At 42.1% G+C, this 144,179-nt stretch overlaps 6 protein-coding genes and 1 pseudogene across 10 annotated transcripts; 4 read left to right on the forward strand and 3 right to left on the reverse strand.

The window, feature by feature from the left end:
• Positions 1–9,754: 9,754 nt before the first annotated feature.
• Positions 9,755–21,982, forward strand: LOC106603048 (matrin-3). 3 transcript variants are annotated; one of them, XM_014196181.2, is made up of 21 exons: positions 9,755–9,902; positions 10,857–11,426; positions 11,548–11,609; positions 11,734–11,772; positions 11,877–11,977; positions 12,087–12,130; positions 12,253–12,369; positions 12,845–12,970; positions 13,054–13,218; positions 13,430–13,548; positions 13,660–14,176; positions 17,743–17,836; positions 17,967–17,986; positions 18,065–18,193; positions 18,435–18,557; positions 20,092–20,220; positions 20,322–20,449; positions 20,709–20,823; positions 21,084–21,222; positions 21,349–21,470; positions 21,724–21,982. In XM_014196181.2, exons 2-21 carry the CDS (start codon positions 11,136–11,138, stop codon positions 21,754–21,756), a joined length of 2,613 nt encoding a protein of 870 aa, XP_014051656.2. In that variant the 5' UTR covers positions 9,755–9,902; positions 10,857–11,135; the 3' UTR covers positions 21,757–21,982. The 3 variants fall into 3 exon arrangements, with proteins under 3 accessions (XP_014051656.2, XP_014051658.2, XP_014051659.2); XM_014196183.2 differs by lacking the exon at positions 9,755–9,902 and adding an exon at positions 9,926–10,054; XM_014196184.2 differs by lacking the exon at positions 9,755–9,902 and adding an exon at positions 10,031–10,101.
• Positions 21,983–35,373: 13,391 nt separating this feature from the next.
• LOC106603023 (matrin-3) lies at positions 35,374–43,378 on the forward strand. Of its 3 annotated transcripts, XM_045716910.1 has the most exons (14): positions 36,543–36,930; positions 37,695–38,239; positions 38,538–38,599; positions 38,719–38,754; positions 38,859–38,959; positions 39,069–39,112; positions 39,340–39,456; positions 39,926–40,051; positions 40,160–40,324; positions 40,552–40,670; positions 40,781–41,299; positions 42,883–42,976; positions 43,120–43,139; positions 43,254–43,378. In XM_045716910.1, the coding sequence occupies exons 2-11, from the start codon at positions 37,727–37,729 to the stop codon at positions 41,235–41,237; spliced, it is 1,740 nt and encodes a 579-aa protein (XP_045572866.1). In that variant the 5' UTR covers positions 36,543–36,930; positions 37,695–37,726; the 3' UTR covers positions 41,238–41,299; positions 42,883–42,976; positions 43,120–43,139; positions 43,254–43,378. The 3 variants fall into 3 exon arrangements, with proteins under 3 accessions (XP_045572867.1, XP_045572868.1, XP_045572866.1); XM_045716911.1 differs by lacking the exons at positions 36,543–36,930; positions 43,254–43,378 and adding an exon at positions 35,374–35,624 and having other exon boundaries at positions 43,120–43,155; XM_045716912.1 differs by lacking the exons at positions 36,543–36,930; positions 43,254–43,378 and adding an exon at positions 35,429–35,447 and having other exon boundaries at positions 43,120–43,155.
• Positions 43,379–50,061: 6,683 nt separating this feature from the next.
• On the reverse strand, positions 50,062–54,749 carry LOC106603050 (transgelin-3). Its single transcript, XM_014196186.2, has 5 exons — positions 54,497–54,749; positions 53,554–53,767; positions 53,122–53,296; positions 51,114–51,216; positions 50,062–50,852 (listed from the first exon to the last, which is right to left on the reverse strand). The coding sequence occupies exons 2-5, from the start codon at positions 53,731–53,733 to the stop codon at positions 50,711–50,713; spliced, it is 600 nt and encodes a 199-aa protein (XP_014051661.1). The 5' UTR covers positions 53,734–53,767; positions 54,497–54,749; the 3' UTR covers positions 50,062–50,710.
• Positions 54,750–67,669: 12,920 nt separating this feature from the next.
• On the reverse strand, positions 67,670–79,452 carry LOC106603051 (palmitoyl-protein thioesterase ABHD10, mitochondrial). Its single transcript, XM_014196187.2, has 5 exons — positions 79,180–79,452; positions 70,343–70,529; positions 70,031–70,142; positions 69,562–69,699; positions 67,670–69,250 (listed from the first exon to the last, which is right to left on the reverse strand). Exons 1-5 carry the CDS (start codon positions 79,259–79,261, stop codon positions 68,909–68,911), a joined length of 861 nt encoding a protein of 286 aa, XP_014051662.1. The 5' UTR covers positions 79,262–79,452; the 3' UTR covers positions 67,670–68,908.
• Positions 79,453–94,927: 15,475 nt separating this feature from the next.
• On the reverse strand, positions 94,928–96,421 carry LOC106603173 (GS homeobox 1). The gene is made up of 2 exons (XM_014196492.2): positions 95,933–96,421; positions 94,928–95,821 (listed from the first exon to the last, which is right to left on the reverse strand). The coding sequence occupies exons 1-2, from the start codon at positions 96,306–96,308 to the stop codon at positions 95,469–95,471; spliced, it is 729 nt and encodes a 242-aa protein (XP_014051967.2). The 5' UTR covers positions 96,309–96,421; the 3' UTR covers positions 94,928–95,468.
• Positions 96,422–113,065: 16,644 nt separating this feature from the next.
• mtif3 (mitochondrial translational initiation factor 3) lies at positions 113,066–120,721 on the forward strand. Its single transcript, XM_014196493.2, is given in 5 exon segments — positions 113,066–113,247; positions 113,499–113,856; positions 113,858–113,960; positions 114,118–114,269; positions 120,237–120,721. Coding segments are annotated over 4 exon segments (846 nt in total). The 5' UTR covers positions 113,066–113,247; position 113,499; the 3' UTR covers positions 120,471–120,721.
• Positions 120,722–122,154: 1,433 nt separating this feature from the next.
• LOC106603175 (general transcription factor II-I repeat domain-containing protein 2-like) lies at positions 122,155–124,414 on the forward strand (annotated as a pseudogene).
• Positions 124,415–144,179: the final 19,765 nt, after the last annotated feature.

A 144,179-nucleotide genomic window follows, 5' to 3' on the forward strand; every position in this document is an offset into this window, starting at 1 on the left:
TAAGTGTATGATACGAAATCAAGTGTTTCTTGGTTCTCACAGATCCTATCACGTTTTAATTTATTTCAAGTTTGGTTGAGATGTATTCCTAGATGATTATATGGACTAGTGGCTTATACACTGAGTATGCAAAACATTTAGGACACCTTCTTAATATTGAGTTGCAACCCCCCTTTTCTCCTCAGAACAGCTTCAATTCTTCCGGGCATGGACTCTACAAGGTGTTGAAAGCGTTCCACAGGGATGCTGGCCCATGTTGTCTCCAATGCTTCCCACGGTTGTGTCAAGTTGACTGGATGTCCTTTGGGTGGTGGACCATTCTTGATACACATGGGAAACTGTTGAGAGTGAAAAACCCAGCACATTGCAGTTCTTGACACAAACTGGTGCTCCTGGCACCTACTACCATACCCCGTTCAAATGCACTTAGTTTTGCCCCTTCACGCTTTAAATGGCACACATACACAATCCATATCTCAATTGTCTCAAGGCTTAAAATCCATTTTTTAACCTCCCCCTCCCCTTTATCTCCAGTAATTGCAGTGGATTTAACAAGTGACATCAATAAGGGATTGTAGCTTTCACCTGGTCAGTCTATGTCATGGAAAGAGCAAGTGTTCCTAATGTTTTGAACAATCAGTGTATACCTTGTCCTAGTAGCACCCTAGTGGCTCAAAGCCTCACGTGTCTTGTTCTAGTTCTGTGAAACCATAATGCTATGTGCTGTGCCCAGCAGTTGTCTTACTATCATTCAGTGGTGGAAAAATTACCAAATTGTCATACTTCAGTAAAAGTAAAGATACCTTAATAAAAAATGACTAAAGTAAAAGTGAAAGTATGAATAATTTCAAATTCCTTATATTAAGCGAACCAGACGGCACTATTTGTTTTTTTATTTATTTACGGATTGCCAGGGGCACACTCCAACACTCAGACATGATTTACAAATGAAGCATTTGTGTTTAGTGAGTCAGAGGCAATAGTGATGATCAGGGATGTTCTCTTGATAAGTGCCTTAATTTGACCATTTTCTTGTCCTGCTAGCCATTCAAAATGTAACAAGTACTTTTGGGTGTCAGGGAAAATGTATGGAGTAAAAAGTACATTATTTTGTTTAGGAATGTAGTGAAGTTAAAGTAAAAGTTGTCAAAAAATATAAATAGTAAAGTACAGATACCCCAAAAAACTACTTAACCTCTTACATCTAGACGTTCCGCTAGCGGAACACCTGCTCCAATATCCAATGATGGGCGTGGCGCGAAATACAAATTCCTCTAAAATCCAAACCTTCAATTTTTCAAACATATGACTATTTCACAGCATTTTAAAGACAAGACTCTCGTTAATCTAACCACACTGTCCGATTTCAAAAAGGCTTTACAGCGAAAGCAAAACATTAGATTATGTCAGCAGAGTACCCAGCCAGAAATAATCAGACACCCATTTTTCAAGCTAGCATATAATGTCACAAAAACCCAGAAGACAGCTAAATGCAGCACTAACCTTTGATGATCTTCATCAGATGACACACCTAGGACATTATGTTATACAATACATGCATGTTTTGTTCAATCAAGTATCAAAAAACAGCTTTTTACATTAGCATGTGACGTTCAGAACTAACATACCCCCCGCAAACTTCCGGGGAATTTACTAACAATTTACTAAATTACTCACGATAAACGTTCACAAAAAGCATAACAATTATTTTAAGAATTATAGATACAGAACTCCTCTATGCACTCGATATGTCCGATTTTAAAATAGCTTTTCGGTGAAAGCACATTTTGCAATATTCTAAGTACATAGCCCAGCCATCACGGGCTAGCTATTTAGACACCCGGCAAGTTTAGCCTTCACCAAAATCAGATTTACTATTACAAAAGTTTGATTACCTTTTGTTGTCTTCGTCAGAATGCACTCCCAGGACTGCTACTTCAATAACAAATGTTGGTTTGGTCCAAAATAATCCATCGTTATATCCGAATAGCGGCGTTTTGTTCGTGCGTTCCAGAAACTATCCGAAATGGTAAATCAGGGTCGTGCGCATGGGCGCATTTCGTGACCAAAAAATTCTAAATATTCCATTACCGTACTTCGAAGCATGTCAACCGCTGTTTAAAATCAATTTTTATGCAATTTATCTCGTAAAAAAGCGATAATATTCCGACCGGGAATCTCCTTTTCGGCAAACAGAGGAAAAAACACAAAGACGGGGGCGGCCAGTGCACGCGCCTAAGCCCACAGTCCCTTGATCGGCCACTTGAGAAAGGCGATAATGTGTTTCAGCCTGGGGCTGGAATGACGACATTCAGGTTTTCCCGGGCTCTGAGAGCCTATGGAAGACGTAGGAAGTGTCACGTTAGAGCAGAGATCCTTTGTAATGGATAGAGATGGCAAAGAAGTTCAAGAAATGGTCAGACAGGGTACTTCCTGTACAGAATCTTCTCACGTTTTGGCCTGCCAAATGAGTTTTGTTATACTCACAGACACCATTCAAACAGTTTTAGAAACTTTGGAGTGTTTTCGATCCAAAGCTAATAATTATATGCATATTCTAGTTTCTGGGCAGGACTAATAATCAGATTAAATCGGGTACGTTTTTTATCCAGCCGTGAAAACACTGCCCCCTAGCCATAACAGGTTAAGTAGTACTTTCAAGTATTTTTACATAAGTACTTTACACAACTACTATTTTTTGCTAATAAATGATCATTATTTGGGAAAGGGAAAAGGGGATACCTAGTCAGTTGTACAACTGAATGCCTTCAACTGAAATGTGTCTTCCACATTTAACCCAACCCCTCTGAATCAGAGCGGTGTGGGGGGCTGCCTTAATCGACATCCAAGTCTTCAGCGCCCGGGGAACAGTGTGTTAACTGCCTTGCTCAGGGGCAGAACGACAGATTTTTACCTTGTTAGCTCAGGGATTTTGATCCAGCAAGATCATTCAGAGTTTGTGACTATTTACCCACGCAACAGGGGTACAACATAGCAATTGCCAATGTAATTCACTGTATATGGAATAAATATTGAACTGTCAAGGAACATTTCTAGGCTATTACCTAGGGTGTCTACTAACCAAATATGTTTAGTTTTGGAGGGGGACTGTGTTGTACGGATTGTCGCTGGCTTTTTACTCCTCCCCTTCCACAGCCCCAAACGCAATACACTCTATTGGACTGTCTGCTACCTGTCCCAGCTAAAGTGCGGTGGAAAAGCCAAGTTATAGGAAGTGATACTAATTGAGTGTATGTAAACTTCTGACCCACTGGGAATGTGATGAAAGAAATAAAAACTGAAATAAATCCTTCTCTCTACTATTATTCTGACATTTCACATTCTTAAAATAAAGTCTTGATCCTAACTGACCTAAAACAGGGAATTTTTACTCTGATTAAATGTCAGGAATTGTTTAAATGTATTTGGCTGTTTTTGTATGTAAACTTCCGACTACAACTGTATGTACAGTTTACACGGAGAGTGCATAGAACTAGGAAGCATCATTCGACATGTTCCTGCACGGTGTCTTTGAAGAGGTTAAGGACAAGCTTGCTGCTCGGAAGTTACCCACGGATCTTGACTCCCTCATCTCTTGACCATCTGCATCGTTGGCCGATTGCGGAAACGACGGATGGAGAGGAAATTCCATTTCGCTCACACGTCCAGGGATTCAACCTCGCCTCCGAGTCATCCCGGAGGTCCCCGACGTTCCCGTTGCCGAGAGCACCCAACGTTTCCCGACCTTCCTCGAGAGTCACCAAAGACAGCCAAGGCACTGTTTCCCGAGCCTATGCAACTAGGCAGAGCTAGGCTGTCGCCAGCAGAATGGCAACACAGGATCAAGACAAGGAGCTGTCTGTATTGCAGGACTTTTGGTTATTTTGTGTCCTCTTGCCCTGTAAAAGACCAGGCCCACCGGTAGGAGCGAGTACTCTGGTGGGCCATATGGAGAACTTTTCTGCTTCCCTTACTTGCACCCCTTTTCATGTCATTCAGCTGTGGGGAAACCAGTCCAAATGTCTCCGGGTCCTCATTGACTCTGGGTCCTATGAGTGCTTTTTGGACGCCACACTGGCTTCCGAGCTGAACATCCCCACTCAGCCCCTCTCCATTCCCATAGATGTTAGAGCGCTGGACGGGTGCTCCATAGGTCGGGTCACCCACAACACCACTTCCATCAACCTACGTGTGTCAGGGAATCACAGCTAGACCATTCAATACCTGCTCATCAAGTCCCCCCAGATTCCCATGGTTTTGGGATTCTCCTGGCTCCAGCGAAACAGTCCCCTCATCAACTGGTCTGCGGGTGCTATCATGGGCTGGAGTCCATTTTGCCACGGCCATTGTCTGAAGTCGGTGCAACCTGCCCCGGGATATCTTCCTGGGGGCTCGGAAGTTGCTCCGGACCTCTCCGCCATTCCCGCGGAGTACCAGGACCCTCTAGGAGGTGTTCAGCAAGTCCCTGGCCACTTACCTTCCACCGCACCGCCCCTATGACTGCGGGATTGACCTTTTCCCTAGCACCACGCCACCCCGGGGACGTCTGTACTCTCTGTCGGAACCAGAGACCAAGGCTATGGAGACCTACATTGGGGACTCCCTAGCTACAGGATTTATCTTTCTTTCTTCCTCTCCCGCTGGCGCAGCTTTCTTCCTTGTGGAGAAAAAGGACAAGACCCTGCGCCTGTGCATTGACTACCGGGGACTCAATGACATTACTGTGAAGAACCGTTATCCGCTACCAGTCATTTCCTCGGCCTTCGAGCTGCTCCAGGGGGCCACTGTTTTCTCCAAGCTGGATCTACGAAACGCCTACCACCTGGTGCGGATACGAGAGGGAGACGAGTGGAAGACCGCTTTCAACACGGCCAGTGGCCACTACGAATATCTGGTCATGCCCTTTGGCCTAACCAACGCCCCTGCCATGTTCCAGGCTCTGGTGAATGATGCTCTCCACGTGATGCTTAACCGGTTTGTCTTCGTCTACGTTGATGACATCATCGTCTTCTTCCACTCCTCCCAAGAACACGTGCTCCATGTCCGACAGGTTCTCCAGCGCCTTCTGGAGAACCAGTTGTTTGTTAAAACGGAAAAGTGTGACTTCCATCGTTCCACCATTCCCTTTCTTGGCTACACCATCTCTGCTGGGAGTTTCCAGTTGGATCCCGAGAAGGTGAGAGCGGTGGAGGATTGGCCCTCAGCCCACGTCCAGGGTGCAGCTGCAACGCTTCCTGGGGTTCGCCAACTTTTATTGCTGCATTATCCGGGGTTACAGCAACCTGACCTCCCCCCTGTCTGCACTCACTTCTACCAAGGTTCCGTTCACGTGGTCCTCTGCTGTTGACCGGGCGTTCCGGGACCTTAAACACCACTTCACCACTGCTCCAATCCTGGTTCACCCTGACCCTTCCCGTCAGTTCATGGTGGAGGCCGATGCTTCGGATGTCGGAATGGGGGCTGTTCTGTCCCAACGTTCTGCCCTGGACCTTAAGCTACATCCCTGCGCCTTCCCACCGCCTCAACGCCACAGAGAGGAACTACGATGTGTGGAATCGGGAGCTTCTCGCGGTGAAGGAATGGAGGTGTTGGAGGAATGGATGCACTGGCTAGAAGGGGCGGAACATCCATTCATTGTGTTCATTCATTCACTGGGGTATAGGGAAGGCGCAGCGGTCCCAGCCAAGCTCTGGGGGGGCAGATAACCGGATGTTTGTGCCTGACGCTGTCCGCTCTGCGTTCCTGGAGTGGGCCCATTCCTCTAGGCTTGCCTGTCACCCAGGCTCTCGTCACACCCTGGCCTTAGTGCGACAATTCTTTTGGTGGCCGACAATGGTTCCGGATGTTGCCGCGTTTGTCACTGCCTGCACGGTCTGCGCACAGAACAAGACTCCTCGACAAGCTCCGGCTGGTCTTCTCCAACCACTGCCTGTCCCTCACCGTCCCTGGTCCCATACCTCCCTGGATTTCGTCACAGGTCTCCCCCCGTCTGAGGGCAACAATGCCATGCTGACTGTGGTCGACCAGTTTTCCAAAGCCGCCCATTTAATTCCTCTCCCCAAACTATCCTCGGCCAAGGAGACAGCCCAGCTTATGGTGCAGATCTTCTGGATCCACGGACTCCCGGTGGACATGGTCTCCGACCGGGATCCGCAGTTCTCGTCCCGGTTCTGGAAGGCATTCTGCACACTCATTGGGTCGTCGGCCACCCTGTCTAGATTCCACCCCCAGTCCAACGGCCAGTCGGAGCGAGCCAACCAGGACTTAGAGACGACTCTTCGCTGTCTAGTCTCCGCCAACCCTACCACCTGGAGTCAGCAACTGGTATGGGTTGAGTACGCTCGCAAAATACCTTCCTTGCTCTGCTACGGGTTTCTCTCCCTTCGAGTGTTCCTTGGGAAATCAGCCTCCGCTCTTCCCCGAGCAAGAGGAGGAAGTCAGCAATCCCTCTGCCCAGATGTTCATCCGCCTCTGTTGCCGTACCTGGAAGAGAGCTCGGGTCGCTCTGTTGAAGACCACTTCCAGGCATAGGCGACAAGCGGATTGCCACCGGACCCCTGCTCCATGCTATCGGCTCGGGCAGAGGGTATGGCTCATCACCCGGGACCTGCCACTCCGGGTGGAGTCCCGTAAACTTTCCCCCCGTTTTTTCGGCCCATTCCCCATCTCTAGAGTCCTTAGCCCCACAGCTGTTCATCTTTTGTTACCCCATAACCTCCGTGTTCACCCTACTTTCCATGTGTCTAGGATTAAGACCGTGTCTCACAGCCCTTTGTCTTCTGTTTCCAGGCCCACCCCTCCTCCCTGTGTCATAGATGGCCATCCGGCATACACGGTGAGACGCCTCCTGAGTGTTCGACCACGGGGCAGGGGTTTCCAGTACCTGGCTGACTGGAAGGGTTATGACCCGGAGGAGAGGTGCTGGGTCCCCGCTAGAGACATCCTAGACTCAGCCCTCATCGCCGACTTCCACTGGCACCCCGGTTAACTAGGTACGCGCTCAGGTAGGACGCCAGGTGGTGACCCTAGAGGGGGAGATACTCTCACACCCTGATCTGTTTCACCTGTTTTTGTGATTGTCTCCACTCCCCTCCAGGTGTTGCCTATCTTCCCCATTATCCCCTGTGTATTTATACCTGTGTTCTCTGTTTGTCTGTTGCCAGTTCGTCTTGTTTGTCAAGTCAACCAGCGTTTTTGTTTCTCAGGTCCTGCTTTTCCCAGGCTCTCTTTTTCTCGCCTCCTGGTTTTGACCCTTGCCTGTCCTGACTCTGAGCCCGTCTGCCTGACCACTCTGACTGCCCTGACCCTGTGACCCTGACCCTGCCTGCCGACCTGTACCTTTGCCCCACCTCTGGATTATGGACCTCTGCCTACCCTGAGCCTGCCTGCCGTCCGGTATGTTTGCCCCACCTCTGGTTTACTGAACCCTGCCTGCCTTGACCTGTCTATTGCCTGCCCCTGTTGGATTATTGAACCATTGTTAATTCGACATTGTCTGCATCTGGGTCTTACCTTCAAACCTGATAGTATGTGTGTGTACATGTATGCGTGTGTGTGCAGGACTGTCAGTGTAGGTGTATGTGAGTGTCTGTCTAGAGACCTGTGAGTGGCATTTAGTCAGTGCAGATAATCAGTGCAGATACACTGTGGGTGAGGGTGGCCAGCCATCACCTAGCTGTTGAAATGTCTCAGTGCTTGGGCAAAGAAGCTGTTTAGAAGCCTGTTGGTCCGAGACTCAATGCTCCGGTACTGCCTGCCGGACGGTAGGGGAGAGAACAGTCGGGGACGACGCAACGTGGAGTGCCTGGATACAGCCCTTAGCCGTGGTATATTGGGCATATGCCACAAACCCCCGAGGTGCCTTATTGCTATTATAAACTGGTTACCAAGGTAATTAGACCAGTAAATAGTATTTTTTTTCACACCCATGGTATACGGTCTGATATGCCACAGTTTTAAGCCAATCAGCCTTCATGGCTCAAACTACCCGGTTTATAATGAACCAATAAGGCCCGAGCGGGTGTGGTATTGTGGTGGCTAATTTCTGCATTACCAAATGAGGAGAGTTACAAATTTCACACACAAGTCAGTTATACTTAAAACGACATCTTTAATAATTAAGATGCTTTTGCAAAAGCACTTGACCTTCAATGAACCATTGAAAAGTGATTACACAAAATTACAAAGATCTTTTATACCCAAGACTCACCCCTCTCAACATACATGACGAACAACAGATCTTAGGAACAGTTCACAAAGGTTAAGTTCTGTTTGAAAGATATCTATAAAACATAGCAGACAGCAACTGCTGTATCAACAGTGTTCATTGTATAGACCAGTATCTGGTCCTCCTACCCCAAACTGGAACCGTTTCTCCCTGGTACGGTATAGAACAGAACCATTAGCTCATCCAATGGCATAAATCAATTGACAACTCTAGATACTCCCATCTCAAGTAAACCCCCTCTTGACTCCACTCCTGGACAAGCTCACTGAGGGGAGTGACTTGCGCACAGACATTGTGGAGACAAATAATTGGTTCCCCATTTATCACGCCATCTCTTCACATGGTTTAAGAATAGGTAAAGACACATTCACATATGAATACTCTGTTCCATTTTGACTTCTCCCCTCTCTGGGCCCCAAGTGACTAAGCCCTAGCTAAGGGAAAACTGTCAACACCAGAGTCCAAAGGGCACACCATCCTAATGACAAGTATCTCACATAAGCATATTATGCTAATAAAACATCTTAATTATCTATGTTCCCCAACTAATTCTGATTCATCCGCCACAGTATATGGCCAGTATACCGTGGCTAAAGGCTGTTCTTATGCACGACGCAACACGGAGTGCCTGGGTACAGCCCTTATCTGTGGTATATAGGCAATATACCACAAACCACCGAGGTGCCTTATTGCTATTATAAACTGGTTACCAAAGTAATTACAGCAGTAAAAATTCATGTTATGCCATTTATTTTGACTGCTTTTAGCCAATCAGCATTCAGGGCTCAAACCACCCAGTTTAGAATACCAGGTATGGCATGTGTTGAATAGTTGTTTCTGTTTGGCTTGAAGGGCATTCTACACCGCACGGTATATCAGCATGGTAGAATTCAATGGCTATAGTTCATTCTTACATGTTCTGTTTGAGCCGATTTTGAAGGCAAAGGTCAATTGAAAACATTATTGGCATTGTTCAATTTGATTTTCATAATAGCAAGCCAGGACTGACAGTTTGCTAAACTAAGAAGTCTGTTTGATTAAAAAAAAACAAAAAAACATTTTAGTAATTTAGCAGACACTCTTATCCAGAGCGATTTACAGGAGGAATTAGGTTTAAGTCCCTTGCTTTTACTTCACAAATGTTTCTCTATAAGCCAATATGTAATTTATAGGCCTACAGTTTATTGCATTCAGGGCTATGGAGTAGAGTGGAGTAGAGTGTTGCTGTGTATTTAGACGAGTCCTCCATGAAATAACACCATATGTAGATTCTACTGAAAAGTATTCCCAACCCCACTTTTACATTGACACATAATATACTTTTTTTTCTCTATAAACCAATAGGTATTTCATATACAGTGTATTGCATGGGGGCATTTATTTAACTTTGAAAATTAAAAAGAAGAAAACAATACATTTAATGCAAATTTCACTTAAATATGAATCATAGTTCAAGTTTAGACAATTATTTTTCAAATATCATGAATAAATACATTAATGTAATTACGTGGGGACTTTTATTATGAACATTTTCTAAATTCCGAAACAGGGAAGTATTTTGTTTAATGTCGCTGACAAGACGCTGGTAGATGGAATAGTTACACATATCTTTGTTGAGACTGTAACGTTAGCCACCTAAGTTTACGAAAATACCTGAAAGGGGACTTCTTAAAAGGTATGTTTTGCAGCATTCGCCATTTGTATTTCATGTGGTAGTTGAACTGGATGTATAAACTTTCACCCCGAAACTATCTTGCTAGAAAGCTATGGTTAGCTTCTTGCTAGCTAGTTTCCAGGCTGTGGTCAGCAAGGCAGCGTTCTTCAGCGGTGCGTGCAGCTAGCTAACAATAATGCACTAACTTTATAGCTACATGGTACATACTTGATAGCTAATCTTTATTCATCAGGGGTGAGAAGATATTGGGGTTTCGTTTTTCAGAGTTAAAGATGCATAGTTAGCTAGTTAATAGTAACTGGCTGTTATTGTGCCGAGGCCTTCGGCGAAGGCCCATTCGCTGTAACTAGCTACTTTAGCTAACGTTAGCTTGCATCTACGTTGTTCTGGGCTGGGAAACGTATTATTATTTCGTATTGTTATTTAATACCACCGTGAAATGCTTACTTACAAGCCCTTAACAACAATGCCGTTCAGGAGATAGTTAAGAAAATATTTATGAAATAAACTAAAGTAAAAAATGTATAACACAATACAATTACATAACAATAACGAGGCTATATACAGGGGCTACCGGTACCGAGTCAATTTGCGGGGTTACAGGTTGGCCGAGGTCGTTTTTACATGTAGGTTGGAGTAAAGTGACTATGCATAGATAATAAACTACGAGTAGCAGCAGTGTAAATAGTCCGGGTGGCCATTTTATTAATTGTTCAGCAGTCGTATTGCTTCGGGGTAGAAGCTGATGAGGAGCCTTTTGGACATAGACTTGACGCTTCGGTATCTTCTTGCCGTGCGGTAGCATAGAGAACAGTCTATGACTTGGGTGACAGGAGTCTTTGACCATTTTTTGGGACTTCCTCTGACAACGCCTAGTGTATAGGTTGCCGTAGACATGTTCATAGGTTACATCTTCAGTTGAAATGACTGAACACCATTTTCCCCCAATTTCAGAATAAACTTCTCTGTGCCCTGACGGTTTGAGGATGGAGGACAGTGAGGGTCACAGCTCTGCACACCAAGGATCTGGTGATGGAGCGATGAGCACCATGAACTTATATGCCACTCTGGGGCTCTCTCCAGAAGACGTGGATGCTCTGGCCCAGATTCCAGAGAATGAGATCAGTGTGGAGACGTTACCCTATCTGATAATGAAACTGAAGGCCAAACGAGCCAAGCAAGAGGAGCAGGGACAGGCCTCCCCAAAAGGAGACAGCTGTCAGGAGGATACAGATGATGGAGACCTTAGCAAACGAGACAGTCCCCCTGCAGTCCCTCGTCGGTCAAACAGCCATTGTGACACTGATTATAGGAGAGTGGAGATTCACAGTCGACCGGGGCGGCGACCACAGCGGACTGAAGCAAGGAGAGGTTCCCGTCACACTAGGCCCCCAATTGAAAAACCATCCGACAGCCAGCAAAAGATTCCTTTCTCCCTATCAAGTGGATGATTTTCATGGAGTTGTGCCCAAGATTTACCCACACACATGCTCTCTATGCTTATGCATGTTGAATTCTAATAAGGTAAGCTTTGTTATATTTCAAAACTCTTGCTGTTGGACTGTTTCTATATCATTTTAATCAGAACACTCAACCTTCCATGAGGGCATTAATTTAGCCTAATATGGGTTCGTTTTTTTCACAGACATGGAAGGAACATCTCAATGGATTACGACATGCGGATGGCTGTCTAGAACTCTCGCGTCTGTAAGTGTTTTCATGCAAAGTAAAACATTTAGAAACTGGACTGATACAGTTCACAAAATCAATTGGGATATTTTCTATAACAAGGTTTTATTCCATTTCGTTTTTTCTTTTCTGTTTTCTACAGATATCCAGATTGGAAAACACATGATACCCGGAAGGAAATGTGAGGGGAATGAAATTCAGCTTCATGTTGAAAACAGGCATGTTATGATGTAAAACCATTAGCTGTTCCTCTTCTTACTTAGCACTGTTTACGTTATCTTCCAGGTCCGACCCCATCCCAAGTAGAGATGCTATTTCACCGCCCAGGAGAACGCCACGTCCTGCTATGCCTTACAAGAGACAACATAGCTCAGACCGCGTAGGAGGTGATAACCCCAGTCCCGTTCCAAAGTCAAGTTTGATCCAGACCAAATAAGGTCCAATTGCAAACCACTTGAAAATAGATAATATCTCCTTTCATGTTTTCATCTTTAGGTGAAGTCTGGTCTGCACCAGAAAGACACCATTTGAAGCCCAAGGTAATGATGCCGCTTTTGTGGCATTGTTTTCTTATAAATGGAGCATTTTAATTCACTTCTTATGATGTTGTTTATTTGCTTAAAGCTACATGCTTGAATGTGTGATTTATATTTTGCTTCAGGCTGGCACAAAGGTGGTGGTCACAAAATTTCCCCTTGGCTCTGTTGGTGTAGAAGACTTGATGGCTTTGGCTAAGCCATTCGGCACAGTTGTAAAACATCTGGTGTTCCCCTGCAAGGTAAGTTCACAAATTGATAAGAAAAACGGAGTAATAAACACTCTAAACTCTTAAACATGCACTATGCAGAAATCGCTCTGCCATTTCCTGGTTGCTAAAATTGTAATAGTTCACCTAATTTCAGTGTATGTGACAAAACAAGTAAGTATAGTGTAGAGAATCATTGTGCCATCTAAACCTCTGTGAAACATATATTTTCAATAACCAAAAATACTATTTTTAGTTGTTTGAAGCTGGAGTACAAAAGTAAAAGACGGGAAGTGGGGAAGCATAGAAATAGCACACACAGAACAGATCTATCGATTCTTAGACTTGCTTTCAATGAGAATGACAGAGCTATATCTAATTTCTATGTGAATTTGGTTGGGTCGCCCAAAAACTTACATGTTGCAGCTTTAACATTCTCTCTCTTAAAAAAAGTTACATCTGTAGTTGAATGTCTATTGGATGATTCGGTATTGTATTTTTGTTACAGGGCTTCCTGGAGTTTGATTCTCACAAAGAGGCTGTCAATATGGTGAATCACTTCAGTGAAAACCAAGCTTTCGTGAAGGAAATTAAGTTGAATCTGTACCTGTCACCTATGGTGTGCAGTATTCATGTAAGTGCATCTGCCTCTTAAAAATGTGAGATTCTGTGTTCTTAATCACAGAGATCCCAGTATGAGCTTGTTTTTTCCTTTAGCCGCCAAGGTTGGATGAACCACCAGAAAAACGGCAGACCAAACAAGTTACCAATACAGTGGTTTGTTTTTCCCACCTACCTCCTGGGAAGGAAAGAGAATCAGAGATTCTTGATCTCGCCAAGATGTTTGGGGATGTGCGGCATTCAACATTTTCAAGTGACCAGGTAAGGTTCGAGCAATATGGAATTGAAGTGTGATCAATCAAATTCTGCAAATCTCTGGTGATTTCAAATAGACAACAATTATTAAAACAATTTAACAATGCAGCATGTATTTTTTTTTGTTGGTATGGCTAGGTATATTCATCACCGAAACCTCCATTATGCAGCACCTTCTCTAGCTTTGTCTAATGAATCCTCCCTTATTCATCTGCAGGCCCTGATTGAGATGGTAGATTGGAAGGATGCTGACATTATGGTGAAGTACTACCACTCCAACCCCCTCAAGATCAATGGAAAGAGTGTCAAAGTATACTTGTCACTGAAACGCCTGAGGTAAGTAAGAGTCCTTCAACTGGGGCAATGGTGGCCAGACCCAATTTTCCTGTTGGACTCATCAGGACGCTTGTGTCAGGGAAGTTTACCTCAATGGTTTTTGCCTTGTAGAGAAAGTCCTGACTCCACCACATCCAGAAGAGCAGATTCCAGTAAAGGCCGCAGCAGCCGACACAGAGAGGAGACTAGCAAGACCTCAAACTCCACAAACAAAGAGAAACCCAGTACAGACAAACAACCTGCTGAGAAAGTGACAGAACAAGGAGAAGGTCAACAAAGCACCTCAGAAGAGGTCAAGGAAGTGGTCAAGCAGGACATCAAGGAGGGGGAGATTGAGGGGTTGGTCAAAGAAGAGGACATTGATTTGGAAAACAAAGATCTGGACGAAGAGATTATCCAGGTGGAAGCTAAACAAAGCTTGTTAGATGACGACGTTGGAGCTGGTGTTGATACTAAAGACCCTGCTCCTTCCAAAAGTGCCTCTCTGGTGGCTGATTCTAAAGATGAGGGGGAAACCGAAATCTCAGAACTGTTGGCAGACGATACCTTGGAGGATTCTGACGTAAAGGCTGCCTCTGACGATGTCTCAATGGAGAACATGATGGATCAGGAGAGCTTTCATGAAGATGTAAGAAATGATTGTCATTTATATCTGTGACTGGAACCAACAAAGAAAGGCTTCTTGTTAGGGATGCACCGATATGACATTTTTGGCCGATACCAATGTCGGATATTTTCCTTGCCCCCAAAAAACTAGACCGATATAAAAAAATAGCTGCCTTTTAAGCATTCTAGTACAATTAAATAGTTTAAACACACACAGACACTGACCAAAAGGTTTTGTTGGCATTTACGTATGTCCCCATTACCAGTAAAACCTATTTCTTTCACTTGCTGTGCTGTTTCGTTGTTCATTTGTTCAGTCTCAACCAGGATTTCATCATACATGTCAAGCAGTGAAGTTTCAGCTCTGTCTGTCCGTGGCCTCTCTTCCTCGATGCGCACTGTCACTGTCTGTTTCCATCTTGTCCAGCTGTGTATGTAACATTTCACGTAAACCCTGTTTCTTGTCTGCATCGAAGTAACGGTCCTTGTACCTAGCTCGAGCATGGTGGCGACACAGTAGAGGCTCAGAGAGAATGCCACCGAATCGCTTGTTCACAGCCTCTAGTAGAGTACTTTTCCAAGTTAAGCCCACAGTCTGTGTTGGCATTTTTGTTAAGCAGGTTTTTCAATGCCTTGACAGGGTTTCACGTCTGCTGTAGATGCAGTTGAGCTTATTTCTCCAGTCAGTTGTTCGAATGGAGCTAGGAGTGTTCATGTTTCAAACATGTTCTCAAATGTCATTGAAATGGCAGCAGTGGTATGAGAACCAGCACATTCTTGAGCATGCAATACGGCTTTCCTCAGTAGGAAATCCTCATTGACCCACTGTGCTGTCAGACTCCTAATGCTAATGGGGCTGACATCGCTGGTCCAAATGTCAGTCGTGAAGCTAATAGCAGTGACGCCCATAGCAAGTAGCTCATGACTGAGTTTCGAGAATACCATGTAACTCCGGTAGGGCAACATCTGAAAAATAGCAACTACTTGGTAGTGCGTACTGGTGCTCGACCAGTCGGCGAAAGCCAACATCATCCACGACAGCGAACAGTTGATTGTAAAGGGCAATGAATTCCATTATCTTGGTATTAATAGATTTCGCCTTTGAGTTGTCTCGCTGAAATGTTCTTACTCTTTCAAATGACTGCTCGACTTGTTGACTGCTCGATCCACACAGCATACATTGTGGACTAGGTTAGGAATGCTGTGTTGCACGTGTAGCGCTATATTTTTTGTGGCGTCATTACCTCATCTACCTATGTTATATAGGTATGCACGTCAGCTTTGACATCGGTTTTGCACATCGGCGTTTAACTAGACATTGGGCCGACATTTGTTTTTTGCTAATATCGGCCGATTCCGATATGCTTACCGATATATCGTGCATCCCTAATTATTGTGCCCAGAATTGAAAATAAATTCATGTTAAATAACCAAGATGTGGGTTCCTAGCAATTGGTTCTTACAGCATGTGTGCTTCAACTCTTCAATTTGGTTGAAGTTCTGAGAGCATTCCTGAGAATGTAGTTTGGTTGAGTCATGGATTGTTGCAATATTGAGTTTGCTTTGTACCATAGCACGCTATGTACAGGGCCTTCTGAAAATATTCACACCCCTTGACTTATTCCACATTTTGTTGTTAGAGCCTGAATTAAAAATGAATTACGTTGATTTCCTCACCCATCTACACACAGTATGCATTATGACAAAGTGAAAACATGTTTTTAGAAATGTTTGCAAATGTATTGAAAAATGTAATACAGACATCTAATTTACGTAAGTATTCACACCCCTGAGGTCCATACATGTTAGAATCACATTTGGCAGTGATTACAGCAGTGAGTCTTTCTGGGTAGGTCTAAGAGATTTTCACATCTGGATTGTACAGTATTTGCAAACAATTCTTTAAACTCTGTCAAGTCGGTTGTTGATCATTGCAAGACAGACATTTTCAAGACTTGCCATAGATTTTCAAGCAGATTTAAGTCAACTGTAACTAGGCCACTCGGGAACATTCAATGTCGTCTTGGTAAGCAACTCCAGTGTAGATTTGGCCTTGTGTTTTAGGTTATTGGCCTGCTGAAAGGTGAATTTCTCCTAGTGTCTTGTAAAGCAGGATTTTTCCTCTAGGATTTTGCCTGTGCTTAGCTCTAATCAGTCTCTCTTCATCCTTAAACTCCCTAGAACTTACCGATGACAAGCATACCCATAACATGAAGCATCCAGCACCTTGCTTGAAAATGGGAAGTGGGGCTCAGTGATGTGTTGTTGACCCAAACATGTCGCTTTGTATTCAGGATATAAAGTTAATTTCTTTGCCTTATTGCAAACAGGATGCATGTTTTGGAATATTTTTACTCTGTACTGGCTTCCTCCTTTTCACTCATCGTTTAGGTTAGTATTGTGAAGTAACTACAATGTTGATCCATCCTCAGGTTTCTCCTATCACAGCCATTAAACTCGAACTGTTTTAGTCACCATTGGCTTCATGGTGAAATCCCTGAGCGATTTCTTCCCTCTCTGAGTTAGGAAGGACGGCAGTATATTTGTAGTGACTAGGTGTATTGATACGGCATCCAAAGTGTAATTAATAACTTCACAATGCTCAAAGGGATATTCAATGTGTTATTTTTATATTTTTTCTACCAATTGGGGCCCTTATTTGCGAGGCATTGGAAAACCTCCCTGGTCTTTGTTTGAAATTCACTGCTCGACTGAGGACCTTACAGATAATTGTATGTTCAGCACTATTATTGCACCGAGTAAGTCCATGCAACTTATGTGACTTGTTAAGCACATTGTTACTCCTGAACATATTTAGGCTTGCCAAAACAAAAAGGTTGAATACATATTGGACACGACATTTCTGTTTTTAATTAGTAAAATAAATTCTAAAACCATAAGTTCACTTTGACGTGGGGTATTCTGTGCAGGACAGTGACACACAATCTAAATGTAATCCATTTTAAATTCAGGCTTACACAACAATGTGGAAAAAGTTTAGGGGTAGAGTACTTTCTGAAGGCACTGTATGTAGGCTATATGATTTGCTCAGGGGCTATTCATTCCATCAGTTTTATGAGTGCCCTACAAATCAGATGGAGATCAGCTTTGAAGGATCTCCTTACGTTCCATGGTTTAATATCAAAGGTTATAGAGCCATCTCTGTACAAGCTCCAATTGTTTCCAGAAAACCTAGACTGACAGTAGTAATCCAGAACAGGTGCTTAAGCCAAACATTGTGGATGGATGTATCAGTTGATATGCTTATCTGTTCAGCCCTAACATGTTTTAAACCTGGACAGACCAAGAGGTTTGAATAATTTTGGATATTTAAGCTGTCAATGTAATTTGTAATACTGCAGCCACAGTTCACTTCCTAGCTTTGTGACATGGATCTTTATCACACTTCAGTGCTATTGAATACAGTTTTGCATACTTTTATGTTCAGTGTTTGAGCATCTTTTGACAGTTTCCCATTGCAACTTCACAAGTATTTGTCATAAGATACGATATGGTTCTGGTGCAGCACTGTGGAACTTGAAACTCAAATTCTTTAACTTATTGATGTTGTGGATTTATTTCCAACAGGACAATATGGATGACATGGATTTCCCTGAGAATATGGATGATTTTGTTACATTGGATGAACTCGACGACAGTACTGGAGGGGACACGTCACTGGGTAAGCAATGAATGATGAAAAACATTCTTACTTGGCAGCAATGGACAAACACATTTATTACAGTTGTTTAGCCTGTGTAGATAATCTCCAGATCATTTATAGTAATAATTACTTTTGTTTTTATTTGCAGAGTCAAAGGATGCTTCATGGGTTGGTATTCCTCCAAAAACGACATTAATTTAGAAACTTGTAGTTGGAATGTGTCAATTGTAAATTTGTTTTCTACAGGATGGAAAAGTTGTCCATATTAGCCCAATTAGAAAGGGATATGGAAACATGGCGGTGGCCCTATTGAAACTGGCAGAGCGGGCAAACGTGAAAGTTGTCAACCATTCCATATCCTTCCTCACACAGGAGGTATGTTCATAATTATGTTACTTGCGGATATGTTATTTGGGGATCAGTGTATTTTATTTTGTATGGTACTTATCTGGTTTTCTTCATGGGATGGAAATAATGTTGTCATAGCAACAGTGGTGAATAATTTGACATTCATGTAGTTCGGCATACAGGAAGGAGTTTATTTACTCAACCCTTGATTTGTGCAAACGTTTGCTGTCTTAGTTTTTATGACATTTAGCTTTTTCTATATTTTCAGGCATGGTTAGAGCTTGAAACTACCGAGGATGTACGTGAAATGGTGAAATTCTACAAAGGAAAAGGAGAGTTATTGAGGAAACATGTCAACGTTAGCATGTGCTTTTCACAGAAAAAGTTGGAGGTGGGTTTGGTGTCTGCTAAATGGTATAGTATCTATGCTTTCAATTGTTTGTTTTTCCTCCTCAATCTACACACAATACCCCATAATGACAAAGCAAAAACGGTTTGTTTTTTATATGTTTTATTTTGAATAAATTAGCAAAAATAAAACACTGAAATATCACATTTTACGTAAGGTTTCAGACCCCTTAATAATTTGTTGAAGCACTGTTGGCTGCTATTTCCGCCACGAGTCTTAGGGGAGTTTTTGGGGAGTTTCTCCCATTCTTCTCTGTAGATCCTCTCAAGCTCTGCCATGTTGGAAGGGGAGCGTTGCTGCACAGCTATTTTCAGGTCTCTCCAGAGATGTTAGATTGGGTTCAAGTCCATGCTTTGGCTGGGCCACTCAAAGATATTCAGAGACCTGTCCCGAAGCCACTCCTGCGTTGTCTTGGCTGTGTGCTTAGGGTCGTTGTCCTGTTGGAAGTTGAACCTTCACCCCAGTCTGAGATCCTGAGCTCTCTGGAGCAGGATTTCGTCAAGGATCTCTGTACTTTGCTCTGTTCATCTTTGCCTTGATCCTGACTAGTCTCCCAGTGCCTGCCGCTGAAGAACATCCCCTCAGCATGATGCTGCCACTACCATGCTTCACCGTAGGAATTATGCCAGGTTTGCTTCAGCGGTGACACTTGGCATTCAGGCCAAAGAGTTCCATCTTGGTTTCATCAGACCAGAGAATCTTGTTTCTCATGGTCTGTGAATCATTTAGGTGCTTTTTGCAAACCAAGTAGGCTGTCAAGTGCCTTTTACCGAGGAGTGGCTTCCGTCTGGCCACTCTACCACAAAGGCCTGATTGGTGGAGTGCTGCGTAGATGGTTGTCCTTCTGGAAGGTTCTCCCATCTCCACAGAGGAACTCTGGAGCTCTGTCAGTGGCCATCAGGTTCTTGCAAGGCCTTTCTCCCCCTATTGCTCAGTTTGGCTGGGCAGTCAGCTCTAGGAAGAGTCTTGGTGGTTCCAAACTTTTTCCATTTAAGAATGATGGAGGCCACTGTGTTCTTGGGGACATTCAATGCTTCAGAAATGTTTTGGTACACTTGTCCAGATCTGTGCGTCGACACAATCCTTTCTGAGCTCTACAGACAATTCCTTCAACCTCATGGCTTAGTTTTTGCTCTGACATGCACTGTCAACTGTGGGACCTTACATAGACAGGTGTGTGTGCCTTTCCAAATCATGTCCAATCAATTGAATTTACAAACATCTCAAGGATGATGAATGGAAACAGGATGCACCTGAGCGTTTTTTATATTTAGTAAATTGCAAACATTTCTAAAAACCTGTTTTTGCTTTGTCGTAATGGGGTATTGTGTGTAGATTGAGGAAAAATAATTTAATACATTTTAGAATAAGGCTGTAACGTAACAAAATGTGGAAAAAGTCAAGGGGTTTGAATACTTTCCAAATGCACTGTATTATAAACATAACTACACATAATACGCATCTTTGTGTTACAAATATTGACTGTGTAATGTGACTTTTGTTTCTGTCAATGTAGAGTCCTAGTGGGAGATCCATCTACATTTGTATGCTTCCACTCCAGAAGTACTCTGACGTCTCTCTTTTACGACTTGCCCAGCCTTTCGGGAAAATCACTGGCTATAATTTGAACTGGCCTCATGGAAAGGTAAAGTATCACCGGCCCATTATTATTTTTTTTATGTGGATGTCGTTTGTCTTTCTGTTGATATAGGACTCTCCCATCGATGTTTTTCTTTCTCCTTTCAGTGTTATATCCAGTTGGAGAGCGTGGAAGCCGCTCAGAAAATGGTGAAGTACTTCCAACGTCCACACAAGTTTTACGGCACCCTGTTAAGGGTCCGTTTGTGCAAAAAGGGAGACTCACTAATATACTGGTATGTAATTTTCAATGACCCCTAAGAATATGCAGTAGAGATGCTAATGATAGTTAGACAAAATGGAATTTGAAGAATGCTAGTATCCAGTCTGTCGATGCCAGTTTAATTGATTGGAATTTATTGGAAGAATATACAGCCAATGAAATAATCTGATAAAGAATGTTGTGATCTATGGTTAAATTGGACTGTATGAGGGCTGTATCTAAGTACCCTTTCATGATATAGTACTCCATTACATTCTGCCCTCCTGATACAGGAAGCCTCCAGTCAAATATGAGCTGTGGTTGGCCAGTCAGAAAGACAGAAGATCAAGAGATCATCATGGAGATGAAAAGACTAATGGCCGGTCAGCCAAAAGCCCCTGTCCAGAGGTGAAAGATGGTTATTGCTATGTTTTTGTTTCCTTAATTTAAACAAGGTGAAATATTGCCTTGTTAGTTAAATGCTTGCTGAATATTTATGCATTTAATTTTGGCATGTCCGTGAACAATCCTTTTACAGTTACAGGTTATTCAAGAAGTAATCAGTTAATGCACTTCACACAGAGAAGAGTGATGGTATTTCTTGGTGTTGGTCTCTCAGGCTAAGTAGAACAAATTAGTGATAGACATGATTGTTTTTGTATGGCCAGGATGTCCAGAGCCCTGTGTCTGACAGTGAGAGGGTCTGTGGGGACCCAGAAGGTGAAGAAGCCAGTGGTGTGGAAGCTATCCCAGAGGAGAAGAAGCAGGAGGAATCTCTGGGTCCTTATCAACCTGACAACCCTGTTGGTAAGAGGCTAGAGAAAAACTGACTTTTTTTTATTAACGGGGTGACGGGGATCTGATTAAATAACTTTTAGTGCCATATCAGTGAAAACACAAATATGTTTTTTTTCTCTCTCCTTTTACTTGCAGGGTTAGACTATCTGGTGCCAAGGACTGGGTTCTTCTGCAAGCTGTGCAACATCTTCTACACCAATGAGAAAACAGCCAAATCAGTCCACTGTAGCAGTGAGGAACATTATCTGAACCTTAAGGTAATTCTCAACTATGACGAGTCTGTCTTATGAATCATTCTTTGTGGTGTGACGTATTTGTAAGAAAATGTATTTGACCTTGGAGGCCAGAATACATTCAACTGTCAAATGTTAATTGTAAAATACTCATCACTATATCACCTATGCCTTTGGAATCTCAACCAAATGGAACGATATGGGACTTTTTAGGGGATCAGTTTTCAGCTGGAGATATGGTTTAACAATGCCCACTGATTTCCTTGAATTTTTTCAGAGAAAGATGGATAAAGAAACAGACCTCGGCTGATTGCAAGGATTGTCGTCCACCTGTGGTCTTCCCAGAGGAAGGCCGTTTTAGTATAAATGTTTCTGTCCAGTTTGTTTAACATTCCACTCTTTTCTGTTACTGTTGGCAACAGTTACCCATTTCAAATTAATTAATGCAGCCTATTATGAAATGTAGTCCCATTCTGTGGTTATGAATAGTACCTGGATTTAGTTTCCTCTTATTGAATAAACAAACATTTGACTTATTCTTTGACTTCTGGAAATACTTTTGACACCTTATGGAAAACATTTACTCTGAACCTACTGACCTTTAACATATTTGACAGAGGCCTATGGTTGTTTTAATGGTCAACTGTCATTTATCAAGGACATGTGGACAGGATTGGCTGGAACTACATGCCATAATTTGCCATAACCCAGAGAACCATTTGGTGCTTGACAGACAGCAGAGCTGGCTATGAAGATTCACCCAGTCTGTGGCAAGGAGCAGCACATTGCTTGAGGAAAGGACAAATGGGGGAGATTGTTCGGTCTAAAACATGAAAGATTTAAGCCATACAGGCCTAGATGCTTTTGAATGATAAACCAATAGGGGGAGAGTTCAGTAAATGTATTCCGTAACATTTTGCATAGTAAACTCGAGGCAATAAAAGTTGCACACTTTATATACAAGCTCCCAGTAATTTATTGGTGTGGTGGTTCATTTCTGTATTATCAAATGAGGAGAGACAACTTATCACATAAGTCAGAGTTATACTTAAACTAAATCTTTATTCACTTATGAGGAGAGCGGGTCACACAAACAAATTAATGATGCGAGTACTCTGCAATAACGATGGCTGGTCGACGAACCACCCTTAGATTTGTTGAGGCCCCAACACAAAGGATACAACGATCTTTTATAGCAAATATACACCCACTTAGTCTACATGACAAACAACATGTGTGGAATGGGTCACAAGGTAAGACTTGATAAATGAGAAAGGAGTATCTCCCAGCCAGATAGCATTTGCTATGAAGACTGTTCTTATTGTACAGAGTTTGGCCCCTAAAATGAGGCTCTGAACTCATGCCTGGTGCTTCATAATACATAAACACCAGATCATTCTATGGCATAAATTGTGAACTCCAGATACCCCTATCTGAAGTAAAACCCATGTCCTTGACCACATGCCTAGATGAGCTCACTGAGGGGAGTGAGCCTCTGGGTCATACACTATCCCAGGATAGGTGCAACATCAGAGATGACGTACAATGGTTACAGACACTACCCCACACATCCAGTCTCAGACCTTATCTCTCCCAAGGCCGAAGGAGGGAGTGACCGCACAGAAATTGTAATTGGTTCCTCATTAATCACACCATTCCTTCACATGGTTTGTAATAGGTAAAGATACATATCCACATATGAAGACAACGTTCCCTCCTGTCCTCTTCTCTTTCTGATATTCTACAGGTGATAGACAAGCCGAACTTCTCCCCTCTCTGGGCCCCAGGTGACTGAGGCCCATATGAGGTAGGAAGTGCATCTGCCATCACCAGGGTCCGAAGGGATACATTCTAGTAAGAGTTAAATAGTTTCAATCATATAAGCATATTATGCAGATAAGACAATTTAATTATCTATGTTACCGAGCTAATTCTGAATATTCCGCCTCATTGGGTAAACCAACATTTCCGCACCACTGTGCCTTATTCAGGGTAATGTCATGAATGCTTGAACCAGGTTATGTAGACAGTGGAATTAGTGCAAACAATGACAATAGTGAGGGGTGTGTCATCTTTATTAGGGTGATGAGAATGAAAAATGTTTCATTAAAACAGTTTACACCATGTTGAATATATTAGGCTATCATATCTCAACAATTAGATATTGTACATAGTATTAGCATCAACATACATTATTTCATCTTTGTCACATGCAATCTTTTGGTTCAACTGTAATGCACAATATGCAGAAAAAATCTATAGTAATCCTATGACTAACACAAATTTATTTCAAGAATATTATAGTAATACTCTAGTAATTACTATAGAAATCTGGGATTGTTATGTCCAGCCGGTAATACATCCTGTCCCCCGTGGACTGGCTCGTACGTAAAGCATCTTCCATTCAGTCTGCAAAGGCATAATTTCCCTCCTTTAATGGCGGGCAGTCGGGGGAAAAAAAATGGATTTTTTTTTTAATATAACACCATTAACCCAACCCCATTTTCGGACAATGGAGTTAAGTCAAGGACGTGAAACATTCTAAATTGTCCGAAAAAATTAAAAAAATGGTGGTGGAAAATTGTGTTTTATTAAGACCGTACACATTTTTTCAGACGGCCTGCCATTAAAGTCTGGTATCGGAGTTGTTGGCTAGAGCACACGTTCAAAGACCAGAGTGGGCACATTCACTATAAAAATGCAATTTATTTTGGTGACAAAATGATCAGTAGCCTAGAGTTAAAAATGTGATTCCAACCCATTTACTTGTTTTTTTATTTGGTACATGGAAATTTAACCACAAAAGTTATATGAACCCGGACTGACACTCGAACGGCGACAATCCAGTGGACGAGTTCGGCAGTGTGTTATGAGTATATTCAGCCCAGACGAGGAACTTGCTCCAGTTGATGGCCTGAGACAAAACAGCGGAGGAACTTCTCCAGTTCCTGGTTGGCCCGCTCAGTTTGCCCATTAGACTGTGGGTGGAACCGTGAGGAGAGACTCACCGACGCCCCCAACAGGGAGCAGAAGGCTTTCCAATACTGAGTGACGAACAAGGGCCCACGGTCCAAGACAATGTCCTGGGGAAGTTCATGTAGTCGAAAGACATGGGTAATCATGAGATCAGCGATCTCCTTTGCCGAGTGCTACTTGGGTAAGGCGATGAAATAGGCTGTATTGGAGAACCGATCAACGACCAGTGGGATAGTGGTAAGCCCTTGGGATGGAGGTAACCGTGTGATAAAGTCTACAGACAGGTGGGACCAGGGCCGGTTGGGGATGAGCAGAGGTTGGAGCAACCCAGCAGGTCACTGTCTTGAGGAATTGCTTTGGGCTCACATCCTCAATCATGTTGGGCCACTAGAATCTCCGCCTCAGGAACTCCAGTGTCTGATTAACCCCTGGATGCCTAGTTCATTTAGAGGAGTGTTCCCATTGTAGTTCTCAATAACGGGCTAATCGCGGAACATAAAGTCTGTTAGTGGGACCGAGCTGGGGTCAGGTTCTCGGGTCTGTGCTTGTCGTACCGTGGTCTCAATACTCCAGACCGCGGGAGCTGGGGATGATGGGCTCGGAGTCCCTCTCCTCATTAGAGATCTCGTGTTGGCTTCTGCTTTCTGATTCTTGGATCCCGGCGATAGGCTAGAGTGAAGTTGAACCTGTTAAAAAAGCATTCAACCTCTTGGCTTCTTCAAAGGAGACCAAGTTCTTATTGTCCGTCCAGATCACGAAAGGATGAAGTACCCCCTCCAACCAGTGTCTCCAACCCTCAAGGGCCCACTTGACTGCCAAGAGCTCCCGGTTGCCTACATCGTAGTTGCGTTCCGCTGGCGAGAACCGCTTGGAAAGAAAGGCACAGTCTCTTGTCCCCCTCGTTCCGCTGTGAAAGGACCGCCCCTGCTTCGTTGTCCGAGGTGTCCACCTCTACCACGAAGAGACGAGTAGGATCAGGATGAACAGGGATGGGTCCGGAGGTGAAACGTCCCTTGAGCTCCACGAATGCCCTGTCAGCCTCAGGGGGTCCAGACAAAACGGGTCTGGGACTTGCGAGTTAGGGCCATGAGAGGCGCTGCCACCACACCACAGTTGCGTATAAAACGCCTGTAAAAATGGGCAAATCCGATGAAGCGCTGGACTTGTTTGAGTGAGGCGGGACGGGGCCAGTCGGTGACCGCCTTAACCTTAATGGGGTCCATTTGGATTCCGGTGGCAGAGATAATGTGGCCCAGGAAAGAGACTTGGGATACATGGAACTCACACTTCTCTATCTTGACGTATAGTTGACTCTGCAGGAGGCATTTCAGGACTTGGCAGAAGTGCAGGATTTGTTCTGAAAGGGTCTTGGAGAATAGCAGGATGTCGTTGAAATAAACAAAGAAAAACCGATTCAACATATCCCTAAGAGTGTCATTGACCAATGCTTGGAAGACTGCCGGTGAGTTCGATAATCTGAATGGCATGACTAAATACTCATAGTGGCCACTACGGGTGTTAAAGGCAGTTTTCCATTCATCTCCCTCCATTCAAGCTTAACATCCTTATCATTTATCGCCCTCCAGGTTCCCTTGGAGAGTTCATCAATGATCTTGACACCTTGATAAGTTCCTTTCCTGAGGATGGCTCACCCCTCACAATTCTGGGTGACTTTAACCTCCCTACGTCTACCTTTGACTCATTTCTCTCTGCCTCCTTCTTTCCACTCCATTTTTGACCTCACCCTCTCACCGTCCCCCCCTACTCACAAGGCAGGCAATACACTTGACCTCATCTTTACTAGATGCTGTTCTTCTACTAATCTCACTGCAACTCCCCTCCAAGTCTCCGACCACTACCTTGTATCCTTTTCCCTCTCGCTCTCCTCCAACACTACTCACTCTGCCCCTACTCAGATGGAATTGCGCCGTCGCAACCTTCACTCTCTCTCCTCTTCCATCCTATCATCTCTTCCCTCTGCTCAAGCCTTCTCCAGCCAATCCCCTGATTCTGCCTCCTCAACCCTCCTCTCCTCCCTTTCTGCATCCTTTGACTCTCTATGTCCCCTATCCTCCCGGCTGGCTCGGTCCTCCCCTCCTGCTCCGTGGCTTGATGACTCATTGCGAGCTCACAGAACTGGGCTCCGGGTAGCCGAGCGGAAATGGAGGAAAACTAGCCTCCCTGCGGACCTGGCATCTTTTTACTCCCTCCTCTCCACATTTTCTTCCTCTGTTTCTGCTGCTAAAGCCACTTTCTACCACTCTAAATTCCAAGCATCTGCCTCTAACCCTAGGAAGCTCTTTGCCACCTTCTCCTCCCTCCTGAATCCTCCTCCCTCTCTGCGGATGACTTTGTCAACCATTTTGAGAAGAAGGTTGACGACATCCGATCCTCGGTTGTTAAGTCAAACGACACTGCTGGTCCTGCTCACATTGCCCTACCCTATGCTTTGACCTCTTTCTCCCCTCTCTCTCCAGATGAAATCTTGCGACTTGTGACGGCCGGCCGCCCAACAACCTGCCCGCTTGACCCTATCCCCTCCTCTCTTCTCCAGACAATTTCCGGAGACCTTCTCCCTTACCTTACCTCGCTCATCAACTCATCCTTGACTGCTGGCTACGTCCCTTTCGTCTTCATGAAAGCGAGAGTTGCACCCCTTCTCAAAAAACCTACACTCGATCCCTCCGATGTCAACAACTACAGACCAGTATCCCTTCTTTCTTTTCTCTCCAAAACTCTTGAGCGTGCCGTCCTTGGCCAGCTCTCTTACTATCTCTCTCAGAATGACCTTCTTGATCCAAGTCAGTCAGGTTTCAAGACTGGTCATTCAACTGAGACTGCTCTTCTCTGTGTCACGGAGGCTCTCCACACTGTTAAAGCTAACTCTCTCTCCTCTGCTCTCATCCTTCTAGACCTATCTGCTGCCTTTGATACTGTGGACCATCAGATCCTCCTCTCCACCCTCTCCGAGTTGGGCATCTCCAGCGCGGCTCACTCTTGGATTGCGTCCTACCTGACAGGTCGCTCCTACCAGGTGGCCTGGCGCGAATCCGTCTCCGCACCACGTGCTCTCACCACTGGTGTCCCCCAGGGCTCAATTCTAGGCCCTCTCCTATTCTCGCTGTACACCAAGTCACTTGGCTCTGTCATTTCTTCACATGGTCTCTCCTATCATTGCTACGCAGACGACACACAATTAATCTTCTCCTTTCCCCCTTCTGATAACCAGGTGGCGAATCGCATCTCTGCATGTCTGGCAGACATATCAGTGTGGATGACGGATCACCACCTCAAGCTAAACCTTGGCAAGACGGAGCTGCTCTTCCTCCCAGGGAAGGACTGCCCGTTCCATGATCTCGCCATCACGGTTGACAACTCCATTGTGTCCTCCTCCCAGAGTGCTAAGAGCCTTGGCGTGACCCTGGACAACACCCTGTCGTTCTCCGCTAACATCAAGGCGGTGACCCGATCCTGTAGGTTCATGCTCTACAACATTCGCAGAGTACGACCCTGCCTTCCACAGGAAGCGGCGCAGGTCCTAATCCAGGCACTTGTCATCTCCCGTCTGGATTACTGCAACTCGCTGTTGGCGGGGCTCCCTGCCTGTGCCATTAAACCCCTACAACTCATCCAGAACGCCGCAGCCCGTCTGGTGTTCAACCTTCCCAAGTTCTCTCACGTCACCCCGCTCCACCGCACACTCCACTGGCTTCCAGTTGAAGCTCGCATCTGCTACAAGACCATGGTGCTTGCCTACGGAGCTGTGAGGGGAACGGCACCTCCGTACCTTCAGGCTCTAATCAGTCCCTACACCCAAAGAAGGGCACTGCGTTCATCCACCTCTGGCCTGCTCGCCTCCCTACCTCTGCGGAAGCACAGTTCCCGCTCAGCCCAGTCAAAACTGTTCGCTGCTCTGGCTCCCCAATGGTGGAACAAGCTCCCTCACGACGCCAGGACAGCGGAGTCAATCACCACCTTCCGGAGACACCTGAAACCCCACCTCTTTAAGGAATACCTGGGATAGGATAAAGTAATCCTTCTAACCCTCCCACCCCCACCCTCCCCCCCAAAAAAGATATAGATGTACTATTGTAAAGTGGTTGTTCCACTGGATATCATAAGGTGAATGCACCAATTTATAAGTCACTCTGGATAAGAGCGTCTGCTAAATGACATAAATGTAATGTAAATGTCCATGATTATCACCAGATTGTAAGCATTGCGGAGGTCCAGGTTTGGTGAAGAATTGGACCCCTTGGGCCAGATCCAAGGCGGCGGACATTAAGGGGTTACAATTCTTTATCATAATCCTGTACAGCCCTCTGTAATTGATGCAGGGATGCAGACCTCCATCCTTCTTTCCCACAAAGAAGAAGCCGGCACCAGCTGGGGATGTTGAGGAGCGAATGAAACCTGCCTCCAGCGACTCCCGGATGTAATTGTCCATGACTGCTGCTTCAGGGGTCGAGAGGGAGTAAAGACTGCCCCGGGGAGAGGTGGAGCTGGGTAGGAGTTCTATGGTGCAGTCGAATGGACGATGAGGAGGGAGGGTGGTGGCTTGCCTCTTACTGAAGGCCTCCCGGAGGTCAAAGTATTCAGGAGGGAGAGCGGTGAAGTCTTGGTCTTCAATGGATGCAGGAGGACACGGCAAGGTGTGGTGAGGCTTTTGGTGGGGGTCTCAGACATTAAGTCTGCCAGTTCTTACGTGTCCCGTAGACCAGGAGAATAGTGGGTTATGTAGAGCTAGCCAGGGATACTCTAGGATAAGGGGGTTCTCAGGAGCAGTGATCAAAAGAAAACTAGGAGTCTCTAAGTGGTTCACCCCAACCTGCAGTAGAATGGTCTTGGTCTGATATTCCACCTGGCCAGAGCCAATGGGGCATCCATCGAGTGCTTGAATCTGCAGAGGCATGGGACATTTCACGCAGGGGATTTGTAATTCTCTGGCGAAGTCTTGATCAATGAAATTATCTGCGACCCCGGAGTCCACAAAGGCTTGAATCTGGTGCTGATGGTTGTCCCAGTGGACGGTTGCGGGTAGTGACAGATGGCGACTGGGTAGCCGGGGTGTAACTTCACAGCTCGTCAGGGTCTCCCCTTGTCCTGGCGAGCCCTGGTATTTCCCGTCAGCTCTGGGCATGTAGCACAGAGATGGCTGAGACCTCCGCAGTAGAGGCAGCAGCCTTCGCGCATGCGCCTGTCACGCTCCTGTGGGCAGACGTGTGCATCTCAGCTGCATGGGCTCCTCATTGCTGGGCTTGGGTGCTCAGGAAACCGGGATACTGGGGTGGTGTCAAAAAGGTGCCGTCTCACACGTTCTCGGAGGCGGTTGTCAACCCTGATTGCCAGCGTTATCAGGGACACGAGGTCCTCTCCCAGTTCCCAAGAGGCCAGTTTATCCTTTGAGTTAGATAGACCCTGGTGGAAAGCGGTAACCAGTGCCTCTGTATTCCACTCACTCTCGGCAGTGAGGGTGCGGAACTCAATGGCGAAGTCAACCACTGGTCTGGCCCCTTGGCGGATGTTGAACAGTCGGCTGGCCACGTCTCGTCCACCAACTGGGTGGTCGAAGACTCGTCGCAGTGAAGGCAAATATGGAGCTGCAGAATGGTTGCTGCTGTTCCCGAACTTCTGTTGCCAGGGCCTTGCCCAAGAATAGAGAGATGATGTAGGCGATCATGGCCCGATTGGTGTGGAACGAGGAGGACTGTAGCTCGTCATACCGCTCGGGGGCTGGGATCTTGAGTTCCTGGTGCAGGTTCCCTGGAGGAACTACGGCAACGCCTGTAGCACTGGGCGATGAGACTTGGGCATTGACTCCTCCTGGGTTGGGGTTGGACTGTGGTTGGAGGGAATCGGTAAGTGCCTGGAAGGTCTCTGATATTTGGGAGAGTTGTTCTTGCTGCCGCCCCAGCAGTGTTCCTTGGTGGGTTATAACATTCTTGATCTGGGTGATCTCTGCCAGGTCCATGTTGGAGACAGAAGCTTGCTATGATGGGGTGAGGTTGGACCCAGGTGCAGAGAAGATACCAGATGAGGAATCAGTGGTTAAGGATAAACGTAAATACTTTACTGAAAAACAGTAACAGAAGGATCACAGTAACACTGGGAAAACAAACACAAAGTCTCAAAAACTCACACGGGAAACAAACGCACACGGCAACCAAATCAAGCTTCTGCAAAGGCAAACAGAAAACAGACCTCTCTTAACAGGGATATCATAATTAGTAATAGGACACATCTGAGTGTCATTAATGGTTCTAGGACGGTCTCTGCCGTGCTCTGGTGACAGGTGGAATTTGCTTGGAAATCTCTAGCCAATTGGATGTAAAGTTGCCAATTGGATGGAAACTATCAATGGCAGATTGGAGGGTGGTGCGGCTTCTCCTCCAGATGCTGTTATTTTATCTAAAACGTCAGGTGTGTGCCGACCTTAGCTAACTAACTTATGCAAAGATTTAAACCGCAATTATGCATTTTATCTCCAGTACATTGCCACGATTGTCAGTTATGTAGCTGCTCTACTGATAATCAGTGCGTCCTTGCTGGGATGACACAATCAATCTACTGTCGGGGGAATGCCAACATCCTAGACAAAAATATTTGTTCACCATTCCACGGTACATAGCATACCATAATGTTCTGAATAATGGCCAAGTCTACCTCGCTCCCTGTTCGACTGAATCGCTTATGAGTAACAAACACAAGTCCAACATCTATCGGAAACTGCTAAACTACCCGCTTACTACCCTCCTGCTCACTGGGGTTGTGCAACTCAACTCTGGGCTTAACATTACTGAGCCAGTGCTACTCACCGGAGTGGAAAGCAGTGGATGGCCTGTCCGATAATCATCGCCGCCACGGAAGTGGGTGAGTGCTATGGTCCCATGATTTCTCTCGAGTCACCCGGTTCCAAGATGAAATTTGACTCTCCAAACATATCCAAGTCGCTATACACAATCCCCGACTCTGCATCTGCCACTCAAGCTGTTTTAATTAGTTCCCCGCATCCAGTGTAAGCGGAGGGATAGTTAATTGCACTACCGAACTGCCCCTAATCAAAACAGCCTAAACCGAGCAGTCAGAAAACACAGAAAATGTAACTTTTTTCAATGTGTCAATCACTCTCCAGTCATCTGGGACCTACAGGCTAAACCCAGGGGACTACTAGGTGGGCACTTGAACATTTGCAGTGCCATTCCAAAAAGTGATCAAATTCAACATCTCTCACAGACTACAACCTTGACTTCCTCTGCCTTTCAGAGACATGGCTCCATAAAAGCTCTCCATCTGCCGCTTTGATTGTGCCTTGCTACAATGTTTTCAGGAGAGAAAGGATTGAAGGAAGAAGAGGGGGCCTGATGATTTACATTAAAGAACATATCTTATGTAAACAAATTGAGTGGTCGTGATAATGAACTAGAATGTATTGGCCTAAACTAGGGGTCGACCGATTATGATTTTTCAATGCCGATACCAATTATTGGAGGACCCAAAAAAAGCCGCTACCGATTAATCGGCTGATTTTTAAATATATATTTGTAATAATGACAATTACAACAATACTAAATGAACAATGAACACTTATTTTAACTTAACTTAACTCAATAAAATCAATTTTGTCTCAAATAAATAATGAAACATGTTCAATTTGGTTTAAATAATGCAAAATCAAAGTGTTGGCGAAGAAATTAAAAGTGCAATATGTGCCATGTAAAAAAGCTAACGTTTAAGTTCCTTGCTCAGAACATGAGAACATATGAAAGCTGGTGGTTCCTTTTTTAACATGAGTCTTCAATATTCCTAGGTAAGAAGTTTTAGGTTGTAGTTATTATAGGACTATTTCTCTCTATACCATTTGTATTTCATATAACTTTGAGTATTGGATGTTCTAAAAGGTACTTTAGTATTGCCAGCCTAATCGCGGGAGTTGATAGGCTTGAAGTCATAAACAGCGCAATGCTTGAAGCATTGAGAAGAGCTGCTGGCAAACGCAGTAAAGTGCTGTTTGAATCAATGCTTAAGAGCCTGCTGCTGTCTACCACCGCTCAGTCAGACTGCTCTATTAAATCATAGACTTAATTATAATATAATAACACACAGAAATACGAGCCTTAGGTCATTAATATGGTAAAACCCGGAAACGATCATTTCGAAAACAAAACGTTTATTCTTTTAGTGAAATGCGGAACCGTTCCGGATTTTATCTAATGGGTGGCATCCATAAGTCTAAATATTGCTGTTACATTGCACAACCTTCAATATTATGTCATAATTACGTAAAATTCTGGCAAATGAGTTCGCAATGAGCCAGGCGGCCCAAACTGTTGCACATACCCTGACTCTGCGTGCAATGAATGCAAGAGAAGTGACACAATTTCCCTAGTTAAAAGAAATTCATGTTAGCAGGCAATATTAACTAAATATGCAGGTTTAAAAATATATACTTGTGTATTGATTTTAAGAAAGGTGTTGATGTTTATGGGTAGGTACACATTGGTGCAAGGACAGTGCTTTTTTCACGAATGCGCTTGTTAAATCACCCGTTTGGCAAAGTAGGCTGTGATTCAATGATAAATGAACAGGCACCGCATCGATTATATGCAACGCAGGACAAGCTAGATAAACTAGTAATATCATCAACCATGTGTAGTTAACTAGTGATTATGTTAAGATTGATTGTTTTTTATAAGATACAGTGAGGGAAAAAAGTATTTGATCCCTGCTGATTTTGTACGTTTGCCCACTGACAAAGAAATGATCAGTCTATAATTTTAATGGTAGGTTTATTTGAACAGTAAGAGACAGAATAACAACAAAAACATCCAGAAAAACGCATGTCAAAAATGTTAAGCTTAATACTACAGTTGATATATCCAGTCAATTTACACAGCAAAAGAAAAAAAAGTTGATCAGATAACGAAATCATAGGTAGCCTATGTGCGCCCCCTCCCAGTCCCAGGGTATGCAGCTCGAAAAGCTACCATATTGTTTCAGTTTTTTTAGGGACAAGAAATGTACCCTACCTAGGCTAATTTTATTATTATTTTAAAGTGAATACAAAACTGTAGTCTAGGCTGTACAGTGCAGTGAATAGCCTATGCCATTTGAATAACCGCTCAAAAGCTTGGTGTTTTAAATCCATATTCATTTTGAAATAAGTGCAAAGTTGCCTGATTGGACAAGTATTTGGATGCTTAAAAAAACACTCTGACCAGTAAAATAGCTCTTTGGCTAGCTTTTGCTAAAGCCTTCATATCAATGAGAGTTAGCATTCTAGCTAACAACTGCTGTTTCCGAAATAGTTATTTTGCAAAGATCACAAAATATAATCTTAGCGATTGTTCAAGCAAGAATCAAAACATCATTGTAAGCATATGAGAACTCAAAAAAGTGATTTTGTTTAGAAAACATAAATCTAGGCTATGTTGAATGGGTGCAGATGGCAATGGTTTCTTACTGCCACCAAGAGTAGCGTTTGGCTTACATGTTTTAAAAGCGTTAGAAAATTAGGTGGATACCATGGCATCGTTGAATACTCGTTTTTGATTGGCTTAAAGGGCATTCTAGAGCGTGCATGATTTCCCTATAAAGCACAGTATATCAGCAAGGTAAAATTTAGTGGCTATAGAACATGTAAGAATTAACTATGTGTGAGTTGCTTTTGAAAGCAAAAGTTGAATTGAAAACATGTTTGGCATTGTTGAATTCCATTTTCATAATAGCAAGCTAGGACTGATGGTTTGGTTAGTGTCAGCAATTGATGTTATTATTCAATAACAAACTCCTAAGCAAATCAGGGGGAGAAAAATAGTTTTATTCAGAGAGGACAAATCAAGATGTTATGCTGGAAGATGTTCAGTCCCCCCTGTCCTCAGCTTTTCTCCCCTGAACAAAGGAACAGGATGCCATTTATAACCCCCCACCCTAGCCTGGGGTTGACCAATTAGAAGTCCTTGCAGTACAACTTGGCCAATGGCCAAATAACAAGTATCCTGCTCCCGACTCAATGTACAGACCAATGAAAACATGGCACACATAGCTCTGAGTTCAGGAGTGACATTCCACAGATTCTAAACAGATGTTAAACTGAAAGCCACCTCCTATTGATTGTTAACTCTAGTTCTCTTGTCCTCTGCATTGTGTATTTATCGTCAAAATATTATTATACTAGCAAATCTGTTTGTTTAGTTATCAAGGCAACTACTGTAGCTATCGAGTAGTAAACTTGCTACCTACTTTAGTGGATGTTGAACACATACCTGCAAATGAACAGTTTTTTTGCTGCAAATGTGTTAAATTATAGCCATGGTATAAAAGGGATAGTCACCTCGGGGCTCTATGTGTTCTCTGGAAAATAATGTAACTACGTGGAAGGTAAATTCCACTCTGCTAGGGGTCATGGAACACACCTTCCACGTCGTTCATTATTTTTCATAGAATGCATAGCCCCTTGTTGATTATCCCTTCCATAAAGATTCTAGAGTTCCAACCACACTTTTACATTGGAACATGGATTACATTTTCCTCTATAAGCCAATATGTAATTTATAGCCTACAGTGTATTGCATTGATAGCTATGGAATGGGTGGAGTAGAACGTGTTGCTGTGTATTTAGAACAGAGTCCCAATTGAAATAACACCATATGTAGATTCTACTGATGAGTATTCCCAACCCCACTTTTACATTGACACATAGTATACTTTTTTCTCTATAAGCCAAAATGTATTTCATATACAATGTATTGCATTGGGGGCATTTATTTAACTTTGGAAAATGTTTTAAAACCCACATTTAATACAAATGTCACTTACATTTGAATCATAGTTCATGTTTAGACAATTATTTTTCATATATCATGAATAAATACATGTTAATGTATTATTTACGTGGATTTGTGTTCGGACGGACGCCTCGGTGGAAATGGAGTCAGGAGTAGTGCAGTATTATCATAAGGACATGTATACTTGGAAAACGGAGGAGGAATTGAGGGGAAACGAGAGGGAGAGAGAGGGAAGAAGACGGTGAGTTTGAGTCGGATAAAAATTGTGGAAAAAAGGAGATGGTTTGTTAAAGAAGAATGGTAGAAAGTGTAAGCAGAGGGAACTGAAGACAGGAGGAGAAATGGAAGTGAGTAAGGGCGAAGTTATCGGAGACCGAGGTATGCACTGAGGATCAGGAAAAATATTAGTCTGTTGGAGGTAAGTTTTTGGAAAAAGTGGACTGTTGCCTTTTGGCTGATTCATTTGTGGTCCCGCGGTGGGTGAAAAAAATAGTTGGGTAATGTGGAATCGGTGAGGGTAACCAGAAGTGGTCTAGTGATAATTGTTTGTGTTTCTGTTGGTCAGAGGGAGAATGCGCTCGGAGTAAAACGAATGGGGGCAAGAAAAGTGAATTGTTTCGCTCTCAAGAAAAGGGCACCAATGAAAGGAATGATAACTGGGGTAGCAGTAAATATACAAGTTGACCAGCTGAGGGGAACGATTCCCGGTGTATGGATGCTCGTCGTTTGATGCGACGCAGACAGGGTGGCGAGAGTGAGGAAACAGAAGAGTCATTGTCTGTTCTTTTGAGTTTTGAAGTTGAGTCTTTGCCCGACAAAGTGAAGTTAGGATATATAAGTTATCCTGTATGAGCGTATGTGCCGAATACATTACGATGTTACAGGTGTCAAGCTTATGGCATGTGGCAGTAGTGTGTAGGAGGGAGGGTCCAAGGTGTGAGAAATGTGCAGAAGGGCATGAGACAAAGGAATGTGTACCATTGGGGAAAGTAGTGGAATGTGTTAATTGTAGTGGTGCCCATGGAGCTGGGGATCAGAATTGTCCCGTGCGAAAGAGGCAGGTTGAGGTTTCCTGTGTTAGAGTAGAGCAGAAGTTGTCATATGCTGATGCAGTGAAGAAAGTAGAGGAAGATGGGTTACGGTAGAGGAGTGGTGAGAGGGATAGGCCAAAAAGTTATATGTTTCAGTAAGATTGGATTTTTAGCATTTATAGCAATGGTTATCAACTGTACTGCAGGGATGGAACGGAATTCACAGAAAATGGAGATTGTGGTGGCAGCTGCAGAGAGATATTGGGTGGGCGAGACTTGACATCAGAAGAGTTACAGGGTGTGTTAAGTGGTGTCCCAGCCTTCCAGGCAGGAATAAATACATTTAATTAGTAGGGTGGTGTTAATTTTATTTTATATAATTTAGAAATTAGTGAGTGTAGTGTTAGATGGTAGGGTATTTATTTAGTACATTTTTATTTTTCAAGCAAAGTATAAGGGAGTTGTACTCCAGTCTAGTGGGTGGCGGTAATGCAACAAATTGGATACCAACCGCCGTTAAACCTCACAAAATAAGAAGTAATATAATTACGTGGGGGACTTTTATTCTGAAATTCCGTTAAGGGAATAAGCTACTGTTTTTATGTCGCTGGTAGATGGATAAATTATAAATATCGTTGGCCAGACTGTAGCCACCAAATTTAACGAAATACCCGAAAGGAGGCTTCTTGAAAGGTATGTTTTACAGCATTCACAATTTGCATTCAATGTAGTAGTGGAACTGTATGCGTAAACATTCAACCCGTAACTATCTGGCTGTGTTTACTAGAAAGCTATGCTTAGCTTCTTGCTAGCTAGCTTTCTGGCTGTGGTCAGCAAGGCAGCGTTCTTCAGCGGTGCGTGCGGCTAGCTAACAATAATGCACTAACGTTATAGCTACATGGTACTTGCTTGCTAATATTTTTTTCATCGGGTTGAGATGATATTTGGCTTAATTTAGCAGAGCTAAAGATGTGTAGCTAGCTAGTTAACAGCAACTGGCTGTTGTTGTGCAGAAGCCCCCTCCAATGTAACTAGCTACTGTAGATAGCTAACGACTATGCTGTTCTGGGCTGTGATACGTAGTTTCGTTTGTGAGACATAATTTGCCATGTAATTACCCACAGAAAATGAAGACCAGCTAGAGAGCTATTGAAGATGGTAACTTTTCAGTTTCACAGTGATGCTAAGAATACGGTCTTCATAAGGCTCAACTGTAGGGCCTTCACGTTTTACCCAACCACATTGTTGTAGCTACTAGACATGTTCAGGGTTTCCCAAACTTTTTTTTTTTTGCTGTAGTACTACACAGATGATTCAATTAATCAACTAAGCATAACGTTTTGATCATTTGAATCAGCTGTCTAGTGTTAGGGAAAAAACCAAAATGTGCACCCCATGGGTCCTGAGGACCGAGTTTGGGAAACTCCTTTAGAACACCTTTTTTCCCCCAATTTCAGAATAAACTTCTCTGTGCTCTGGATGTTTGAGGATGGAGGACAGTGAGGGAAACAGCTCTGCACACCAAGGATCTGGTGATGGAGCTATGAACTTATATGCCACTCTGGGGCTCTCTCCAGAAGACGTGGATGCTCTGGCCCAGATTCCAGAGAATGAGATCAGTGTGGAGACGTTGCCTTATCTGATAATGCAACTGAAGGCCAAACGAGCCAAGCAAGAGGAGCAGGGACAGGCCTCCCCAAAGAGAGACAGTCGGCAGGAGGATACAGATGGAATCCTTAGCAAACGGGACAGTCCCCCTGCAGTACCTCGCCGGTCAAACAGCCATTGTGACACTGATTATAGGAGAGCGGAGATTCACAGTCGACCAGAGCGTACTGAGTCAAGGAGAGATTCCCGTCACAATTGGTCCTCAAGGGAAAAACCACCCGACACCCAGCAAAGGTTTCCTTTCTCCTATCAAGTGGATGATTTTCATGGAGTTGTGCCCACGATTTACCCACACACATGCTCTCTATGCTTATGCATGTTGAGTTCTACTAAGGTAAGCTTTGTTATATTTCAATGCTCTTGCTATTGTACTGTGTATCTATGTAATTTAAATCAACACTCAATCAAATGTATTTATAAAGCCCTTTTTACATCAGATGTCAAAGTGCTATACAGAAGCCCAGCCTAAAACCCCAAACAGAAAGCAATGCAGATGTAGAAGCACGGTGGCTAGGAAAAAAACTCGCTAGAAAGGCTGGAACCTTACAGAGGAACCAGGTTTTGAGGGGTGGCCAGTCCTTTTCTGGCTGTGCTGGCATTCATTTAGCTTAAAGAGTTTGCTTTTTTCACAGGCATGGAAGGATCATCTCAATGGATTAAGCCACGCGGAGGGCTGTCGAGAACTCCTGCGTCTGTAAGTGTTTCCATGCAAAGTAAAACATTTAGAGAATGGACTGATACAGGTCACAATCAATTGAGATATTTCCTGTTACCTGGTTTTATTCCAATTAGTTGCTTATTTTTTTTATACAGATATCCAGATTGGAAAAGACATACCCGGAAGGAAATGTGAGGGGAATGAAATTCAGCTTCATGTTGAAAACAGGCATGTTATAATGTAAAACCTTTAGCTGTTCCTCTTCTTACTTAGCACTGTTTACGTTATCTTCCAGGTCCGACTCCATCCCAAGTAGAGATGCTATTTCACCGCCCAGGAGAACGCCACGTCCTGCTATGCCTTACAAGAGACAACATAGCTCAGACCGCGTAGGAGGTGATAACCCCAGTCCCGTTCCAAAGTCAAGTTTGATCCAGACCAAATAAGGCCCAATTGCAAACCACTTGAAAATAGATAATATCTCCTTTCATGTTTTCATCTTTAGGTGAAGTCTGGTCTGCACCAGAAAGACACCATTTGAAGCCCAAGGTAATGATGCCGCTTTTGTGGTGATGTTTCTTATAAATAGATTATTTGGTGTGGCAGGTAGCGTAGTGGTTAGAGCGTTGGGCCAGTAACCGGAAGGTTGTCATTGTAAATAAGAATTTGTTCTGACTTGCCTAGTAAATATATGTTTTTAAATATCATTAACTTATGATGGAGGTAATTTGCTTAAAGCTACATGCTTGAATGTGTGATTTTATATTTTGCTTTAGGTTGGCACAAAGGTGGTGGTTACAAAATTTCCCCTTGGCTCTGTTGGTGTAGAAGACTTGATGGCTTTGGCTAAGCCATTCGGCACAGTTGTAAAACATCTGGTGTTCCCCTGCAAGGTAAATTACACATTGATTAAAAAAAAAAAAAGGGAATAAGCCCTCAACTCTTAAAGATGCACTATTCAGAAAATCGCTCCACCATTTCATGGTTGCAAAAATTCAAATATTTTGCCTAATTTCAGTTTCTGACAAAACAAGCAACTCTACTGTAGAGAATAGTTGTACCATCTAAACTGCAGTGAAATATCTTTTCAATAACTATAAATATTGTATTTTCAGCTGTTTGACGCTTGTGTACAAAACTGATTTAAGCATGGGAATCATAGAAATGGGGCACATAGAACATATCTACTGCTTCTTAGTCTTGCTTTCAATGAGAATGACAGAGCTATAACTAATTTCTATGTGAATTTGGTTGGGTCGCCCAAAAGGTTACATGTTGCAGCTTTAACATTCTCTCTCTAAAAAAAGTTACATCTGTAGTTGAATGTCTATTGGATGATTCAGTGTTGTCTTTTTGTTACAGGGATTCCTGGAGTTTGATTCTCACAAAGAGGCTGTCAATATGGTGAATCACTTCAGTGAAAAGCAAGCATTCGTGAAGGGAAATAGGTTGACTCTGTACCTGTCACCGATGGTGTGCAGTATTCATGTAAGTGCATCTGTCTGTTAAAAGTTTGAGATGATGATGATGATGATAATAATTAATACAGAAGTATTAATCACAGAGATCCCTGTATGAGCATGTTTTTTCCTTTAGCCGCCAAGGTTGGATGAACCACCAGAAAAACGGCAGACCAAACAAGTTGCCAATACAGTGGTTTGTTTTTCCCACCTACCTCCTGGGAAGGAAAGAGAATCTGAGATTATTGATCTCGCCAAGATGTTTGGGGATGTGCGGCATTCAACATTTTCAAGTGATCAGGTAAGGTTCGAGCAATATGGAATTGAAGTGTGATCAATCAAATTCTGCAAATCTCTGGTGATTTCAAATAGACGACAATTCTTAAACAGTAACAATGCAGTGTATCTATTTTAAATTCAGAATAGCATGGGATTGTATGACTAGAATAGATCAATTCAACACAAACCTCCCATTATGCAGCACCTTCTCTAGCTTTGTCTAATGAATTCTCCCTTATTCATCTGCAGGCCCTGATTGAGATGGTAGATTGGAAGGATGCTGACATTATGGTGAAGTACTACCACTCCAACCCCCTAAAGATCAATGGAAAGAGTGTCAAAGTATACTTGTCACTGAAACGCCTGAGGTAAGTAAGAGTCCTTCAACTGGGGCTATTGCGGCCAGACCAATTTTCCTATTGGACTCATCAGGAAGTATGTCTCAGGGAAGTTTACCTCAATGGTTTTTGCTTTGTAGAGAAAGTCCTGACTCCACCACATCCAGAAGAGCAGATTCCAGTAAAGGCCGCAGCAGCAGACCCAAGAGTGAGGAGACTAGCAAGACCTCAAACTCCACGAACAAAGAGAAACCCAGTACAGACAAACAACCTGCTGAGAAAGTGACGGAACAAGGAGAAGGTCAACAAAGCACCTCAGAAGAGGTCAAGGAAGTGGTCAAGCAGGACATCAAGGAGGGGGAGATTGAGGGGTTGGTCAAAGAAGAGGACATTGATTTGGAAAACAAAGATCTAGATGGAAATGGCATCCAGGTGGAACCTGAACAATGCTTGTTAGATGATGAGGTTGGTGCTGGTGTTGATACTAAAACCCCGCTCCTTCCAAAAGTGCTTCTCTGGTGGCTGATTCTAAAGATAAGGGGGGACCTGAAATCTCAGAACTGTTGGCAGACGATACCTTGGAGGATTCTGACATAAAGGCTGCTGATGATCCAGCTCTGTGTGATGCTGATGTCTCAATGGAGAACAAGATGGAACAGGTGAGCTTTCATGAAGATGTAAGAAATTCTTGTCATTCATATTTGTGACCGGAACCAAGAAAAGGCTTATTGTTCTCAGAATTGAAAATAAGTTTGTCAAGTAACCAAGATGTGGGTTCCTAGCAATGGCTTCTTAAAGCATGTGTGCTTCAACTCTTCAACTTGGTTGAGGTTCTGGGAGCATTCCTGAGAATGTAGTTTGGTTGAGATCCTCCACTGATCAGTTGAAACAGATGTGGCCATCTATTGCCTAGAACCACTGAAATCTGGCTGAAGTCTCAGTGGCAAATAAAATGTATCAGACACTTCAGATTGAACCTAGTCAATCTAGAGAAACAGTCAAGATGTTTTCTGTGACTCATGTCAGCAATGCCCGGTTTGACTCATGGCTTGTTGGAATATTGAGTTTGCTTGGTACCATAGCACGCTATTTACAGTGCCTTTAGAAAGTATTCATGCACCTTGAACTATTCCACATTTTGTTGTTACAGCCTGATTTAAAAATGTATTACACTGATTTCTTACCCATTATTACAAAGTGAAAACATGTTTTTAGAAATGTTTGCAAATGTACTGGAAGTAAGTACAGATATCGAATTTGCATAAGTATTCATACCCGAGTCAATATGTTAGAATCACCTTTGGCAGCGACTACAGCTGTGAGTCTTTCTGGGTAAGTCTAAGAGATTTTCACACCTGGATTGTACAATATTTACACATTCTTTCATCTCTGTCAAGTAGGTTGTTGATCATTGCTAGACAGACATTTAAGTCTTGCCATAGATTTTCAAGCAGATTTAAGTCAAAATTGTAACTAGGCCACTCGGGAACATTCAATGTCGTCTTGGTAAGCAACTCCAGTGTAGATTTGGCCTTGTGTTTTAGGTTATTGGCCTGCTGAAAGATGATTTTGTCTCCCAGTGTCTGTTGGAAAGCAGACACACCATCTAAATGTAATCCATTTTAAATTCAGGCTAACAACAATGGAAAAAGTCTAGGGGTGTGAGTACTTTCTGAAGGCACTGTATGTAGGCTATATGATTTGCTCAGGGGCTATTCATTCCATCAGTTTTATGAGTGCCCTACAAATCAGATGGAGATCAGCTTTGAAGGATCTCCTTACGTTCCATGGTTTAATATCAAAGGTTATAGAGCCATCTCTGTACAAGCTCCAATTGTTTCCAGAAAACCTAGACTGTCAGTAGTAATCCAGAACAGGCACTTAAAACGCTCAAGTCAGCCAAGCATTGTAAATGTATGGATCAGTAGACCTGCCTATTTGTTCAGCCCTAACATGGTAAAAAACCTGGACTGACCAAGAGGTTTGAATAACATAGCATGTCAATTTCATTTGTAATACTGCAGCCACAGAGTTCACTTCCTAGCTTTGAGACATGGATCTATATCATAGTTCAAGACTATTGAATACAATTTTACATATGTTCATTGTTTGAGCATCTTTTTACAGTTTCCCTATTGCAACAAGTATTTGTCATGAGATACGATATGGTTCTGGTGCAGCACTGTGGAACTTGAAACTCAAATTCTTTAACTTATTGATGTTGTGGACTTATTTCCAACAGGACAATATGGATGACATGGATTTCCCTGAGAATATGGATGACTTCGTTACATTGGATGAACTCGACGACAGTACTGGAGGGGACACGTCGCTGGGTAAGCAATGAATTATGAAAAAATGTTATTACTTGGCAGCAATGGACATAATTTTTACGGCTGTTTAGCCAGTGTGGATAACACATTAAGAAAATCTGCATTTCATAATTTATAGTTCTAATTACTTTTGTTTTTATTTGCAGAGTCAAAGGATGCTTCATGGGTTGGTATTCCTCAAATTATCATTTAGAAACGTGTAGTTGGAATGTGTCAAGTGTAGAAAAGTTGTTTTAACCAACACTATTGATAGGTTGAGCAGTAAAATTGTTTTCTACAGGATGGAAAAGTTGTCCATATTAGCCCAATTAGAAAGGGCCATGGAAACGTGGCGGTGGCCCTATTGAAACTGGCAGAGCGAGCAAACGTGAAAGTTGTCGACCATGCCATATCCTTCCTCAGACAGGAGGTATGTCCATAATTATGTTACTTGCAGATCAGTGTATTTATTTTGTATGGTACTGAACATTATTTCCATCCCATGAAGAAAACGAAATGTCATAGCAACAGTGGGGAATAACAATTTGACATTCATGCATTTTGGCATACAGAGGAATTTATTTACTCAACCCCTGATTTGTGCAAGCGTTTAATGTCCTAATTTGTATGACATTGAGAATTTCCTATATTTTCAGGCATGGTTAGAGCTTGATACTACCGAGGAAGTTCGTGAAATGGTGAAATTCTACAAAGGAAAAGGACAGTTGTTGAGGAAACAAGTCAGTGTTAGCATGTGCTTTTCACAGAAAAAGTTGGAGGTGGGTTTGGTGTATCTATGCTGTACACATTATGCATCTGATGAGAGAATTTAGTTATTAACTCAACTACACCTAGTATAGTCAATATTTGTAACACAAAGATGTGTATTATGTGTAATGTGACTTTGTTTCTGTCAATGTAGAGGCCTAGTGGAAGATCCATCTACATTTGTATGCTTCCACTCCAGAAGTACTCTGACGTCTCTCTTTTACGACTTGCCCAGCCTTTCGGGAAAATCACTGGCTATAATTTGAACTGGCATCATGGAAAGGTAAAGTTTCACCGACCCTCTTTTTTTAGGGGGGAGGGTGTCCTTTGTTTTTCTATTGATAAACGTCTCTCACTTGGATGTTACATTTTTGTTTTCAGTGTTATATCCAGTTGGAGAGTGTGGAAGCCGCTCAGAAAATGGTGAAGTACTTCCAACGTCCACACAAGTTTTACAGGACCCTGTTAAGGGTCAGTTTGTGCAAAAAGGGAGACTCACTAATATACTGGTAAATAATTGAATGACCCCTAAGAATATGTAATAGAGTAGATGATGGAAATTATAGTTAGACTAAATGGAATTTTAAGAATGCTAATATGCAGTCCATGTTCACTGCCAGTTCAATTGATTGGAATCTATTGGAAGAATATCCAGCCAATCAAATAATCTGATAAAGAATGTTGTTAAATCAAAGTTTATTTGTCACGTGCGCCGAATACAACAGGTATAGACCTTACAGTGAAATGCTTACTTACAGGCTCTAACCAATAGTGCAAAAAAGGTATTGGACTGTATGAGTGATGTATCTAAGTACACTTTCATGATCTAGTACTGCATGACATTGTATTCTGATATAGGAAGCCACCAGTGAAATATGAGCTGTGGTTGGCTGGTCAGAACAACAGAAGATCAAGAGATCAAGGAGATGAAAAGACTAATGGCCGGTCAACCAAAAGCCCCTGTCCAGAGGTGAAAGATGGTTATTTGCTGTTTTTGTTTCCTTAATTTAAACAAGGTGAAAGATTGCCTTGTTAGTCAATACGTAAATATTCAGCTGTTTTTTATTTAAAAAAATTGCGTGTCTGTGAACAATTATTTTACAGCTACCGGTTATTCAAGAAGTAATCAGTCAATCCACTTAACACCGAGAAGAGTGAAGATATTTATTGGTGTTGGTCTCTCAGGCTAAGTAGAATGAATTAGTGAAAGACATGATTGTGTTTGTATGGCCAGGATGTCCAGAGCCCTGTGTCTGACAGTGAGAGGGGTCTGTGGGAACCCTGAGGGTGAGGAAGCCAGTGGTGTGGAAGCTATCCCAGAGGAGAAGAAGCAGGAGGAATCTCTGGGTCCTTATCAACCTGACAACCCTGTTGGTAAGATGCTAGTGAAACTGGCTTCTGTTTGTGTGGCTGACAATTTTTATTATCAGGTGTGACAGGGATCTGCTAAAGAGCTTTTAGTGCCATATTGTAATAACAAACCTTTTTTTCTTTCTCTCCTTTTACTTGCAGGGTTAGACTATCTGGTGCCAAGGACTGGGTTCTTCTGCAAGCTGTGCAACATCTTCTACACCAATGAGAAAACAGCCAAATCAGTCCACTGTAGCAGTGAGGAACATTATCTGAACCTTAAGGTAATTCTCAATTATGACGAGTCTGTCTTATGAATCATTCTTTGGTGTATTTGTAAGAAAATGTAGTTGACCTTGGAGGCCAGAATACATTCTCAACATTTCTCAAACCTTGTTTACTCAAGATAGTATCACCTATGGTTGTGGAATCTCAACCAAATGGAAAGATATGGGACTTTTTAGGGGATCGGTTTTAACTGGAGTTCTTGGTTATGGGTTAATCTAGATAATGCATTGAAAGTGTACACTGATTGTATTTTCTTTCAGAGAAAGATGGATACAGACCTCGGCTGATTGGGAGGATTGTCGTCCACCTGTAGTCTTCCCAGAGGAAGGCCGTTTTAGTATAAATGTTTCTGTCCAGTTTGTTTAACATTCCAGTCTTTTCTGTTACTGCTGACAACAGTTACCCATTTGAAATTAATTAATGCAGCCTATTATGAAATGTAGTCCCATTCTGTGGTTATGAATAGTACCTGGATTTAGTTTCCTCTTATTGAATAAACATTTGACTTATGCTTTGACTTCTGGAAAGCAACTTTTTCACCTTAAGGCAAACATTTACTCTGAACCTACTGACCTTTAACATATTTGAAAGAGGCCTATGGTTGTTTTAATGGTCAACTGTCATTTATCAAGGACATGTGGACAGGATTGGCTGGAACTACATCCCAGAATTTGCCATAACCCAGAGAACCATTTGGTGCTTGACAGACAGCAGAGCTGGCTAAGAGGATTCACCTAGTCTGTGGCAAGGAGCAGCACATTGCTTTAGGAAAGGACAAATGGGGGAGATTGTTTGGTCTAAAACATGAAAGATTTAAGCCATACAGGCCTAGATGCTTTTGAATGATAAACCAATAGGGGGAGAGTTCAGAAAATGTACTTTCTTAATAAAACAATTTAACCACCCACATTTTCAGATAAGAGCGTTCAGCCAAGGGTGTGAAACCTCAAATCGGAAAATGGTGGTGGAATTTTTTTTTGACAGTACACATTTTTACAGTTTTTTTTCCAACGCCCCGCAATTTAAAGCCTGGTATCTGAGTTGTTGGCTAGAGCACACGTGCAAAGACCAGAGTGGGCACATTCACTATATAATGCTATTTATTTTGGTGACAAAACAATCAGTAGCCTAGAGTTAAAAATGCGATGGAAACTCATATTTTATTATTCCATACATGGGAATTTAACCAGAAGTTATTTTTCATGTGCACTACGTCATCACGCACAGCTTTTTATCCCCAACAAATCAATTTGATGGTTGGTAAATGCGCTTATTGTTTTTAATGCGGATTTTAGAATATTTGCTTGGAAATATGTTCGCTATTTGGATGGAAACCTAGCTATTTATTTATTTAACCTTTATTTAACCAGGTAGGCTAGTTGAGAACAAGTTCTCATTTGCAACTGCGACCTGGCCAAGAAAAAGCATAGCAGTTCGACACATACAACACAGAGTTACACATGGAATAAACCAAACATACAGTCAATACAGTAGAAAAAATAAAACAAAGTCTATATACAGTGAGTGCAATTGAGGAAAGATAAGGGAGTTAAGGCAATAAATAGGCCATGGTGGCGAAGTAATTACAATATACCAATTTAACACTGGAATGGTAGATGTGCAGAAGATGAATGTGCAAGTAGAGATACTGGGGTGCAAAGGAGCAAGAAATAAATACAGTATGGGGATGAGGTAGATAGATGGGCTGTTTACAGGTGGGCTATGTACAGGTGCAGTGATCTGACAGCTGGTGCGGGAGATATGAGTCTCCAGCTTCAGTGATTTTTGCAGTTTGTTCCAGTCATTGGCAGCAGAGAACTGGAAGGGAAGGTGACCAGTGAGCTGAGATAAGGTGGGGCTTTACCTAACAGAGACTTGTAGATGACCTGGAGCCAGTGGGTTTGGGTTTGGCCTTCTTGCCTTTAAATAAACAATTTGCCATGGTCTCTTGGCTAATGAGGGTCCCCATCAAGTCCAACACCTTTTTGGGGGGGGTTCTTGCCTGAGCCTTGCCACAAAGTTCAGTTCAACCTATAGAAAACACATAAGCCTATCATACATCATTAGTTCAGGCATGTGGTCACTTCCAATAATGAGGAGAAATGTTCCTTGTTCCACATGTTTGTTATTCACAGTTAGCTAGTTAATACAAAATAATGGAAATGAGGGGGGAAAGGATCAGGAATACATCCATTTCAAAACTATTTGTTTAAAGGTATTATCTCATCTCAGAAATACATTTATCACGTCATTATCAACGTATCCCTAACAGCAAGTCACAATGTTTTTCTTTATTTACACTGTGTGAACGTTCGTTGAGTCCTCTGTCGCCATGACTACGACAGGCTAACGGAGTTTTATAAATTAATTAAACTATGAAAACGTCAGAAAAACATATCATTAAACTCCGCTTAACTTGGTGTTCTATATCATATGCTTTATAACTGCCTTACCGTGAAGATAAAAAAATTATTCGTTTATTCGTCAGTTTTCAGTTGGCTCTCATTCAACTTCACTAAGCAGGCAGGCTAGCGTGATAGCCACTGTAGAGTGCACGTGAAGCAACCACTAGAGTGAAAGGCTCCCTATGCGGGCAGAAACAAGCACACCCCTTGATTATACATGATTACAAATTACAAAAGATTAGGCTACCATATCTCACATTCTCCCAACAAACTTGATGGGAGAATGTGCGGTCCTCCACGGACACTGGAGAAATGAGAAACTGCGACTCCGATGGCAGAAGGATGAACTCAAGAAACGCTTTGAAATTGAAACCTTTGTGTAAAATAAATCAAAATATTACCTCTCAGTATTATATATGAAGAGTTCCCTTGACTGCACACAAAAAAACATGATTTAGGATAATAAATACAAACGGAGATATCTGTTTTTGCAACAACAAAAAAACTCATGTTGTACTGTTTAATCAGGAATCATATTTAATTGGAACTGTAATTATTAAACAATACCTCCATGTTATGAAATGTATTCTCATAAATAATAAGGTGAACAGTAGGACAAATGACGTTTAAACTTATGCCGTTTTCGATGCCTCCGTCGGGCAGATACGAGTGCAGTTTCATATATTGTTATCACATGTTCGTTGCGCAGAACTGTCAATGTGATAATGGCCCTCTGTCATTGTCAGTTACAATCAGTGTAATTACCCCACCTGAAGGTGTTATGCAATTGGGTGGCTTTGACGATCAAATGGGTGGGTTTTCAAAGGCATACAATTACAATGCGTAATGACGCTCAATGGCTGCTTTGGCACTGTTGGAAGATGACGAATGGAAGAATTCAGAGAGAGCGAATTTTCGAAGACCAGCAAGATTACTGGCCAATGATGATGAGTGGCGTATGAGCCGGTTCCGATTACCAAGAGCTGTTCTCTTGGATCTCTGTGCTGTAGTAGGTCCAGCTTTACAGAGAAGCACCCGCAGGAACCAAGCCGTGCCTGTCCTGACAACTCTCGGATTTCTGGCAACCGGCACTTTTCAAAGGGAATTGGCTGACAGGTCAGGGATCTCTCAGCCAAGCTCTAGCCGCGTTATGCCAGACGTGTTAGGAGGTATAACTGGATTGACGCACCTCTGCTGAGTTTCTTTACACCGTGGGTGACCAGGCAAATAAAATAAAAAGTGCAATTTGCAGCAATGTCCGGTTTCCTAAATAATCGGTGCAATTGACTGCACCCATGTTGCTATAAGGGCAACGAGTGAGAGTGAACTGGCTTTCATTAATCGAAAGCTTAATCATGGTACTGACTAATGTAGTGGCTCGGTGGCCTTTGTCAACCCATGACTCATTCATATGGAGAAACAGCAGTGTTGGGCGCAGACTTGAGGCTGGAGCTGTGCGTGATGGCTGGCTTCTAGCTACGGATGAGTAATGTAGAAATTCTAAATCAATTGCAATTTCTCTGCTGCAGTGCCTAACCCATTCACTAACCTTGCAGACGACAGTGGATATCCTCTCAAGCGGTGGCTGCTCACCCCTTTCGCCAACCCGCAGAGAGGAACTACAATGTCCTCCATTGCCAGGTACGCGCTGTTGTGGCGCGCACCATCGGGCTTCTGAAGGGCAGATGGCGCTGCCTGGGTTAGAGTCCCACTTTGTTGATGATGCTTATTGTGCATTACGGTTGAACCAAAATATTATATGTAACAAAGATTAAATGAAATGTAAACAATATGTATATGAAATTTAGTTCAATAATATATGTTGATGCTAATACTATGTGCAATATAACAATGGCGCACACATACCTTAATTGGGGAGGATGGACTCGTGGTAATGGCTGGAGCGGAATAAGTGGAATGGTATCAAACATGGCTTCTATGTGTTTGATGCCATTCCATCAGCTCCGTTCCAGCCATTATTATGAGCTGTCCTCCCCTCAGCAGCCTCCACCGCAATAGCCTAATATATTCAAAATACTTTTAGCAATTCATTTAAAAAAATGTTCATCACCCTAATAACTATGACACACCCCTCACTATTGTCATTGGTTGCACTAATTGCACTGTTTGTCTACATAACCTGGTTCAAGCATTCATGACATTACCCTGAAGGCACAAGGATGACAAAATATTGGTGCTTCACCCAATAATTTACTGGGAGCTTGTATATAGAGTGTGCAACTTTATTTGTATTTATAGCCTAGAGTGAACTCGTCATTAGGCAGCACCTCTACCAACTTTTTGCGCCAACTCATGCTTTTTATTAGACATTTCACACAGTACTCATACATCTGGATACATTAAGTAACATAAATTAAACAAGAAAACAAAACATATAATAGAAGTACTTCAACAAATATTTGACTTAACATTCAATACTGAACATGAACTTGGTGCATAAAGAAATCATGCAACGAATGTAGTTATAAAAAGGAAAATGTCTGTAGTGCATTGCATTCACATTCCACAGTGTAGTAAAGAATAAGACTAGTGGTGCTGTAAATTACCTGAATAAAGAATATTGTAACTTAATACTATCGTGACTATCATTACAATTACTTTTCAAAATAACATTTCTTCTTAGACAATGGCACAGTTGCTGTCATTTCACAATTGTGTTGACAGAAACCTTGAACACCTGTCTGATGCAAAAACAACATCCACTCTGACAGAAATGACACACCTGACCGTGTAACTGAGTGAAGAAGAGCCACTGTGAGCTCATACAAAGGCTTATTGAAGGACATCATCTGTTATGCCCTGTAATAGTGTTCTGAGATTTTCAGTATGAGGGCCCCTATAGCGAGATCATCAGGGAAACTTCACGCTGCCACTGAGCTAATGAGAGTGCAACTTTGGATTAATTTACAGGAGCCAAATGACATTTTTACATTATCTGGCGTGGCATGCCGTACCCCCTCATGCCAGACTGAGACGCCCCCGTGTTTCCGCCCATCTGCATGCCAATCAGACTGCGGCCTTGACGCAACTGCTCCTCAGAAAACTCCCGCCGGTTTCCCTGAGCTTTCCTAAAAGCACAGGAGACAAAACTGGTGAAATATCTGCTGTGATGGATGTTTGTACAGGAGAGATTAAAACTGATACAAGTCAGATAGGAAAGGTCTACACCTACAGTAATGATACGTAAGCAAACAGGTGGGAGGGGTCAAGTTATGCGACTCATTATAAATAGTTCATTTTGGAGTAGCATGTAATAAAGAAATGGACATAGAGTATCATTGCTGTTTTGTACAACTCATTACAAACACCTATCATGATTGGTTCCTCACCTATGAAACCAATCTGGTTCACCACGATATTGACCATCATCCTTTGTGAGCGCCATACTGCCAAGTGCCGACAAGGTCCCTTGCACGGCAGCCATATCCTTCCCTGTAGTTACACAAAATGCCAGACAGACATTTCAATACTATATTTGGCTTTAGTTGGTCAAATCAAAGTTTATTGGTCCATACACAGATTTGCAGATGTTATCGCAGGTACAGTGAAATGCTTGTGTTTGTAGCTCCAACAGTACAGTAATACCTAGCAATAAAAAAAACAATGCAGACTTCCTCTGTCTAGTTTCTGTGTTCTTTTGCCCATCTTAATCTTTTATTTTTATTGGCCAGTCTGAGAGATGGATTATTCTTTGCAACTCTGCCTAGAAGGCCAACATCCAAGAGTCGCCTCTTCACTGTTGACGTTGAGATTGGTGTTTTGCGGGTACTATTTAATGAAGCTGCCAGTTGAGGACTTGTGAGGCATCTGTTTCTCAAACTAGACACTCTAATGTACTTGTCCTCTTGCTCAGTTGTGTACTGGGGCCTCCCACTCCTCTTTCTATTCTGGTTAGGGACAGTTTGCGCTGTTCTGTGAAGGGAGTAGTACACAGCGTTGTACCAGATCTTCAGTTTCTTGGCAATTGCTCGCATGGAATAGCCTTCATATCTCAGAACAAGAATAGACTGATGAGTTTCAGAAGAAAGTTCTTTGTTTATGGCCATTTTTAGCCTGTAATTGAACCCACAAATGCTGATGCTCCAGATACTCAACTAGTCTAAAGAAGGCCAGTTTTATTGCTTCTTAAATCAAAACAACAGTTTTCAGCTGTGCTAACATAATTGCAAAGGGTTTCATAATGATCAATTAGCCTTTTAAAATGATAAACTTAGATAAGCTAACACAACGTGCCATTGGAACACAGGAGTGATGGTTGCTGATAATGGGCGTCTGTACGCCTATGTAGATATTCCACTAAAAACCAGCCGTTTCCAGCTACAATAGTCATTTACAACATTAACAATGTCTACACTGTATTTCTGATCAATTTGATGTTATTTGAATGGACACATTTTTGTATTTTTTTTCAAAAACAAGGACACCAAACGTTTGAACGCTAGTGTAAACATTATTAAAGTGACCAGTGTTCAATGGCTATGGACATAGGGCAGCAGTCTCTAAGGTGCAGGGTAGAGTACCGGGTGTTAGCCGGCTAGTAAGAGTGACTAAGGTTCAGGGCAGGTTACTGGATGGAGGCCGGCTAGTGGTGACTGTTTAACAGTCTGATGGCCTGGAGATAGAAGCTGTTTTCTCAGTCTTTCATCACAGCTTTGATGCACCTGTACTGTCTCCGCCTTCTAAATAGATGGTAGAGGGGTGAAAAGGCAGTGGGGAGGGTGGCTGAGGTCTTTAATGATCTTCATAGCCGACCTGTGTCACCGGGTGCTGTAGATGTCCTGGAGGGCAGGCAGTGTGCCCCCGGTAATGCGTTGGGCTGACTGCATCAGCAGCAGTCTCCCTCTGGAGAGCCCTGTGGTTGAGGACAGTGCAATTGCCGTACCAGGCGGTGATACAGGCCGACAGGATGCGCTCAATGATGCATCTGTAGAAGTATGTGAGGGTCTTAGGGGCCAAGACAAATGTATTGATTCTCCTGAGGTTGAAGAGGCGCTGTTGAGCTTTCTTCACCACGCTGTCTGTGTGAAGGGACCATTTTAGGTCGTCAGTGATGTGCACACTGAGGAACTTGAAGCTTTTGACCCCCTCCACTGTGGCTCTGTCGATGTGGATGGGGGCGTGCTCTCTCTGCAGTCTCCTGTAGTACATGTTGTTCCCTCATTGGTTATAAAAAAAAATTAATTGTAGAAAAGAAATGTATGATTTGACAAATGAATCCTTTCCAGGAAGGTATATTATATTGAAAGGCTATATTCACATACATGGCACATTCCTGAAGTTATCTATCATAAGGACTAACCAATTGCTGCATGTGAGTGTAAGGTGGAAGAGCTGTACCTTCCCATAGGTCCACGGTCTGGAAAAGGTCCCCGGTGATCACCCCATAAGCTTCAGCTGACTGCAGGAACTGTGAGATCTTCTCCATCTGCTTGAAGACCATCTTTGTCTCTGGGATCTTCTTTATGGGCTCTTGACCAGGGGGATAGAGGCTGTTAATGAGCCTACAAAGAATCTGCAACGAGAGATGAAATAATGGAATGACAGATTAGAACTGGCCTACACCCACCTAGCATTAGAGGTGGCAGTGGTTGGTGGCTTTGAGGACCAGGAGAAGAAACCCCGTAATAACAAAGGCTATCAAATATCGTCTATTATGATAATGGTGAATTAGAGTCTGAGATGATCTGTATATGTGTTTTAAGAGTTAGGTTTAGAATAATGAAGACATGCATAAGGTTACATCAACCAGAGTTTGTGTCAGAGACTCACTGTTCCATCCTTGAGCCAGCTCTGGAAGTTTAGTCTCCCGGACTCTGGTCGTTCTATGTCCCCCCCAACCTGCAAGATGATCCAGTCCACCAGTCTGGCCTCCAGGTCCAGAGTATACTTCTGGTCTATCTTCTCCTGAACCTCCCTACTCAGCCCGTAACTGGGTCCTCTGTTTGCCATGACTTCCAGAGTTCGAGCTCTTCCAAGAGAGTGACTGCAAGGAAAGGGTGCAATTTAACAAATATAACATCTCTCCAACCCTTCTGTAAAATTAGAAGCAAAATCACTTATTGTGGGTAAATTAATCCATAACTTTTGAACTGCAGTCTAGTAGTTTGAGGATGTGTGTCGCTGGAGACATGCACTATTTCACTGCTGTCTGTTAATTATTTGTATTAGTCTGCCCTGGGCTTTCATTTCTGATATCATATGTATATTTAGATACGGGCCTCTGACTTCAAGGATACGCAGTCATAAAGTTCAGCAATTTTTTTCATATATTCGGACACCTCTAGTTTCACATTGCAATCTTCATAATTTAATTTGATTTAACCGTGTGGATGATACTTCCCTCGAAAATTATCGAGGGAAATATGATCGAAATGTCAGATTGTCTACGTAGTCGTCCTGTGATGCGCGCGTTGTCACTCTCCACTGGATGGCATCCAGGGATTGATTTATGAAACACCATAATATACTTTCTTGCATAGGCGAAAGAAAAAGACAAATGGATCAAGACAAAAATAAGTCCCTTTCGGGCTATCGAGTTAGGGAAATAACGTAGGCTAAACGGCCTGGATTAACTCCCTCATGGAAAATACTGCTAGTGCAAGTGCATGCAATATGACATCATTTATTATAGCGTTCGCAATACATCTAGGCCCATTCGGAATGTCAGGTTCCCTCTCTGCACATTATTTTCCCCATTCAGTCGTTTACTTACGAATTTTCAATTTATGTGTGGTCTGCTTCGTTCCGTTCCTGGTCGTTAGTCCCACTCTGGAGTCACATGTTGTTAAAACTGGACATCTTGAGGAGTGCAGTACCAACCTCAACATCCGTACTCAGCATCCGTTCTCGGACTCCCTAAAGCTTTCAGTGTCACGAGAGTCAATTGATGCCGCTGCGCCTTTGCGCCTCTGATACGGGCTGTAGCCTGCTATAGGGATGAATTCATGGCCAAAGGGGAGAAACGTCAATATCCAGTCGTAATGTCCAGGAATGGTTACGATAGGTCTTTACCCTTCAAATAGTTTACTGGGAGTTCATTCCAATTATTTCGTTAATATAATGTAGCATTACATGATTTGTAGATAGTCAAATGAATGGGTAAAGAAGGGCCTATGGTTGATATTTGTGATGTCTGCTTTCTCTATATTCATCAATAAATTGATTAGTTGTTTTATTCACAAGGCATTTGAATCAAGGCATACAGTGCCTTCAGAAAGTATTGACATCCCTAGACTTTTTCCACATGATTTTGTGTTACAGCCTTAATTTTAAATGGTTATTAATAACACTTTGGGTGGTATATCAATATACCCGGTCAGTACAAAGATAATGCGTCCTTCCTAACTCAGTTGCCGGAGAGGAAGGAAAGCGCTCAGGGATTTCACTATGAGGACAATGGTGACTTTAAAATAGTTAGAGCTTAATGGCTAGGATAGGAGAAAACTGAGGATAGATCAATAACAATACTAACCTACATTTACATTTTAGTCATTTAGCAGACACTCTTATCCAGAGCAACTTACAGTAGTGAATGCATATATTTCATTAAAAAATATCTTTATGTACTGGTTCTCCCGTGGGAATTGAACCCTCAACCCTGGCGTTGCAAACACCATGCTCTACCAACTAAGCCACACAGGACCAACCTAAATGACAAAGTGAAAAGGAAGCCTGTACAGAATAAAAATATTCCAAAACATGCATCCTATTTGCAATAAGGCACTAAAGTAAAACTGCAAAAAATGTGGTAAAGAAATTATCTTTATGTCCTGAATGCAAAGCATTATGTTTGGTGCATATTCAACATAAGACATCACTACCACACCTCATATTTTCAAGCATGGCAGTGGCGGCATCATGTAATGGGTATGCTTGTCATCGGCAAGGACTAGGGAGCTTTTCAGGATAAAAAGAAACTGTATAGAGCTAAACACAGGCAAAATCCTAGAAAAAAACCTGGTTCAGTCTGCTTTCCAGACAGACACTGGGAGACTAATTCACCTTTCAGCAGGACAATAACCTAAAACAAGACCAAATATACGCTGCCGTTGCTTACCAAGATGACATTGAATGTTCCCGAGTGGCCTGGTTACAGTTTTCACTTAAATCTGCTTGGAAATCTATGGCAGGACTTGGAAATGGCTGTCTAGCAATAACCAACCACCAACTTGACAGAGTTTGAATATTTTCTTTAAGAATGTGGAAATATTGTACAATCCAGGTGTGCAAAGCTCTTCGAGACTTAGCCAGAAAGACTCACAGGTGTATTCATTGCCAAAGGTGATTCTAACATGCATTGACATGTTAGAATACTTACATAATCTAGTTTGTTTATTTTGTTTTTACAAATGTTAGAATTTTTCTTCCACTTTGACAGAGTATTTTGTGTCGATCATTGACAAATATTTTTTTACAATTACATAAATGTTAATCCCACCTTGTACCACAAAACGTGGAAAAAGTCCAGGGGCGTGAAGACTTCCTGAAGGCACTGCATGTCTAGCAAGTAGACTTACACCTCAACCCTGTTTATTATTCGTATACAATAGTTTATATTCTTACATGCATTTCACAAAGTTACAGAAGCCCATGTTATATGAAACATGTCCATGCAAAAACCAATCATGCACGTGCAAAAATGTAATATGCATTTTCCTTTTTTAAATGTTTATTTGGACAGAATAAGGATAATACATAGTGCAATCACACTCTCACATCAAGGACAGCACTGTAGAGAAAGCACATTTAGCTAAGTGATTGTAGTCATCCACCCCCACTGATAATTTTTATCCATTTCTATCCATGATACTGTGGCTATTGAGCATCTCCACAGTTCCTCTACTGACCATCTGTCACCGTCTGCTTGTCAAGGTGAGAACAAGCGTTCCGCAGTATCTCCATATAGAGCCTGTTGTTTTCACTGGAAATACATGCAATCAGACTATTTAAAAACACGTCAATAGCAGAGTTACACATTACCGGTATGTAAGCTGTGCTCTTTGTTAAATGCTTTTAGTGTCATTGCTGCTATCTATGGTAACAGTTGTCTTAATAGACTCACATAGCCACAGAGTGGTTGAACATCAGGTGTCCCATATCCATGTAATACTGAGCATCTGTTCGGAGAGCTGTCCAGTACTCATTGGCCTTGGGTAGAGAGTAATACTATCATGTGCATGCAAACAAACGCATACATTTACACAGGTAGAACGCCTGGACTTGTCAAAAGCAATACAAAATCCTAAATCCATACATAAAATACACCAATAGATGTGGCACCTTTCTTCAATAGTGTAACCCCACTGGTTATGATCCCAGTATCCCGATTGTCTCTTCACATTCTTTTTATACACATTTTAGTCATTTAGCAGACGCTCTTATCCAGAGCAATGCATACATTTCATGTACTTTACATACATATATTTTTTTGTACTGGCCCCCCGTGGGAATCGAACCCACAACCCTGGCATAGCAAACACCATGCTCTACCAACTGAGCCACAGGGAAGCTGTGTCTGATGAATCGCTTTGCTTCCTCTTCCTTCATGAACGGAGCAGCGAAAATGCCTGCTCAAAATATTAGTTTTGCACTTTTCTGTTCAAAACTGTATTTAATTTATTAAATACAGTATCCTTGAGATTGCTGCAGACCAGCCATTTGTTTCTGACCTGATTAAATAAGATATAAGATAAGATAAATACAGTTGTGTAAACCACTAAAACAAAATGGGTTTTGTTGCAGGTGACACAGCAACTCTCATTAGTATTGAGTCCACTTTTTCACCTGTAACTGCATGGATCACTTACCATCTCGTTCTGTTAGGTGACCTAAACTGGGTTAACACCCTGGCAGTCCTACAATCTAAGATAGATGCCCTCAATCTCACACAAATGATCAATGAACCCACCAGGTACAACCTTAAATCCGTAAACATGGGCACCCTCATAGATATTATGATATTTTCCTGACCAACTTGCCCTCGAAATACACCTCTGCTGTTTTCAATCAGGATCTCAGCGATCACTGCCTCATTGCCTGCATCTGCTATGGGTCCGCGGTCAAACGACCACACCTCATCACTGTCAAACGCTCCCTAAAACACTTCTGCGAGCAGGCCTTTTTAATCGACCAGGCCTGGGTATCCTGGAAGGATGTTGACCTCATCCCGTCAGTAGAGGATGCCTGGTCATTCTTTAAAAGTAATTTCCTCACCATCTTAAATAAGCCATGGCATTTTTTTGCCTTTACCTCCCTTATCTCACATCATTTGCTCACATTGTATATAGTCTTATTTTTTATTTATTTATTTATTTAATTTTTGTAAAAAAAAATTCTACTGCATCATTGATTGTATGTTGTTTTACTCCATGTGTAACTCTGTGTTTTTGTATGTTGTCGAACTGCTTTGCTTTATCTTGGCCAGGTCGCAATTGTAAATGAGAACTTGTTCTCAACTTGCCTACCTGGTTAAATAAAGGTGAAATAAATAAAAAATAAATAAAAAGCATGCCCCTTTCAAAAATGTACTACTAAGAACAGATATAGCCCTTGGTTCACCCCAGACCTGACTGCCCTTGACCAGCACAAAAACATCCTGTGGCAGACTGCACTAGCATCGAATAGTCCCCGTGATATGCAACTTTTCAGGGAAGTCAGGAACCAATACACTCAGTCAGTTAGGAAAGCAAAGGCCAGCTTTTTCAAACAGAAATTTGCATCCTGTAGCTCTAACTCCAAAACGTTTTGGGACACTGTAAAGTCCATGGAGAATAAGAGCACCTCCTCCCAGCTGCCCACTGTACTGAGGCTAGGAAACACTGTTACCACCGATAAATCCACGATAATCAAGAATTTCATTAAGCATTTCTCTACGGCTGGCCATGCTTTCCTCCTGGCTACCCCTACCCCGGCCAACTGCTCTGCATCCCCTGCCAGCTACTTGCCCTGCAGCTACTTGCCAAAGCCTCCCCAGCTTCTCCTTCACCCAAATCCAGATAGCAGTTGTTCTGAAAGAGCTGCAAAACCTGGACCCGTACAAATCAGCTGGGCTAGACAATCTGGACCCTCTCTTTCTAAAATTATCTGCCGCCATTGTTGCAACCCCTATTACCAGTCTATTCAACCTCTTTAGTATCGTCCGAGATTCCTAAAGATTGGAAAGCTGCCGCAGCATCCCCCTCCTCAAAGGGGGTGACACTCTAGACCCAAACTGTTATAGACCTATATCCACCCTGCCCTGCCTTTCTAAAGTCTTCGAAAGCCAAGTTAACAAACAGATCACTGACCATTTCGAATCCCACCGTACCTTCTCCGCTGTTCAATCCGGTTTCCGAGCTGGTCATGGGTGCACCTCCGCCATGCTCAAGGTACTAAACGATATCATAACCACCATCGATAAAAGACAGTACTGTGCAGCCATCTTCAACCTGGCCAAGGCTTTCGACTCTGTCAATCACAGTATTCTTATCGGCAGACTCAACAGCCTTGGTTTCTCAAATGACTGCCTTGACTGGTTCACCAACTACTTCTCAGATAGAGTTCAGTGTGTCAAATCGGAGGGCTGTTGTCCGGACCTCAGGCAGTCTCTATGGGGGTACCACAGGGTTCAATTCTCGCGCAGACTCTTTTCTCTGTATATATCAACGATGTCGCTCTTGCTGCGGGTGATTCCTTTGATCCACCTCTACGCAGACGACACCATTCTGTATACATCTGGCCCTTCTTTGGACACTGTTAACAAACCTCCAAACGAGCTTCAATGCCATACAACACTCCTTCCGTGGCCTCCAACTGCTCTTAAACGCTAGTAAAACTAAATGCATGCTCTTCAACCGATCGCTGCCCGCACCCGCATGCCCAACGAGCATCACTACTCTGGATGGTTCTGACTTAGAATATGTGGACAACTACAAATACCTAGGTGTCTGGCTAGACTGTAAACTCTCCTTCCAGACTCACATTAAACATCTCCAATCCAAAATTAAATCTAGAATCGGGTTCCTATTTCACAACAAAGCCTCCTTCACTCACGCTGCCAAACATACCCTCGTAAAACTGACTATCCTACCGGCTCTCGACTTCGGCAATGTCATTTACAAAATAGCCTCCAACACCCTACTCAGCAAACTGGATGCAGTCTATCACAGTGCCATCCATTTTGTCACCAAAGCCCCATATACCACCCACCACTGTGACTTGTATGCTCTCGTCAGCTGGCCCTCGCTACATATTCGTCGCCAGACCCACTGGTTCCAGGTCATCTATAAGTCTCTGCTAGGTAAAGCTCCGCCTTATCTCAGCTCACTGGTCACCATAGCGACACCCAGCTGTAGTACGCGCTCCAGCAGGTATATCTCACTGGTCATCCCCAAAGCCAATACCCCCTTTGGTCGCCTTTCCTTCCAGTTCTCTGCTGCCAATGACTGGAACGAATTGCAAAAATCTCTGAAGTTGGAGACATATCTCCCTAACTAACTTTAAGCATCAGCTATCTGTGCAGCTTACCGATCGCTGCAGCTGTACACAGCCCATCTGTAAATAGCGCATCCTACTACTTACCTCAACCCCATATTGTTTTATTTACTTTTTTGCACACCAGTATTTCCAGTATTTCTACTTGCACATCTATCACTCCAGCGTTAACTTGCTAAATTGTAATTACTTCACTACTATGGCCTATTTATTGCCTTACCTTCTTACGCCATTTGCACACACTGTATATAGACTTTCCTATTGTGTTATTGACTGTACGTTTGTTTATTCCATGTGTAACTCTGTGTTGTTGTTTGTGTCATAATGCTTTGCTTTATCTTGGCCAGGTCGCAGTTGTGAATGAGATCTTGTTCTCAACTGTCCTACCTGGTTAAATAAAGGTGAAATAAAAAAATAAATAAAAATAAAATCAATGCCTTTATTAATAACCCAAAGGCCCTAATTTTTAAGCTAAAAATGCTAAATAATTGTTACAAAAAGTCTATACTTAAAAATGGCCCATCATTTAATAAATATAAAACCAATTTACATTTGTCTGAACTTTGATCTTATGTAACAAAATTATCTCCATGAAGCCAAAATATGCCTCTGTTGCCCAACAAACCTTGCTAATCATTGAGTGGTACAATATACCACTGCAGAACAACCAAAATATATAAACTAACAGTAACACTTGATGTCTGAATATGCAACATCTAACAGCTTTCAACCATCACTTCCAGATACCTAATGTTTAAAAAAATATTTTTAATATATATATATATATATATATATATATATATATATATATATATATATATATATATATATATATATATATATATATATGTATTACACATACACAGTTGAAGTCAGAAGTTTAAATACACTTAGAACTCGTTTTTCAACCACTCCACAAATTTCTTGTTAACAAACTATAGTTTTGGCAAGTCGGTTAGGGCATCTACTAGTAATTTTTCCAACAATTATTTACAGACAGATTATTTCACTTGTAACTCATTGTATCACAATTCCAGTGGTTCAGAAGTTTACATACACAAAGTTGACTGTGCCTTTAAACAGCGTGGGAAATTTCAGAAAATTATGTCATGGCTTTAGAAGCTTCTGATAGGCTAATTGACATCATTTGATTCAATTGGACGATTTATTACAAGGCCTACCTTCAAACTCCTTGCCTCTTTGCTTGATATCATGGGAAAATCTAAATAAATCAGCCAAGACCTCAGAAAACAAATTGTAGACCTCCACAAGTCTGGTTCAACCTTGCGTGTAATTTCCAAATGCCTGAAGGTACCACGTTCATCTGCACAAACAATAGCGCGCAAGTATAAACATCATGGACCACGCAGCCGTCATACCGCTCAGGAAGGAGACGCATTCGCTCTCCTAGAGATGAACGTACTTTGGTGCGAAAAGTGCAAATCAATCTCAAAACAACAGCAAAGGACCTTGTGAAGATGCTGGAGGAAACGGGTAAAAAAGTATATATCCACAGTAAAACGAGTCCTATATCGACATAACCTGAAAGGCCGCTCAGCAAGGAAGAAGCCACTGCTCCAAAACTGCCATAAAAAAAGCCAAACTACGGTTTGCAACTGCACATGGGGACAAAGATTGTACTTTTTGGAGAAATGTCCTCTGGTCTGATGAAACAAAAACAGAACTGTTTGGCCATAATGACCATCGTTATGTTTGGAGGAAAAAGGGGGAGGCTTGCAAGCCGAAGAACACCATCCCAACTGTGAAGCACGAGGGTGGCAGCATCATGTTGTGGGGGTGCTTCGCTGTAGGAGGGACTGGTGCACTTCACAAAATAGATGGCATCATGAGGTAGGAAAATTATGTGGATATATTGAAGCAACATCTCAAGACATCAGTCAGGAAGTTAAAGCTTGGTCGCAAATGGGTCTTGCAAATAGACAATGACCCCAAGCATACTTCCAAAGTTGGGTCAAAATGGCTTAAGGACAACAAAGTTAAGGTATTGGAGTGGCCATCACAAAGCCCTGAACTCAATCCTAGAGAAAATTTGTAGGCGGAACTGAAAAAGCGTGTGCGAGCAAAGAGGCCTACAAACCTGAGTCAGTTACACCAGCTCTGTCAGGAGAAATGGGCCAAAATTCACCCCTTATTGTGGGAAGCTTGTGGAAGGCTACCCAAAACATTTGACCCAAGTTAAACAATTTAAAGGCAATGCTACCAAATACTAATTGAGTGTATGCAAATTTCTGACCCACTGGGAATGTGATGAAAGAAATAAAAGCTGAAAAAATCATTCTCTCTACTATTATTCTGACATTTCACATTCATTAAATAAAGTGGTGATCCTAACTGACCTAAGACAGAGAATTTTACTAGGTTTAAATGTATTTGGCTAAGGTGTATGTAAACTTCTGACTCCAACTATATATATATATATATACATATATATATATATATATATATATATATATATATATATATATACTGCTCAAAAAAATAAAGGGAACACTTAAACAACACAATGTAACTCCAAGTCAATCACACTTCTGTGAAATCAAACTGTCCACTTAGGAAGCAACACTGATTGACAATACATTTCACATGCTGTTGTGCAAATGGAATAGACAACAGGTGGAAATTATAGGCAATAAGCAAGACACCCCCAATAAAGGAGTGGTTCTGCAGGTGGAGACCTCAGACCACTTCTCAGTTCCTATGCTTCCTGGCTGATGTTTTGGTCACTTTTGAATGCTGGCGGTGCTTTCACTCTAGTGGTAGCATGAGACGGAGTCTACAACCCACACAAGTGGCTCAGGTAGTGCAGCTCATCCAGGATGGCACATCAATGCGAGCTGTGGCAAGAAGGTTTGCTGTGTCTGTCAGCGTAGTGTCCAGAGCATGGAGGCGCTACCAGGAGACAGGCCAGCACATCAGGAGATGTGGAGGAGGCCGTAGGAGGGCAACAACCCAGCAGCAGGACCGCTACCTCCGCCTTTGTGCAAGGAGGAGCAGGAGGAGCACTGCCAGAGCCCTGCAAAATGACCTCCAGCAGGCCACAAATGTGCATCTGTCTGCTCAAACGGTCAGAAACAGACTCCATAAGGGTCGTATGAGGGCCCGACGTCCACAGGTGGGGGTTGTGCTTACAGCCCAACACCGTGCAGGACGTTTGGCATTTGCCAGAGAACACCAAGATTGGCAAATTCGCCACTGGTGCCCTGTGCTCTTCACAGATGAAAGCAGGTTCACACTGAGCACGTGACAGACATGACAGAGTCTGGAGACGCCGTGGAGAACGCTCTGCTGCCTGCAACATCCTCCAGCATGACCGGTTTGGTGGTGGGTCAGTCATGGTGTGGGGTGGCATTTCTTTGGGGGGCCGCACAGCCCTCCATGTGCTCGCCAGAGGTAGCCTGACTGCCATTAGGTACCGAGATGAGATCCTCAGACCCCTTGTGAGACCATATGCTGGTGCGGTTGGCCCTGGGTTCCTCCTAATGCAAGACAATGCTAGACCTCATGTGGCTGGAGTGTGTCAGCAGTTCCTGCAAGAGGAAGGCATTGATGCTATGGACTGGCCCGTCCGTTCCCCAGACCTGAATCCAATTGAGCACATCTGGGACATCATGTCTCGCTCCATCCACCAACGCCACGTTGCACCACAGACTGTCCAGGAGTTGGCGGATGCTTTAGTCCAGGTCTGGGAGGAGATCCCTCAGGAGACCATCCGCCACCTCATCAGGAGCATGCCCAGGCGTTTTAGGGAGGTCATACAGGCACGTGGAGGCCACACACACTACTGAGCCTCATTTTGACTTGTTTTAAGGACATTACATCAAAGTTGGATCAGCCTGTAGTGTGGTTTTCCACTTTAATTTTGAGTGTGACTCCAAATCCAGACCTCCATGGGTTGATAAATTGGATTTCCATTGATTATTTTTGTGTGATTTTGTTGTCAGCACATTCAACTATGTAAAGAAAAAAGTATTTAATAAGATTATTTCATTCAGATCTAGGATGTGTTGTTTAAGTGTTCCCTTTATTTTTTTTGAGCAGTGTATAATCTGTTAAAGATCTATAAGGGAGTTCTGGTAACAGTAGCAGAAATAAGTGAGATTTACCTGAAGCTGTTGCTCTGTGGCATGAGTGAGAGGCTCTGGTCTCCAGAATCTCACAAACAGATGTCAAGGGGACAGGACTTTCTTTCACAGGGCTTGCAGAAATCCCTAAGGAATGAATACCATTAAGCTTGCAAGGTACTGTAGCAACCTGTTTCTGTGCTAGAGCTCAGATAGAATTAGGCCTTTCACAGAAACTTGTCTGGCTGGGCTGGTGCTCGCCATCTCTTAAAAACAAGTCTAGCACTGAAGCTCACATAGTAGAGACCCTGTACAGACACTTTGATTCTACCTAATGTAAACTAATTGCTTTTTTTACTGTAAAAGGACAAGCCTTTCAGTCTTGAAAGCAAGTACACAAGTATACAAAACATTAATGACAGACTGAACAAGTGAAAGCTATGTTCCCTGATTGATGTCACTTGTTAAATCCACTTCAAATCAGTGTACTGTAGATGAAGGGGGAGACACGTTAAAGGAGGATTTTTAAGCCTTGAGATAATTGAGACATGGATTCTGTACCGTGCCTTTGGAAAGTATTCAAACCCCTTGACTTTTTCCAGATTTTGTTAAGTTTACAGCCTTATTCTAAAACTGATTCGTTTTTTTCCCCTTTTCATTCTACACAAAATACCTCATAATGACAAAGCAAAAACTGTTTAGAAATGTTTGCTAATATAAAATAAACTGAAATCACATTTACATACAGTACCAGTCAAAAGTTGACACCTACTCGTTCAAGGGTTTTTCTTTATTTGTACTATTTTCTACATTGTAGAATAATACTGAAGACATCAACACATGGAATCATGTAGTAACCAAATGTGTTAAAAAAAACGAAATATATTTTAGATTTTTCAAAGTAGCCACCCTTTGCCTTGATGACAGCTTTGCACACTCTTGGCATTCTCTCAACCAGCTCCACCTGGAATGCTTTTCCTTTCAAAGTCTTGAAGGAGTTCCCACATATGCTGGTAGCTATGCTGTTTAAGTGTGCCTTGAATTCTAAAGAAATCACAGTTTCACCAGCAAAGCACCCCCACTCCTCCATGCTTCACGGTGGGAACCACACATTCGGAGATCATCCATTCACCTACTCTGCATCTCACAAAGACACGGCGGTTGGAACCAAAAATATTACATTTGGACTCATCAGACCAAAGGACAGATTTCCACCGGTCTAATGTACATTGCTCGTGTTTCTTGGTGTCCTTTAGTAGTGGTTTTCTTTGCAGCAATTCGACCATGAAAGCCTGATTCACGCAGTGTCCTCTGAACAGTTGATGTTGAGATGTGTCTGTTACTTGAACTCTATGAAGCATTTATTTGGGCTGCAATTTCTGAGGCTGGTAACTCTAATGAACGTATCCTCTGCAGCAGAAGTAACTCTGGGTCTTCCTTTCCTGTGGCGATCCTCATGAGAGCCAGTTTCATCATAGCACTTGAAGAAACTTTCAAAGTTCTTGACATTTTCCGGATTGACTGACCATGTCTAAACAGTAATGATGGACTGTCGTTTCTCTTTGCTTATTTGAGCTGTTCTTGCCATATGGACTTGGTATTTTACCAAATAGGGCTATCTTCTGTATACCACCCCTACCTTGTCAAAACACAACTGATTGGCTCAAACGCATTGAGGAAAGAAATTCCACAAATGAACTTTTAACAAGGCACACCTGGTAATTGAAATGCATTCCAGGTGACTACTGGTTGAGAAAATGCCAAGGTTGTGCAAAGCTGTCAGAGGCAAAGGGTGGCTACTTTGAAGAATCTCAAACATAAAATATATTCTGAATTAACACTTTTTTGGTTACTACATGATTCCATGTGTGTTATAGTTAATGTCTTCACTATTATTCTACAATGTAGAAAATAGTAAACAAAAAAAAACTGGAATGAGTAGGTTTGTCCAAACTTGACTGGTACTGTAAGTATTCAGACCCTTTACTCAGTACTTTGTGTAAGCACCTTTGGCAGCGAGTACAGCCTTGAATCTTCTTGGGTAAGTTTAGCACACCTGTATTTGGGGAGTTTCTCCCATTCTTCTCTGCAGATCCTCTCAAATTCTGTCAGGTTGGATGGGGAGCGTTGCTGCACAGCCATTTTCAGGTCTCTCCAGAGATGTTCGATCGGGTTCAGGGAGACATTCAGAGACATGTCCCGAAGCCACTCCTGCGTTGTCTTGGCTGTGTGCTTAGGGTGGTTGTCCTTCTGGAAGGTTCTCCCATCTCCACAGAGGAACTCTGGAGCTCTGTCAAAGTGACAATCGGGTTCTTGGTCACCTCCCTGACCAAGGCCCTTCTCCCACGATTGCTCAGTTTGGCCAGGCGACCGGCTCTAGGGAGTCCTGGTGGTTCTAAACTTCTTCCATTTAAGAATGATGGAGGCCACTGTGTTCTTGGGGAGCTTCCATTCTGCACATTTTTTGGTACCCTTCCCCAGATCTGTCTCGACACAATCCTGTCTCAGAGCTCTACGGACAATTCCTTTGACCTCATGGCTTGGTTTTTGCTGCCATGAACTGTCAACTGTGGGACCTCATATAGACAGGTTTGCACCTTTCCAAATAATGTCCAATCAAGTTCTAGAAACCTCTCAAGGACGATCAATGGAAAAAGGAAAGGGGCTGAATACTTACGTAAATAAGGTGTCTTTTTTTATTATACATTTGCACACAAAAAAAACACTGTCATTATGGGGTATTGTGTGTAGATTGCTGAGATTTTTTATTTAAATCAGTTTTAGAATAAGGCTGTAACGTAAAAAAATGTGGAAAAAGTCGAGGGGTCTGAATACTTTCCGAATACACTGTGCATTCAGAGGGGGAATGGGCAAGGGCAAGACAAAATATTTAAGTGCCTTTGAACGGGGTATGGTATGGTAGTAGGTGCCAGGCGCACCGGTTTGTGTCAAGAACCGCAACGCTGCTGGGTTTTTCACATTCGTGTGCATCAAGAACCGTCCACCACCCAAAGGACATTCAGCCAACTTGACAACTGTGGGAAGCATTGGAGTCAACATTGGAGGCCAGCATATCTGTGGAACACTTTCGACACCTTGTAGAGTCCATACCCAGACGAATTTAAACTGTTCTGAGGGCAAAAGGGGGGAGGGTGGGTGCAACTCAATATGAGGAAGGTGTTCCTAATGTTTGTTATACTCGGTGTATATGTTAAGAAATAAGATACACTTCATAACCTTTTGGAAATGGCTAATTTAAAAAAAGAAAAACTGAAATGAAACCTTTCAGATTGGTTTGTTAATCTCATACCTATCTGAAAAAGACAGATCCATACATTTTGGTACTTTATTTATTGGCATAAGCGTCAGATGGTATTGCTTGTTATCATCAATAAACATATAACCGTAGTGTTTCCGTGAACTAGCCCATCAATTCTGCCACATAGTGACATCACCTATAAACATTTAACTGTGATATGGAACATGTCATAAATAAACTTAGTTCACAAGATTATACATTTAGGATCTAGATTGTGAGATGGTTGGAAACCAACCAGAAAAACCTGGCTTTAACAAGCAAAACGGAATGTTTACTACACTAAACAGGAAAATCTGAACACGGGCTGCTGCCTACACGGAAATGTTTTTCACCTAACAACTCCCAGTCACTCAAACCAGACTAACATCTCATGATGATACTGTTCAATCGTTTATGAGATCTGTGTCATTTTGGAATAGGACCCACTAGCAACAAAACCCATATGAACTGAGCCAACATTGAAAGTAACCCCGAGCGACATAAGTTGAATCTACATAAAGTTCCTCATACATGAGTTGTCATGCAGTCAATATTCTGTTCTGACCTTGTGTGCAAAGTCAAATGACATGGACAAATCAATACGAAAATAGATATGTTCTTTCAGCAATGGAACCAAAAGCGCAAATACAGACAGCATGGGAAATGAGCAGTGCATGGGAATCAGCATGAGAATCATACAGTACAGTTGAAGTCATTTTTCCAACTGATCTCTTCACAGACCACCACCCCCTCCTAGAAATCTATTCTGCTGGAGACATGTTACATAGTGAAGTGCCTAAAATACTAGTGACATTTGCTGCCTCCTATTCGTCTTTAAGTTCACATGCATACATAAAGGCACAACTGCCCATTACACTTGTATTTGTTGGGAGTAAAATTGACAGCGGAGAAAATAAATGTTTGCTCACAGGTGGACGTAACACACCTGTACCGGATGTGCTATTGTAATAGGAGTGAGCCCTACTCATTAACGGTTTAACGAAATCACTATCAGACCACAAGGTGAGAATAAATAAACTTCACAGAAATCCCAAGAAGTTTGGGAGTAGTGTGAACAAAGTGGCATGGCACCAGTAAAAACAAAAGCTATGGAGAGAGCCAGGAGAAAGTGTAAGAGCTCCTTTTCTTCACAGTATGTATTTTGTAAAGTAGCACCTCGATTTTGTAACGCATCAGGAACAGAGCAGTCGGAGTGCAGGAGTTGGGATCGGGGTGGTAGGTGTCACCCATAGCATTGTCCAGTTTTGGCCACTCAAACCAAAGTGGTCAGCTTGTCTATTAGGTCATCGATGGTGTAGACTATGAGCTTGATGTCCTCCTTTTCTGCCATGCGGTGCTGGCCATGCTTGCGCAAGATGACGTCAACGTCATTGCTAAGCACACGTTCGGCTAGCTGCATGGAGATGTGCCAGGGCACATCCTGGTCCTTCATCCCATGGATGAGCCTCACCGGGCAGGTCACTGGAATGGGGCTCTGCAGAACGCAGTGCTGCTCTGCCTCCTTCAGGAACTCTGTGGTGAACGTGATGGAGCCCTCCTCGTTGTGTTTGGTAGGAACCACCCACTGCCCCTTCTCTTCAATCTCCTTCCTCGCCTAGAATGACAGACAGGTGGCATTTAGACAAAATTCTTGAATTAGATTTAGGTGGAGACATTATCTAAGATGGCAACCATTTAAAAAAGTTCAGGAAAGATGTTTTAATTATAATGCCATCTGAATTTTGTTCTTTCAATACTAACTGCATGCGCTTCAGAATTAAGGATTTTTTGTTCCCTTTCTTTTGAACCCTCCTTCAGTTTGTTGATATGATCCATTTAATCAAGTGTCAGTCATGAGGGGAAAAGTGGTCTGTAGAGCCTTAAGGTTATTGACAACTCAAGATGGCTGACTGAATGCTGACTCACCTCAATAGGAAGTGTATTGAAGACAGTTACAAAGTGGTCAGCTGCTGTAGAGATACCAACCATGGCCGCAGTTTTTTCTGGACGAGCTATGGCTGCCAGGCACATCAGCCAGCCACCCATACTGGAGCCAACCAGAATCTGCAACACCAGAATAATTATCTAGGTCAGAACTTACCCTCCAATGATAGCACGGATATCCCTAGTGTAAATGATGCATGTACGGAGGAACCAAAGGCTTCTGCAGGACAAGTAGAGGTATAATAATCTGATATCCTCCACATGGCCATCAGGGCTACGTTTATTACTAACTCGGTAGTCAATTCACACTGCAATCTTTAACAGTTTTACATAAACTACCATCCCACTATTATACATGAGTCTGTGCAGGTCTATTTCAGGTAATAATACTTTGTATTACACTGGCTGACTACAATTAATCTCATCATAGAAACAGAGAGGAGCGCCTTACTTGTGGCCCCTCCACAAGCTCGTCCAATACATATAGAACATCCCTCTTCCAAGTGCCGACAGTGCCGTCTACCATTTCACCTTCAGATGACCCACAGCCTGTATAGTCAAACCTGGGAAAGACAACAGACTACATCATCATGATATGAGCAGCCTATAACTCAATGAGAGCAATGCAGACAACAACAACAAACAACAAAAAATTGGCAACAAGTCCTGACCAATTCAAGGAATGACATACGCACATGCATGATTGTAGAGAGAGATCAGACAGCTCTAGTTTTCATGACTGAAAACGCTATAGCTAATTTACCTTATGTAAGCGTGGCCTAGTGATTTGCAGAACTCCTCAAGGGCTTCTGCTTTCTTCCCCCCCATGTTAGAGGCAAACCCGGGCAAGAAGACTACACCTGGGCTCTTCCCCTTCACTTTTCTATAGGCTAGCTTCGGCAGGTCAGGGCGTGTCGCATACTGCACTGTAGACGACTTGTGTCTCACTCCTGGAAAACAGAAACATTACAACAATTCGCATACGTTTCCCCCAAACCATTGGGTCAATCTTGAAATACATGATTTCACTCAATGACACAGCTAGCCATGCCGGTGTGACTTGGAGATGATGGTGCTTTTACAATGGTTTTGTTTGATGTTCCAATTTGTATGCGTCTTGTCAAGTGTTGTAGTCCAGTCTCGAGATAGAGGGTCTCGGATGCATTTTTACTCGTCCAGTGAGAACTCGTGATTTCTTCCCAAGACCAGTCGAGACCAGGGGCCTAATTTATAACCGTTGTAAATATCGGCGTGCCCCATTTCTGAAGACTGCTGGCCTGTGTTATAAACCGTGCTCCCTTTCAGATGCATAAAACAAAAACAAATAACAGCTTATCGAATAGGCCCAATTAAATGAGATGCGCATGGTAATTTGTTGAATGGCTACTTTGTGAATATGAACTCATCATGGCCATATGAGGAAATCAGTCAACTGAAATAAATTCATTAGGCCCGAATCTATGGATTTCACATGACTAGGAATACCGATATTCATCTGGTGGTCACAGATACCTTAAAAGAAAAATGGACTCACAATGGGCCTCAGGATCTCGTCAAGCTATTCCTGTCCATTCAAATTGCCATCGATAAAATGCAATTGTGTTTGTTGTCCGTAGCTTATGCCTGCCCATTTTATAACCCCACCGCCACCATTGGGCCCTCTGTTCACAACGTTGACATCAGCAAACTGCTCGCCCACACAACGCCATATACATGGCCGTACTGCCAAATTCTCTAAAATGTCTTTGAGGCGGCTTATGGTAGAGAAATTAACACTACATTCTCTGGTAACAGCTTTGGTGGGCATTACTGCAGTCAGCATGCCAATTCCACACTCCCTCAAAACTTGAGACATCTGTGGCATTGTGTTGTGACAACTGCACATTTTAGAGTGGCCTTTTATTGTCCCCAGCACAATGGGTCACCTATGGAATGATCATGCTGTTTAATCAGCTTCTTAATATGCCACACCTGTCAGGTGGATAGATTATCTTGGCAAAGGGGAAACGCTCAAACCGGAATGTGGATTTTTTTTTTAGAGAAATAAGCTTTTTGTGCATATGGAACATTTATGAGATCATTTCAGCTCATGAAACATGGGACACTTTACATGTTGCATTTATAGTTTTGTTCAGTGTATTTCACAAGTATAACACCATGAGTCAGAAAAGGTGAGGAATTTATTCTGCAATGTTGAAATATGTGACTACAAAATTGAAATGTGACCATTTCTAATTTTAGAATCCCCCAAAAATATATAGGCCTAGATTTTTGCTCTTCTCCCTAAAGGCAAATGATAGCATCTTATTATATTTAGCTACCTGTTCTTTTTTTAATGATTAAGCGTGTCATCATACTGTATATTCCCATTTGCCCAAGGCTACTACTAGGCTACTTTTGCATTCTTGAAATGTAATACCTCAACCACTAGAAACTGTGTGTATGAATGGTCTAAAGATTGTGGGAGGATAAGCACATTCTTACGTCAAGATACATTTTCATAAATGCCAACTTCTGCATGATAACTGGCACACACACGTTTTGGGGCATATTTTGTAGTTATGTAAGGTTTCTAAATGAGGCCCCAGTGGAGTAAAAAAATCTGAATTATCAGCCCCTGTTCAGTCAGCGCATAAGTGCTGTGCCAAGCCAGAGATCCACACTCATTTCATGACATTTATATCTTATAGCCCATTAAAACCTGGGCTTTTCTACATAACATTATTGTCCTTTACTTTTGTTGAAACATATCCTCAAACCTTGTCACGCTCTTCAGAATTTCCTTGCTCCCCTAGAAGACTGGGGGAAATTGTACATTTGTATCATGGTCTGTATATATATTTACAGACCATGGTTAGTGATAATTTGAAGAGTGACTATTCGCCCTCTGAATACATTTTTCCACCATTCTGAATGGCTATAGAATCCATATGTTCCCCCCGGTCTTGGTCTGTCTCACTTTAGGTGGTCTCGAACAACACTGGTCTTGTCACACCTTTGACTAATCATGGTCTGTTTTGACTAGCTAGCTAACGGTGCTTCAAAACAACTCGGAAACTCAGTAAAAATGTATTTTTTGCATAGCGCCTCCTATTGGTCAATTCTGATATTTTCCAAGTGGGAAACTCAGAGCTCATTTTCATACAAATAGTTTCCAAGTGATGAGTTGTCTTGAAAGTGTCATAATACTGACAACTGATGAATAGCTGCTGGCGAGTTAGCCAAGTTAGCTGCAGGCTTGCATTAGCAATAGCTAGCAAGGTAGCTACTTGTAACTAACTAGCTAGCTGCAGGGTGGTATGCTGCTGGCTGATGAAACTACGGCAGCGAGCAAAGGAAACGCCTTTACCATCTGTTTTATTGCCGAATGTACAAACACTGGAGAACAAACTGTTGGAGCTCCGTTGAAGATCGTCCTATCAAAAGGGACCTGAAGAACTGTAATATTTTATGTTACTCTGAAACTTGGCTAAACAAGGACATGGATAATATTCTAGCTGGCGTTTCTATGCATCGGCAGGACAGAACGGCAGCGTCGGGAAAGCTCAAGGGAGGAAGTGTGTGTCTGTTAACAGCTGGTGCGCGATCTTTAATATTAAGGAAGTCTCGAGGTTCTGCTTGCCGGAGTTAGAATATCTCATGATAAGCTGTAGACCATACTATTTACCAAGAGAGTTTATCTATATTTTTCATAGCTGTCCATTTATCACCACAAATCGAGGCTGGCACTAAGACCGCACTTAATGAGCTGTATAGGGCTATAAGCGAACAAGAAAACACTCATCCAGAGGCTGCGATCCTGGTGGCCGGTGATTTTAAGGCTGCACGTCACCTGTGCAACTAGAGGTAAAAATATTTTTAATAAACACTAGACCACCTTTACACCTCCCCCACACACAAAGCTCTCCCTCGCCCTCCATTTGGAAAATCTGACCAAATCTGAAGCGCTCAATACGGAAGTGGTCCGATGAAGCGGATGCTAAGCTTGTTTCGCTAGCAGAGAAGTTGGGTTGTCACGATACCAGATTACGATACTCCGAGGTATCGTGGCAAGGAAGCAAAACATGAAGTGGACAACATTTCTTGAGGAAAACAGTCCTAATGTTGGAAACAAGCAGCCTAATGTGTCACCCAGAATCATGTTTATTTTCCAAGAACACAATATATTTACATAGGTTTTTAAAGGACCAAAGAGTAAAGTCTGCTGTGTGTTTTCCTTTGTTCCATGGAAAATCAGGTATCCCAGTATCATGACAACCTTAACAGAGACTGGAATATGTTCCTGGACTCATCCAATGGCATTGAGGAGTTTATCACATCATTCACAGGCTTCATTAATAAAAGCATTTGTCGACATCCCAAAGTGACCGTACGCACATATCCCACCCAAAAGCCATGGATTACAGGCAACATCCGCACTGAGCTAAAGGCTGGAGCTGCCGCGTTCAAGAAGCGGGTCACAAACCCAGACAAACCCACCATTGAGAGAATCCCAACTGGTTGCATCATCGCCTGGTATGGCAACTGCTTATAAGAAATACCGCTACGCGCGCCGACGAACCATCAAACAGGCAAAGCGTCATTACGGGACTAAGATGGAATCCTACTACACCGGCTCTGATGCTCATCGGATGTGGCAGGCCTTGCAAACTATCACGAATTATAAAAGGGAAACCCAGCCGCGGGCTGCCCAGTGACGCAAGCCTACCAGACAAGCTAAATGCCTTCTATGTTTGCGTCGAGGCTAGCAACACTGAACCATGCATGAGAGCACCAGCTGTTCCGGACGACTGTGTGATCATGTTCTCTGTAGCCGATGAGAGTAAGCCCTTTAACCTGTCTGGGCTAGGGGGCAGTATTTTCACAGCCGGATGAAAAACGTACCCAATTTAAACAGGTTACTACTCTGGCCCAGAAACTAGAATATGCATATTATTAGTAGATTGGATAGAAGACACTGAAGTTTCTAAAACTGTTTGAATGGTGCCTGTGAGTATAACAGAACTCATATGGCAGGCAAAAACCTGAGAAAAATCCAAGCAGGAAGTGAAAAGTCAGAGAATTGTAGTTCTTTTGATTCTCTATCGAAGCTCCAGTGTCTGTGGGGTGACGTTGCACTTCCTAAGGCTTCCATTGGCTGTCTAAAGCCTTCAGAAAGTGGTTTGAGCATTTTCCTGTCACTGGGCAGAGTATAGGAGCTCAGTTACTGAGTGGTCTGCCTGGCAACAAAGGGATTGGATATGCTCGGTCCCGCAAGCACGCCCCTCCTTTTTCTTCTTGAATGAATATGCTATTGTCCGGTTGGAATATTATCGCAATTTTACATAAAAAAATACCATAAAGATAGATTTTTAACAGAGTTTGACATGCTTCTAAGTACGGTAATGGAACATTTTGACTTTGTCTCTCGTTCCGCGCTCGCGCGTTATGCCTTTGGATAAGTGATCTGTACGCACGAACAAAACTGAGGTATTTGGACATAAATGTGGATTATTTGGAACAAAAACAACATTTCTTGTGGAAGTAGCAGTCCTGGGAGTGCATTCTGACGAAGATCAGCAAAGGTAATGCAATATTTCTAATACTAATTCTGAGTTTAGGTTGCCCCGAATTTGGCGGGTGTCTGAATAGCTCGCCGTGATGGCTGAGCTATGTACTCAGAATATTGAAAAATGTGCTTTCTCCATAAAGCTATTTTAAAATCTGACACAGCGGTTGCACAAAGGAGTAGTCTATCTATAATTCTTAAAATAATTGTGTATTTTGTCAACGTTTATGATGAGTATTTTTGTAAATTGATGTACACATTCACCGGACGTTTTGGTGGGAATACATTTTCAGAATATCACGCGCCAATGTAAAATGCTGTTTTTGGATATAAATATGAACTTTATCGAACAAAACATACTGACCCAGTCTGTAATACCTACATGTTTCAAGCAGACTACCATAGTCGCTGTGTCGAAGAAAGCCAAGGTAACCTGTCTAAATGACCATCACCCCATAGCACTCACATCTGTAGCCATGAAATGCCTTGAAAGGCTGGTCATGGCTCACAACAGATGACAATCTCAATTGCACTTCACACTGCCCTTTCCCATATGGACAAAAGGAACATCTACGTGAGAATACTGTTCAGTGACTAGAGCGCAGCGTTCAACGCCATAGTCCCCTCCGAGCTCATCACTAAGCTAAGGATCCTGGGACTGAACACTTCTCTTTGAAACTGGATCCTGGACTTCATGACGGGACGCCCCCAGGAGGTGAGGCTAGGAAACAACACATCCGCCATGTTGATCCTCAACACGGGGCCCCTCAGGGGTGCATGCTTAGTCCCTCCTGTACTCCCTGCTTACCCACCACTGCGTGGCCAAAACAACTTCAACAACATTAAGTTTGCAGACGACACAACGGTGGTAGGCCTGATCACCAACAACAATGAGACAGCCTATGGGAGTAGGTCAAACCTGGCAGTGTGGTCAACAACCTCTCCCTTAATGTGATCAAGACAAAGGAGATGATCGTGGACTACATGAAAAGAATGGCCGAGCACGCCCCTATTCACATCGACAGGGCTGTAGTGGAGCATGTTAAGAGCTTCAAGTTCCTTGGTGTCCACATCAACAAACTATCATGATTCAAACACACCAAGACAGTCGTGAAGAGGGCACGACAACACCTATTCCCCCACAGGAGACTGAAAAGATTTGGCATGTGTCCTCAGATCCTCAAAAAGGTCTACAGCTCCACCATTGAGAGCATCCCAACTCGTTGCATCATCGCCTGGTATGGCAACTGCTCCAAATGCAAGGCACTACAGCCACCCTAGTCATAGACCGTTCTCTCTGCTACCACACGGCAAGTGGTACCAGAGCGCCAAGTCTAGGTCCAATAGGCTCCTTAACAGCTTCTACCGCCAAGCCATAAGACTGCTGAACAGCTAATCAAATGTCTACACCGGACTACTTACATTGACAAAAAAAAAAAAAAGTATGCTGCTGCTACATTTTATTATCTATGCAGTCACTTTACCCCTACCTACATGTACATATTACCTCAATTTACCTCTAACCCCTGTATATAGCCTTGTTAATGTTATTTTATTGTGTTACTTTAGTTTATTTAGTAAATATCTTCTTAAGTCTTATTTTTCTTAAAACGGCATTGTTGGTTAAGGGCTTGTAAGTAAGCATTTCACGGTAAGGTCTACAACTGTTGTATTCGGTGCATGTGATAAAATTTGATTTTTTGACATCAGCTCAGACAGATCCAGCTCAGAGGCCCAGCTCATGAGCTCCATCAGAAGCAGATATTAAATTTAAATTGGACAAATGTGTTTATGAAAATGTTAGAGCATCAAATCGCATTTATTCGTTCTCTAATCAAACCGAATCGTTTCAAACTAAAACGTATTGTTCCTGTATCATATCCCATCTAGATATGTGTCGATTCATCTTGAAAGGGCACGATGCACATCCCTTCTAGATTCCTTTCCTCTGCTGGCCGTGGCTAATTCCTTCCACATAACGTACCATTCAAAAGTTTAGACATCTACTCATGCAAGGGTTTTTCTTTATTGTTACTATTTTCTACATTGTAGAATAATAGTGAAGACATCAAAACTAGGAAATACTACATGATTCCATATGTGCTAACCAAAGTGTTAAATTAAAATACATTTTATATTTGAGATTCTTCAAAGTAGCCACCCTTTGCCTTGACAGCTTTGCACACTCTCGGCATTCTCTCAAACAACTTCATGAGGTAGTCACCTGGAATGCATTTCAATTAACAGGTGTGCCTTGTTAAAAGTTAAATTCAACAAATGATTTCCTTCTTAATGCATTTGAGCCAATCAGTTGTGTTGTGACAAGGTAGGGCTGGTATACAGAAGATAGCCCAAATAAATGCTTCACAGAGTTCAAATAAACAGACATCTCCACATCAATAGCCCAAATAAATGGTTCACAGAGTTCAAGTAACAGACATCTCCACATCAACTGTTCAGAGGAGACAGCATGAATCAGGCCTTCATGCTTGAATTGCTGCAAAGAAACCACTACTAAAGGACACCAATAAGAAGGAGACTTGCTTGGGCCAAGAAACACAAGCAATGGACATTAGCCAGAGGAAATCTGTCATTTGGTCTGATGAGTCCAAATTAGATTTTTGGTTCCAACTGGTGTGTCTTTGTGAGACGCAGAGTACGTGAACAGATTATCTCTGCATGTGTAGTTCCCACCGTGAAGCATGGTGGAGGTGGTGTGATGGTGCTTTGCTGGTGACACTGTCTGATTTATTTAGAATTCAAGGCACATTTAACCAGCATGGCTACCACAGCATTCTGCAGCGACACGCCATCCCATCTGGTTTGGGCTTAGTGGGACTATCATTTGTTTTCAACAGGACAATGACCCACACCTCCAGACTGTGTAAGGGCTGTTTGACCCAACACCTCCAGGCTGTTTAAGGGCTATTTGACCAAGAAGGAGAATGATGGAGTGCTGCATCAGATGATCTGGCCTCCACAATCACCCGACCTCAACCCAATTAAGATGGTTTGGGATGAGTTGGACTGCAGACTGAAGGAAAAGCAGCCAACAAGTGCTCAGCATGTGAGAACTCATTCAAGACTGTTGGAAAAGCATTCCAGGTGAAGCTGGTTGAGAGAATGCCAAGTGTGCAAAGCTCTCAAGGCAACAGCTACTTTGAAGAATCTAAAAAAATTATATATTTTGATTTGTTTAACACTTTGTTTACTACATGATTCCATGTGTCATTTCATAGTTTTGATGTCTTCACTATTATTCTACAATGTAGAAAATAGTAAAAATAAAGTAAAACCCTTGAATGACTAGGTGTCGAAACTTTTGACTGGTACTGTATGTGTGAACTCCTTTTCTTTCCTATATTCCTTTCCGCACTCCCTTTCCACATGTCCTAGCTCCCTTTTATTCATTTACCCTCTTTTCCTAGATTCGTTTCCCCTCTCTCTTTTCGTCCTTGCCTAGCTCCCTTTCTACTGGATGTGGTTAATCATTGGGAAGGAGGTAAGGAAAACAAGCTAGGACAGTAGGATAAGGGAGCTAGGTAATGAGGAAAGGGAGTGAGGAAAGGAATCTACAAAAATGGAGCTAGGAAATGTATCTAGAAAAAGGGAGCTAGGAAATGTATCTAGAAAAAGGGAGCTAGGAAATGAGATAAGGAGAAGAGGAAATGATGGTAGGGAAGGAAAATGATAGCTTACCGACTTGGTTTTTGAAGCAGTGATTTCGTAGAAACATTCATTATTTTGAAAATCTGTCTCGTTAGCTTGCCAGTAACAATGTTTTTCGTTATGCATTTAGCTATTAGCTACAGTAAGCTAAAGTTAGCTAACTAGATAGATAGCCTCTAACGTTAGCTAGCTTTAGGCAGATATATTAGAAAAGGAATCTCTGCTTTAGGTAACTAGCTATTACTTTGTTCACTGTACTTTGGTTGTAAAGTTAACGTTAGCGACACCCGCCACCTGTAATAAGTTGTTTATGAATGACTGGAATAATTATACGTTTAATAGTTGCGACATTAATCAAACTTTTATAGTAGCTAACTACTCACCGGAAAACGTAACAGATTTTCTTTGGACATGTAACGTCAATTGGAAAATCCTGCTGAAATGCCTTGCTAGTGTAGACGCCATTCTGTTCTGCGACGAGGGTTGAGGCAGAGGAGGACAAGACTCCGACCTTATTTGAATGACACCGACTGAATAGTTAGCTAACCTTACAGTTCGACTCCTGCCACACCCTACACTTGAGGGAAACCGTGAGTTTGTGTGATCTAGCTAGCTAGCTGCTTCTTCTTGTTCATCGGTATCATGGAGTTCGCACATTTTGTTTGTGCATGCCGCCATCTACTGTGCGGGAGTGTGTGGTCGAGCACGTTATATTTCGTGAAACAAAAATAAAAAGGAAGGGGGAAAGGAAAAATGTGCACCACCAACTAACCCTACACCATAGATCACTATTTCAAAACAACTAAAATCATAAAAATAAACACCACCTCATTCCACTACTTTGACCCTAACTGATCCTACACCAGGCAGACAGCCTGGGTGGACAGAAGTCTTTCGTTCAACACACCTTGTAACTCTTCTGCAGTAAAACCTCATTACACCCAAGTACTTCTCTGCAGCTGCCACCGCAACATATATTTTATGTGATTTACGTTCCATTTCTGCGGTACAGTTGATAACCATGGCAAACTGTATGTGCCAATTATGGGGGTGCTCATGTTGCTGGGGATCAGAAGTGTTCATGCAAGAGAGTGCTAAGAAGCTAACTTTACTGAAGCAGAAATTTGTATCACTCTGTATTGGCTTAGGTCTACTACTCACCCTTGACCCATCATCCCCTACTCTCTTCACTGCCTCGCAGCATATGACACCTGTTCTACTCTGACCCTGGCAACCTCAACCTGTCTCTCTTGCATGAACACTTCTGATCCCCAGCAACATGGGCACCCCCAGAATTGGCACATACAGTTTTCACCTCTGATACTACGCATTCCTTTATCCCATGCCCTCCTGCACACTTCTCACATCTCAGAATCTCCATCCTACACACTGCTGCAACTTGACCATAAGCTTGGCATCTTAAACACCTTAGTGGGTTCAGCACAAAAGTTCTCATGGGATAACTGACAAATCCTAACAAGTCCACTTCGAGCTACCTTCACCGATTTAACAGTTCCCAAAATCTTTTCTACCCAACCTGAGACTACATATGGGTCAGCCAAAAGGCAGGGATCCACTTTCTCCATGGTGATCCTTTGCATGACCATCGGGGTGAGGCTCATACTCAGAGGTCTTCACCACACCTGCCACCACAGGTAATTCATCCTCATGCTCGTCAGGTTCAATTTCTGAGCCATCAAAGACAGCAGGGTACGGTTTGTACTTGGTACAATTCTTCCTGAACACACATCTTCCCTCTGCACTCGGCTCTTCTTCTTCCTCGCTGTCCATAACCACATCTATCCAATCACCACACTCATGCATGCCTTCATCCGCTGTATTGTTTGCAGAACACGCACTGAGGGCCTTTCTCCAATACCCAACTTCTGTTCCTTAGCCCAATTTACTAGTCTGGCTATCCCTGGCCTCTCCATGCTCACAAAATGTGGGCTGCTCTATATCTTAGAGCCTATAAAATGGCAAACCAATCTAGCTAGTTAGGTAGCCTACTGAAGAAAAGAAAAAATTCTGCCCACGTGAGCTGACCAGGAAAAAACTCTGGTCCCTAATGTTGCTTTTAAGACAACTGGGAACTTCGGGGGGAAAATGAGGTCTAATCGTGAGGCTACGTGAGGCTTATTTGATCTAATCAAAGTTTTGTAATGGTTAGGTTGTTATGAATCCACTGCTATAAGTGGATGCACATGGCATTTTGACAACTTAAAAAAAAACTTGATGTAGTTGTGCCTGTTGTCATAGAGATAGAAAGAGGACTCATCATGGATATAACCCGCTTTAACATGGACGTTGCCATTGAGTGCTTCCACCAATTTAAAGTAGTCAACTGGGTGGGTATTCCTTTGAGTTGGGAGTAATCAGCCAATTAAGAAAAATAAAATTGACTACTTTAAAATGGAGATAGCCTCAGTGGTGCTGCACATGCTGTCACAGACGCTATACCAATTTCAAGTAGGGTAAAGAAATGTGTAGAGTCTGTATATTAGTGGTATACAATTGAGTCTGTTCCATATCTGACCATATCGGTGTGATGAGATCCGTAGGAATACTGCATTACGAGTGCTTATTTCAAACAGTGCTCCATAAGCCACGCCCCAGTGAGCAGAGCTAGGCATGTTGCACTGGGACACGTTTTAATATGATGAAAAGCCTCTCAATTTACAAGGGGGTGAACTGAGTGGAGGGGAATCAGTTGTCCTCTTGGAAGATGGCAGAAATGAAAAAAGGAGGAAAATGTAACATATGAGTAAATTGCACAGAACTTTTGGAAGCCCTAGAAAAGGAAATTGAATGTGATGAGAGTAAGGATTAATTAAATGCAGGTGCAGTGATTTACATTTACATTTTAGTCATTTAGCAGACGCTCTTATCCAGAGCGACTTACAGTAGTGAATGCATACATTTCATACATTTTGTTTTTTCTGTGCTGGCCCCCCGTGGGAAACGAACCCACAACCCTGGTGTTGCAAACACCATGCTCTACCAACTGAGCTACAGGGAAGGCTAACCGCCAGGAAGGAACGGAGTATAGAGGGAAGCGATGTGATGAGAAAGGTTGGCGTCAAGTGCAAAAAGAGGGATACTTGCTCCAGTAGTTCAGAGATGGAACCTGAAGTGAGTGAAGATTAAGTACCTGCAGTGAGGACCACTGAGTTCGAGCCTCATCCCGATGATGACAAGGATGATTCTGGCCCAGTGGGAGTGAGATTTTTTAAGAGAATGGATCCTTGTATTCTGGCTGATCCATATGTAGTATCAGGTTGGGTGGAGAAGAAGTTCGGGACTGTCGTGTCGGTGAAAGTAAAGAGAAGTGGACTCGTGATGATTTATTGTTTCTTCCATCCAGAGGGAGCGGGCGCTCTCGCCCACGTGACTCGGGAAAAGAAGTGTGACTTGCTTTGCTCTCCGGACCAGGGTGCCACTGAAAGGAGGGTGGCATTAAGTGTTGAGGAGGATAAGCTGAAATGGAAGATTCCTGGTGTCTGTGATGCCTGCCGTTTGGTGCGACGCAGATCCAGTGGAAAGCCTGGTGAAACGGAGAAGACATTGTCTGTCCTGCTGAGTTTTGATGCAAAGTCTTTGCCTGACAAGGTCAAGTTAGGATGTCAGTTATCCTGTGAGAGCTTTGGTTGCGAAAATACTACAGTGTTTAAGGTGCCAAGCTTATGGTCATGTTGCAGCAGTGTGTAGTAGGGAGACTCCTAGATGTGAGAAGTGTGCAGGAGGGCACGGGACAAAGGAATGTGTAGTATTAGTGGAGAAAGTTGTGTGTGTTAGCTGTGGGGGTGCCCATGGGGCTAGAGATCGGAGGTGTCCGGTGAGAGAAAGGCAGGTTGAGGTTGCCAACCCAATCCCAATAAAGAAGAAGAAGAAGAATTTACAATGGGTCTGTCATGGTTCTGTGTGGCCTAGTTATGCTAATATATTTGAGACTAGTGTATTGCAGTTCATTTCGTCTTTGACTTATTAAGTCAAATATATTTGAGTAGTAAAGAGGGAAACAACGAGTCCCAGACAGTTTGCAATAGAACATACCAGAAGGGGCATCGTTTACTAGACTACTTATTGGGTTCATGGTCACCACCAGTGTTTGGAATACATTGAGTTTGTTGACAAAACAGACCATGGGACACCTTTTCACACAGAGATTTATTTGTCAAAGGTCTGCGCTGGGTCTGTGTAAACTATGCGATTATATTGGAGACAGGTTTATAGCAGTCAATGTCATCTATTAATTTACTGTTATAGTACACAGAACAAAAATGTAAATGCAACATGTAAAGTGCTGGTCCCATGTTTCATGAGCTGAAATAAAAGATCCCAGAAATGTTCCATACGCACAAAAAGCGTGTTTGTTTACATACCTGTAAGTGAGCATTTTATCCTTTGTCAAGATAATCCATCCACCTGACAGGTGTGGCATATCAAGAAGCTGATTAAACAGCATGATCATTACATAGGTACACCTTGTGCTGGGGACAATAAAAGGCCACTCTAAAAATGTGCAGTTCTGTCACACATCACAATGCCACAGATGTCTGAAGTTTTGAGGGAGCGTGCAATTGGCATGCTGACTGCAGGAATGTCCACCAGAGCTGTTGCCAGAGAATTGAATATTAGTTTCTCTAGCATAAGCCGCCTGCAACATCGTTTTAGAGAATTTGGCAGTACTTCCGACCGGCCTCACAACTGCAGACCACGTGCAGAAGAGTATTTCTGTCTGTAATAAAGCCCTTTTGTGGGGAAGAAAATTATTCTGATTGGCTGCACCCCTGCCCAGTCATGTGAAATCCATAAATTAGGGCCTAATCAATTTATTTCAATTGACTGATTTCCTTATATGAACTGTAACTCAGCACATTCTTTGAAATTGTTGCATGTTGTGTTTATATTTTTGTAAAGTATATTTTTAAGTAGCAGCCATATCAGCCAGGGAAACTAATTGTTCTCACTTTATGATAGAACATTTTTCTGCCTGACTGTGGCATTCTTTACCTGAATTGTAAGAATTTTCTTGTGAGCACAACAAAACTACTTATTTAGCTCAAATAGAGATAGATCTAAATGTTGTTTTCTTTGAAAATATGGGCCGAGTTGAGAATAGAACATTCTGTTTTCTGCCTGAGTGTGGCACTGTTTACCATAATTTTTTGGATTATTTTGTGACCAGAACAAAACGATATACTTATTTTACTCAACTAGAGATTTAAATAAATGGTGTTTCTTTGAAAAGATGGGCCTGGCTGACGTGAAAGAAAAAAAAACATTAAGGGGAAAGGATCTACAGACACAGAGGCTGATTATCTTTCTGTACATCTCTTTATTTACAATGCTCAACAAAGGATCAATTACCGGTGTGATCATATAGCCTACCTCAATTTTTGTTGATCGAATTTTTTTAAATGTCCCAAACAACAATGCATTGGCAAGGCAATTCAAGCAAAGCTAATATGCAGTGATAATGTATTGGACCTATAGCTTACTGCACAAACCTCCTTGCTTCAATACTGTTTTAATTGGTTAATGTTGCATAGGCTTAAGTCATGTTAAAAAAAATCTGCTTGCATTTTGACTCAGAAAGTGATCTTGACTCAGAAAAGGTTGGTACACCTCTGTTCTACACTGTTCCCTGTTAACACTATCAACGTTTGCCTTTACTATGGCAATTGTGATTGAATCACGCGATATTTGCCGCTTTCAATGCAACATACAGAAACAAAACTTACTATGCAAGAGATTTTGTTGTAGGCATAGCGCATCCGAGTAGGATTCTATTGAATTGACATGCACTCCTCAGCCCGCACTCTACACAGACCGATGAGACATAAACAATCAGAGCTGCAGTATGCCTATATGCAAATAGACCATTACCATATATGGATCTGTGTCATTTACTTTGAACTGGATTGTGTTTACATCATGAGTGGTTATGAGTAGATGCGCTTATTTTGAGATCAAAGGGAGAGCTGCATGTAGCCACCTGTACTCATTTTGATCATATCCTTTGCTAGTTAGTGTGTTGTTAGCCCAGTTATAGATCATTTGTAGTCAGCAATAGGGGAGTGATTGCTTCCTATAAGAGCACAAAACGCATACATTTCTAGACATCTTTGAAAAGCGAGTCTGGTAAAGAGCTGTTTTTTTTTGTCTTAAAGGGGCAATGTTGTATTTTGAGATAGGCTTGAATAAGCCAAGTAACCAATAGGCAGAGGGTAGCATAATTTGTCTCATTCTCTGTAATAATGGTATGAGAATAATAATGCATTTTATTTTGTAAAGTGGTTTCTTGCATCAAACAACACAATAGCATTTTCAGTCACCTCCTTGTCTGAAGGACAAGTGGATAAACAGGTTAATATCAAGCCCTGCATGTTTTTTTCAAAAGTCTCATGGAATGTAGGCCTACATTGAACACCACACATTGGCTGCTACAGTAGGCTGATAGAACAGCTATTTCCATGTTAAAATGTTATGGGATGCATTTGCTCCATTTTTTGATGGTAAGAATCTCTGGTTGGCCTACATTATGGTCAAATAGCCACAGTAGTCTACATGGCCATGTGCAACTTAAAGGGGGTACAGACACTCTTATACAGAGCAATTTACAGTAGTGAGTGGATACAGTTTTTGTACTGGTTCCCCATGGGAATCAAACCCACAACCCTGGAGTTGCAATCACCATGCTCTACCAACTGAGCCACACTGCATTTTGTTAACAATGGAAGCCAGCATTGTAAATAAAGAGATGTGCAGAAAGATAATCAGCCTCTGTCTGTGGATCCTTTCCCCATAATGTATTTTTCTTGGCAGCCAAGCCCATCTTTTCAAAGAAACACAATTTATTTCATAGTTGAGTAAAATAAGTTGAGTAAAATAAGGAGTCCATTGCTCAGTCCTTGTTTCATTTTCTTTTCTTGTTACCTGGCAAATAACCAACAACCCCCCCCCCCCCGCCCCCCCCACACACACACACACACATTATGAAATTACCCCCCCCCCAAATGATGCAACAGTGTGCTTTAGGACCATGCGGACTCCTGCGAGCGGTTGGCTAGGCTGTTTGGTGTGTTTATTCAACTGGATAAAAATGTAATAAATAAAACATAAAAAAATATGTCCCCGCACTTCTAAAACCAAAAGTTGCGCCCCTTTGTTCTATTGCAAACTGTCCATGACTCGTTGTTGTTTCCCCATTTACTACTCAAAGATATTTTACTTATTAAGTCAAAGACGAAATGAACTGCACTCATCTCAAATATATTAGCATAAGTAAACTATAAAGAACCACGGCGGACCCATTGTAAATTGAGAGGCTTTTCATCATATTAAAATGTATTCCAGTGCAACATGCCTACCTCTGCTCACTGGGGCGTGGCATACGGAGCGCTCTTTGAAATAAGCGCTGGTATCGCCATATTCAAATAGATCGAGTTATCTCGCCACACTGGTGAGTCAAGTAAAATGATTATTAGACACAATCCTTAGAGTATCCAAAAAAATATGTACCAGAGGACACTTCAACAGGTGACTATCATGGGAAATAAAGAAAAGGGAGCACTTTTTCGGCATATATTTATTGACGGGACATGAACAGGCCTACATTTCGGCATGAACCGCTTTACATGCTGACCACACCGCCCGCGTCGTGTGCGCAAGCGTTTCAAAATAAATTTACACATACATGTTATTCAATCATTGCACCCACACTGCTCGCACGCGCCAACAAGCATCTGCGTAGCCAGGTGCTAAAATAAAACACGGTTCTATTTGTGACGCTTGTGCTGCAAGTCCTGCCTCTCCTATTTCCTCATTGGTTTTTAGGAGCATATACCCACGTGGGTGATTGAAAGATGAACTGAGGTTCATACTCCAGTCCAGTTGGTGGTGGTAATGCACCTTAAAGTTGGTTGCCAACAATGCACCTTAATGTTGGTTGCCAACAGCCATATAAATTCCAAAGAAAAAGAAGAAGCCTGAAGGAGGCGCGATTACTAGAAAATAGCTTGATTTACCCTTTTATCTGTGGATTAATTGTCAGAGTAGAGGACCTTGTGCATTTCAGGTAAAATAACAACCCAATGTTTATATCCCAGGACAAATTAGCTAGCAACAGCAAGCTAGCTAGCTAAATTGCCATAAATGTTTCATGTTTTTTGACCTGTCCCTAAATTAATATAGTTGATTCAGAGTTCGTTTTGATATTTCAACTTGCATGTCCTGATCGTGTCTGGTGTTGGTGGACAAAATCAACATGCATACGATGGCTCACGCAGACGCACGTGCGCGAGCGCTGTGGTCAGCATGTTATTCCGAAACGTAATGTCCCGTCAATAAATATTGAATGCTTTATTTCCCAGGTAAGTCACCCGTTGAGGTGTTCTATGTGTTTTTTGTTTCAAGCCCCTTTTTGTTTTAAAGCTGGGCTGAACCGTGTTTATTTATCCTTTCCATACATAGGCTAGTCTACTCTAGGTAGGTTCAATCTGTTCACATATCGGTGGGTTTTCTAGACAGGCCACCAAACTACCCCCAAACTATGGTGCTTCTGCTGTCGTATTGAGTGGCATTATCTGTTTTGCATTCCATAGGAAAATCTTCCACAATAAACAACTTGACTGATCTCGTAGATCTAATTCAGTTACCAATAAAATATATACCAATCATCAGCAGATCCTTTGGGCCTCGATTACTTCAGATGCATTTTCCTAATAGATTATTCTGAGGGATATGGGGCATAGTTGTGACAGGTCTTAAAGGTAATATATTGAGACCTGCACATTACAGTCTGAACAGTGTCCCAGTATCGGGACATTTGCTGCTCAATATGCGATATGTGAGTAGAATGGTGTTGTAAACAACAAATGTCTTATATCATCAGAAAGCTTAAATGATTGTTAATCTAACTGCAGTGTCCAATTTAGAGTAGCTATTACGAAAAAATACCATGCTGTTGTTTGAGGATAGTGCACAACAACGAAACACTTTTATCAAGGCAACTGGTTTGATACATTCACCTAAATAATGTACTTACATTCAGTAATCTTGCTCTGATTTGTCATCCTGAGGGTCCCAGAGATAAAATGTAGCATTGTTTTGTTTGATAAAATCAATTTTTACATCCTAACACAATCCATGTTTTATACAGTGTTTTGCATGTATTCCAACTCTTTCAACTTGCAACAAAACAATTTATGAAATCTAATTAGCTGCTACTGCTATCTCTGGCTTCGCACCCAACCCCTCCTGGCCATCTAGAGGTGTGAAGAGGCCAGCCCAACTACCACTGAGGGAGAGGACCGTTGGCACACTGTGCTAGAGCATGATGTGGAGCCACTTCCACCAACATTTTGACCTAAAAGGCAGCCAGGACCTTAGCTGGACATGACTGGAAAGTTCAGCATCCTTCATATTTGTGTGTAAACTTACATTTTTTATTACCATAGCATTTTTGTATGTTCTCTATAGTTATGTACTTGAAAATGTATCAATTGACCAATTCGGCCACTTGGAGGCCACTTGGGTACATTTGGGCAAACTCGCAAGTGACACCTGGGAGACTTCATACTAAATATTATGTAGCTCTCTCATTCTTGAATGTATCAGTCTGAAACTTTGGACACACACTGTTGCCCTGTTGTGGACAGCTTCCTATCTCAATGTATGACCTTTCTTTTGCATTTAAAAGATTATAAAATAAAAATAGAAAACGTATGTTTTTTTGTTTGTTTTATCTTTTACCAGATCGAATGTGTTATATTCTCCTACAATAATTTAACATTTCCACAAACTTCAAAGTGTTTCCTTTCAAATAGTATCAAGAATATGCATATCCTTGCTTCAGGTCCTGAGCTACAGGCAGTTAGATTTGGGTATGTCATTTTAGGCGGAAATTGAGATGTAGGGTCCGATCCAGAAGAGGTTATTAAAGATAATATATTGAGACTTGCACATTACAATATTAGCTGGCTAAGCTAGCACACAGTGTCCTTCGCTCCCGCCTGCGGAACACCTGCCCTCGCCATCATCGTTAACAAAACCGCAGGAAAACAGTGCCCGCCTCTTCTTCTTCTGTGAGGTTTATCGGCGGTTGGCATCCAACGTTATGGTGCATTCCCGCCATCTACTGTACTGGAGCGCCTCCCGCCTATGTAATGGAGTCATAGCATAAAGATTGACTAATTGAAGTATAAAGAGGGGTTCCTGCAGATGCAGGACATTTTATATTTGTGCTTTTATAATAACTCATTTCTGTGTAATATTTCTGTGCTTTTCTAATAACCCATTCCTGTGTTCATGCAAGTGACTGATGAAATGAATCCTCACTATCAGTATCTGCAATTTGGCAGTATGCCCAGACCCTTGTTTTGAGAAAGGGATATCTCAGTTTCAAGGTCTCAGCTTAGAGAGAAGATGCCTCGTGAGGTATTGGTCTGTCACATGCAAGAAGCAAGCTTTAATGACGAATTACTGATGAGTGATGAATAAGCTAAATTATGCAAATATGACTTGTCTGTATATAAGAGAACTAACGGGACTGCCCCGGTAGAGCTCCTGATCGACATGTGTACTTGGTGCATTGAGTTGGTTGGAACCTCTCCCGCGCTGATAATAAAACAATGATTAATTTAAGATTTATTTTGAGTGTCCCTGTGTAGAATTTCCACGACACCCACATGCAGGAACGCCCCGAATTGAGGCTTGGAGTTGCACCTTTCTCATGTAGCCAACAACACTCAATCTTATTAGTCTTCAGAAGTGAATCCAAAAACATTTAGTATAGACTATGGTTTTTTATTTTATCTCACCAGAACAGACAACTGAAAATGTGGATGTTAGTGATCTTGATTACATTTTCACACTACCACGGCCACTATGACAGGACAACAATATATATAAATTGTCATAGGCCTAGATACAGCATAATTTCTACTGCAACAGGCCTAAATGTCTACTGTAATTTTGAAGTTGGCCTATCCAAAACAAATTTTTGTCAAGCATTCAAAAATTATAACAGTTTACTCCCTGTTTCAGCCTTAACATGTATTATTTGAAAGCAAGTCTACCTCCATATCCCCACAGAAATATTCATCGTAAACTCATAACTCATTCGGCCTATCATAGGCCTAACATACCTATAATTTGGAAGGTTCACAGCTGTCACAATAGATTATCTTGTTGCAGTTACTCACTTATCAACCTTTTGTGGTGTACCTAACAGTGTATGATACCCTTCCTGACACTAGCCGAACACGTAAAAAAAAATCTGAGAGAGAGACAGGAGATTTTATTACAGGCAGCAATATAGGCCTTTATTTAGGCGGCCTATGTAAAGAGGGGGAACATTCTAAATAAAGAAGTGCTGAATAATATCGCCACTAGATGACGCTCCTACTCCAGTCTATGGCCAGCACGATTTGTTTCCTCCCCTGAAGATGAGCAGACTGACTCCTACAACATGTTTCACGTACAATTTCTGATTTTTTGCCATAAGTATTTATCCTAGGTAGCTACATCCAATGATGAGTCTAGGCTATTGTGAATGTGGTTATCAAAAGTAATATACTGTGATTAAATAAAGGCCTATATTGCTGCCTGTCATAAAATCTCCTGTCTCTCTCTCAGATTTTTTTTTTACGTGTTCGGCTAGTGTCAGGAAGGGTATCATACACTGTTAGGTACACCACAAAAGGTTGATAAGTGAGTAACTGCAACAAGATAATCTATTGTGACAGCTGTCATTCCCTGGCGGCATGTACGAATTCTCGTTTCCAGATAATTGTCTTGTTATGACATCCCGGTAAAAGACTGCTAAAGAGGTCTATCACCTCGACGCTAAATTCAAAATGATGACTGCAGTAACCCCCCTCCTTCTCCATAGTGAAAACAAATTAGCAACTTCGGCAGTTTGCCTCAAGACTCATGACTAATTCCTATATTTAAATGTGATCGGGCGAAACATGCCCATTTGACCGCAGCCAAGGGCGCGTTAATCAGGTTAGAAAGATTTCAATAGCATATGAGGTAGCTCAGTTCAGCTGTGCAAAATTTTACCAAAAGGATACATTTAGAGATTGTAACAGTTCGGTATACACTTGAGGTACACGCGGGCGGAAACGTGAGTGTCACATTATTTTTGCACCCTGTGGTATTGTTCTCATGTCTCTATATCGCTTACAAAGGTTAACTGAAAGCTCATTTCCAAGTCAGCGCAGTTCATTATTTTGCGAAGCCTTGACATTGCAGGTGCAGACACAAATAGCTGCAGATTCTCGTTCCCTATACACTGAACAACATTAGAACTACATGTTGCAGATTTAGAAGGGTTGGGCTAGCGTTAACACGAAAAATAGACTTCATTAACTGATTTCACTATTTAAGGCTAGGCCAACTAGGATATTATATAATAGGAAAAGTGTTGCGTCATTTCTTAAGTGTCGCGCGCACTCTCTCTCTCTCTCTCTCTTTCACACACACACACACACACATATACACACACACAATGCTCTATGTTCTATGTTTGTGGAATTAGGTTGTCGATCCTAAATTAAAGGCTATTGGGCTTATGGCTATATCTTCAAAGAAAAGTGAAACGACGAGTGACAGGCTGACGGCAAAATGGGATTGAGTTTACCAAGGTCATGATCGATGACTACTGCCCTATCGTGATCGATTACCTGACTGGGTGCGTCGCCACAATCAGAACCATAGCCGTTGACCCTGTCTCTCTGGATGGCCCCAACCAACGGCCCCATATACCCACGAGCCAGGACCTCTGAGGGCCTCGATCTCCATGCAGGTCTAGACATTTTAAACCAAACTTAGTGAAATGGAAAAATATTTCATTACACAGTTGCAATCTGGACTCTAACAGACTGGCTCGGAAACCATCATTACTACAGCCGGAGTTAATCGATTAAAAACGAACAAAAACAGCCCATATAATAGCCGTAGTGAAATACTATTTATCTTCGCTCCCATGAAGTTCACTGGCTGTTTTAGCTAGAGCAGGCTTAAAACATATATATTAGCCAACACGATTATATCTAAAGGTAGCCTAATTTGTTTTGAATAGCCTGTATAAGGTCAAAGTAAGATGGAAATAGTTAACTTTTATAATAGCCGATCGCTTTTTGCAGTAGCCTAAGGTTTTTTCTCTTCACATGGATGCTTTCCCATATCCAACCTTAACATTGTTCAAATAATGGGTCCATTGTTCTAGCAGAAAACAACAAATGATTCACTAAATATGTTGTTGGTACAAGGCAAGACAACATTTAACTCCCTTTTCAGAAATAAAGTGGTAAAGATGTAGCAAATAGCCTACCCAGTGATTCATAATCATTCTTGACGTACAAGGCTGAGGATTAAAAAATACCCCGTGTGCTCTATGGTTTTTCTTTACAACTGTATGTAAATAACATCTTTTTTTTTTAATTAAAAATATATAATCTATTACGATGTGTTAGCAAAATTATGTTGCATAGTATTTATGTATTTATTTGATTAAATATAGTGTTTAAACTTGATTTGAATGTGTAGTGCCGCAGCGAGCCACGCGAGTCCTAAGGAGCTCTCATTGAGAAGCCACGTGTCCGTTTCCAAAGCCTCTCCAACTTAACCACCTCCATTGTAAGAGTAACCCACATCGGCAGCGTCCCTCCACATAAAGGGATTTGCAATTTCAAGATATTCCAGCTTAAATGTTTTTGACAGTTCCCTCGCTTTTGCTTCGGCTTGGTTATTTTAACTGTGCCAAATGGGTCACCTTGGGTAGCTGTCTGCGCGCAAAGGGCTTTTGCGCGCATTCAGTCTGAATTTTTTTCCAACTTTCCTTGACGGGGAAACCAGCTGCTGGTCGTGAAAAGACGGCTTATTAATTGTCCTTTGTCATGCAGAATTGCTTGATTTCTAAAGAAACGTACAAAGGCTCTTTTTTCAGGATTCAAGTATTTTGTTTCGTGCGCATTTTCAAACCATCGAATCAGCTGCAGCGCCGCACCGTCTACCAGACTCAGGTACTGACGGCCTGCTCCCTTTGTCCGCGCATAATGCTCTTGTAAATCGGGCAGACTGATTTGTTACAAGCTGCTCTTTTAATCTGATAGATAAGAGACATGTCTAAGAAAATCCGTAAATGAAAAATTAGTTGGAATAAAGACAAGGGCGAGTCTGCTAGATGGGCGCCTGTTGACTCAAGCGGTCCTCGAGCGTCGGGTAGCCCTCTCAGCAGCCCCGTCAAGGTCACGTCAACAATTCGCTTTTCTTCTCTTAAAAAGACACTGTAGCCTTTTTTGCTTCAATGAATTGATCGGCTCAAAATTATGAATAAATAAATTGAGCATTTGGAGCACCGGGTTTATAAGCTCCTCCAGGGCGCATACCCCCGGGCTATTGAATGGATAAAGGGCGCTTTGGACGTAGTGAGCAAAATGGGGCTCTATGGTGCAATTAACAAAATGGCCTAATCCCATATCTTAACAAATGCTAATATTGGAGTTTAGTTAAAATGTTTAAGTGAACAATTAAAGGAAAGTTTACAAGTGCAACTTCTCGCCCAAAGGCACAATAACGTGAATAATTTAGCGAATGTGCAGTCCTAGAAGAGTCTTTGTTGTCACCGAGGGCTGATGATAAGTTTTCGGAGAAGTAAATAGCATTTAAATCCTATTTCAATAAATGTAATGTAGTTTTGAGAAGCCAGCAATGAACAAGGAAAACATGTGGCGCGAGTATAGCAGGCTTATTCACAGTCTTGGTCCCGTTGTCACCCCATGGTCTCCAAAACCACGCGTTTTAAATAAATATGTTTTATATGCAGTCACTTGATATCCATTCTCTCTATATGAAGTATTTTTTTCATAATTGCTTTTTGGCAGATACTAGTGTAATAGAAAAGCCTATCCAAAAGAACTTCGATGATTTGGGTTGTATGTAAGTAGCAACGTGGAGTAGCTATATTTGAATGTATTTCCGGAATGACATGGAGCCTAACACATAGGCATAGTTATAGCCTAGTTGTCTTGAGAATTCAGTTACCAGAAATAAAAACAACCTTGGAGATCAACGAGCTTACCAGCATAATTACAGATCAAAATGAATTATATGGATAGCATATGAGCCTTTATCTTAGCATATTTATTTAAATGTAGCCTACACAGTGATGAATGTATTCATTTGCTCACTTTCATTCACTCGTTAATACACCCCGTAGTGGTTATTAACTCCCTCGCACGAGACGGATCAGGACATTGGGATGAAGCGGATTTCTGATATGACAAGAGTGAGAGGCGATGTGTGGAGATCCAATGGCCCCTGCATGTTAACGCGGGCTTTGAGAGCACTCCCCAGGGAAAGCATGAGAGGACCAACATGAATGTCTTCTTGGGACTTCTTGACGGAGATTATCATAACCATAGCACTTGTTTTGAGAGGGAAACAAGGAAATATTTTGGAACACTTTCACTCCTTCTGCACGATAGCTGGATTCAAACGGGCAACTTAAATGTAAAGCTGCACCATTTGAATTTAGCAAGGGGAAGCATACATTACCAAGTGTATTTGTGCGTAATACTCAGTATTGCCTACGAAAATTGCTCTAAAAAGTACATAGACTTTTTCCCTGGACAGAAAAACGTCTTAGCAGGGAGCTCTTTCTCTTTTATCCACACTTTAAAGTAAACAGACCGTGCGCGTACATTATGCACATGTGCTATCTGATATAAACCAACATCTCCTTTGGATTCATGAATTCATCTATAGAATAATGTATATACTTAATGTATATGGTATGTGAACATGCAGACACAAATAAATGTGAAATGGATAATGTTGCAACAAACAAAACATGCCTTCTGAGGATGGCACAATTTTGCCACTGAACTGACCCAAATGCCATATCCAACACTCTATACAGTAGTTGGTAACATATTTTGACCAAGACATATCGTCGTTTTTTTTTTGTACTACTCATTATGTCTAAAGCAAATTTTCTGATAAAGTTTCCCGACCGTGTTGTAGACTATGGTTGATAATACGCATGAACTCAGTGCGCACCGGCTCTGTGTGCGCTCCCAGTGGTGCGCCAGTGTAAAACATTTGACACATAGCCATGAGTATAACACTAAGAAATATTCTTTATTTAAGTATTAACATTTTTAAATAAATACATATTTTAAAATACACTGAAGGTATAATAACAATTTGATCTCAGTGATGTGACATTGTGAGGAAAAAAATGTTCCGTCCCGCACACATTCCATATCTCCGTCACATTTCCATCCAAATAGATGTGCTTAAGCCAGTGTTCACTATTATACAAAATACAGCTATTGTTTCCCAAAAATAATACTAACAAATGTTGCTATTTATTTGGGTAGGTCTATATCATAATACAAATATCCACCTGTCTGGTTGTAATAGCATCCATTTGGATTGGCAACAGCAAATAGACCGTTTTTAGAAAAACAATACATACAAAACGTACAACATGTATACAATTATACAACATTCCAGGGGAATTCCCTTTTTTATATATTTTGTTCTCTTGCTATATACAGGTGACTGAACACGATAAGAACAGTCGACTTTTTGGTTGCATTCAGAATTCCACAGGTGCAATGAGGACCAATTGTCTCTGTTGAGGATCAGAGGAAGTTCAGGGAGAGACCGACAGCTCTCCGTCATCCTCTTTCCCTGATGAGGAGGGAGACATAGGCATATCGTCTTCCTCCTCCGAGCACCGTGCAGATGACATGGATGAGCACTTGCAACTGTGGGAGCCGGTTCTGTGCGCGCCGCTCTTCCCCTCCTTCTTGTGTTTGACTCTGCGGTTCTGGAACCAGATTTTGACCTGCTTCTCTGACAGGTTTAGATATGTGGCGATCTCAATGCGCCGAAGTCTGGAGAGGTACATGTTGGAAGTGAACTCTCTCTCCAACTCCAAAAGTTGTGTGCTGGTGAAGGCTGTGCGCATGCGCTTGCTGCTCTGAAGTTGGCTGTTGTTGTTTTCTGTAAAAACACAAAAAATACACATTTATGTAAGTTATCCAAAATGCTAAATAAAACACCAGCTCATTCTGTGCAAAGGTATCCGTAGCGCATTCAATACGTTTTACTCACCGATGGAGATGCAGTGGAACTGGCGTGGGTCTGGAACCGAATAGGTTGCTTGATAAATCCCCGGACCATGGTTGAGGTTGACGCCGGTGGAGGACGTGTGTTGCCTCGATAGCGCGGAATGGCAGTACTGGGAGCCGAAGGTAGGGAAGGATGCCTTGAGGAGTGGCAAGGTTGGTGGAGACGGGTGTAGCTGGGATACGCATAGCGGACAGAAGCACAGCAAGCCAGCCTTCCGTGAGTGGCAAGAGCCCGAGGACAGCCCATGGAGTGGGTGGGACGGGTGCATAGCGTAAGGAAATAAAGGTGGATTGTTTTCACTCCCTTTATCATTTGCCTCCCTCAAAATCAAGGAATCCACAAGAAAGGACCTCGGCATCTTTGCAAACGTGCTGTTCAGTACTTCTTGGTAAACTTTTTCAGTCAGCGCGTAGTCTCGTTCTGAACTGGTTGCTTGGCGGATGGACAGCGGAGTGGTGCTGAAAGGACACTGTTGCTCTTTAAATAGTTGTAGTCCCGGTATGGGCCATGTGACGGTTACGACGCGAACGTCTAAGAGCTCTCAATAGGGGTTTGTGCCTTTTCTCTTGGCATTCACACTGCACGCTTCCCCATTATTTCACTTGTTAACTAAATGAACTGCATAATGTAGTCTATTCTTGTCAGCCCCACCCACGCCGCAAGAGGCGGCAGAACTCCTTCTCCCCTTAGCTTCGCTCTTATTTATTATAGGACGTTTTAATATAGGCCGTTATAATTTGAGAAATAAACATTTTGGCAATATACTGGGGTAGTCCATTCTATTGTTTTTTCTGTTTTCCGAAAATCTTCAAATGTTTACCCTATATTTTAACAGGGATTTATGTATTTATGGAACATCAGAACTTATCCTACAATATCCCCATAAGTTAACAGCTAAGAATGTTTAACTCGATCAATCCATGAGTGAAAGTTGGGGAGTGGAGTGGTATTTGCTCTGTAATGTTAACTTTGAATAGGCTATATTTCTTCTAATACAAGCATATGCATATTTGCATGCCACATAAAAGATGCAGGAGACGCAATAGCCTATAGTCTCGTAAAACGAGAAAAAAAAAGGTTGCATTTCAGTCTGATTTATGCTGGAGAGGACCTCCCTTAATTGGAATCGATAAGACTTCAATGTTGAACTTGCAAGTATGTCGTAATGTTTGTCAACACATCATTGATTTAGGCCTATGGGACATATCATTTTTTTAGGTCATAGGCATAGTAAAAACAGCCTATATATGTATAATGATTGCTTCTAAAGTCAGGTCTACGCAGTTAGGACTAGCCTATACGCAAAAACATAAAGTGTTTAATTTAGAACGTGTGAATGTTATTGTTCATTTTGAGGCCAATGTATAGCCACAGGCCAAGTCACAACCTGAAGGCAATGCGGTTAAAAAACAGTGATTAATTCCTGTGCGCGGCCCCCGCCGAGTCCGGGAAAGAATATATAAAAATAACCAGGTTTTCACTCGCCGGCCCTTATTGAATGTCATTGTGGAGAGTTTTCAATGCAAGTGAAAGAGACTCGAATTAAAGTGTGTGACAGCGGCGGATAGACTCACACAAAGGCGACTCTGTCACTGAGAGGCCGAATGCGTGGCGCGTGAAAGCCCCCGCCTCGCTCTGATTGAATTAAGTAATAGGAAAACATTTTCTTTCACTTTAGGTCTTCTAAACAAGACCTTCAAAGGGATGAGAATCAATAATGTGTGAGTAAACAGTGGAATGTGGTTTATATTCCTCCCTTGTTTATTTTATTTTTTGTTTTTAAATGGTCCCTAAAAAGCTTCCCTATTTTATCCACATTAGCCTATCTACTTTTTTTCTCTCAGAAAACTGAGATGCAAATTAAAATACTATTCAAAAAATTCAAAAAACTGCTTTCTCAGAGGAAGAGAGAGCAAATCAGATGGATAATTGCCCACTGGGCACAGACATAAATTCAACATCTATTCCATGTTGGTTCAACGTAATTTCATTGAAATGACATAGAAACAACGTTGATTCAACTAGTGTGTGTCCAGTGGGTGGTTGTAATGCTTTTACATATATATCAGATAGCCACTTGATAAAACCATAATATGAACTAGTCCTATAAAGCTTTTGTCAACCGTTTGGGCTACATGACTAGGGCTTCTTACCTTTTTCGTATGTTAAACGTTATATTTTACATGCATGCATTTTACACAGGCTGCTGTAGACAGTGTGCTTTCTACATACCGCTTTCACAGGCTGCTGAAGACAGTCTGCTTGCTGCGCTATAGAGGGACGTCCAGAACTCTGTAATTTCCATGGCATGGCATTGCTTTCCCACGGAAGACAATACCAACTTGTAGGCTAATGGAATATGATGCAATGGGCTGTATATGAAATCGTAATATTAGTCTGTTCATTTTGGAAATTGCAAAAAATCCAGAACATTTTTGTGTGCATGACCACATAGGAGACTGGACACTTCTTAGGCCTACTGGCTGCGATGTTGCAGAGTAAAAATCGATGTTGGTGTCACTGGTGGTCCTTGACAAGCGTGACAATTACCTGTCTGCTCACCGCTCATGCTTTTCAGTTAAGAACCGAGCCGCTCGCTATGGCTCTTCAGTCTAGAACCGAGCCCGCCCATATAATGGGCCAAAAACCTATTTGTTTTAACTCCTGTAAAATGACCATGGACTCTGCTCTGCGAAAAATACCACTCGACTCGCATAAAGGGTATAATTTGGTCGCAACTTTGCAGCGACATAATAGCAGGTCTTTAACGCACAAATTAGGAGCAATTAAACCCTTAAACAAGCTGTAGGTACGGAGTCATGCGGACAAGAGCCTGTTATCTGCGACAGAGTGGGATTAGGCCTTTCATTCTCTTGGACTCCGCATGCCAGGCGTCCTCCATTAACTAATGGGCCAATCTCGCTCCTGTCCCCTGACCCGACACATCCCCTCTCAATTCCATGCTGTAGGCTATTCTAAACCGTAATTACAAAATGGCCTAATAATGTTGTGTTAATGCAACACATAATTCATTGAATGCATTTCCTTATTTTCACAACAACATTTTTAATAATTAGAGGCTCAGAGTATGTTGGGGTATGATCTCACAAGGCACTGGCACAATAGGCTACAATTGGTCTGGAATTGGTGCTGTTTCAACATGCGGAGGAGAGTTGAATTTAATTGTTTGGTCAATGTTATAACAGTGACATATGCTTGTCTGGATGGTGTTTAGAGTAGGCTATACTCCATTGCTTCAAGATATTATCAAAGATAATCGTTTTAACAATTACGATCCCAGCTGTCACCCCGTGGGTAGGAATATAGGGGCTATTTAGGGAGGCTCATCCTCATTTGTATCCCCAACTGGAGACCGACAAATAGCTTTGACCTCCGAAAACACGGCCCTCTGGAGGCGCAGGCCAGAAGTGCAAGAAATCTCCTTCAGCATAATGACTTTGTCACTGAAACAAATCAAACAGCGACGTTAAACAGCATACTTATAGATGAACCCATCACTGTTATGAAGTCTTCATTTCATAAAGTAGGTGACAGCCTAACATTCATATATGACAAAGCATTTACACCTATTGTGACGCTATAAACAAACGTGAACTGCTACAACAAGAACAAGAACAAATGCATTCCTCAGTCACGTCCAACCACAAACACAATAACAATATGATAAACATTTCATCTAACCCTAGTGTTATGACACAAACTATACAACTGGGGGAAAACACAACTGAAATACAGCAAACCATTAATAAAATATTCCAATAAATAATAGTCATGTTTCCAGTCAAATATCTTTTATGCATGATAATGATGATGATGATATTGGCCAGCACCCGCTGTGCCACCATAAAAGGGTATTTTCATGGGTTTGTGTTTGAGTCTTAAGATCTCCCATTTGATAAAATAAAGAGGGCACTCTGTTCATGGGGATGTAGTCAATATCTCCTTTTCTTCTAGTATGAATTATTCATAGTTTTGATACACTCCGCCCCCGTACTTAATATGTACACACATTTTACACCCACACATCTCTAATAGGAGGGATGGTCTTAGCTGACAGTGTAACAGGATTTAGGGTCCCAGTGGGGTTTGGCCGAGCCGGACGGGCGCTGTGACTGTCGATGTGACACAGAGGGCCGCCTGCCCCCTCCTAATCTTCCCCTGAGGCGACTGCACAGACTGCAGGTCCTGCTGCACCACTATGGGTAGGCACACAAAGGCCTGATTATCATTCATATGCTCACAGAGCCACCAGTCCAACAGATGACACTGCTAACCCAACTACCAGCTGAGTAGTGCAATATGTGCAGCACACCATGGGGACTAATGAATTCTTAAGTGTGTGTGTGTGTGTGTGTGTGTGTGTGTGTGTGTGTGTGTGTGTGTGTGTGTGTGTGTGTGTGTGTTGTGTGTGTATCCCGATTCATTTGGTAGCAATCAGAGTTATCAAGATGAACCTGAACATCAGGACAAATTTGCTTGCATTTAGCGGCCGCTCTCATCCAGAACGATTTACAAGTTATCTAGGTTTGGGAAGTGTTGAGGGGATGCAGCTCTACTGTCCTAATGAGTCACCTGAATACTTCTAAAATCATGCGATATTATTATGACTAATCATTACAGCATTATACCAGTTCATAATGCCCAATGAATCAATGCATTAACCGAATAACGGTATTCAACAATAGTCAACGATGCTGAATTCAATCGAACCCGCATTGCAGTATTTACGGAGTTGCTGTTTTTCCCATGGTCGAACAGTACAGAATCCCCTCACAAGTAGATGCTTAAGTAGTATTTGGGGGCAGTAGTTGAAAGACACTGTGTAAAAATTGCTGCGGCGTGTTGATTCAGCGTCTCACCCTTTGCTACAACAACTAGGCCTACCATCTGTGTAGCCTACACTGAAAACTCATGTTCACCTAAGGCATTTTGACGAAATGCCCATCAAACTATACTGAAGTATAGAGCTAATGGACGTTTGCTAACGACACTCTGCATACATAATATTATGGGTTGATTTTAAAAACCCATTTGATGTTAATCCTTTTGTTATGGTATAGATATGTTTAAAATGTCCCCGTTGGCTTTCATTCTCATATGAAAGCCTTGACATGCTGCTCAAAGGGGTTTGTTTCTCAATGGAGGTCATCGGGCCATTTTGTATGGCTGACTCAGATTTGTCCAATTCAGTTGACTTTTTGGCTTTAAAAATAACAGGTCAAACCAATGAATTTAATGAACTCTCCTAGACACAATGCATGCGTCTTGCCATTTGAACGGCAATAAAGGGCGACTGGCAGGTCAGCAAGCTTTTTCAAGGGGTTTGTACACAAATGTGACAGAATGCTTAGAATGTGGCCACTTCAGCATCTCCATTGACAAGTTGTTCAAAGTGTTGGGGACGTCAGTGATAGTGCCCTCTGCCAAGGTGCCCATCCCCCCCCCTTTTTCTCTCTGTTTCTGTCCTTCTTTCACACCCAATCACTCCCTAACAACAATATGTGAAAGAATGAAAACCACTTTCTCCCCCACTTTCCTTCCCGCTCAGAAGTAACCCACAGAAACCAGTCATGTGCACAGAGTTATGACCCAAACGAGTGCTGCCTGTCTCTTTCTACTCCTCCCTCCTTTTCATCGTTTTACTTTTCTGTTCCTCCATCACTCCCTCCCTCTGTTTATCTTATGTCTCTCTATGAGCTGGCTACATTGGCTCATGGAGAGAAAGTGCACATTTTTAAGGACTTTTGTAAAATTGCCATGCTATCCCAAATCAATTTCCAGTTATACTAATATACATTTTTATTTTGACCAAATACAGAGTATTGTCCTGTGATGTAAGTTGGAAGTTGAGGAATACATGTTGAAATTCACAAAATATTTTTGGGGAAAAAAAAATGTGTTCTTAGTGAACAAACTAACTCGTTTCGGATTTACTTGAATGAGTAAACCAAAGGCTATTTGATAGAGTCCCACAGTACTTGTGTATTCAGTTAATTGAATTAATTGGATCCCCCCTGGGAATGACAGCTGAGCCATGGGAGGGAGGGGGAGAATAGAGGAGGGGGGAGGGGGGCTGCCTACAAACAGTTTATGTCAACATTACTATCAACTATTGTGTTTGTAATTACTTGTTTATTTCCATTTCTGACTCCAACTACAGTATTTTAATTACAATAATGGGATGGTATAATTAAGCTCTCAGGATCGGACTTCAGTAGGCGTTGCTTATATCCTTTTCATTTCCGACCTCCTGTTGTTTTCACTATTTCCTTCCCATCTCTCTCCCATCAGTCTCCTTCTAAGAGTCAGTATAATTTTCTATTTGTTTATTGTGGTGAAGAAAATGTAATATTAATGTAGGCATTGTTTTTCTGTTCAGTATTTTTACAAGTATTTTGAAGCAGTGTTTTAGAATAGATGAGAAGCTATGTTTCGTGAATTCCGGCATTGTTACTTTGCAGTATAATTGGTAAAACAGTATTATATTAAGGCAGTAATCTATTTTTTTGTTGGCAATTTTATTTCTGAAGTGGTGCTACAGCATCAGGAAAGATGTGGTGTGGAAATGCTGTTGTGAAGGTTGACTTGCTCAATTCAGTGTATAAATTCTGATGGAAATGTAAAACTGTATCCAGTCCTGAAATGAGTGAGCCGTTGCCAAGGCGAGAGCGACACTTTCAGGGTAATGAATGAAAAATTTGGGGACATTTGCATGAGTAAGAATAGCCCCCTGAATCATTTTCATAACCCAATATCCCCCTTTCTTCCCAAATCTCTATGGCAGGCATTGTGTTTTGGAGTCAGCTTTTGTTTATGATTTAGTTAGATTTTTTTCTCTCTCATTCATTCCTGCCTCTGACTTTTCCCCCCACCCTAATGACCGGGGCGACCACTCCTCTCTCTCCCTCTCTCTGCATTTGACAGTGCAGGGCTCTGTCCCAGCTTTTTGTCTCTGAGTTATGACGTAAGCGCTGAGAAAAAGCCAGTCCTGGGGTATAACATTTGTGGTTTTTTTGTGGCTGCTGGGGACGGGTCACTGCCCATTTCAGAGGGTCCCCAGTTTTCTGCAGATGCGCTCTATTGAGGAGGCGACACGCGGCAGGACGCTCCTGGGTGGGGGTTACTACTCCCCATTACCATAGGAACCAATACACTGACTCAGCTGGCCCGGGCCAGGGGTCCACTGACACCGGCCCTTGCACTGCACTGAGTCCTGACAGAACCCAAATGGACTTCCACAAAATGAATAATACCCATTTGTAGCCAGTTTGTCAAACATAACAAGAGCTGCCAGCATCGCTATGACAGCCTGTCTGAACAGATTACTTTTATAAATGAGACCTACTCTTTGGGCTGCCACTCCCATGATGGACCACAGGCAAATAAGATGAATTGGAAAAGACCCAAACAGAACCACTCCAAGATGACACAGACCAGTACAGACTCAAACCCCACATCATGGAGCAGAACCCTCAGGTATAGGACTTCTCAGCACTACATTCAGAACTATACATAGCCACGAGACAGGTCATTTGTACAGAAAATATCCAAACGTCACAACACAGAACTAAAAGTAAACAACAGTGCTCGAAAACAAACAAAAGCCAAACAAGTCCTAATCCCTAAACACCAAATACAATGCTGAAAATATTTCAATTTTCAAACATTTCAAATGGGAAATAGTCAATCAATAAGCATGCTGAGCTGTGTGTGAAGTGTGTGTGCTTGTGAATACAAAATATGTTTGAATGATAGGGTCTCAACATGTGTGTGTAACTGTGCATTTGTATACGTACATTAGCCGTAAATGGCCATCAAGTGAGCAGGCCCGGAGGGTACAAGGTCAGAGTTCACACCCGCCGCCCTCACCCATGGCAGGTGCAGCCCCTGGGGGTGTGAGGAGGAGGCCCCTCATCTCTCCCACCTCTTCACGCTGCTCAGACAGAGAAAGAGAGGGGTGTGAAAGGGTGCACTCCAGAAAGCCATCACCTGCTCCCTCCAATCCCCACTAACACCCCCACCCCGAACCCTCCTACCACCCCCTGCTCCTCACTGCCTACTTTGACACACTGGGGTGGGGAGAAAGAGAGAGTGTGTATGAGAGAGAAAGAGACACAGCGAGCCGAGAGAGAGAGAGAGAGAGAGAGAGAGAGAGAGAGAGAGAGAGAGAGAGAGGTCCTCCAAAATAATGAAACCAACACAGGAACAGACAGAGTAGCAGAGACAACAAAATGCAAAACCTGGAGAAGACATAAGTGACACTGAAACCAACAACCTAAGGTCTAAACCATCAGCTATCTGTGCAGTAGAGATGTGTGGGATTTTGTTTTTGGCACATTGTGGTGGGTATGAATGCTTTTGGCATCAGAAATGTACATTTGTCATGTCCACAGAGGGCAGTGAATTGGACTGGGAGCCAAATGAAGGCTGTGTGGACAGAAAGTCCATGGGTGAGGTTGTGTATTGATGGACTCCCCTCCCTGCCTCCCCCTCCATTGTGGCGTTGAGTGAGTGTATCCTCCTGCTCTGAGCGTTGGAATGCGCCTCCTCTCCTCCACACCCGTGATGGATGGGGCCTTGTTCTGCACTCTTTCGCCCCTCCCTCTGAATCCCTTTTTCTCTCTTTTAGGCTTTGGCTCTTTCATCACATCCTTTTATTCTACCCCAATAAAAGTCACTGATTCTTCATTGGCTGTTGTGTGGATCTGAGAAGCTCTGAGACTTTTAATCTGGAGTGTGTCACACATCATCACATGCATCACATGTAACCCACATGCAAACAAATACACACACCTGCATATAAAACGCAAGCACAGTGATGTGTAGAAGCACCACATTCGCTCAAATAAACAAAGACAAAACACAACAAAAACACACACAAAACACTAAATGTATGGATAGTAGAAGTTCCTCTCTGGCTCTATCCCCACGTTGCACCTCCAGTTTTGCTCCGTTACCAGCTCCATTGTGTGGCGTTGTGCTATTTCTGTGGCGAGGGAGTGAGGCAAAGGCCTATGAGTTACTAATGAGATCTTATTTCAAGAATTACTCTATGATACTGTGTTTCCCACTGTCTTGATGAAAAGTTAGAACAGGGCTGTTTAAAAACTATTATTAGATAGCATTACACAAGAAGTCACCATCAGGAGTACGGCTTCATCCCCGAGTCACCAGTCAGCCCCTGAGTCACCAATCGGCTCCTGAGTCACTGCGCCCTTCCTCTACGGGCCCTCTCATCTCACTTCGAAATGATATTATACGCACTCTCAAAGGACTCAGACACACCCACACATACGGACATTTGCAGTGAGACACAGGTAAATACATGTAACCACACACCCACACCTAGATAATAGAAAATGCATCTATCAATCAATGTAATGAAGCACAAAATTCAAGCAAATGAATGACAATCTTTAACGACAAATCATTTTGGTATTTCGAATAGGAACTTGATATTAGGGTTTATCAACAGCAACAATGGAGAAAAAGCATCCCAAAGCTCATTGCTCATTGGGAACTTGAAGATGACTGTTAGATACTGTTCATCACGGTGGAATGAGACCTATCGTCAACTCTACAAGGATCCCTCATTACTTCAAAAAGACACAAGACACGGTCAAAAACACAATGTAATACAATGGAAGGTTGTTCATGTTTTAACGCTTAGGTATTAGATATACTGTATATTATACAGCCAGTGGGGCGGAAGGTAGCCTAGTGGTTAGAGCGTTAGACTAGTAACCAAAAGGTTGCAAGATCGAATCCCCGAGCTGACAAGGTAAAGATCTGTTGTTCTGCCCCTGAACAAGGCAGTTAACCCACTGTTCCTAGGCCGTCATTGAAAATAAGAATTTGTTCTTAACTGACTTGCCTATTTAAATAAAAAATAAAATACTACCTTAAAGGTAGATTCAGTGATATGATGTTACTATAAGTAGCAGTGTGATTGTAGATCATTTGGGGGGGGGGGGGGGTAATCTGACCAGGACACAAACCAGCATCTTTATACAAGACTGCTGGTGCCTTAGTAGTCCCATCTCATTTCTGACACCAATGTAGGGAATTCAGGGGTTAGCCCGATGTTGACCTGAACTTACGACCCTGTACCTGTCAGTCCAGAAGGACACTACACTATATACCAGTACACATTTGTTACACAATGAAAATGTGAACATGAAATTGAAAGTTGCTCTATCCATTTCTCTTTTTTAAATGTCAATGAGTATGCAAACTTAGTCAGAAGGACATCAATGGTATCTTATCTTCCTGGCTTTCTATTCTTCTAGGTTTGTTCCCACTATGGTGCTTACACAGCTGCATGGTTAAAACTGATGATGGTAGATGGAAAATAAACGGGTCTCTCCCAATAGTCAAATTCCCCTTAGAACCAAATTCTCTGGTTTTAAATGCCCTATGTCGCATTGATATGAGTCAAAAACATTAAATCTAAAGTACAAATTGACTACAAAATGTAAATAGAATACTTTTGGTCATAAAGTCAGTCTAGTCCAAAACGGATTTGACAGAGAAATATCAGCTAGATAGGATAGCCAGCTGCAGCTATCACCATCTTGAGATGGCGAGTCTGTCAGAAGGGGAGAAGTCCTCAACTTCAAAACTTTGTTCTCTCCATAGCAAAGCTAGCTAGCTAGCTCACCTAACTGTACTCACTACTGCTCTTGTTTGTGGTGATTGAACGGCAAAAAAACACCCACATCAAACCACCCCCCCAAGACAACTGTCGTTTTCCTTCAGTCATGGCAGCAAGCATTTTTTGATGAGCCAGAATGAAAAACAAGGACAAATCAGGAAGTGCAGTCGTCCTTTAAGGTCTGAAAACATCTAACAAACATGCATTTTTGTCATTTAAATTCATCTATAAAGTTTGCAGGTAGCCAAGTGTGAGTATTCTGTGTTTACTTATATGTGTTTGAGTTCACTGTTCAGAAGTATTTACGTGTTTGAGTATATAAGTCTTCAGTGTGTGTGTGTGTGTGTGTGTGTGTGTGTGTGTGTGTGTGTGTGTGTGTGTGTGGTAGGGGTCTGGGTGCGTGTTTTTAGTAAGTCCTTGTGTAACCACTTGAGGCAGAGAAAAATGGGCAGAGGCATTAAAAACATAAAAGGGAAAAGGGTAGTAATGAATTTACAGGAAAATGAACATTAATGGCACTAGCATTACTCATGTTCCATATAACAAATTATTGGAAATTTGACAAGCACACCAAATTATCTCCTCATGTCTGCCGGGAGCACGGTGAAGTCCTCTCTGCCTGCCATGGCAAGACAATTTCAGCTCATTTCACTATTTATAACAATAGAACTACCCATTAAGACAAATTAATGTCATTATCAAGTCTCTATGAAAATGACAACTACCAGCGTTTCGAGCAGCTTTAGAGGCTATTGACGATAATGAAATCCGCTGTACAGGTACTGAAAAGAAACACTCCAAGTAATTATTTTCTAGTAGCTTGTTTGTCTGCCGTCCGTTCGTTTGCTTTCAGCTCAATTATGTGACTCTGTGAGCGTGTGGAGGCGCGTAGTGCTCTGCGGCCCACAGAGCGAGGGGCCTAATTGGGCAATTACCGTCCCGTTTCAGGGCTTTTAGCTCCAGCAGAGTGGAGGGAGACCAGGCCGCTCACAGCCAGGAGCACCCTACACACACAAAACCACACATTTACACTACTGACACAAACACACGCACCATCCACACACACCATACATTGTAGGCTCTACAGTACCCACATGCAAGAACACATGGTATACACAGAAAGACACGTGGTACACTACGGAAAAATAAATACAACTTGTCTACACACTACTTTGTATGAAAAGACTATATAACAAGATTGTATATTCAGAGGTCATACATACATCCCTCTAGAAATTCTATATACACAATAAAATGTGTGTGCAAACACACACACACACACACAAACACACACACACACACACACACACACACACACACACACACACACACACACACACACACACACACACACACACACACACACACACACACACACACACACACACACACACACACACATTAGCTAGTACATAGAAATGTGTGTGTGTGTGTGTGTATATGTATGTGTGTGTCATTGATGTGTCAGTCTATGTCAATATATGAGTGTCTGAGATTATAAACGAGTGAAAACACAGGTGGCACCCCCTCCATATCGCTCGCTCTCTTCCTCTCCTCCTCTAATTTCCACATTATCCCTGTGGCGTTCTCCCCCTCACTCTAACATTCAGTCTGTCCCTCTCTGGATCATGTAGCTTGTGTTAATTAAACCCTCTTTCAGATCATTCCCTTGCTCAAGTGGCTTCAGTGCGGCACCCATTAGGCAGAAAGCTCTGTTATCTGCATTTCCAAATGTAGCTCAACATTTATTAAAGTGAAATTCATCCAGTAATTGCCCGCCTCGGCATGCCCTGTTCCTGACTCCCACCTCCCGGGCCACCTGCCCAAAGACACCACCAACTATTTCCCAGCATGCCACAGGGTAATTAGACCTTTCAGACCCCGTCCACTGAGAGCCTGGTAATTGCGTTAACAAAAAAAATTAACAGCGCATCATGAGGATCATTATGTAAAAATACCTGCTAATGAAGCATTAGCCTTGATTTTATCTGGATTAAAAATCGCTAGAAACACAGAGAAGTGAGAGTGCGTAGAGACAATGTCAGGAGAATAAAGTTTTCAAAAAAAACAAAACAACTAGGGGTTTTAAACAGTCCAGGAGTTTTGCTGAGACAAATGTCATCCTCTTAAACTAGTGGTACCGATATATAGAGTGAGGTCCATAATTATTGGCACCCTTGATACAGATGAGCAAAAAAATACTATAAAATAAATACTAAAAATACTGAGCTATAATGCATGCAATAAAACAACAACAAAAAAGTATATATTTTTTATACTAATACAATTGCTCAGAATTTTTTTAAATTTTGTTTCAAAAGTAATAGAAACGAAAATAGGGGTCTAAATTATTAACACTCCTGTTTTCAATACTCCAGCACCCTCCTCTTGTGAGGATAACGACACTGAGCCTTTTTCTAAAATGTTTTATGAGATTGGAGAACATGCTTGATATCCTGCCGTTGACCTTAACAAGGGCCCCAGGACCAGTGGAAGCAAAATAGCCCCATAACATCAAAGATCCACCACCATATTTTACTGTAGGTATGAGGTACTTTTCTGCATATGCTTCTGTTTTTCAGTGTGTGGCCAAACAGCTCTATTTTCATGTCCTCTGACTATAGCACCAGTTCCAAGCCAAGTGCCAATGCCGTTGATCAAACTCCAGGCGGTGCTATGGTGAGATTATTTTTGGCATACAATATAGCTCAGTATTTGTACTATTTATTTTATACAATCTTTTTTGCTCATCTTTATTAAGATGAGCAGGTGATAAACTGTAAATACAAATTCAGATATCTTGCTATTTTGCCGTCGTGCTATTTTAAAATGACTATTTCAGTAACTTTAAAGGCAAAACATAATTGATAATTTGATTATAAAAAAAGGATAGATTCTAAAATTGGTTCATTTTATGGTTCTTAAAATCTCATCTGGACAATTGTTTTGCCAGTTCTCTACAAAACATTGAGGTGCTCAATTCATTTTTACTATTTCAAGAGAGAGGGGTATTTGATGATTTGAAACATTTTTCATGACCATTTGTCTCAACAAAAATTGTTTGTAGCTTATATATATTTGGTTAAGAAGTGACTGTCACTTTAATTTGGAATTGATTGCTCAAGTAGATCACAATACACAATCATCTGAATATGTTGAAATATGTTGTAAATCATCGTACACATTAAATCAAGTGGTATGTGAGGACATTTTCTATGACAGTTCGTCAGAGTTTACGGTTTCACATTAATACATAGGACAGGCTAGTGGATTAAAACATTTGTACCAACTGTGAACATCATGAAAATAATGCAAATCATTTCTGAACATAGGATGCATCACAGTTGGAATGTAAGTTTCTTGTGTAACTAAACTACCTTTAAAAATACACAGTAGATACAGAATTTGGACAACATTTAGAACACACTTAAAGTGTTACCGTAATTATTCTTTTTGAAAGGGAAAGAGGGATACCTAGTCAGTTGTCCAACTGAATGTATTCAACTGAAATGTTTCTTCCGCATTTAACCCAACCAAGTACCCTAATGATGGTTAAGTACAATGGTTGGTTAAGTACAATGGTTGGTTAAGTACAATGTAACAACGCATATAATAACAATAATTGTTACAATATACTTACAGGCGTAGCCTAATAACAACATTGTAAACTGTAACTGTTATTTGGAGTTTCCTTTCAGTGTTATTAGCTTACAGCAGAGCAGCACCGTCGGACAAGAGTGACTATGTAGAATAATATCAAACAACATGATATTATCATCATTAAATCCTTATATTATTAAGAATTATAATTTCACAGTAATAAGAATAGGCTATTATATGTTTTATAATGAAATGTATACTTAAAAATGTTTTACGTCGTTGTTAACATGTTTCATGTGGCTTCAAACTTTCTCAACGTCAGATCACCAAATTTACAAAACAATGGAAATGATTGACAGATGCAAGTGAGAATAGTCTAAATCTAAGACTACTAAACGAATCAGTTGAATGCAGGATTAATACGGCGACTGAAAATGAACAAATTGGCATTTTTTTATTCACGTTTTCAATCAAGAAGGACATAACAATTATTACCATTGGCGCTAAGCTATAGGCCTAAAATGGTTTGGCAATGTATTCATTAATTGAGACATGAATTGCAAGAGAGGGAGGGGGGCGTTTGGCTGCGTTTCAGTTAATCGTCAGCTCATTCAGGTGCTAGTCAGCACCACATAACCTGCATATGTGTATTTGCCGAAACATGGTTGTTATCCTTGGGAAAACCAGCCTCACACATAGAAGTCCCACCATTGGGGTGAAGACCAAACGACAGACTTAAACTATGTTACAGTTTTGAGAGGATACAGGAACGTTTTCGTGTGGTAACTTACCTTTTTGTAGGGGTTTCGCTTCAAAGCGGGCTGCCAGCACAAGGAAGCAGAATTTCTGCGCTAATTAATAAATAAGGAAGCTCGCATTCTCCACCATGAATGCTCTTTCGGGGAGCGCATCTTTCTTTCCAATCAGTCGACCGTGTACAATTATCCATATGCTACTCGCAAACGATGCACTTTTTTTGTTCAGATTATTTAAATAGACTTCCATTTAACACTGGCAGTTAGTAGGCCTACCCTCACGTCTCTCTACATTTTGACAATTGCCCGGCTTGCTGAATGGTTGAGTTTAATCATTATGTCGTTTAGGTGCCCGGACACCACATCACTGCAAACAGCGTATGCAATTTGCCTCCTATCATGTTCCTCATCATAAAATGCTTATAGGCTACTAATAAGTTCCCCACTGTTACTAGACTTAGGCTGCATTAACACAGGCAGTTGTTGGTCTTTTGACCAATCAGATTAAAGCTAAATTCATTTTATAACCCATGGTTCTAAAATTAATTTTGATTTATGATGCTTTTGGGAAACCGGGCCCTGATCTTTTGCCAGTAATTGGGCAAAAGATCAGAATTGGGATGCCTGTGTAAACGCAGCCTTATTTTCAACACCCCTTGGGTATTTAACGCTTACCCTACGAGATAATGAGCCTGCTGGTTTTCTGTTCTACCTGATAACTAATAGCACCCCATGTCTAAATCAGTACTTCATTAGAGGGGAACAATTTAAAAAAGCGTGGAACTGGCTTCGAGGTCCAGAGTTGACACACACACACACACACACACACACACACACACACACACACACACACACACACACACACACACACACACACACACACACACACACACACACACACACACACACACACACACACACACACACACACACACACACACACACACACACACACACACACACACACACACATCCCACTGGGCACACAAGGAAATGATCTTCCTGTTAATTCAATTAACTGCTGCTCATCTGATTGTAAAATCTCTCTATTTACTGTTTCTATAGACCAAGGCCTGGGCAGGGGATAACCTCACAAGGTAGAGCCCACTGAACATCTGTAAAACTTTGTTGACAATTAGGCTATCACTGCATACTTCTTCAAGTAGCCCATGTGTCAGAAATTACAATCCAGATCATTAGGGCTACCTAGTGGGATTTTAATAATGAAGATAATATAATTTAGCATTTGGCCTACAATGTTTTCAAACATCCAAAGCAACAACAAAAAACATTCCTGCCTACTCCTTTGAAAGGGCTCTCCTCTGAGAGCTATAGAAAAGCACCTTTGTCTATCAATCAGATTTTTTCCCTCACTAAGATCTCTCAAAGTACACTAAACACATTAAGGGACGCTTTAAATAAAGGCCGCACTGCCTTTGAACATATACCAAGTTCCTATAATGATTATTTTTTAAATCAAGAACACATGCAGGATGTGACCTAATATAGATGGAACGTAGGGTATTGATAACATGAACAAATACATCGAATTGGCTTAACATATAAGCAAAATGCAGTGCCCATGAAAGAAAGTGCAAAACAAAGACGAGCAGAGTAGAGTATTGACGAGTCAAACTGTGTCAACCCGAGTTACGCTCAGATGAGCGCTCAGAAGCTGACCCGTGCGCGCAATACGCCTGCACTGGTCTAAGACCACGTCCCTTATGTCATTATCTCCGATTGTCAGCCAAATGAATTTAAATTATTTTAAATGTATGCCATGTCTATCTGATTTGTTTTTTCGTTTGAAAGGCCAATTGCCTCTTGACTCTTTTCAAAATCTAACTTAGATGTGGAATCACAAGGTTTGCTTAGAACATAGTTTGATAACAATTATTCTAGCCCATGATCAGGCTATTATAATCAACAGCGCCGGTAGCCTAGCTTAGTATTAGTAGCGTAGTGGCCTACACATGATTAATTATAGCCTAAGTTACATAATAAGAAAGGTACTAGTTCGAACGACATCTAAAACTACAAATTTAGATCATTGTTCTGCGACTGCGTCATCATGGTGCGCCAAGAACTGTTAAGGAGACAGGACCCATTTTCATGTAGTATGGAAACAAACGCCTCCCGTTTTAGGGCGATACGTATGCATTGAATTATTGTACAATATAAAGCTAAGTTTACAATTCTTCGTGCGTCCTTACTTATTCTTTGTTCCTGTGTTTCGGTCTGCAAGCTGACTGTCGCCTGCCTGATCTGTATGTATTCCTATCCCTGTACAGCACGTTCTGTAGAGGCTGCTACTTCTCCCTGTCAATTATTGTTTGCTTATCAAACCAGGTTTCCATGCTTGTCAACAGTGTGTTTTTGATGGTCTTTTCACTTGCATTTTCTGACTTTTAAACGTAATTGCTAGACAAAAGTGACATACTTCTGGGAATAATAATGCCTAGATTTCACGTTTGTTTACCTCTCTCACTCTCTCCTGCTCTCTCTGTGTTCTGCTCAGAATGTCTAGTGCTTGTCTGAGGTGGGCTCTGAGCCATGCATCTAGAGGTGTCTGTGGTGGAACTATCAACTCCTGGAGAACAGCCTCTGGGGCTGGGCTCCTATCATACAATGGGAGATGTGTGAGTGCGTCGTTGTCTTGGGGATGGTCTCCACTGTCCACCACAGTGGATGAAACTGAAGAGGGGCAGGTGCCTAAGAAGAAGCAGGATCCCCGAGCCCGTGCCACCATTGGCAGTATTGGCCGGAAGATCCACCAGCGCCACCTGCAGGTGATCAATGAGAATGGCGAGAACATGGGCACCATGCATCGAGCTGATGTCCTCAGACTGATGGACGAGAATGGGCTTAAACTGGTTCCCTCTCAACGAAAACAAAGATCCACCCGTCTACCGTCTAATGACTGGCAAACAAATCCACGAGGAGCAGCTCAAACTGCGTGAGAAACAGAAAGCCAAGACAGGTGTGTAATATTTAGCACATACACAACAACTACTGCCTATACATCACACAAATGCACATCTCTGCATTGCATACAGTGGTTATATCTGAATTCTCTAAAAGGCATCCTCTCCTGTTTGATCTCTGAAAGCCAAACCATACCTTCGGTCTCTCCACAGGCCCTGTGCAGGTAAAGGAGCTTACCGTTTCCTCTGACATTGGTAGCCATGATCTTCTCACCAAGCTGAGGCAGGTCCAGAGCTGGCTGGACAAGAAGCACCATGTCAGAATCACTCTGAGAACAGGGCGTGTGGAACATACACAGCCACTGGTGAGAAATATCTATATAGGATTGCTTTATTTTGAGCTGTCTGATTCACATCACCTAAAAACACGTCCCTTATACAGGTTCTATTCACCATTCTGTAGTTGCAAAGATGCTTTAGAGATGATTTTCTTGGGTATGTATAATGACTACTACCATATTCATGAATTTCATCTCCCTAACAAGCTCATGGAAATAGACAGAACAGATACTGTACAGTTGAAGTCGGAAGTTTACATACACTTAGGTTGGAGTCATTAAAACTCATTTTTCAACCACTCCACAAATTTCTTGTTAACAAACTATAGTTTTGGCAAGTAGGTTAGGACATCTACTGTTTGCATGACACAAATCATTTTTCCAACAATTGTTTACAGACATATTATTTCACTTATAATTCACTGTGTCACAATTCCAGTGAGTCAGAAGTTAACATACACTAAGTTGACTGTGCCTTTAAACAGCTTGGAAAATTCCAGAAAATGATGTCACGGCTTTAGAAGCTTCTGATAGGCTAATTGACATCATTTGAGTCAATTGGGGGTGTACCTGTGGATGTATTTCAAGGCCTACCTTCAAATTCAGTGCCTCTGCTTGACATCATGGGAAAATCTAAAGAAATCAGCCAAGACCTCAGAAAAAAAATTGTAGACCTCCACAAGTCTGGTTCATCCTTGGGAGCAATTTCCAAACGCCTGAAGGTACCACGTTCATCTGTACAAACAATAGTACGCAAATAGAAACACCATGGGACCACGCAGCCGTCATACCTCTCAGGAAGGAGACACATTCTGTGTCCTAGAGATGAACGTACTTTGGTGCGAAAAGTGCAAATCAAGTCCCAGAACAACAGCAAAGGACCTTGTGAAGATGCTGGAGGAAATAGGTACAAAAGTATCTATATCCACAGTAAAACAAGTCCTATATCGACATAACCTGAAAGGCCGCTCAGCAAGGAAGAAGCCACTGCTCCAAAACCGCCATAAAAAAGCCAGACTACGGTTTGCAACTGCAGATGGGGACAAAGATCGTACTTTTTGGAGAAATGTCCTCTGGTCTGATGAAACAAAAATAGAACTGTTTGGTCATAATGACCATTGTTATGTTTGGAGGAAAAAGTGGATGCTTGCAAGCCGAAGAACACCATCCCAACTGTGAAGCACGGGGTGGCAGCATCATGTTGTGGGGGTGCTTTGCTGCAGGAGGGACTGGTGCACTTCACAAAATAGATGGCATCATGAGGAGGGAAATTTATGTGGATATATTGAAGCAACATCTCAAGACATCAGTCAGGAAGTTAAAGCTTCGTCGCAAGTGGGTCTTCCAAATGGACAATGACCCCAAGCATACTTCCAAAGTTGTGGCAAAATGGCTTAAGCACAACAAAGTCAAGTTATTGGAGTGGCCATCACAAAGCCCTGACCTCAATCCTATAGAATATGTGTGGGCAGAACTGAAAAAGCATGTGAGAGCAAGGATGCCTACAAACCTGACTCGGTTACACCAGCTCTGTCAGGAGGAATGGGCCAAAATTCACGCAACTTATTGTGGGAAGCTTGTGAAAGGCTACCCGAAACATTTGCACCAAGTTAAACAATTTAAAGGCAAAGCTACCAAATACTAATTGAGTGTATGTAAACTTCTGACCCACTGGGAATGTGGTGAAAGAAATAAAAGCTGAAATAAATCATTCTCTTTCCTATTATTCTGACATTCACATTCTTAAAATATAGTGGTGATTCTAACTGACCTAAGACAGGGAATTTTTACTAGGATTAAATGTCAGGAATTGTGAAAAACTGAGCATTTGGCTAAGGTAAACTTCGACTTCGATTGCAACCAGTAAACCTATTTTAAACCTAAATGTGTCAGCCTGAACACACCAGATACATCTTCACTATTCTGTAATTGAAACCAGCAAAATAGTAAGACAGTTGGTTTTGAATTAAGAACTCTATTTTTTATGCAAAAATATACACTGTTCAAAAAAATAAAGGGAACACTAAAATAACACATCCTAGATCTGAATGAATGAAATAATCTTATTAAATACTTTTTTCTTTACATAGTTGAATGTGCTGACAACAAAATCACACAAAAATAATCAATGGAAATCCAATTTATCAACCCATGGAGGTCTGGATTTGGAGTCACACTCAAAATTAAAGTGGAAAACCACACTACAGGCTGATCCAACTCTGATGTAATGTCCTTAAAACAAGTCAAAATGAGGCTCAGTAGTGTGTGTGGCCTCCACGTGCCTCTATGACCTCCCTACAACGCCTGGGCATGCTCCTGATGAGGTGGCGGATGGTCTCCTGAGGGATCTCCTCCCAGACCTGGACTAAAGCATCCGCCAACTCCTGGACAGTCTGTGGTGCAATGTGGCGTTGGTGGATGGAGCGAGACATGATGTCCCAGATGTGCTCAATTGGATTCAGGTCTGGGGAACGGGCGGGCCAGTCCATAGCATCAATGTCTTCCTCTTGCAGGAACTGCTGACACACTCCAGCCACATGAGGTCTAGCATTGTCTTGCATTAGGAGGAACCCAGGGCCAACCGCACCAGCATATGGTCTCACAAGGGGTCTGAGGATCTCATCTCGGTACCTAATGGCAGTCAGGCTACCTCTGGCGAGCACATGGAGGGCTGTGCAGCCCCCCAAAGAAATGCCACCCCACACTATGACTGACCCACCGTCAAACCGGTCATGCTGGAGGATGTTGCAGGCAGCAGAACGTCATTTTGCAGGGCTCTGACAGTGCTCCTCCTGCTCCTCCTTGCACAAAGGCGGAGGTAGCGGTCCTGCTGCTGGGTTGTTGCCCTCCTACGGCCTCCTCCACGTCTCCTGATATACTGGCCTGTCTCCTGGTAGCGCCTCCATGCTCTGGACACTACGCTGACAGACACAGCAAACCTTCTTGCCACAGCTCGCATTGATGTGCCATCCTGGATGAGCTGCACTACCTGAGCCACTTGTGTGGGTTGTAGACTCCGTCTCATGCTACCACTAGAGTGAAAGCACCGCCAGCATTCAAAAGTGACCAAAACATCAGCCAGGAAGCATAGGACCTGAGAAGTGGTGTGTGGTCACCACCTGCAGAACCACTCCTTTATTGGGGGTGTCTTGCTAATTGCCTATAATTTCCACCTGTTGTCTATTCCATTTGCACAACAGCATGTGAAATTTATTGTCAATCAGTGTTGCTTCCTAAGTGGACAGTTTGATTTCACAGAAGTGTGATTGACTTGGAGTTACATTGTGTTGTTTAAGTGTTCCCTTTATTTTTTTGAGCAGTTTACATTCAATTCTGTATATTTACACAAAAACTTTCCTTTGGCAGAGCAGAGATTCATTAGCAACAAATATAAACCAGGCTCAGACATGGTGAATTATACAGTGCCCTCCATAATTATTGGGATAGTGACATATTTTGTATTTTTTTGGCTCTGTACTCCAGCACTTTGGATTTGAAATGATACAATGACTATGAGGTTAACCTCTTACATCTAGTAGACTGTCAGCTTAAATTTGAGGGTATTTTCATCCGAATCGGAAATTACAGCACTTTTTTACATTGTCCCCTAAAATATTCGGACAAATTCACTTATTTGTGTGTTAAAGTATGCAAAAGTTTAGTATTTGGTCCCATATTCCTAGCACGCAATGACTACATCAAGCTTGTGACTCTACAAACTTGTTGGATGCATTACAGCTAGTCCTGAATGAATAGTGAATAATGATGAGTGAGGAAGTTACAGACGCACAAGTACTATACCCCCAAGACATGCTGACCTCTCACCATTAGAATAACAGGGGAGGTTAGCGGTTTTGAGAGGGAATGATATTTTGGGGGTCTGTAACTTTCTCACTCATAATTATTCACGATTCATTCAGGACTATCCATAATCATGGGAGTATCCACATTGATGTGGAAGTGTTTAAAACATTCTATTCTGACTCCAAAATGCTAAAGTACATTATTTACCATTAATTTATATTGGGCACAAAATAATCTGTATTGCAACCGAAACAAACCGCAAATGCATCCAACAAGTTTGTAGAATCACAAGGTTGATATAATCATTGCGTGGTAGGAATATGGGACCAAATACTAAACTTTTGATTACTTTAATGCACATCTACAGCACCAGTCAAAGGTTTGGACACACCTAGTCATTCAAGGGTTTTTCTTTATTTTTACTATTTTCTACATTGTAGAATAATAGTGAAGACATCAAAACTATGAAATAGCACATATGGAATCATGTAGTATCCAAAAAAGTGTTCAAAATACATTTTATAGTTGAGATTCTTCAAAGTAGCCACCCTTTGCCTTGATGACAGCTTTGCACACTCTTGGCATTCTCTCAACCAGCTTCACCTGGAATGCTTTTCCAACAGTCTTGAAGGAGTTCCCACATATGCTGAGCACTTGTTGGCTGCTTTTCCTTCAGTCTGCAGTCCAACTCATCCCAAACCATCTCAATTGGGTTGAGGTCGGGTGATTGTGGAGGCCAGGTCATCTGATGCAGCACTCCATCACTCTTCTTCTTGGTCATATAGCCCTTAAACAGCCTGTAGGTGTGTTGGGTCATTGTCCTGTTGGAAAACAAATGATAGACCCACTAAGCGCAAACCAGATGGGATGGTGTATCACTGCAGAATGCTGTGGTAGCCATGCTGGTTAAGTGTGCCTTGAATTCTAAATATATCACAGATAGTGTTACCAGCAAATCAGTCCCACATCATCACACCTCCTCCTCCATGCGTCACGGTGGGTACCACATATGCGGAGATCATCCGTTCACCTACTCTGCGTCTCACAAAGACACATCGGTTGGAACCAAAAATGTCAAATTTGGACTTATCAGACCAAAGGACAGATTTCCACTGGTCTAATGTCCATTGCTTATGTTTCTTCTTATTGGTGTCCTTTAGTAGTGGTTTCTTTGCAGTGATTTGACCATGAAGGCCTGATTCAAGCAGTCTCCTCTGAACGGTTGATGTTGAGTGTGCCTGTTACTGAACTCTGTGAAGCATTTATTTGGGGTGCATCTGAGGTGCAGTTAACTCTAATGAACTTATCCTCTGCAGCAGGCTCTCATGTGGTGGTCCTCATGAGAGCCAGATTCATCATAGCGCTTGATGGTTTTTGCGACTGCACTTGAAGAAACATTCAAAGTTCTTGAGATGTTCCGGATTGACTGACTTTCATGTCTTAAAGTAATGATGGACTGTCAGTTCTCTTTGCTTATTTGAGCTGTTCTTGCCATAATATGGACTTGGTCTTTTACCAAATAGCCCTATCTTCTGTATACCACCCCTACCTTGTCACAACACAACTGATTGGCTGAAACACATTAAGAAGGAAATAAATTCCACAAATTCAATTTTAACAAGGCACACCTGTTAATTGAAATGCATTCCAGGTGACTACTTCATGAAGCTGGTTGAGAGAATGCCAAGTGTGTGCAAAGCTGTCAAAGGGTGGCTGCTTTGAAGATTAAAAATATATTTTGATTTGTTTAACACTTTTGGTTACTACATGATTCCATATGTGTTATTTCATAGTTCTGATGTCTTCACTATTATTCTACAATGTAGAAAATAGTAACAATAAAGAAAAACCCTTGAATGGGTAGGTGTGTCCAAACTTTTGACTGGTACTGTAAGTGAATTTGTCCCAATACTTTTGGTCCCCTGAAATGGGGGGACTATGTACAAAAAGTGCTGTAATTTATAAACGCTTCACCCGATATAAAGTGCTGGAGTACAGAGCCAAAACAATAAAAAATGCGTCACTGTCCCAATAATTACACAGGACACTGTATATTTTTCTCTTCTTATTGTGGATGGGAAAAGGAATGTGCCCTTCTGTCTGTACAAGTACTTCATGTTAACTTTCCTGAGATGTGAAAGTATGGGCAGCTCAAATGTTAATGTTGTGCTTTTATGGTTTTGACGACAGGACACAACTCTGGAGCAGATGGTGCAACAGATAGAGGGGCTGGTAGGATTTGTTTCCAAACCCAAAGTAATCCGAGACGGTAGAGCTGCCATGTGCATCCTGCGTCCACCCTCAGTGAAGGAACTCAAAGAAATGAACAAAGCTGCATCAGCGCCGGCCACTGATACCAGCTCAGAGCCCACCACATCACCTAATGTTCCCCCTACAGACCTCACACCAGACTCACAGCACTGAACATAAATAGAATCTAACTTAACAGTTGTGTGTGGAAACTTATGAGCTCAAAAACGAATGGAAAAGTTAACTAGTGAAGGCCATGTCATATCCAGTTTTTTTTATTTTTATGAGGAGGGCGGTTGTACACATAAACAAACAGCAATATATGCAATAAACATTAACATAGGATGAGGAACAGCACGACATGTAAGGTTTATGTACTGGCTACTCGAAGTTTATGTTCAAATAAATGAACATATTCTAGCATACATGGAATGCCTATGTCTATTCTTACCTGTTTTTTCCGTTCTGGATGGTGTGCAACACTGTGGCGTTGTAAGCCTTGCTGTGAACTACAACGTTTTCTATTAAAGGGAACATAGGTCCATACATCCATGTTATCACTACTGTAATTAAAATGTGTGGGGACCACTCTCGCATTCAAATGCACCTCCAGAGATACAGGAGCTGATTTTGACTAAATAGAGAGGGAAATCTGGTAGCAACACAACAGGACTATGGTCAGGTATCCATACCTTGATGGCGATTGTCTTTCCACAGCCTTCATGGGGGCAGGTGTAAGTGCGCTGCTCTTCATGGAAGAGCTGATGTTGCTCTGCAGGTTGAAAGGCGCAACCCTCCCTGGGACAGATAAACACCGGGTCTCCTCTGCGTGGACACACTAGTGCTGCCTCAGGAACCAGGTGGGAAACACCTTGCTGGACTCATTACACTGCAAAAGGGCTGGAGACACAATCACTTTAAAGCAACCTTCACTGAGGAACTTTGTTGTAATTGTGCAGGTAAACAAACTTAAATCAAATCAAATTTTATTTGTCACATGCGCCGAATACAACTGGTGTAGACAATACCGTGAAATGCTTACTTACAAGCCCTTAACCAATAATGCAGTTCAAGAAATAGAGTGAATAAAATATTTACTAAATAAAGTTTGCAGTAAAAAGTAACACAATAAAATAACAATGACAAGGCTATATACAGGAGGTACTGGTACCGAGTCAATGTGCAGGGGTACAGGTAGTCAAGGTAATTTGTACATGTAGGTAGGAGTAAAGTGACTATGCATAGATAATAAACAGCGAGTAGCAGCAGTGTAAAAACAAAGGGGGGGGGGAAGTGTCAATATAAATAGTCTGGGTGGGCATTTGATTCACTGTTCAGCAGAGAGAACAGGGACTATGGTGGTCTGTTTGAAACATGCGGGTATTACAGACTGGGTCAGGCAGAGGTTGAAAATGTCAGTCAAGACACTTGCCTGTTGGTCTGCCCATGCTCTGAGTACACATCCTGGTAATCCGTCTGGCCCCCGTGGCCTTGTGAATGTTGACCTGTTTTAAGGTCTTGCTCACATCAGCTTTCCACAGAACAGCTGGTGCTCTCATGCATGCTTCAGTGTTGCTTGCCTCGAAGCATTTAGCCCGTCTGGTAGACACGTCACTGGGCAGCTCGCGGCTGGGTTTCCCTTTGTAGTCCGTAATAGTTTGTAAGCCCTGCCACATCCGACGAGCGTCAGAGACGGTGTAGTAGGATTCAATCTTAGTCCTGTATTGATGCTTTGCCTGTTTGATGGTTAGTCTAAGGCATGGGTGTCAAACTCTGGCCAAATTTGGCCCGCGGGGTAATTATATTTGGCCCGCGAGACAATACCAAATTACTACTAGAACTGGCCCGCCAGTATTATACAGCGCATTCACCGCTAATACTACGAATCCCATAATGCTCTGCTGTTGTTTTCGCGCGCCAATCAGGACAGGACCCAGAAACGCCCTCTCCTCTGTGACAGTAGTCATAGCAACATAGACGCTACAACTGTCAGCGCGCTATCCCTTCCCAAAAATGGCGAAAAGAAAGGCAGAAAACAGGAGCTTTCTGGACAAGTGGGAGGCAGAATATCTGTTTACATATGTAAAAGACAAACCTGTTTGTCTTGTTTGTGGAGTCAACGTGGCTGTAAGTAAGGAGTACAACATTAGACGACACTATGAAACGAAACACCATGACAAATACAAGGACCTGGACATGACTCAAAGGAGCCAGAAAGTAGAGGAGATGAAAAGAAGTTTGGTTTCACAACAGAATATGTTCAAAAAAGCCACATCACAAAGTGAGGCTGCTGTAAAGGCTAGTTATATAGTGGCAGCAGAGATCGCAAAATCAGCCCGGCCCTTTAATGAGGGAGAGTTCGTGAAAAAGTGCACGATGAAAGTTTGTGACCTCGTATGCCCAGAGAAAAAGCAAGCATTTTCAAACGTGAGCCTGAGCAGGAACACAGTAGCTGATCGCACATGTGATCTTGCCACCAATCTGTATGACCAGCTGATGGAAAAGGGAAAAGATTTCGTTGCGTTCTCCCTCGCTGTGGATGAGAGCTGCGACGCATCTGATACTGCTCAGCTGTCAGTCTTCATCCGTGGAGTGGACTCAAATCTGTGTGTTACGGAGGAGCTATTGGGATTCAAATCAATGCATGGCACAACCACAGGAAAGGAAATCTTTGAGGAGGTTTCCAAATGTGTAACTGAAATAAAGCTGCCGTGGGATAAACTCGTTGGATTAACGACAGATGGTGCGCCAGCGATGTGCGGTAAAAAGAGTGGACTGGTGGGCATGGTTCGGGAGAAGATGCGGGAAGAGAACTGTGCGGGAAGAGAACTGTGCAGGTGAGCTAACTGTTTACCACTGCATCATACATCAGGAATCACTGTGTGCCAAAGCCCTAAAGATGGAACATGTTATGACCACAGTAACACAGGTAGTTAACTTTATAAGAGCCAAAGGTCTGAATCACCGCCAGTTTACATTTTTTCTAGAGGAGTGTGGTTCGGAATACGCAGACGTGCCGTATCACACAGAGGTGAGATGGCTAAGCAGAGGAAAAGTACTGAACAGATGTTTCGAGCTGCGTGAGGAAATATGTCAATTCCTGGAAACCAAAGGGAAGGATACAGCAGAGCTCCGGGAGCAAAAGTTTCTGTGTGAGCTGGCCTTTCTCTGTGACATCTCGAGCCATCTCGATGTGCTGAACCTGCAGCTTCAGGGGCGGGGGCGCATCATCACAGACATGTACGCTGCAGTGAGGGCCTTTAAAACTAAACTGTGCCTGTGGGAGAATCAGATGCTGCAAGGAAACCCTTGCCATTTTCCCTGCTGCCAAATCATAAAAGCGCAGATCTCTACCCCCGTGTTCCCATGCGCACAGTTTGCTGAAAAACTCAGTGTTCTCGCCGCTGAGTTTAGCCGGCGATTTGCCGACTTCGATGTCCAGAAATGTAGGTTTGAACTGCTTAGTAATCCCTTTGCAGTTGATGTGGAAAATGCACCAACCAACATCCAAATGGAGCTGATTGAACTCCAGTGCAACAACACGCTGAAGTCAAAGTATGATGCTGTGGGCGCCGCACAGTTTCCACGGTTCATCCCTGACACAATGCCTCAGCTCCGCACCCAAGCTGCTCAGATGCTCTCCATGTTCGGCAGCACTTATCTATGCGAGCAACTTTTCTCCTCGATGAAGATGACCAAAACAACTCACAGGAGACGTCTGACTGATGAACACCTTCGCTCGATACTGAGGATTTCTTCAGCTCAGAGCCTGAGCCCAGACATTGATGAACTAGCATCCAAGAAGAGATGCCAGGTATCTGGCTTGGGCACATCAGATTAGATCAGTGTGCAATAATTAACGTTTTCTTTGTGCACTTTTTCTTGCTACAAGGCATGGGCTTGAATGGTTGATTGATTTATTATCATTTTATTTGTAAAATTATTAGCCAGTTGAAAAAATTATTTTGGTATTTAAATCAGAAGGCTGCAAATAGAAAAGAGGCATACGATTTTTATTTAAATTTTATTTATTTAATAAATGAATGCCATTGATGTGTTTTTTCATTTGAAATTCGATTTTGCATGTCTCCACTATTAAATTATATATTGTATGGTAATAAGCGATGCTTGTTCCATATTCAATGTTAAAGCAAAACTTGTTTGGGTCCATATTAAAAGGTTCATTTGTTCAATGTTGGCCCGCGACTTTGTTCAGGTTTTACATTTTGGCCCACTGGGTATTTGAGTTTGACACCCCTGGTCTAAGGGCATAGCGGGATTTCTTTTAAGAGTCCGGATTATTGTCCCGCTCCTTGAAAGCAGCAGCTCTAGCCTTTAACTCGGTGCGGATGTTTCCTGTAACCTATGGCTTCTGGTTGGGATATGTGCATATGGTCACTATGGAGATGACGTCATCGATGCACTTATTGATGAAGCTGGTGACTGAGGTGGTATACTCCTCAATGCCATTGGATGAATCCCGGGAACATATTCCAGTCTGTGCCAGCAAAACAGTCCTGTAATGGAGCATCCGTGTCATCTGACCACTTCTGTATTGAGGGAGTCACTGGTACTTCCTGCTTTAGTTTTTGCTTGTAAGCAGGAATCAGAAGGATAGAATTAAGGTCAGATTTGCCAAATGGAGGGCGAGGGAGAGCATTGTATGCTTCTCTGTGTGTGTGGAGTAAAGGTGGTCTAGAGGTTTTTTTCCCTCTAGTTGCACACGTGACATGCTGGTAGAAATGAAGTAAAACGGATTTAAGTTTGCCTACATTAAAGTCCCCGGACACTAGGAGCGCCGCTTATTGTTTGCTTATGGCCTTATACAGTTCGTTGAGTGCGGTCTTAGTGCCAGCATCGGTTTGTGGTGATAAATAGACGGCTACGAAAAATATAGATGGTGTAGTCTACAGCTTATCATGAAGTACTCTACCTCAGGCGAGCAATACCTCAAGACTTCAATATTAGACATCATGCACCAGCTGTTATTGACAAATAGACACACACCACCACCCCTCGTCTTACCGGACGTAGCAGTTGTGTCCTGCCGATGCACGGAAAACCAAGCCAACTGTATATTATCCGTGTCGTCGTTCATCCACGACTCGGTCAGGGGCGAAAATCTGATATCAACTTTGGAGGGGACAATTACATGAAATTTTCTCAAGAGCAATTCCTGAGGGGGACACCAAAAGTAGTGCTGTAACACATAGCCTACATTGTAATATGGTAAATGTATATTGAGGAACCAAAGAAATAAGGTGTTTGCCGTACTCCTAACTACCGGTATTTAAAACTACACAACTAATCACAACAGCAATACCATTGCCTTTAACAAATCTTAGTTCAGTCACCAGTTTAAGTTGAGAGTGGGGGTATCCATGGCATTTTCCAATTATGTTCCTATTTTACAAGTAAAAAAAATTGAGAACCTTTCATAATGTTGCCAAACAAAGACTCAACAAACTTACCTGAGACTCCCTGTCTCTGCCAGTCTGTCCCTGCATATCTGTCCCCAACTCTGCTGTCTGTGTGCCATCTATTGCCTGCTCTGCCTAATGTCATCATTGTGAAACATTTCCATTAGAATTTCATTTCTTTCTTATGAACATTTTATCAACTAGTCTTTGAGATATTAGGCTACTAGGGTTCTTACTTTGCGTTTTGGTGTACTGAAAAATACTCTGATGTCCGTCTTTTTTATTTTTCTGCCATTTTTCTACCTGGCTGGCTGGCTGGCTGGCTGGCTACACACACACACAGTGTGTAGGTTATTTACAGTAGGAGATGGGCTTCTATCATCTTATCTTCTATCATTCTATTTGGGCTTCGATCTAAAAGGTAGCTAGCAAATGTGAAACGGATTTATACAGCTGTATGAGTTCACCATTTACACAACATATGCTGCAACCTTTTGTAATTTGAATAGTTTGTTTCATATTGGCTGGCTTCCAACAATAACTGAATTTGCAAAGCTAGCGAGCACCAATTCCGTTTCAGTGGTGTTTGCTATAATCTTTGCTACCCGGGTTAAATAAAGGTGAAATAAAATAAATAAATAAAAGTCCCCTTGCGACAATTTAGCTTTTGCAACGAGACCATTAAATATATTTAAGACAATGGTAGAAGAGAGTGTAGTTCTGTTCAGTTTGGACTTCAGTTTATCGCTAACCTTATCACAGGGACTTTGAAGCACTAATTTACATCATCTGCATGCTGATCTTGGAATAAATTGACGATAGCAAAGATTCCATCTTTGACGACGCCACATAAATGGAATAGGTACTAGCTAGCTTAATAGTTCATATTTGCGCGCTAGCTCTGCAAATTCAGCTAGTGTGTGTGTGAGCCCTGCCAACATAAAACAAAACATTTCTATGGCGCGATTGACTGGATGAACCTCACGTCGGTTACGTGCATTGAGTGCCTTTCAGACAGTAGACACGACCCCTCTGTTACCTTGCCAACTAAGGAACTGGCAGTGGATCAAACCATTGTGAGGCAAAGGGTGGGGGGTCGCAATCTTTTGAAACTTAAAAATGCGCTATTAAGTGTCTACAATCAGCACAATTGCTTTCATTGCGTACTATTAATATTATTTAAATTACATAGTTATGTTTACAGTTGTCACGGTTGTCGTCGGTGAAGGAGGACCAAAACGCAGCAGGTAAGTGCAGGCTCATCTTGACGTTTATTTATTTTCAAAATGAATACCAAAATAACAAAACACTAGAACGAACGAACGAACAACAACAACAAACAGTCTGGCAAAGCATAAGGCTCAACACAGAACAATCACCCACAAATAACAAACACAAACACACCCTAATATATGGGACTCTCAATCAAAGGCAGATAGACAACACCTGCCTTCAACTGAGAGTCCCAACCCCAATTAACCAAACATAGAAACAGACATACTAGACTAAACATAGAATACCTGAAAACCAAACAGTGCCCAAAAACCCCGGAATACTTAAACCACATGCCCCTTCACCAAAACACACCACCCCGAACCACATAAAACGAATACCCTCTGCCACGTCCTGACCAAACTACAATACTAATTAACCCTTATACTGGCCAGGACGTGACAACAGTGATATATTGGGGGGGACAAATCATATTTTTCCCAGGATGGGGGGGTCGTGTGTCCCCCGTCCCCCCCGGGATTTCCGCCCCTGGACTCGGTGAAACATAAGATATTACAGTTTTTAATGTCCCTTTGGTAGGATAGTCTTGAACAGAGCTCATCCAGTTAATTCTCCAGTGATTGCACGTTGGCCAATAGAACGGATGGTAGAGGCGGGTTATCCACTCATCAACAAATTCTCACAAGGCTCCCCGATCTCCGCCCCCTGTACCTCTGTATTTTCTTCACGCGAATGACAGGAATTTGGGCCTGGTCTCGGAGAAACAGTATAACCTTCGCATCGGACTCATTAAAGAAATAAACTTCGTCCAGTTTTAGGTGAGTAATCACTGTTCTGATATTCAGAAGCTCTTCTCGGTCATAAGAGATGGTAGCAGCAACATTATGTACAAATAAGTTAAACAATGCGAAAAAACACAAAATAGCAGTTGGTTAGAAGCCCGTAAAATGGCAGCCATCCCCTCCGGCGCCATTATGGTTATCCATATACTTATACACATACTATTCTAAAAGCAATCTGTCAATCATAAGGTATGAGACGGCATACATCTCTGTAGTTCTCGCCTATGCTTAGTATACTCCGTCCAGGTCTTTCCAATGAAAGAACAGCCATCTTCTTCACAGGGGTAGCCTGTGTGAGATAAAACAACATTTTAGCAGTTTTGTTTCCTACAGGGCTGTGTCACTCCCAGACAAGCCAGCTGCAGGATCAGGAGTACCAGGCATGTTCTGTACTGGGTTAAAATATGCATCGATGTTCAGTTCACAGGGCTCAAATCTGTCATATTTCAAATTAATATTTATTCACTCCAGGACATCCCTGTTTAACCAACAACATGGGATAATACCATTAGTATACCAATCTCCTTCATTTACTCACTGAAAAGAAGGTCGTTTGGTGTGTTGCTGGCACTCGTGACTTGAGCTGAAGGTTTTTCCTGATTTGCTTTTTCACATCCCTCAAAGCAAATGACACACCCGCAAGCGAAGTACTGCATTTCATAATACCTGTGCTGTGTTCAACCAGAAAACTGACAAAGACCTACTGAAAATGTAGTGATAAGATGAACTCGCCACACATTCATGCGGTTTTTCCTCATGGTTGTGTTTACGATTAAGATGTTTCTTCAAATTGTAATTTGTGGCGAAGGCCTCTGTGCATCCATCTACTGTACATAAGTCAACAAACAGAACCACACAATTGTAGCCAGAACTCCTCATACTCAATATGTCTCAAATGTCTGGTACTCGGGGGCTAAAAAACACAAATACTCAGCTGAAGGGTCTCACCACTGTGGCTCAGCCGGTGCCAAGCTAGGTGGTACTTGGTGCAGAATGACTTGTCACAGCTGTCATGTTCATACACAAATGGTTTCTGCAAACTTGAAGCACAAATGGTATAGGAAAGAATTGTTGGTGTGGTGGCATTAAATGCACAATGTCAATGTGGGATATTTCCTCCATTCAATACTCATTCCAATTAATACCAATTGCATTGATTCTTGAAGAACAGTAACATAGCTAGCTAGCTATTACTTTTTTAGCCTACAACAAGCTTAGTGTTCATGTTCTGTGTATACACAAAAATGGTGATCTCATGTAGTGTCAGTCCTTGCATCCACTATGAGTTTGAAACTGGTTTCATTCCCCCAGCCTCCGCCTGAATGACACAACTCACAGTGCAGGGAGAGCTGTGACACACTGGTCTGGACAGGAGGCTGTTGTAAATGCAGTATTCACTCAGAAATTGAGCCGACGCATTGATTGGTTCTGTGTGGGTGTTTGAGCGAGAAAGACACGGAGAAGAACCAACTAGTAAAAGCACAGCCCCTTCATTATCGACGCATCGTGCCAACAACATCAAAACAGCCTTTCCATATTCTGAAGTCAGTTTATAAAATATACATTATTCTGACTGCAGAGAGAGGGCCTCTGGAGTCGGAGACTTGAGGGAACAATTGCGGAAGTGGAGTTTGAGTTTGAAGCCAGAAGACTGTTGAGTGAAGTTGGGGATGATGAATAGAACACAGTGTCAAAGAATGGAACAAAAAGGAAATTGTCTAAAATTGAAGTGGATGATAAGTGTATGTCGGCAAAGGATTTGTTTTTTGTTGGGATGCGATTTTTGGATAAGAATGTTTATCTGGGAGATCCATTTGAGGTATCAAGGAAGGTGAAGCAGGTGTTGAGAAAAGTGGAGTCAGAGTGACCAGGAGTGGGCTTGTTCTGATTAATTGTGTTTCTGAAGAACAGATGAAGAGTGCATTGGGCATCACAAAAATCTTGACATCCGAAGTAAAGTGCTTTGAACTTCGGAGTAGGGTGCCTGTTAAAGGAGTAATCTCCGGGTTGTCATAGAAGTTAAGGCTGAATACATCAAGAATCATGTCCCAGATGTGGTTGGTGCCTGTCGCCTTACATGGTGTATAGAGAAAGGGAGGAAAGTTTGTCGAGTCTGTTTTTAGATTAAGAGCACCTCCCTACGCGTGTAAAGCTAGGCTATGTAAGGCATTATGTAAGAGAATTGGTCCCCAAACCACTACAATTTAAACTAAAAATGATTTGGCCATGTTTCAAATGTTTAAAGACGGATGAAGTGTGATGAAAATCGGAGTGAAGAAGGTCAGTGTTGTAATTGTGATGGGGATCATGACCCAGAGTCCCTGGTGTGCCATGTAAGGGCCTTGCTGAAAAGAAACAGCATACATTGACTGTACAAAACATTTAGGACACCTCCCCCCCATGTGGACTCTGCAAGGTGTTGAAAGTGTTCCACAGCAATGCTGGCCCATGTTGACTCGAATGCTTCCCACAGTTGTGTCAAGTTGGCTGGATGTCCTTTTGGTGGTGGGCCATTTTTGATACACATGGAAACTGTTGAGTGTGAAAAACCCAGCAGCATTGCAGTTCTTGACACAAATAGGTGCGCCTGGGATTTACTACTGTTGTAGAAATTCTAATACAGGGACACTCAAAGTCAATCTTAAATGAATAATTGTTTATTATCAGCACACTGGAGAGGTCCCAACAAACTTGATGCACCATAGTGAACGTCTGTCAGGAGCTCTAATGGGGCAGTCCTGTTAGTTCCCTTATATACTGCCAAGTTATATTTGCATGATTTAGCTTATTCATCATTCATAATGAATGTTTGCTTCATTCATGTGATGACCAAGGCCGGGAAGAATTATAGATTATAGATACAGAACTCCTCTATGCACTCGATATGTCCGATTTTAAAATAGCTTTTCAGTGAAAGCACATTTTGCAATATTCTAAGTAGATAGCCCGGTATCACAGGGCTAGCTATTTAGACACCCAACAAGTTTAGCACTCACCAAAGTCAGATTTACTATAAGAAAAATGTTATTACCTTTGCTGTTCTTCGTCAGAATGCACTCCCAGGACTTCTACTTCAATAACAAATGTTGGTTTGGTCCCAAATAATCCATTGTTATATCCAAATAGCGGCGTTTTGTTCGTGCGTTCAAGACACTATCCAAAAGGGTAAATAAGGTTGACGAGCACGACGCGTTTCGTGACAAAAAAAATCTAAATATTCCATTACCGTACTTCGAAGCATGTCAACCGCTGTTTAAAATCAATTTTTATGCCATTTTTCTTATAAAAAAACGATAATATTCCGACCGGGAAATCGTTTTTTAATACAAAGAGAGTGAAAGTAAAAGCATGCTATCCCCTCATGCACGAGCCTCAGTCTGATGGCCCTCTGATAGAGCACTTGCCAAACGCGCTAATGTGTTTCAGCCTGGGGATGGAATTACATCGTTCAGCTTTTTCCCGCCTTCTGAGAGCCCATGGGAGCCGTAGGAAGTGTCACGTCATGCCAGAGATCCCCTGTTTTTGTTAGAGATGATCAAGGAGGGCAAGAAATGGTCAGACAGGCCACTTACTGTAAGGAATCTTCTCAGGTTTTTGCCTGCCATATGAGTTCTGTTATACTCACAGACACCATTCAAACAGTTTTAGAAACTTTAGGGTGTTTTCTATCCAAAGCCAATAATTATATGCATATTCTAGTTACTGGGCAGGAGTAGTAACCAGATTAAATCGGGTACGTTTTTTATCCGGCCGTGCAAATACTGCCCCCTATCCCCAACAGGCTAAACAAGGTACTGGGCATACTGCTAAATTGCAGATACTGATAGTGAGGATTCGTTCAATCAGTCACTTGCATGAACACAGAAATTGGTTTATAGAAAAGCACAAACAGAACACAGAAATTGGTTATTAGAAAAGCACAAACATAAAAATGTCCATCGCATTCCATCCTCTTATCACTTGTGATAATAATCATTACATTTTAATGTAAGCATTTAGATTTTAACTTGTCATATTTCTATTAAAGTAAAGGGAAATCAACACATAAAACCAGACACTTTTCAAACCCTTCATTCTGGGTTATCCTGTTGAGGACCCCTTCGAGATAGGATCCCGTTAACGGGATTGATTTTGACAACAGCCAGTGGAAAATCAGAGTGCCAAATTCAAACCAGCTAAAATCTCATAATTCCATTTTCTCAAACAATCAACTATTTTACACCATTTTAAAGATAAGACTCTCGTTAATCCAACCACATTGTCCGATTTCAAAAAGGCTTTACGGAGAAAGCATAAAATAAGATTACATTAGGACATAAACTCCACAAGAAAAACCACACAGCCATTTTCCAAGCAACTAGATGCATCACAAAAACCAAAAGTACAGCTAAAATATTCACTAACCTTTGATGATCTTCATCAGATGGCACTCATAGGACTTCATGTTACACAATACATGTATGTTTTGCTCGATAAAGTTCATATTTATATCCAAAAAACATTGGCGCGTAATGTCCTGGAATGTTTTCCCTCCAAACCTTTCGGTGAATGAGCAATGAGCACACATATTACAGAAATACTCATCATAAACTTTGATCAATATACAAGTGTTATGCCCAGAATTATAGATCGACTTCTCCTAAATGCTACCGCTTTGTCAGATTTCAAAAAAGGTTCACGGTGAAGACACAATTTGCAATAATCTGAGTACAGCACAGAAGACACCAACAACTAGCAAACAAAAACCCGCCATCTTGGAATCAATAAAACTAAGAAATGACATTATAAATATTCACTTACCTTTGATTATCTTCATCAGAAGGCACTCCCAGGAACCCCAGCTCTACAATAAATGTTCGATAAAGTTCATATTTATGTCCAAATACATCCATTTTGTTTGTGCGTTAGGTTCACTATCCAAATCCATAACGCGCGTGCTTACTTAGTCCAGACGAAAAGTCAAAAAAGTTATACTACAGTTTGTAGAAACATGTCAAACGATGTATAGAATCAATCTTTAGGTTCAATAAAATTCCCACCGGACCTATCCGTTCTCTTTAGGAGTGAATATGAACTCAGCTCGCTCCCAAGTCCTTGCACGTGACTGTACCCATGCCTTATAATGGGACACCTACTTCCTTGGGCTGTTATTCCCATCAAATTCACCATAGAATCCTCAAACAAGGTTCTAAAGACTGTTGACATTTAGTGGAAGCCTTAGGAAGTGCAACATGACCCCGTAAAGACTACAAATTCAATAGACAATGGTTTGAAAAACTACAATCCTCAGATTTCCCACTTCCTGGTTGGATTGTTCTCAGGTTTTTGCCTGCCATATGAGTTCTGTTATACTCACAGACATCATTCAAACAGTTTTAGAAACTTCAGAGTGTTTTCGATCCAAATCTACTAATAATATGCATATCTTAGTTTCTGGGCCCGAGAAGCAGGCTGTTTATTTTGGGTACGTTTTTCATCCGGCCGTGAAAATACTGCCCCCTATCCCGAAGTGGATAATTATACAATCTAATGGTATGGTAATACTATCATCATAATAAAGGTTATACTTCTATTAATGGGAGTGAAAATATAAAAAATATGCACACATAGACAGCATGTTAAATAACACAATTTAGACAAACAAAAACACACACAAACTTCCAAACAGGGATTCCAACCAAGTTGCAGGCATCCAGCCTGGTTGTGGTGAATTATTCTTAGCAACATGTGCCCTAGACCAGAATTTGGTCTCTCTCCATGCTCACTCCAAGTGGACTCATGTCGCACTCCTGAGAGAAAAGGCATGAGAGAAAAGGCAGTTGATAGCTTCGACTGGACGCTGTGTGATGCTGGCTCGGACTCCGGTCTCACGGTATAAATGGTGAAGGACCATATTGAATGCCATTTTCGCCATTACTTCAGCCGGTTAAGGGGGGTTAAGGTTCAGACTGTTCTGTGTCAAATTATCCCTTCCATGCATCTAGATACCATCTGTTGTCACCTTTACCATAACCTTGAGAGACAGACCAGAACAACAGTTTAGTTTAGGGCATTTCTGAATCAGGAAATCCAGACATTGTTTACTGTATGACAAATTATTACTACTACCTGATTCAGGAAATCCAGACAAATTATTTACTGTATGACAAATGATTACTACTACCAATATTCTTAATACAGATTTCTAAAACAAATGTCAAAGAGAATAACAACGCACAGTTGAAACCATTTTTTCCCCTCCCAAAATGGCTTATACTCCCCTATCATCTTGGCGATCTCACTGCAGAGTTACAGGTCAGGGAGTTAGATGGCTAATCCTCAGGGAGAAATCCCGACCATCCAGCAGATGCAATCTGGTGAGATTTGTTATTGAAGCAAGACAAAAACATAGAAAAGAAAAGAATGACAACAGCAATACACTTATCACTTGATGTGGGGAAAACTTCAATCCATCTGGATTAACTGTCAACCATTACCAACATATATTTTTCCTTTTACAGGCAGGCATGTGAAGAAAATCAATTTGCATATTTACCAAAGGGCCTAGGGAATTTGTAAATATTCCCCCTTTGGACACATGACTCACATCGTGATTCATGCGTCCAAAAAAACAACAATGCCTGTTAAATCCAAAAAACAAATTAGAATACCAAATCAAATTAGAATTACAACTTGATAACTCCATAAGGGAATAATTGTATCCCATAAGGTAATAGTAAAATACACTAAAGGCAGGTGTCCTTCATTCAGGAGCAGCGCTCTCTCTCTCTGTCCTTCTCGTGGTCCGAATCACACATGGGGCTATTGATAAATTATAATCTTCTTCTAATTATTAGTGTTTACATAGCCCATTTAAATCTCACCCAATGTCTCCAGTCTTTCTAGTGAGGGTGATCAGGCTTCACCACGAAGTCAGAACAGAGGTCTGAGGTCAGTCAGCCCTATTACGTGAGTGTTTGTTTTCCTGTACCTCAGACATTATTTAAAGATATTTCAAACATTTGAAACATTTTGTGTATCAGGTTTACATTGTGTTTTTGAGTACATTTCTTCTAATCACCCAAAACTCTGACAATAGAAACCTTAGAAAATGTCGTTTTTGTACAGCATCCTAAAACCAAAATAAAAAGACCCCACACAATAAATCAAACAGAGTATTAACCACTAACAAATATTAATTAACAGGTGGGTTGTGTGTGGGTGCTGAGGTGTATATAGTAAAAATGGTTGGGTAAAAACAAACAAAATGGCCAGGCCTTACTTCATTTGGGAGCTCCCTTAACAGCTGGATCCAGGTGCCTTTAACTGCTCTCCCAAGGCACTTGCCATAGGAAGCCTTTCAAAGGGAGAGATACAGAATCATTGATAAACATGAAAAAAAACTTGATAACGACATTCCATCAGTCGTATAGAGAATTATACTACAGACATATCAGATGATACAGAGTCCCGTCAAGCTGAATAGGCACCTTCTAAAGTAAACAATCCCAGAGCCCTTCTCTTGTAATCCTTGTCATTTTGACCTGTTGCATTGACATACAATTCTGTACAAACTGTCCCAGGGACATAAACCTAGTAAAAATATAAAACCTGTTGTTTATGAAATCTGCTAAGACCTTCAAAAAGTTGGTGCTGGCTTATCAGCTGAATATTTGGTATTAAAAACATTTACTGGACACAGTTCCATGTAATGGAAAACATATTATTGTTTTAGAAAACATTACCTTCTTACTTAAATCACTGGTACAACCCAAACTATAGAATTGAGAAATAAATTGTAAGAAAATGTGTCTTATTCAATTATTCATTTCCCCACTGTCTGTCTTACAGCCTGTTTGAATTCAGTGTGTATTGGCGGCTATCTATTGTTCCACAGGAAGCTTATCTTAAATCACAAACAACAGATGACTTAAACACGATAGCGGGCCTTGAAGAGTGAGATGCCTCTAATTTAATATCAGTCTGAATGCTCAATCCCTCTCTTACTTCTTCAAATTACTAAAATATTGCATTATTAGAGCACTATCTGAAAGCCAGTTACCATTCACTTTGTTACTTTCACTAGTCTCCATATCTGTTTCCTTAAACCAGGACTCCCTTCATCCCAATAGGAAGACCTTCTCAAACTTCTACTACTAACAGACATGGATCACTCTCAAACAACATTCTGCTTTTCCCCTTATTGCAAGGTTTAAAACAAAACAAACAAACATGATAACTTTCTCCATATTGGAAGGCATTGTTTTCATTTTAGTCTACCCTAACAATGTTACTCTTAATATTTATTTCAAATTTCTGTTGGATATTCACTTTCTGTTTCACACTTATTAAATGTCTATTATTTTAAGAATCATATGTAATGTGTCAAATTTATAAAATTCAGAAGGGGAGAGATAAACAGTTATTATAACTGGGCTAGCGCTGCCTATCAGTCCACTGTCATTGGAATGTTCTACCCATAATATTTCTGGCACCTGAGACAAAATAAACTGTGAGGCAGTGTCAGACCCCCACTCCTCCTGGGGGAGTAGTTCAACTTGCCTGCTTACTCATTGGTTTAATACCTCATCGTTTGGGATATCAATAAAAACTCCATCAGGAGTACAATAAATTGTACCCTTAAGTTTACTTAACAGAAAATCATGTTCAACATTCATTGGTTCTGTTTATAGTTTTATTGGTTAGGGGTAAGTCAACTCCCATACAATGCTTTAACCATTTGATCAAACGATCAAATGATCCATAAAGAGACCACTCTGAACATTTCTCAGAATACTTTTTGCACCACTTATGTACGTGTGAGTGTGCAAGTTGTATATATATATTTTTTCTATTGTTACTTCATCAGATCTCTAGTAACCCATTATAGAAATATTATGTTACTTTATCTCTAGTAACCAATTATACACTTGTGTTACATCACAAATTCCTCCTCAACACCAGTGTTCTATTCATACAGGGGTTTGAATATTCACTCTGGTGTTCTATTTAACAGCATATTCGGGAATAGTACTTTCTCCTTTCATTTCTCCTCATACATAATAACGTTATACCATCAAACTCCACTGATGTTATCCTCATGTAATCTAAAGTCATGTTACCCTCAGAGATGAATGTGCAAGTAGAGATACTGGGGTGCAAAGGAGCAAGATAAAAAAAAAATACAGTATGGGGATGAGGTAGGTAGATAGATGGGTTGTTTACAGATGGGCTATGTACAGGTGCAGTGATCTGTGAGCTGCTCTGACAGCTGGTGTTTAAAGCTAGTGAGGGAGATATGAGTCTTCAGCTTCAGAGATTTTTACAGTTCGTTCCAGTCATTGGCAGCAGAGAACTGGAAGGAAAGACGACCAAAGGAGCAATTGGCTTTGGGGGTGACCAGTGAGATATACCTGCTGGAGCATGTGCTACGAGTGGGTGCTGCTATGGTGACCAGTGAGCTGAGATAATGAGCTGAGCTGGGCTTTACCTAGCAGAGACTTGTAGATAATCTGTAGCCAGTGGGTTTGGCGACGAGTATGAAGCGAAGGCCAACAAACGAGAGCATACAGGTCGCAATGGTGGTGATTTACTCCCTGGAGTGTCCCCACCGAAGGGCCGTGTTTACCCCCTATCTATCCCAGAAAATGAGGCAATGGAGAACTACATTGATGAAACACTCAAACGGTTTCATTCGTCCTTCTTCTTCCCCGGCTGCGTCCAGCTTCTTCTTCGTTGAAAAAAAGGACCGTGGCCTCCGTCCATGTATTGATTACTGTTCCCTGAATAATGTCACGGTCAATAACTGTTTTCCTCTGATCCCAGCGACCCTTGAACAAGTGGGCCACGCCAACATCTATACTAAACTCGACCTGTGAAGTGAATATAACCTTGTTCGTATACGTGAAGGAGACGAATGGAAGACGACCTTTATCACCGCACGAGGGCACTACAAATACCTGGTCATACCCTACGGCCTTACTAACGCCCCCGCCGTCTTCCAATCCTTTATGAACAAGGTTTTCCAGGATATGATCAACCGCTTTCTCATCGTCTACATTGATGACATCCTGATTTACTCCCACTCCCTGAAGGAACACATACAGCATGTGCAAAAGGTTCTTCAACAGCTCCTTGACCATAACCTTTATGTGAAGACTGAAAAGAGCACCTTCCATTTAACCTCAGTAAACTTCCTCGGTTTCATACTGACACCTGGAGGGGTTAACATGGATGAGGACAAAATCACAGCTGTCAGTAACTGGCCCAAACCCACCACCGTTAAGGAACTCCAACGTATCATTGGGTTCTCCAACTACTATCACCGGTTCATTCAGAACTTAAGTTCTACTGCCTCTCCCCTCACTGCCCTTACCAGCCAAAAGACCCGGACCCTTCAATGGACTGATACCGCCCTGACTGCTTTCAACGACTTGAAACGCCTCTTCATCTCAGTTCCTGTCCTTCGCCAACCTGATCCGACCCTTCCTTTCACCCTGGAGGTGGATGCCTCCGAAGTAGGAGCTATACCCTCTCAGCGGGTGGGAACACCTCCAAAATCACATCCCTGTGCCTTCTTCTCCAGGAAGTTATCCTCCGCTGAGAGGAATTACGATGTGGTGAACAGAACTCTTCACCATCTAGCTGACCCTCGAGGAGTGGCGCCACTGGTTGGAGAGCGCACAACATCCCTTTCTCGTCCTAACAGATCATCGTAATCTGGAATATATCAGAGGGACCAGGAGGTTAAACTCCAGACAATCCTGCTGGGCTCTCTTCTTCACATGCTTCCATTTTCATCGTACTTACATCCCTGGAAAGAAAAACGTAAAAGCTGATGCTCTCTCCCGCCAGTTTGACCTTCCGACCAGTAACTCAGACCCTACACCCATTCTTCCTTCCTCTTGCATTATGGGACCAGTACAGTGGGAGGATCACTCTGCCATACAAGAAGCCCTAACCTCAGACCCGGCTCCTCCTGAGACACCAGCTGGGAAGAGTTATGTACCAGCAGCTGTTAGACCCCAACTGATGCAATTGTGTCACACGTCCTTGGGGTCAGGACATCCGGGCAATACACAAACCACCAAACTTCTAGCCCGTAAGTTCTGGTGGTCCTCACTGGCATCCGACGTAAGGGATTACGCACTCTCCTGTCCAGTCTGCGCCCAAACCAAAAGCCCTTGTCATCTCCCTTCCAGTAAGCTTCAACCTTTGCCAATCCCTCACAGACCCTGGTCCCCCGGCTAACACCACCATCCCTGTCATAGTAGAACTTTTTTCAAAAAATGTGTCGTCTGGTTCCTCTTCCTCATTTACCTACAGTTGAAGTCGGGAGTTTACATACACCTTAGCCAAATACATTTAAACTCTGTTTTTCACAATTCTTGACATTTAATTCAAGTAAAGTTCCCTGTTTTAGGTCAGTTAGGATCACCACTATATTATAAGAATGTGAAATGTCAGAATAATAGTAGAGAGAATTATTTATTTCAGCTTTTATTTCTTTCATCACATTCCCAGTGGGTCAGAAGTTTACATACACTCAATTAGTATTTGGTAGCATTGCCTTTAAATTGTTTAACTTGGGTCAAATGTTTCAGGGAGCCTTCCACAAGCTTCCCACAATAAGTTGGTTGAATTTTGGCCCATTCCTCCTGACAGAGCTGGTGTAACTGAGTCAGGTTTGTAGGCCTCCTTGCTCACACACACTTTTTCAGTTCTGCCCACAAATATTCTATAGGATTGAGATCAGGTCTTTGTGATGGCCACTCCAATACCTTGACTTTGTCCTTAAGCCATTTTGCTAAAACTTTGAAAGTATGCTTGGGGTCATTGTCCATTTGGAAGACCCATTTGCGACCAAGCTATAACTTCCTGACTGATGTCTTGAGATGTTGCTTCAATATATCCACATAATTTTCCTACCTCATGATGCCATCTATTTTGTGAAGTGCACCAGTCCCTCCTGCAGCAAAGCACCCCCACAACATGATGCTGCCTCCCCATGCTTCATGGTTGGGATGGTGTTCTTCGGCTTGCAAGCGTCCGCTTTTTTCCTCCCAACATAACAATGGTCATTATGTCCAAACAGTTCTATTTTTGTTTTATTAGACCAGAGGACAGTTCTCCAAAAAGCATGATCTTTGTTCCCATGTGCAGTTGCAAACCGTAGTCTGGCTTTTTTATGGTGGTTTTGGAGCAGTGGCTTCTTCCTTGCTGAGTGGCCTTTCAGGTTATGTGGATATAGGACTCGTTTTTCTGTGGATATAGATACTTTTGAACCTGTTTCCTCCAGCATCTTCACAAGGTCCTTTGCTGTTGTTCTGGGATTGATTTGCACTTTTCGCACCAAAGTACATTCATCTCTAGAAGACAGAACGCGTCTCCTTCCTGAGCGGTATGACGGCTGCGTGGTCCCATGGTGTTTATTCATGCATACTATTGTTTGTACAGGTGAAAGTGGTACCTTCAGGCGTTTGGAAATTGCTGCCAAGGATGAACCAGACTTGTGGAGGTCTTTTTTTTAAGGTAGGCATTGAAATACACCCACAGGTACACCTCCAATTGACTCAAATTATGTAATTTAGCCTATCAGAAACTTCTAAAGCCATGATGACATTTTCTGGAATTTTCCAAGCTGTTTAAAGGCAGTCAACTTCGTGTATGTAAACTTCTGACCCACTGGAATTGTGATACATTTCTAGGTGAAACAATCTGTCTGTAAACAATTGTTGGAAAAATTACTTGTGTCATGCACAAAGTAGATATCCTAACTGACTTGCCAAAACTATAGATTGTTAACAAGAAATTTGTGGAGTGGTTGAAAAACGAGTTTTAATGACTCTAACCTAAGTGTATGTAACCTTCCGACTTCAACTGTACCTCATTTAGTGTATGTTCCAGCAGGTGTTCCGTCTGTATGGGATTCAGTAGGACATCGTCTCTGACTGGGGGACCCAGTTTGACTCCCGGGTGTGGCGAGCCTTCTGTGACCGACAGGGGGTCCAAGAAATAGGGAAGTACCTCCACCAACAATGTTCTGCCTCTCCACACGACTGGAATCAGTATATGGCCTGGGCCGAATACGCTCAGAACTCACTCATGCATTCATCCCTCCGCCTTACTCCGTTTCAGTGTGTACTTGGTTACCAACCCCCCATGTTTCCCTGGGAGGTGGAGCCTGGTTCTGTCCCAGCTGCCGACGACTGGTTTCGACGTAGTGAGCGGCTATGGGAGACTGCTCACCGGCATCTGCAGGAAGCCTCTAATACCCAGAAACGCTTTGCCGACGAATGCCGCTGACCTACGCCACTCTTTCGCCCCGAACAGCGTGTTTGGCTCTCTACCAGAGACATCCGCCTCCCCTGAAAAAAGTTTTGTCCTCGCTTCATTGGTCCCTTCAATATAGCAAAGAAGTTGAGCCTCGCACTTCAACGCTCTTAGTTGTTGTGGAAATTGACCCGCTATACTGTTTCTGCATCTAGGTCATATTGCTGTCTACTTTTAAATTACACAACTTTCCCCAGTCCTTTATAGCCTGTCGTCTAGTTAGGCTATAAGACGGAAAATAATATGTTTTGTGATAACTGCACTGTGACTTTAATTTTGTGAGGGAAAAAGGAAAAAAACGTTGTTTTTTGGTTGGGGGGTTTTCTTAACATTAGGGATCCCAACATTTTAACGTTTAAATGCTCACACCTCTAGTCTAAATATGTTGTATTTGTGCCAACCATTAGTGGAAGTGTACTAGTTTAAGTGGTTTTATTGTTATGTTGATGAAGATTTCATTTGTACACACCCAGTTCTACAATCTTTGTAAGAGCTTGTGACAATCAAGAGTGGCACTGTTAAGAGGTTACTGTGCACTTTCAAGTAACTTATCGGCAGTTGGTCACCGGACTGTCAGCCTGCTGCAAGTAGTTATTGTAAAATTCACAGTATATTACTTTGGCTGATCTCTGTCACGCTCACTGACCAGATGGTATGTCAGGAAGGTTGGTTTGTTGCCAACCAGAAGGTTGAGGCCAGGGGCTTCATTTATAAAACTTGTGTGCACACAAAATATGCCCCAAAACATGCATGCGCCAGTTTCCAAGGAAAAGTTGCCATTTATAAAAACTGAACTTGATGTGAAAATGTGCTTATCCTCCGGCAAACTTTAGTCCATGGGTACGCACAGTTTCTAGTGGTTGAAGTATAGCATTGCAAGAAGGCAAATGTAGCGTAGTTGTAGCCTTGTGCAAATGGGGAATATATGATGACACTATTATTCATAACAAGAAGACAGGTAGCTAAATATAATAAGAATATGCAATCATTTGCCATTAGTGAGAACAGCAAAAATCGATTTAATCTTTGCATTCTAAAATAATTTGAAATAGGTGTATATATATATATATATATATTTTTTTTTATTTCATTTCCTTTTCTGACTGACGGTTTCATAGGCTACACACGAAATAGCCTATAGACCTACGACAAGTTAGGATAGGCTACCATTCGTCCCATCTCCTTTAATTGGACCCACTTCACAGTAGTTAATGGATGCTATTTCAAGTATTTTGCTCTCTGCGATCCGATCCGAAGCACAGTTTAACAGTAGAACACCTTTTCCATTAATATTTGTAGGCTACGTCTGAATTCTGTAATGTCAAATTTCCTTAGTAGATTATATTTCATTTATAAAAAATACATAACAGTAGCTTAACAGTGTATTCACACCCCTTGAACTTTTCCACTCTTTGTTGTGTTACAAAGTGGGATTCAAATGGATTTAATTGTATTTTTTGTCCACATTCTACACAGAATACTCTGTAATGTCAAAGTGGAAGACAAATTCTAATATTTGTAAATCAATAAATGAAAAATACAACACTAATATATCTTTATTAGATAAGTATTCAACCCCCTGAGTCAATACATATTACAATCACCTTTGGCAGCGATTACAGCTGTGAGTCTTTCTGGGTAAGTCTCTAAGAGCTTTCCACACCTGGATTGTGCCACATTTGTCCATTACTCTTTTCAAAATTCTTCAAGCTCTGTTGAATTGATGGTTGATCATTGCTAGACAACCATTTTAAGGTCTTGCCATAGATTTTCAAGCAGATTTTAGTCAAAACTGTAACTCGGCCACTCAGGAACATTCACTGTCTTCTTGGTAAGCAACTCCAGTGTAGATTTGGCCTTGTGTTTTAGGTTATTGCCCTGCTGAAAGGTGAATTTATCTCCCAGTGTCTGGTGGAAAGCAGACTAAACCAGATTTTCCTCTAGTACTTTGCCTGTGCTTAACTCCATTCCGTTTCTTTTTTATCCTGAAAAATTCCCCAGTCCTTAACAATTACAAGCATACCATAACATGATGCAGTCACCACTGTGCTTGAAAATATGGTGAGTGGTACTTAGTAATGTGTTGTATTAGGTTTTCCCCAAACGTAACACTTTGTATTCAAGACAAAAAGTGAATTGCTTTGCCAAATGTTTTTCAGTATTACTTTAGCGCCTTGTTGCAAACAGGATGCATGTTTTGGAATATTTTTATTATGTACAGGCTTCCTTCTTTTCACTCTGTCAATTAGGTTAGCATTGTGGAGTATCTACAATGTTGTTGATCCATCCTCAGTTTTCTCCTATCACAGCCTTTCAACTCTGTAACTGTTAAAGTCACCATTGGCCTCATGGTGAAATCCCTGAGTGGTTTCCTTCCTCTCCGGCAACTGAGTTAGGAAGGATGCCTGTATCTTTGTAGTGACTGGGTGTATTGCTACACTATCCAAAGTGTAATTAATAACTTCACCATGCTCAAAGGGATATTCAATGTATGTATTTTTTTTTTACCCATCTACCAATAGGTGCCCTTCTTTGTGAGGCAGTGGATGTATGTATTTCTTTTTTTTTTTTACCCATCTACCAATAGGTGACCTTCTTTGTGAGGTAGTGGAAAACCTCCCTGGTATTTGTGGTTGAATCTGTGTTTAGAATTCACTGCTCGACTGAGGGACCATACAGATCATTGAATGTGTGGGATACAGAGATGAGGTAGTCATTCAACAGTAATGTTAAACACTTATTGCACACAGAGTGCGTCCATGCAACTTATTATGTGACTTGTTAAGCAAATGTTTACTCCTGAACATATTAGGCTTCCCATAACAAAGGGGTTAAATACTTATTGACTCAAGACATCTCTTAATTTTTTATTCATTTTTAAAGATTTCAAAAGCATTATTCCACTTTAACATGATAGGGTATTGTGTGTAGGCCAGTGACAAAAAACATCTAAATTGAATCCATTTTAAATTCAGGCTGTAACACAACAAAATGTGGAAAAAGTCAAGGGGTGTGAATACATTCTGAAGGCACTGTATATCATTACCATTGCAAAATAAATTCCTTACCTTTTCTGA

The sequence above is a fragment of the Salmo salar genome, chromosome ssa04 (genome assembly GCF_905237065.1).
Source record: "Salmo salar chromosome ssa04, Ssal_v3.1, whole genome shotgun sequence".
Classification (NCBI taxonomy): domain Eukaryota; kingdom Metazoa; phylum Chordata; class Actinopteri; order Salmoniformes; family Salmonidae; genus Salmo; species Salmo salar.

Coding starts and splice junctions, on each gene's coding strand:
- LOC106603173 (XM_014196492.2), bottom strand. CDS start 96,308: ATGCCGAGGTCCTTTCTTGTGGATTCCTTGATTTTGAGGGAGGCAAAT. Junction 95,822..95,932: donor GTTCCACTGCATCTCCATCG/GTGAGTAAAACG, acceptor GTGTTTTTACAG/AAAACAACAACAGCCAACTT.
- LOC106603050 (XM_014196186.2), bottom strand. CDS start 53,733: ATGGCAAACAGAGGACCCAGTTACGGGCTGAGTAGGGAGGTTCAGGAG. Junction 53,297..53,553: donor GCTGGCTCAAGGATGGAACA/GTGAGTCTCTGA, acceptor CTCTCGTTGCAG/ATTCTTTGTAGGCTCATTAA. Junction 50,853..51,113: donor GAACCAGATTGGTTTCATAG/GTGAGGAACCAA, acceptor CTGTGCTTTTAG/GAAAGCTCAGGGAAACCGGC.
- LOC106603051 (XM_014196187.2), bottom strand. CDS start 79,261: ATGGCGTCTACACTAGCAAGGCATTTCAGCAGGATTTTCCAATTGACG. Junction 70,530..79,179: donor AAAATCTGTTACGTTTTCCG/GTGAGTAGTTAG, acceptor TCTGTTTTCCAG/GAGTGAGACACAAGTCGTCT. Junction 69,251..69,561: donor TCAATACACTTCCTATTGAG/GTGAGTCAGCAT, acceptor CTGTCATTCTAG/GCGAGGAAGGAGATTGAAGA.
- LOC106603048 (XM_014196181.2), top strand. CDS start 11,136: ATGATGGAGACCTTAGCAAACGAGACAGTCCCCCTGCAGTCCCTCGTC. Junction 12,370..12,844: donor ATCTGGTGTTCCCCTGCAAG/GTAAGTTCACAA, acceptor TTTTTGTTACAG/GGCTTCCTGGAGTTTGATTC. Junction 17,987..18,064: donor AGTCAAAGGATGCTTCATGG/GTTGGTATTCCT, acceptor TGTTTTCTACAG/GATGGAAAAGTTGTCCATAT.
- LOC106603023 (XM_045716911.1), top strand. CDS start 37,727: ATGGAGGACAGTGAGGGAAACAGCTCTGCACACCAAGGATCTGGTGAT. Junction 38,960..39,068: donor TAGCTCAGACCGCGTAGGAG/GTGATAACCCCA, acceptor TTTCATCTTTAG/GTGAAGTCTGGTCTGCACCA. Junction 40,052..40,159: donor CGATGGTGTGCAGTATTCAT/GTAAGTGCATCT, acceptor TTTTTCCTTTAG/CCGCCAAGGTTGGATGAACC.